Genomic DNA, 144,179 nt, shown 5'->3' with positions numbered 1-144,179 from the left:
AATGTGCAGTGGCAGTCAAAAAAGCTAACAATGTTGGGAATCATTAGGAAAGAGATAGATTATAAGACCAAAAATATCATATTGCCTGTATATAAATCTATGGTACACCCACATCTTGAATACTGCATGCAGATCCGGTCACGCCATCTCAAAAAAGATATATTGGAATTGGAGAAGGTACAGAAAAGGATAAAAAAAATTATTAGGGGTACGGAACAGCTTTCATATGAGGAGAGATAAATAAGACTGAGACTTTTCAGCTTAGGAAAGAGACTACTAAGGGGGGGAGATATGATAGAGGTCTATACAATCATGACTGGTGTGGACAAAGTAAATAAGGAAGTGTTATTTATTTCTTCTCATAACACAAGAACTAGGGGTCACCAAATGAAATTAATAGGCAGCAGGTTTAAAACAGACAAAAGGAAGTATTTCTTCACACAACACACAGTCAACCTGTGGAACTCCTTGCCAGAGGATGTTGTGAAGGCCAAGAATGACAATGGTTCAAAAAAGAACTAGATAAATTCTTAGAGAATAATCCATCAATGGCTATTAGCGAGGATGGGCAGGGATGCAAAACCATGATCTGAAGTATCCTTAGCCTCTGTTTGCCAGAAGCTGGGAATGGAAAAAGTTCCCAACTCTCAGGGCGACAGGGGATGGATCACTTGATGACTACCCATTCTATCCATTCCCTCTGGGGCACCTGGAATTGGCCACTGTTGGAAGACAGGGTACTGGGATAGATGGACCATTGGTCTGACCCAGTATGGGGCTTCTTATGTTCTTCAATAAAATGCAAAACTTTTAAGGGGTGCACCATAAATGTGTGTGTCAGAGCACGTCTATACAGCAAAAAAAAAACCCTCAGTAGGGAGTCTTAGGGTATGTCTACACTGCAATTAGACACCTGCAGCTGTCCTGTACCAGCTGACTTGGGCTCATGGGGCTAAGGCTCAGGGACTGTTTAATTGCAGCATAAACATTCCCGCTTGGGCTGCAGCCTGAGCTCTGGGACCTTCACACGGTCCTAGAGCCCAGGCTCCAGCCTGAGCCTGGATATCTACACTGCATTTAAAAAGTCCCGCAGCCACAGCCCCGCAAGCCTGAATCAGGTGGCATGGTTTTTAATTACAGTGTAGACATACCCTCAAGAGCCCAGGTCAACTGACTCGGTCTTGCAGGGCTCATGCTTCAGGGCTGAAAATAGCAGTGTAGATGTTTGGGATCAGGCTGGAGCCCAGGCTCTGAAAGCTGGGAAGGGTCTCAGAATGTGGGCTCCAGCTTGAGCCCAAACATCTACATGGCTATTTTTAGCCCTGCAGCGCAGGCCCCATGAGCCTGAGTCAGCTGACCTGTGCTGCCACTGGGGTTTTGGTTCGGGGGTTTTTTGCTGTGGAGATGTACCCTTTTAAAAAAAAAGTGACAACAAACTACTGTAAGTATTTTGGCTGAGAGTTCATAGATTCTAGGACTGGAAGGGACCTCAAGAGGTCATTGAGTCCAGTCCCCTGCCCGCATGGCAGGACCAAATACTGTCTAGACCATCCCGGATAGACATTTATCTAACCTACTCTTAAATATCTCCAGAGATAGAGATTCCACAACCTCCCTAGGCAGTTTATTCCAGTGTTTAACCACCCTGAGAGTTGGGAACTTTTTCCTAGTGTCCAACCTAAAACTCCCTTGCTGCAGTTTAAGCCCATTGCTTCTTTTTCTATCCTTAGAGGCTAAGGTAAACAAGTTTTTCTCCCTCCTCCTCCTTCAAAACAGTTTTTGTAGCTGTGAATAGAAACACAGAACAAGTAAAGAAGGGGCCAAAGGAAAACAAGGCAAGGAGCAAATGAACACAGCAACTGTGCATGACTTTCAGGCTCTATTTATTTTACTGTCAAAATAAAGGCCTCAGTCCTGCTGATTTATGCCTATACTTAATTTAAGTCTCCAGTGGGACCACTCACAGGCATAAAGTTAAGCATGCATGAAAGTCTTAGCAAGACTGAGGCTACGTATAAGCATTTATGTATAGAATTTGGGTATCTCAAATGTCAGACTTTAAGAAAGTTACGAATCTGAACTGATCTATGCATTTCACAGATCTTTCCTAAATTCTTTAACTTGTTTAGGCACAATTTTTTTGGAAGCTTTGGTCTCTCCATAAAAATCGTAGACTTTCTAAAACAGAGTCAAGACACCATTAGCCTCAGTTACCAAGGCCTCAGTCCCTCACATTGAAGTAAATGAGAGTGTTGCTATGGGCTCAATGAAAGTAAGAACAGGCCCTATATGGCCATATATTCGTGCATCTCTTTTACTCACTGTCAAACAAGTTTTATTAGAATAGTACCCATATCAGTGTAAACTCGTATAGGAATCAGTATCTCATTTCCAATGAGACCTTAAAAAAGATTGAACTCTGAGACCCCAATCTCGCACGCCCTAAAGAACATGCTTAGCTTTATGCGAGTGAGTATTCACATTGAAGTCAATGTACATAAAATTAAGTACATGTGTAAGTGTTTGCAGGGCAGGGCCTAAGAGTGAAATACATCCCTGTAGAAGACCTATGGGAGGCCCTTTTTCATGCAGTGACCCTTTGTGATGATGGGGGCAGGGAGGGGAAGGACACAGGAAAAAGACATGCAGAGGCCTCAGCACTCTATACTCACACCAAAAGATAGAAATTGCATCAGCTCCAGATAGGCCAACACAGAGTTCAGGATGGAAACAGGCTTCAGACGTAGTGCTGGATCCTAATATTTTATTTTATTTTATTTACAGATTCATTTACTTTATAGGGGACACAGAAGGGTAGTGGACATTATTCTAGCTCAGAGACTAAAACTGCAATCCTGGTGGGGCTTCACTACCAGCCATATGACCTAGCCACAGATTGGAGCACGGGGTGAATTTAACTTTCCCCGTGAAGTTCCCCACACAAAGCCTGTGTAAGTGAGCTTTGCAAACCATTGGGTAAATTTCACCCAACATTAAGAATCTCATTAAAAATTATTAAGCCAAAGCATTAGATTCCCCAACATTCCCTACACAGAGCAACCATTCAGTAAGAGTTAGATCAGCCTTTAAATGTCAGGTACTACAGCTGTACGTTTGACTACTCAAAGTGAGCTGGATAATTGACAAAAATGTTCTCAATGAGCACTAGTGATTAAATGAGTTATAAAATTGGGGAGAACAGTAGATAACGCTGCATGTTCCAGAGAGTTCAAAACAAATTTAATTGACAGTTTTTGTAGTGGAAATCCAGTGCATGAGTTCAGTGCAGTCTATCGCTACAGTTTGGCGCTTTTGATTCTCTAGGAGAAAAAATAAAGCAGGCAATGTCACTTATGTCTGTACTGACTGCTTTGATCCACATTTTAATTCCTACAGAATGAGGTCCCTGCACAAACTAGTCTGATTGAACATTACTTATTTCTACAACTCCAAAGCAGCTGTAGCTTTAATTAGAGAAAAATATCAAAAGAAAGTAAATTTAGCCCATCGGAATTCCCAGCCTACTTTTGGGTCTGCATCTTAGAGGGTGAATGCTAAGCCTGGCAGCCTACCAGAGGAGTGGGCACAGTACAGGTACATTGGTGAGAAAGGAGAAATCCTTCCCCCCAGACTGCAAGAAGCTGCAGAGTTCCTCCACGGGGGCTACTGAAGTTTAATTTTTTTGAGTAGCCTATGTGGTCACTTCCAGAGCACCCCTGTTGGGGAATAGGACGATCCACATAGCAGCAGATTCTATAACCCCATTTCTCTCTTCTCCAGTCCCATCCATATTCCCTGTGTACTGCCACTCAAGGAGTCCCCTAGGACAGGGCTGTGTGTCATGCAGGAAGTGCATTATCCCAGAGTGGCCACCCTATGTCCTGTCCTTTGCATAGTGTAGCTACATTGGTTTCTTTGCCAAAGCATCCTCTATAGCTGTAGAGTCAGGTTCAGGCTTTGCCCAAGTGTAGCAAAGAGAAGGTTCAACTTAGCTAAGACTTTGAAGGCAATGGACTAATGGAGAAAGAAGAAAAATAGCCACTCAGTACACTTCTATAATAGGATTCAAAGGGATATAATAATCACAAGCTAAGAAGCACTTCTCAAGTTACAAAATAGCATTTCAGCAGAGGACACATGGGTGCTTACAGAGGGTAGACTGAAACTAAACAATCCATTTGTCAAAGCAATTGCAGTTCCCATTTCAAGGTTGATGAAACAAGAATAAATATTGAGCAAAGGAAGTTAATCAGTAGCTAAAACTCAAATAAATATTCTTTTAAAAATCTGCAGGGACCTGTTGGATCTTGCTGGTTTCTCTATCTGCCCCTAATGTTCACATTTTATTTATTTAATTTACATGCTGTATATTTCTGATGCCCGTTTGTATTTTCCACATTTCTTTTCACAATTACTTGTGCCTTTTGCACTCTGAAATTATAGGAATAATTGAATATACAAGAGGGATTGCTATCGTTTGATACCAGCCATGCAAAGAGGGATTTTTTTAAAAAATGTTAATATTTCAGGAAAAATTGCAGTAATCCATCTGAAAACTAAGGTGGAAAAATCATCCTTTTGTAAAGTTTTAGAAAGATTCAGAACACAAGTTTGTTGAGAGGGAAGAAACAGAACTTTTATTAACTGTATAAGTTTATACTGAGACTGCTCAAGCATCTGGGTATAGCTAGTTCAGAGGAATGACGCTTTAGCATAATCACTTCTACATAGATACTTGTAACATGATACCAATCTGTATAGCTTCCCCTTTTAGCTGTTTTATTTTTTCCATAACACAAACACTTTCAGCTGTTCAATACCTTTTAGAACACTTTTCAAAAGCATTTAGCCAATTTTTGTTAATTTCAGTTTTGTCTGTAGGTAGCTGGGATTTTTTTTTCTCCGAGTCCAGTCCATTTATGTTGTGGCGTTAGCCAGGTAGTACTTAGACATGGCAGCTTCTGCAATGCAATTGTCCCTAACAGTATGTCTACTCTGCAGTTTAAAGCTTCTGGCTGGCTTGTGCCAGCTGACTCAGGCTCATGGAGCTTCCGCTAAGTAGCTGTTTAATTGTGGTTTAGACACTCAGGTTTGGGCTGGAGCTTGGGCTCTAAGACCCTGCGAGATGGGAGGATCCCAGAGCCTGGGCTGCAGCCCAAGCCCAAAAGTCTATGTAGCTAGTTGAACAGCCCCAGAGCCAGAGTCCCACAAGCCTGAGTCATCTGGCACAGGCCAGCCGTAGCTGTCTAATCACATACCCTAGTGGTCTACATTTGGTGAGTCATTGATCTGTGGGTACTCTGATGAGAATGGAACTGGGCTGTATTTTCATTAATCAGAACCTCTGTGCACTGTGACACGACATATGTAACCAGCTGCCTACTGCATATATTTGATCATTCTGAAATATGTATGAGCTTGCTTTTTTGAAAAAAGTGTAGGTGACTTGCGAGTCTTGCTTTGTTTGTCTAGGTACTTATGCTATGCTCACCAGCATGCTACCTGAGCACATTGCAGTAGTATCATGTCATCTATAGGATTTTTTCTTCTTCTCTTTCTCACAGAGAGGAAATGTATGCAAATTTAGGATGTTTTTTGAATTATGTATGATGGCGGCAAAGAATATCAAAGAGCTGGGTCGGTGTTTGGTCTTAGAGGTGATGAGACTTGTGGGCAACTGTTCCAAGGTCATGTGCCATCTCTGAGAAAGACTTCTCCTCTCATGAGTTTTACCCTTGCTCTGATCAGAGTTTGTGGGATGCAGTTGTCAGCAAGGGAGATGTGGACCAGAAGGTAGAGTATTATTAGGAGCTTTGACAATCAGGAACTTGACTTTGACCTGATGAGTTCTCTGTGCACCATCTGGAGTGATGTGTTCACATTGTCCTGTGATGCTGAGGAAGAAGACTTTCCCCACACATCATCCTTATATGTAATCATAACCCTGACCACCAATAACTTATCAGCATCCTTTCCTTTCTCTCCTCTACTAAGTGAGCCATTAAAAGACTTAAGAGTTGGTAAAGAGCCAAAAACTAAGGAAATGGCGGTAGCACTGCACTCTTGAAATTCTGGCTAGGTAATCTACCCACCCAGTATAGTCCCTTGCATAGCATAGATATACTGGTTTCATTTGCGAGAGAATCCTCTATGACTGTGGAATCACTGTCAAGATTTGCCCTTAAGTGCAATGAAGTGAGTATGAGCAGAGAATCTAAAAATGTCTCTATTTTCAAGGTAGAGGATGAGTTCTGCCTGAGTCAGAGTTTAATTAGCATCAATGAATGGGAATAACTCTTAACTTTCTATGATCTTCCCACACATCTGCCTCCTAGCTAGACAGTAAACACAAGCTCAAACATCTGTATGATAGATAAGTACAGTCATGTGTCTGTGAGTCAGGGAGCCATTGCTGATCTCTTTACAGATTACTATTTATTAATCATGTTAGACTATCACCAAAGTGTGCTAAACACTGTACAGACATAGGAATACAGTCCCTGCCCTGAATACTTCACAGTCTCTTAGACAAAAGCAGGTGGGCTGAATAGTGAGGATGGTAGTGGAGGGACTGTGATGGAGAGGCTGCAGCAAACAACTTATCAGTCCCGGGTTTGAATAGTAGAATATAACTGCCATCAGAGCATTTATGGAGACACACTGCTGCTGTGAAGAGGAGTCTGCTCCTGGAGATGGACTCTGCTGCTGACTGGGCCCTCCACTTACCCACAAATACTGCTCTGAACCTCCACTGTTTGAGACTGACCCACAACACCACACTCTTCCATAGGCCCCCCTGATTCAGAAAGATACATGATTAGTGTTTTGCATGTGTTTAAGTGACTACCCCCTGGTTAAAGCCACATATATATGTTTAAGTACTTGTTGAAATGAGACCAAGTTTAGCAATCACATGGATCCAGGTACCAGATATTTTCATAACCTATACACTCTGACACTGAAGACACATTAACCTAGGATCCATTCAATGATCCTCTAGTAGTTGCCTCCCTGTTTTTTATAACTCACTTGGGACTTTTCAGAACTAAAAGGATTGTCCCAAAATCCTGGCCAGAAGCCACTCTTTCACCAAAACATGTTATAATATTTAGGGGTGCTTATGAGCCATTAAATACATTATTAGGCCACTTTCTGCAGTTAATTGTTAGCTTTATATTCATATGTCTTTGGATATTTTTGGAAGGTGCTAAGTAAAGACCAAATTCTATTGTATATCCACTTAAGAATTCACATGTTTAGCCTTTTCTTGAACTACTATTTCTGATTATCTGAACCTAGTCTGCTCCATGTAGTTTTGAAGGAAATGCTTCTCACTTTTTTTTTTAGGGAAATGCAGTAAAGTTTTTGCAGTCAAAATCCCAGTCCTGAGTTTTTCATGACGACATCTATTAGGTTGAAAACCTCTTCCCAAAATAAACCTTAACATCATTTGCTCTTGAAGCCTAAGTTAATTACTCTGGTATCAGATGTGCATTCCTGGGTGTCAGTAGACTGACATTGGTTCAGGTTAATTTATTCAAGCTTAACAGCTCCATTGATTAGACAGTTCTGAAGCACTAGGTTTTGATGCTTTTTGCCGACTGCTCTGTTTTAATTTCAGAGCAGGAAATGACAGAAAGAAGAGACAGAATATGCTCTTACTTCAGCTCAATAAAAAGCACTAACCCTACTGTCAGAGTTCGGAGCAGTTACATCTGTATTCCCCCTCCATGGTCCAGCAAGCGCACCCAGCTCCTCAGCCATCACATCTCTTAGGTAGAGACTCATGTCTCTCTCACATGGCCAGGGCTTTTCTAGCTTCCTGCCTATACTGAATTCCCCAGCAAGTCAGATTGCCTTAACTTCAGAGTCTATAAACAACATAATTGCCCACAGTAATAAGGTGTTGAGCAGCTTTTCCTAAGCAAGCATATTTATTCTTAAGGTGAAAGCATTATTGAGAAAATTTATTTTAAAAACCTTTAAAATACTACATGAATGATAATAAGCGTACCAGAGATCACCCCAACTCCAAGCATGGCTCTGGAAGATTATCAGTCCTTCAAAGTCCACCAACGGGTTTTCTATGGTCACAAGTTCCTAATAGCTGTTAGCTCAGAACAAGCACACCCATTAATCTGTGAGTCACTCTCCTTTATACAGTTTGGGCCTCTGGCCTTGTCCTCATGTAACACATGATCAGTCTACAAAGGTTCCCTCCTCATGATGAAACTTCAAAAAGCTGACTTCTCACATAACTGGAGGGGTACATTTTCATACCCCTCCCCATAGAAATTTCCTGGGAAACCCACTTAACTTTAATTTAACCCACAATATTGCATAAACATTTGCATTTTAATACAATAAACTCCTAAAATACTTAAACAATTCAATAAATTTTTTCCAGGATATTGCAGAAAATTGCCCTGTAACATGAGGCCTATTAGGAAATGGCTTTAATTTGTGTACTGCAATAAAGTACATGGTAGACACTGATTTCTTAAGTTTCAATATTGTTAAAAAGTTACCTTACTTTGACTATAACGTTTTAATATAAATGTTAAAACATTGTTAATTTGCCATGATTAAAATGCCAAAATTTCTGGAAATGCCAAAGTTAAGATTCTAATATCACTATTTACTTTGCTGTGTTGCACATGCTATGTAGTTTATAAATCAAAATTTTCAAAACACACTTAAGTCAAAGCTGACTGTCCCCAATAAAGTCGATTGTAAAAGTTGTCAGGGCATAGTTGAGTGCTTTTGAAAATCTCACCTATAGGAGTGGGATTTCATAATATTAAAGATACATGTTTAACCAGAGAGAAAGGAATAGAAATTACTACATATACCAACATGGCAAAGTTACTGTTTCTATTGAAACTATTTAATTTCCTGACCATTGTAATTTTAACTATGTGGCCTCAATGCATTACATTTTTTTGTATTTAATTTCCCTATTTTTTTTAAATAGACTAAAAGAAATTGTCTATGTTTAATAATGCTAGAATTTAAATGGTCCTAAGTCGATTCTAAAGTTAACACTCCATTGCAGTGAATGCGGTATAGAAGCAGTATTTTTTTCAAATGACTTTTACCTTGTGATGGCTTTACATTCACAATAGAAAAATATTAACATATTTTAATCAGTGAAAGTTTAGAATTTGCAGAATATCAGAGTCTGCAGCAAAAATTATGAAATAAATGCTAAAAATATTTTCCCCATACCCACAATTTTCTTCCTGTCCTATATATCAAAGACCTAATTTTTATCTTAATTTATACCAGTATATATCAAGAGTAGCACCAATGTAGTCAATGGTGAGATTAAAATCAGACTAAGCATGCAATATTTCATTTTAACTCACCATTTGGATAGTTACAAGCATGCAAAAACAGGGAGCTATAATGAAAACAGTTTTGCAACCTTAACTGAAATAAAAAGGGCCTGATCCTGCATTCATTACTGGCAAATATCCCACTAAAATCAATGGGGCTCTTTGCCTGAGTAAGGACTCAACAATTCATCCCCTTGCCACCAAAATTGGCATTTTGAAAAGTGATATCTTGGTTTGCACCCACCAGCTGGCATGGGGAGAATGCTACGTAGGTGAATTACTGACTTTTGGGCATGAGCTCCAGACAGGATGATATAGTATATGGACTGCTTCAGTATAACGGCAAAGGACCCCATCGTCATTGACCGAACACACAATCTGATGAAACTAGTTAACTGTTTCAGCACACAGCTAATTACTGACTTTGGAAACAGTAATGCAGGAACATACAACATTACTCTTTAAAAAAATAGTCTGCACATAAAGCATGATTGTTCAAGAGAACATATCTCTTGAAAGATTTCAGAGTGATCTCCAATGCTGCCAGTTGGACCATAAATTCTAAGTACAATTCACAGCAGCAAATATGTGGATTGCTCCTTGGTCTTTCTTAGAGAAGAAAGCTGAAAGGGAATTTGGTTTACGCTGGTGTTTCCATCTGAATATTTGTCTGTCATTGGTAGATATTTGGATAGACTTATAATGCCCTTACTGTCTCATTACAGCAATGGACCATATCTTGAAGAGCAAAGAAAAAAAGAAAAAGTGAATGAAAAAATGAATGAAGGCAGAAATAGCAACTGAATAGTTCATATTTCAATGTGGCATCCAAAAGCTAGTAGAAGTCAAGCTTAGGCTACAGCACAAAACAAATCTAGCTGTGTAAAATATCCATAACAGTTTTAGATTTACAAAACTCTTTAAAATTAACCACTAGGGAGCTAATGAGTAACACTTCTGTGTATCCAATATCCACTTTCAGTTTGCAGAGTGAGTGTTTAAAATGTCTCTGGTCTCATCAACTGATCAGATGATTTCTAATTTGTTCTTAAATGTCATACAAAATAAAAACATTATTAAATAAGACATTAACTATGTGATATATAAGCCACAGTTATGAGGTTTATACTTCAGCTACAGAAAATATATACTTGCTGCAGCATAATTATAGCTAATATTCTGCTGTCACTACAAAGGGGTTTATGTATATAACCCTCCATGCATTGTGATGAGAATATACAGTACCTCTAATGGTAGAATTTAAAACCACAAAAACAAGGAAATTCAGAATTATGGATGAAAATCCAGTTAGAGACATAGACCTTATTACTCAGGGCAAAGATTAAGTCTTCCTATAACCTGGGTTACACAGTCCCAAGAGGGGCTCTATCATAATACAAATAATAAAGAATAATATTCTGTGAGTTTTTCTTTATTGTAGGGATGTTACTGCAGCAGCTCCTGCTTCTGCTCCTGTTTTTATAGGTTCATACATTCCAAGGCCAGAAGGGATAACTGTGACCATCTAGTATGACCTCCTGTATAACCCAGGCCATGGAAATTTTGACAAATAATTCCTGTTTGAATTAGAATATCTTTGGGGAAAACATCCAGTCTTGATTTCAGATTGGTCAGTGATAGACAATCTCCCCTAACCTTTGGTAAATTGTTCCAGTAGTTAATTACCCTCCCTATTAAAATTTTGCAATATTATTTGCAGTCTGAATTTGCCTAACTTCCACCCATTGGATCATGTTATATCTTTGTCTTCTAGAGTTAAGAGCTCATCATCAAATAATTTGATCCCCACCTAGGCCTCTTATAAACTATAATGAAGTCATTCCTTAACCTTTTCCTTGTTAAGCTAAATAGATTGAGCTTCTTAAGTTTCTCACTACAAGGCATGTTTTCCAGACATTTAATAATTCATATAATCATTCCTCTCTGAACTCTCCCATTGATCAACATCCATCTTGAAATATGGACATTAGATCTGGACACACTATTCCAGCAGCAATCGTATCAGTGCCAAATACAGAGGTCGTATAACCTCTCTACTCCTACTCAAGATTCCCCTGTTTATGTGTCCAAGGATCATATCCATTTTGTCCACAGTATCATGCTGGGAGCTCATGTTCAGCTGATTATGCACTATAACCCCCAAATCTTTTTCAGAGTCACAGTTTCCCAGGATACAGTCTTCCATCCTGTAAGTACATTCTTTGTTCCTAGATTTATAGCTTTACATTCAAACCCATTAAAATACATATTGTTTGTTTTGCACACCTTACCAAGCACTCCAGATGGCTTTGTATCATTAACTTGTCCTTTTCATTATTTCGTTGATCGTGGCATTTCCTTTTGCAGGTAACGTGCATGCAGTCACATGATGAAAAAGAGTGGTGTGACAATTTTACAGACATTTGGTGAATCAAGTCTTTTCAACAGTTCAAAAATATTTTGACAGGTACAATAAGGGGGACCCCGCTACTCAGCATTGGTCCTTGCTATTTCAAATACTGCGTGCTCTGTAGGTGCAGCATACTCTGTTGCAAACAGCCCTCAAGTATGTAGAATTGGAAACAAATGTGATCTAAAAAAGGCAAATTCAAATAAATAAATTCAAATCAAGAGTGAGGAATCAGTAAAGCAAAGAAGAAAAGAAAAAAGGAAACATTTCTTCCAACCTTCCACATGTTTGGAGGCAGTGAACAACTCATTTAATCTCTCTGGGCTAAGTTCAGAAGTGATGTGTAAGGCAGTAAAATTTAGACCTTCTCTTCACATTAGAAAGATCAATTAATTTTAAGGTCCCTCTATCAGCTGAAATAGGCCTTGTGGACACTTGTAATGGTGCTGCTGTCAAATGAAAGGGAGACCACAGTCAACTGAAGTTACGTCAATAGCTTGTAGGGCTAAAGGTTCGATCGATTTGAGACCCACTTGCTTTTGTGTCAGTATGGAGCCAACAAACTAACAAACTATTGTCTTTGACAGCTGTACGATCTACCCTCATCCAGCAATCTAAGCAGTTCACCAGTTGACAATCCCATGTCTGCCCTCTCCATCATACTCCGTTCAGCAATGCTCCCTCGTCTTACATCCCTTCAAAAGTACCCCCATATTATCCCCTAAATGCCCCTAGCTGATACTCTGCTGCTCCTCAGCTGGTGATCAGGCTCTCATCTTCACTCCTACACAGCACAAAGGCAATGGAGAATTGCTTTCAATGTGTAACTAGGGAATCCCTGGTAGAATAAAGCCTGGATAGCCAGCTCTATACCACCCATTCTCACGTCCTCAGGAATTTTGGGGTTGGGAGGAGCCAGAGAGTGATGAGCTCCTGCAGTTCCCAAATGGTGGAACACACTAGCTCAGCAGTTCTCAAACTTCATTGCACTGCAACCCCCTTCTGACAACAAAAATTACTACACGACCCCAAAAGGGGGGACCGAAGCCTGAGCCCACTCCAGTCCCACCGCCCCGGGTTGGGGGTCAAAGCCAAAGCCGAAGGGTTTCAGCCCCTGAGGTGGGGGCTGTAAACTGAGCCCCACCACCGAGGGCGGAAGCTGAAGCCTGAGCCCCACCACTCAGGGCTCAAGCCCTTAGGTTTGGGCTTCAACCCTGGCCCCAGCAAGTCTAACGCCAGCCCTGGTGACCCCATTAAAACAAGTCGTGACCCACTTTGGAATCCTGACCCACAGTTTGAGAACTGCTGCACGAGCTGGTACAATTAAGAGCAGCACTTAGGCTGTTGTAAATGGCAATGGGGCCCTATTAGCTCCCAGCTAGCTCCAGATCAGGAAAGCAGAAAAGTCTCAGAGCCATCTTCTCCCTCCACCCTCTGAGTGCTGCACCACACACAACTAAGCCAGACCTGGGTATTGACCCAAGGATTTTCAGTGATTCATTACATCTTCAAGAGACCAGGGCAAGCCAAGGAAATAGAGAAGGAGGAGGACTGGCATGAAAAATGCAGGGAAGTGAAGCAGAAAATCAGAGCAGCATCAGTTGTCAAGGACAGACTGGATGCAGATTATTTATCTTCATTACCTACAACTCCCAGATCCCATCTGCCGAAAATGGAGTAATGGGCCCAAGCTGTAAATTGGATCCAGATCCAAATTTCCCACACTCCCAATGCTTAGGAGCTGCTTGGGTAGGGGTTTAGTTCAGCTCATAAGATGGAGACAGACTTCAACACTCTCACTGTACTGTCCTAAAGTTCAGGGGGCTGTGTGGGGCCCATCCCTGCTACCAAGCAGACACACAAACTGATTTAAAAACAAAACTGTTTACCAAAAACACAACTTGAAATGTACTGCAACTAAAACCACTGTTTAAAGAAAACTGCTTTTACTATTGGTTTCTGTGTACAGTGTGTTCCTTCCCATTAGCCAGGTTGGAAGCATGGTCATGTGGATAAAGCACAGTTTTGGGATGGAGACAGCCTGAGTTCTAGGTTCACCAACTTGCAGTGAAATCTTGGATAATTCACCTAATTAGCCCTTTGCCTTAGTTTTCCCATCTGTAAAATGGGGGTAATACTTCCCAACATGACAGGGCTGTTGTAAAGGTAAAAACTGTTAAGGATTGTGAATATCTCTGGTGCTATATGGTCATAAGAGCATTACCCTTATGTTGTGGATCTGACTGCCTCCAATTAGTAAGTTTTACCATTAACAACATATTACTATAATATTAAAAATATTGTAAATGTTATTTTATTGTTTCTGAAACAAGATGAATTCTGAATGGGGGAAGGGAATTAACCTTCCTTTAATAAAACTACTTTTTTTGTTGTTTGGTAAAAAATAATTATAGCGTAATGATGATTTTTGCCATTTCTCAAAGTTGCATTATAACAAAAGGTCACAGGCTGGTTCTGCTTCCTTTTGTTCTTTGAAAAGCAACATTGTTCATAAAGAAAAAGCTCAACTTAAAGGTCAAAATATAAAGCCTATTTTACCCCACTATAGAATATTAAATATTTCTTTCGATTCATAGTTCATCCTTTAGCAGCATGAACAGTTTCAAAAATTCACCCAGCTAATTTGTTGTGGGTTTTTGTTTGTTTGTTTGTTTTAATATTCTCTATCAAAGATTTTTGGAGAAAAAACACTACTGACAGGGCTGAGTCTAAAGATCACAAACCCCAAGAATCTCAAACACCCCATACAAACTGAATTAACCCACCACAGGTAGGAGTCAGACTGCTGCTGGGGACGATTTTAAAAGTTTTCAGAATCCATAGATACAGCATGTGGAAACATTCAGTTTCCTCAGTGGAAACATTCAGTTTTGCTTAAAGGAGTTATCACAACCACAATTTCCAGGCACTGACTGACATATTCAGTCTTAAATTCATTTACCATAAAGGAGCTACAGTTAGAGTAGACAAGAACAACATTTTGGTATCGACTGCACCTGTCCCTAAATATGGCAACCCTTAGGGCATAGTGTAAGGCCCATTTATTTAGACTAGTTTTTATTTTAGTCTGTGTTTCCTTTCTGTTTTGTTCATTTTTTAAAATTTGGGATAAACCTTTGAGCTATTGAAGTAGGTGGATGATTGTCAGGGCAGTGGCAGTTTGAGTACCATCAGCTAAAGGTTGTCTGTTTAATTGGAGCTAGTTTGTACTACCAAGGCATGGTCATGAATGGGAATTAGCATGGAGCCATGCTACCCCAGAGAAGCTCACAGAGGTATGGTGCTCCGTCGATGGCTGTCCAGTGTTGATGGACAGAGTGAAGCGATGGTCCTATCTTCTCCCCAGCCCTTTTGGAGAGGTTACCATCCAAGGGTGTGCTATGTTTGAGAAGACTTTACAGTCGAAGGAATGTGAAGACTAGAACGGTAGCCAGCCCCTGTCCAGGGAGCAAAACATGAGGGAGGCTCTTTGAGCTGTACATCCTGTAACAATGCAGTATGTTATTCAACTTCTGTATGTGCTGAATTCCAGCCAGGTTTTAGACACTGGTAACTAAGACAGAAAGTTTGGACTCAAGGTGTGTGGAAGGCTAATGGTGCACTAAGTCTGGGGTTCCCCCCTCTTGCCCTTTATTGATAAACGCATCCTGTTTAATATGGACTGTTTCCATATATCATGATATACTCAAGTGGGGAGCAGTACCTCTTTGACATTTTAAGCTTTTTTTTTTTTATTGCACCCAACAGTCATGGCACAGCTTCATAACTGAATATAAAACAAAATGAGAAGGAGGTAACCCATAGGAATACATGGGGAAACCAAACAACAAAAAGCAGATACACACTATGGTATTAAGAACCTTCTGATGTATTTGATCAGAAAGACAATAAAAACTTGGGAAGCAAAATATTTCATGTCAATAATTTTAATAAGTAGGATAACAAATGGTATAAATACAAGTTCATTAGAAGAAGTCTGCTTGTTATTCAAGCGGGGGTTCTCAAACCGGGAGTCATGACACCTCAGGGGGCACGAGGTTATTATGTAGGAGTAACGACCGGTCAGCCTCCACCCACCCCCAAAGCCCCGCTTCACCGCCAGCATTTATAATAGTGCTAAATATAAAAAGTTTTTTTTAATTTATAAGGGGGCTTGCAGTCAGAGGCTTGCTGTGTGAAAGAGGTCACAAATACGAAAGTTTGAGAATCACCACATTAAAGATATGAAGAGGATAGAGTAATATAGCATTGGACTGAGGACTGACTGTCCTATCCAAATTAAACACTACATCATTTGTAGTGTTTGCTATGCAAGGGGTTTTCTAACATGAAACAGTTGATAAACTCATGCCAAAGGACTAGGATACTTATGCATAGAAATACTGTGTGGTGTGTATGCCTACAAAATGAGAGCTATATGACTAATGAAGACAAGAATGTGGATGTGATTTTTTTTCCTCTTTTTTGTTTCTTACAAAAGGCAGCGAGCCAGACTCTAATCTTATATACATCAGTGGTGCAAGTGAGGTCAAAACCTGATCCTATGCAGAGTATTTTGGTTTGATAAAATGGATTTTTATGGGTGAGAAAGAAACCATATCCTTGACGGAAAAACAAGTGGCATTCTAACTTTCAGGACTTAGGAGTGAGATGAAGGTTTTCCACTCTCTTGGGTCTATGATTAGGGTACCAAAGGGTAGAAATCTCAGTGCTATGGCTAGGGTTGCACAATGGACATCTCTCCTGGGTTGGGGTTAGTTTTCCAAAGGGGAGGTCTCACAGGATTAGAGTTGCAAACGGGAGGAGTCTCGGATCTAGGGTTAGGGTTCCAAAGGTGAGGTCTTCACAGGTACAGGTTGGCATTGCAGAGGGGAGCACTCCCTGGGTTAGGGTTTGGATTCCAAAGGGCAAGTCTCTCCTTCCCTCAGGTTAGAGTTCCAAAAGGGAAGGTGTCTCTGAGCAAGGGATAGCATTTCCAAGAGTATGGCTTTAAGAGCTAGGATTAGAGTTCAAAAGGATGGGGCTCTTAGAGCTGAGTTAGGATTCCAAATGGGAGCAACCCCAGAGCTCAGGTTAGGGTTCCAAAGGGAAGGGCTATCAGAGCTAGGGTTAGGGATCCAAAGAGGACATGTCCCGGGCTTAGGCTTCTAGTGAGGAAGACTCTGAGCTAGGGTTAGGTTTCCAAATTGTAGGGCTCTTGCAGCTAAATTTAGGGCTCTAAAGAGAAGGTCACACCCATTTAGAGTTCCAAACTGGAGGCTTCTCGGAACTAGGGTTGGTGTTGCAAATGGGAAGGCTCTCGCAGCTAGGCTTAGGAGTCCAAAGGGGAGGTATCCCCAGGTATAGGACTCTTGGAACTCTGGTTAGGTTTCCAAAGGGTAGGACTTCTCGGGATACTGTTAGAGTTCCAAAAGGAAGGGCTTCCTGGGCTTGGGTTAGGGTTCCAGAAGGTAGAGCTCTCGGAGTTAGTGTTAGGATTAAAGAAGGCAGGACTTCCCAGCCTAGGTTTAGGGTTCCCAAAGATAGGACTTCTCCAGATAGGGTTAAGGCTCCAGAGGGTAGGTCTTTCAGGGCTAGGGTTACCTTTGCATTTTCTCTTTAGACAGACATCCATCAACCATTATTATAACAAAATACAAGTAGCAACCCGAACAACAAATATTTCTACAAAAATATACCAAATTTGGTTTGGTTGTCTGACTTTCCAAACACTGCCCACTGCTGGTTGTAATGTCACTATCAGACATGCTAAAATCTACATGATAGTGTCTCACATGGCTGAAGCCATAGGCTTCAACCAACAGGTACCGTGTAAGCCCCTGTGAAAAGGAGAAAGAGAAGAGAGGGATAAAAGACAGGGTCAAGGGAAAGAAGAGACATCTAGAAAGGGAGAAGTAGATCAGAAGAAATGAAGAGGGGGAAAGATTAGAACAGGGAAGAATATATAGAAAAGGGGGAAAAATGAAGACTGAGAAGGAATAAAATAGTGAGAGAACAATGAATGATGTCACAATCCCACCAGCCAGTGAACACCACCTTATGGTCAGTAGTCACAAAGGCTTCTGCCAAATCTAAAAAAAATTAGCACATCAATTGTCCACAGGCCTTTCTCCAGAGATTTTGCCCTTTGCACTGCAGGTTTCCTATGGGATGTGACATAGTTTCTTAGTCAGAAAGAGTTCACAAGTGAAGAGTTATTTTTTTTCTCTTCACTTACGAAAGACCAGCCAAAAGAAGACAAAATAGACTAATCTCTTTTTACATGCACATTTTGTGCTCAGCTCTATTTAGTATCATACCATCTGGGCTCATTTTATTTTTTTCATCTGACATCAGCAGGCTTCACAATGCACAGCAAATTTCTTTTCATGCTGAGGCTAAATTGGAAAGAATGAGCAGGCCACTGTGTTTTCTCCTTCATTTAGATACCCAACTAAATTCTTACTTATCTTCACCACATGCCACTGAGGAGTCAACATTTTCCCACAGAATCACCAATATAACAGACAATTGTGACAATTTTAGACAACACTTAACTATTTACAGAAAGTACTATTTATTTTTAATAGTAGTGTCTTTCACAGCCAGTGATGCAGCACAAAAATATTTTCAATCAATATGATATTGCCTTCAAGGTTTATGTTTATAAACAAAATAAAGTAAGTAAAATAGAAAAACCTCAGGTTTGACCCAGTTCTAGGACATTCCCTGTAGAGCCTGAAATTCCTGAATTCATTCTTTCTACTTTGTCTTCCCAACAGCCCCTCTTATAGCCTTTCCCTGAGTACCTGCAAAAGGAAAGGAACAAGCTCAGCTGAAGTTAGCCCATTGCTCAGCAAGGACCAGGCAGTACCCCTATTAAACAGTCACTGTTATAAAATATCAGTAAACACCTTCATTTTCAGTTTCAAACTATTTTTACCAAAAAAATCCCAGGTTTTACAAAAAGTATTTGTTTTTTTTGCCCTATTTCTCCCCTATTTTTGTATCAAATATATAAAAATAATGTATTTTACTATGAAAATACAATACATTGCATGAAATATATGTATTACAATAATACAGTAGTCTCTGTGTATATGCAAATCTGCCTGTTGAAGTAAGGCTCTGAGATGCACACAAACAGGCACCCACGCAAGCTCTGAAGTGCATGAGTGCACATCTGGAGGTATTGATGAATCTCACACCTACCACGTATACATTTCAAGCTGTTAGCAGATAATGGTTTAAATATCTGACGTACTAAAATGGAAAGAAAACAAAAATCAGAATATGTTTCAGAACACAAGGAAGTAGTTGGAAGTTTAAAAACAAGAACAGGAGAAAAGGATGAAGTTGAGTGTATGCGCTGCAAAAGGTGTGGCCCAATTATTGAATGTAAATATTTATAGGCTAATAGTTCTAAGTCTACAACAGTAAACTGAAAAGTTTTATTTGGGGATTAGTTTTCTTAAACTCAGAGGTGGCATTGTGTTTTGAGTTCTGTTTTAGTTCTGCAGTAAACCACATTGAACTCCATTCAAATCTACTGAATACTTTTTCCTGTCCACCAAAATAAACCCCGATATTGATGCAGAAAAATTATTAATAGTTTTTTCCACCGATTATCATCTGTTTTTGTTGTAGTAGTAATGAACACTGAAATTCCCAGGAAAAATTAAAGTAAAAACTGAAAACGAAGGACCCTAAATAGTGGAAACCAAGATCCGGCATAAAAATTACACCTACATTCTGAACTGTTGGCATCTACAAGTAGGATTTATGCAGACTATAACTATATGTATTATTATAGGCAGGACTGTTAGCAGTCTATTAAAGTTGTCCAACATTTTCCATTATAAGAGTCTGCTTTCAGTTGCTTAGAACTTTGCTAAACATTAATGGTATCAGGTGAAGTTTTCCATCCTAGGTGTCTACCTAAGGCTGAATTTGGGGGATGGTGAGATTTCAGCCAAAAAGGTTCTGCTATTTCTGAGAATGAGGCTAGAGCAAACCTTCTCTTTGAAATGTTCTAGCACCCCACCCATGCCTTGGAAGAAGGACTTGACATTTGGCCGGGGATAGCCTTTGTGTCAGGGATATGCCTTTTACCATCCTCATAAAAATCCACCCACATTGGGCAAAATCATACGCCTTGTACAGATCTCCAAAAATTCTGTACACACTGACCATGCTCCAGTCTCGGGTTAAGCAGGATTCACCCTGTGATTGCACCTTTAGGCTGCTGGGGCTGGGCCAGGCACCAGAACTGAACAGAGAGGCTGTATTTCCTTTGTCTGAATGCTCTCCTCCATTGGCTTAACGTGCAGGAGGAAGCCTCCTGATTTGAATGCAGAGGGGACAAGAACTAGACCTGCGGAGGGGCAGGCATAGTATATTGGAACAAGGAACACAGGGTGGAGGGGATGACAAGACTGGGCCTGCAGACTGGTAGAGGGGAGGGGAAGAGGCAAACTGGGAGGCACGGTGGATGACAAAGAATGACTGGAAGACGGGGGGGCGGAGTCTGGGAGCCAGAGGGATGTGGAGGATTCATTAGATCAAGGAACTATTAGATCATATCTAGTCTGATCTCAAAAGGAGACTAGGGAACAATGAGGCAGAGGGAGGAAGTGAGGGGAAACAGATCTGATGAGGAGCCAAGCTGCAGTGAGAGAACTGAGACTGGCTGGGCAAAGAGACTGAGTTGCAGAAGGGAGGACAGGGAAAGAGAGGACAGGGAAAGGTGATTGGATAAGGACCCCAGAGAGAACCTACCCCAATGGTTCCTAGTCCGAAACATAGGGAGGAGGCTGGGGGAAGTGCACAGATTTGACAATGAGCAGCCAGTGGGAGAGGTGGAAGGGGACTAGCTGTGAGGAGTGAGGGAAGGACTGGAAGTGGCAGGTCACATTTGGGAGGGAAATGGGCTAAAGAGTTTTTCCAACTAGAGAACAAACACTCTTCTCCAAAGCCTGGACTAGATCCCAAGATTCTGGAGTCTCACCCTTCCTCTCCTGTCAACAAGTGTGTCACATGCACACTTTGCTAGTATATCTCCCACAAAGGTCATGAGTGCTGGTTTATCCAGAGGATTATAAAACCTACTAACTGATAGCTGTAGATCAAGTGGCAGAGGTCTGAGGTGGATCTAAAGGTTCTCACCCTGTTGATGACCCATGTGTGCGTCAGTCTGATGCTGTGTGATAGGCTTTTGGGTTTTTTTCCCAGTTTGATTATTAAAAATCCAGAAGTTACTCAAAGTTTAGATTTAAAGTAACAGAAGAGACTCTGAAGGTACTATATGCCGTGACTCACCATTTATACACTAATATTCCAACAACATTACTTTAATTGTGGTATTTTAAAAACTTAAAAACTGGTCACTTTAATTCTATGGGGTTTTTTGGTCCTGCCTGCAGACAGTGGGAACTGTAGGGAAGAGTGCAATCAGTCAGTTTGTAGCAAGAAGCTTAGAGTAAGGTGGGTGAGTTGTGCCTTTGTTTTGGGGAGCAGACCACTTTGTCTGATTGAGTTTGTGTAAGAAATAAATTAGTGTTGCATTGCAACCTTCCAGCAAGAGTGTTTGATGGGTTTTTTTTAATTCCTGTTTCACAAAATACATACAAACAAAAGAGTGACCATGTCAGCAGGAACTCAGCCAGACAGACACCTGCAAAGCCTCCTTCCTACCCCTTTGTCATTGTGGGAAGAACACTCCAAAAACCCTTTCAAACTGGTGTAATTGGCAATGTGCCTAGAAAGTCATCAAATTCAGGGTATTTTGGATCAAGAAGGGGAGCAAGTTCCAGAATCCTACAGCTCTCTCAGAGAACAGCTGCCTTTTTTTTAAATAATGAGCAGGATCCAGTTTGGGAGCCCCTGCTGACCACAGTATGACACAGGAAGAGAGAATTGTTCAGATATGCCAGTCCCAGGCCATTCCACTAAGACTACTAGAGGCAGATTTGCAAACTTCACCTATCCCTTCAGTAGCAGCCTACATGAAACTTGGAGGCAGGAGCACAGGTTGCAGGAAGGAAGAGTCTGAGGAAGGCACCTGGAGTCAGTCTGTTTGCACGTGACTGGAATACTAGCTGCCCTTGCACCATCTCTATAAATAGTTATTAATAAAGAGCCAGTTTAATTTTAGAAACGTGGAGTCCTTGCCAGTTATTACCAACACACAGTACATCAAACACTTTAGCTACAGCCAAAAGAAAAAGCTTCCGTGCACTGTGAAATGGTTTTCTGGGCTCACAGCTGAAAGTGAGATAAGGGTCCCTTTCCTGCACTTACCAGTTGTACATGGTCAGATCGCTCAGAAAACACTGAGATTTATATCTGCCTTCTAGAGAAGGTCCTGCTATAGAGGGCCACTGTACAAGCACAAAGTCGTGTTGTATAACTACAGTCTTATAGACTGAAAGAACATATCTAGGATGCAAAATTACATTGTACGGTAAAGTAGCTAGCACATCTATAAGAAATTATGGTTAAAAAAGAACCCTATGTTAATTATAAGGGCCATGTACTCACTTCAAAATGTGCACGGATCATCTATTGACGAGAATGGACACATCAACGGCAGAATGACCCTACACATCATTTGGTACTTTCCAGTGGTGGAATTTTAGGGAGGAGAAGTGTGAATTGTCCATATGCTGCAAACAGACACAAATCACACATGTAACCCTGGGGAGATGGAACTGGAGGCCTGGGTCCTTCAGGTCCAAAATCACCAAGTCTGGATTACTTGATTATTAATAAATACCTACAAGTAATATAACTTTTCATCCATAGATCTCAACATACTTAAAGAAAAACTCTTAGCTGAAAACAATAGCATCTAACATCATCTTTTTGACCTAGCAATTAGAGAGCAGCATCATTCACTCACACAAAGCCAGTACATTAAAGGACAGAGGTCTCAAGAAACTGGAATGCTTGACAAGTGGCGACTCAGAAGAATTTGGAATCCAAAGAGAAGGCAAGAAGTGCAGCATTCGAGTGCCTCAGATTCTCCAACACCATTTTGAGCCACCATCTGTATGAGGGTGCTGCCAGCCTCCCTTAGCATATCAGCATGGCTGCCTTAGGGAGGGCTGCTATTGGTTCCTCTGTATATCTGCTTGTTTGAAGTTGGTGGAGGTATGGAATGAATATTAACCCAGCTGAGTAGCATTAGCTTCTGTGGACATCTGCCTATTTCTGAGGAGACCAGCATCTATTCAGATTTCCTCCCAACAATCTCTGTGCAGCCCTGCCTCTTCATACCTTGTAGCAGATAGAATCAGAAAGCTTTTTGTGATGAGGGGATTTTCCCCATCTGACATATAAAAAGGTTCATTTGAAGCTATAATGAAAGAAGATACCAGTGACAAAATGTTGACAGGAAAAAACCTGGAAAGCAGTGATAGGGTAACACTGACAGCTAGTCTAGTACTGAGAAGCACACCAAGAGACATGAAGTCACTCACACGACAAGGAGGTAACAGTCCCTCCCTTCAAGGCTCTTGGAACATTGTGTTCTTTCTGGGCCCTTCATTACCACAAATGTGCTGTCAAACTATAGGGAGTTCAGAAGAGTAACAAAAATTGTTAGGGTTCTGGAGAGATTGATTTATGAGGAGAGAGATTAAGAGAGATCAATATGTGGAGCTTGGCTAAATGATCGGTATAGGATGGGCAGGGTGAGAATCTATGAATATTTGATAGGTGTAAACACTAAGGAGAGCGGGTTTATTTAGTGTGGCACACAAGGGTACAATTAGAAGTAATTAAATGAAATCCAGAATGGGAAAATGTAGGCTGAGAAACTTCCTGATTGAGATCTACTGGCCTGTGGAATAATTTTATCCTGAAAAAGGCCTCACTCGGCACATTTCAAACTAGAGTGGATAAAACTTTCGTAAATGTACAATAGGGAACAATTCTACATTGGCAGGAAGATGGACTAGCTGACCTAATTGGTCTTTTAAATCTTTAGGTCCTCTGACTCACAATAAATCACTGAAAGTCTCCCATTTTTGTGATTTTCCTCATGTTTGCAGAATAATTAGAGTGTACTAGGTCAAGCAAGGTCAGCCCAAGACAGAGACACTGGCATTCTCAGTTATAGACATTCAGATACTGTGGTGATTGGTGCCATATAAGAACAGAGGGCTAGGTGGACTACATTCCTACACAGGGGAATAAGAAACTCCCTTTCACAGTATGATTGGACACACAGGAATAAGAAGCCACACAGCTTCCATTTACTCCCACCCTAGAGAATGTGGGTAGGGATTGTGAAGAGCCTCAGTTATGCCCCTTCTACCCCCCCCCCCCACACACAGCTGTCCTAATATGAAAACTGATTTGGCACAGGGGCTTTCATTTATTCGTGTGGTTTATCTGACTCACTCACACAGACGAGGAGGGTGGGGGACATAACTGAGCCTCACAGGGGTGTCCCTGAAATATAATGCCTCCTGAGGGAGTGCAGCTTATGATCACCCTAACTCAGGATTATGCCTGCTAACACAATCTGGTTGTAAATAGATGGCTCTATCCCAATAGATTAGCAGGGGATAAGATGCCTTTTGACATATATAATTGTTACTAAAACAGCTTTTACTATTACAGTTTACATATACGGTGACACTGCCAAAAGAAGCTGCATCATGGAGACAGTTTGCACTTTGCATTCTGGGAGGAATGCAGAAATGTGGTACTCAATTACTCCAAAGACCTAGTGGTCCTACAGTTCTCGGGTGTACTGCCACTTGAGTTTAGCTCTGAAGGACTAGCAAAACTTGAACCACTCCTTTTGCTGTAAAATTATTATTAGTATTGGGTGTCAAGAACATCAAGATGGCCCAAGTGGGGATAGTAGGTGGTATCCAACCCATACCAAATCTCCCATACCAATTCTGACCATCATGATTTTTCATAAGTATCAGATGTATCACATCTAGAAGGATTTTTCTGAGATTACAAAAGTTTAGGCCAATAGCTTTGCCCCAAACTGTATTTCTTTTTGTGGGTACAGTATCTGATGCAATCATAATGCCAGTGCCATAGGTGAAATAGACAAAATTCCAAAACTAGCCAGGGGATACGTATCTTATTTTAAACTATGTAAGCTTTTCAGGGAAGGAAGCTTTGTAATTTTGTCCTGTATAACTCTCAGCAATTGATGTCAATTTACAGATAAATAATGATTAGTACTCTACGCTAAGTAGTGAGATACATCTGCTATGTTTCCAGAAGTAAAACATTTTTTTCACAGTTATAGCTTGTATGGTTTTTAAAAGGACATTTCCAGAGTGGTTTCTTTAATCAAACTTGAAGTTTACTGGAATCTAATTTAGATTATTAGGTCCCATTCCTTCCCTAATTTACATACGAACACTGTTCTCTTTTAAACATACCATAAGGTTATCTTAAATAAGTACTCAAATGGGAAAGAATGGAGTAATCGGAGTAATCTAAGAGGTAAAACAATGACTGCTGCCACAGTTCTGTTCCACTAATTGTCTTCGCTTCTTAAACTCTTAAGAGAAAAAGCTCCAAAGTGTCAATGCAAACATGTGTTTGCACGCGTGTACGCTCTGTTGAATAGAATATGACAAATCTAGTGAATTGATTGTCAGTATGAAACCGGCTCACCTTTCAGTAGCTAAGATTGAAACTTCCTAAGTCAAGAGTAAGGGTTATGCCTTGCAGTGTCATTTTCTCGTTCCTCCATTCATATTCCCATGTCAGCGGGAACAGTATAAGAATCTGACTAACGGAACTGACATTGCACTGGGACAGGATTTGTTCTTATGTGATCCATGAGGTGGTCTTCATTGTGTTAAAAAGGGATGTGAAACTTTAAGTGAGCCATAGTGTTTATATAATCATAAAGAATGCAAACTAGTGTGTTGTCAAGGTCAAAAAGAAACACAAGAGGGCAGAGAGAGGGAGATTCAAAACACAAATACAAACCAAAAAAGAAATAAGTTCTATAAAAAAAAGCAGCATTTTACTTCTGACATGGTCTGAAAAGACACTGACATGGGAGTGTGCTTCTCTTCTCCTAATGAGGTCTGTTCTCTCAGTTAGAAAACTGCATTGATTTCCTCTGTCTAACTGTATTCCAGCTCACTTGCGCTCTTCCCTCTCATATATATATATGGGAGAATAACATGACAGGGAAAGGAGTCGAGGAAAGCTGGCTGTATTTTAAAGAATCCTTATTGAGGTTGCAGGAACAAACCATCCCGATGTGTAGGAAGAAAAGTAAATATGGCAGGCAACCAGCTTGGCTTAACAGTGAAATCCTTGCTCGTCTTAAACACAAAAAGAAGCTTACAAGAAGTGGAAGATTGGACAAATAACCAGGGAGGAGTATAAAAGTATTGTGCAGGCATGCAGGAGTGAAATTAGGAAGGCCAAATCACACTTGGAGTTCCAGCTAGCCGGAGATGTTAGGAGTAACAAGAAGGGTTTTTTCAGGTATGTTAGCAACAAGAAGAAAGTCAAGGAAAGTGTGGGCCCCTTGCTGAATGGGGGAGGGAACCTAGTGACAGAGGATGTGGAGAAAGCTAGTGTACTCGATGCTTTTTTTGCCTCTGTCTTCACAGACAAGGTCAGCTCCCAGACAGCTGCACTCTGCAGCACGGTATGGGGAGGAGGTGACCAGCTCTCTGTGGAGAAAGAAGTAGTTCGGGACTATTTAGAAAAGCTGGATGAGCACAAGTCCATGGGGCCGGATGCACTGCATCCGAGGGTGCTAAAGGAGTTGGCCGATGAGATTGCAGAGCCATTGGCCATTATCTTTGAAAAATCATGGCGATCGGGGGAGGTCCCGGATGACTGGAAAAAAGCTAATGTAGTGCCCATCTTTAAAAAAAGGAAGAAAGAAGATCCAGGGAACTACAGGCCAGTCAGTCTCACCTCACTCCCTGGAAAAATCATGGAACAGGTCCTCAAGGAATCAATTCTGAACCACTTAAAGGAGGGGAAAGTGATCAGGAACAGTCAGCATGGATTCACCAAGGGCAAATCATGCCTGACTAACCTAATTGCCTTCTATGATGAGATAACCGGCTCTGTGGATGAGGGGAAAGCAGTGGATGTGCTATTTCTGGACTTTAGCAAAGCTTTTGATACAGTCTCCCACAGTATTCTTGCCAGCAAGTTAAAGAAGTATGGGCTGGATGAATGGACGGTAAGGTGGATAGAAAACTGGCTAGATGGTCGGGCTCAACGGGTAGTGATCAATGGTTCCATCTCTAGTTGGCAGCCGGTATCAAATGGAGTGCCCCAAGGGTCGGTGCTGGGGCCGGTTTTGTTCAATATCTTCATTAACGATCTGGAGGATGGTGTGGACTGCACCCTTAGCAAGTTTGCAGATGACACTAAACTGGGAGGAGTGGTTGATACGCTGGAGGGTAGGGATAGGATACAGAGGGACCTAGACAAATTAGAAGATTGGGCCAAAAGAAATATGATGAGGTTCAACAAGGACAAGTGCAGAGTCCTGCACTTAGGACGGAAGAATCCCATGCACTGCTACAGACTAGGGACAGAATGGCTGGGCAGCAGTTCTGCAGAAAAGGACCTAGGGGTTACGGTGGACGAAAAGCTGAATATGAGTCAACAGTGTGCCCTTGTTGCCAAGAAGGCTAATGGCATTTTGGGTTGTATAAGTAGGGGCATTTCCAGCAGATCGAGGGATGTGATCATCCCCCTCTATTCAGCACTGGTGAGGCCTCATTTGGAGTACTGTGTCCAGTTTTGGGCCCCACACTACAAGAAGGATGTGGATAAATTGGAGAGAGTCCAGCGGAGGGCAACAAAAATGATTAGGGGGCTGGAGCACATGACTTATGAGGAGAGGCTGAGGGAACTGGGATTGTTTAGCCTGCAGAAGAGAAGAATGAGGGGCGATTTTATAGCTGCTTTCAACTACCTGAAAGGGGGTTCCAAAGAGGATGGATCTAGACTGTTCTTAGTGGTACCAGATGATAGAACAAGGAGCAATGGTCTCAAGTTGCAGTGGGGAAGGTTTAGGTTGGATATTAGGAAAAACTTTTTCACTAGGAGGGTGGTGAAGCACTGGAATGGGTTATCTAGGGAGGTGGTGGAATCTCCTTCCTTAGAGGTTTTTAAGGTCAGGCTTGACAAAGCCCTGGCTGGGATGATTTAGTTGGGTTTGGTCCTGCTTTGAGCAGGGGGTTGGACTAGATGACCTCCTGAGGTCCCTTCCAACCCTGAGATTCTATGATATATATATACACGCACATACAATAATAATAAAACACACACTCTTTACAGAAAAAGAATTTGATATAGATAGATACAATATATATATATAAATAAAAATAAATCATTTTTCTGTAAAGCCTTCTTTTAATGAAACACAATCTTATCTAAAACAATTGTATAGGTTATCACCAAATCTTTCTTCAAAATTGTTTTACTATATTTTTGTCACCTAAAGTTCTTGTCTACAGAAAGCTAGACAAGGGATTAAATTTTGCATATGAAAAAGTCTGCAAAAAAGACATATTTTTCTAATTTTGTTCAGAAGAAATGTAAAACATCTTTGGATGAAGAATATTCCAGTACCTGATCCATGCAAGCCCTCTTCTGCATGTAGTGCATGCAAGCCTCTTCAAGTTATATATCCAGAATATTTTAAAACGTTTAGATCATGACAATCTGCTGAGTTCTATGGACTTGTGACATCTTTCCAAAGTGATGTTTAGACATTGAAATGACTGGCAATAATATTTCCTTTGTAGAATGTGCATGTAATTTATTTAGTGAAAAATAAGTTTCTCAGCCATAATTACAGTATTTTACTGCAAGTCTATTAACAGACCCCTTGGGTAGAACAGTGTTCCAATATGTTAAGGGCTGTTATAAAGAGGACTGTGATCAATTCTCCATGTCCTTTGAAGGCAGGACAAGATGTAATGGGCTTACTCTGCAGCAAGAGAGATTAGGTATCAATCCATGTGGTAAAGTTAAGTAGCAGTATATGCAAAAAGGAACTAGTTTTATGCAGTGTAATTACTTTGTGAAACTCACTGCTGTAGGACATCAGTGAAGCAACTAATTTAATAAAATTCAAGAAAAGCATAAGATATGTATATAAATAAATGGCTAAAACCTGAAGTCTTCATCTCAGTTTCTACTCTTATAGAATGCAAAAACTGGGATTTGCATGAGTAGAGACATCAGGATTTGGACCAAGAACAATACCATCTAACTATACCAGGTACAATTAAATTATACAAACTATTAAGCCTGATGTTTTAGTGGTTTAGGGCATATATTGACCATCATCCTGAACCAGGAAAAAATAAAAAATTCCACTCACCACTGCCTGCGCCTCCACCAGGGTAAGAATTGAACAGTTAAATGAATTATTTGGGGTTGGCAATATGCCTTCCTCTGAAGCTTTAGTATAAGCTATTGTCACTCAGCTATTGGACTACATTGACCACTGGGTTGTTCCATTGTGGCTGTTGATTTTGTTTTTTGAGAGTGACTCAAGATAGCCAATATGTCCTCCTTTCCAGCTCACTCTTTAGTGAGAATGTGGAGTGTGAAAGGAAACAAGATATTTTCATGATGTCACTTTTCTAAAAAAGAGTAAGAGGGCTGAGGGAGAGAGAAGGTTGCATTGGAAGAAAGGTTATGATCAAGCAGGTCTGCCCATGTTGGACTTTGCATACTCTTGGTATGTTGTCTTCACGCAACTTGCCCAGAGGTATAGAAAAAGAAAATCATGGGAAAAAGTCATTGTGAGCATTATTAGCATCTGACTTGCCCTGGGGAAGAGATAGTAGAGAGCAAAGCAGATCTCAGTATCTTTTGTTTTGCATGACTGGGGTTATTCACCCAGTGTACAATTTGTTCAGACATGGGAAATAGAAGATGAGCAATAACAGTGGTGCCTTCTGGCAAATCTAATTACTTTGGGGAGCACAAGGCCAGGAAGTTTATTGAAATATAAAAAAGATAAACTTTACACTATATCTTGAACATCTCATTTCTAAAGGCCAATTAAGGCTCACATATAATCCCATATCAGGCATAAGTAACCATGCTGTGTTACACCATCCTGAATCCAGTTTTTCAAGGTTACACTTTTCACCACACCTGCTAAAAATTTTGAGTCCTTTCCTTCCAGGACAGCACATCCAAGGCCACAGATGCAGGCTATAAATCTAAAAGTTTATATTCCTTCACTCCCACATTGAATGTCCCAGTCTCCTTCAATCTGACCAAAAGATGCATGCAACAATGTATATGATAACATAGTAACCAGACAATGCCCAATTTACTAGAGTCATCTGGATCACCACTAAAATTCTTGTGAATATCACCACCAAATGAACTAGTTTCCTCCTTAAGGTCCCAGTTCTGCAATCCTTACAGTAAGTAGCATTTCCTCACACAAGTTCAATGGAACTACCAGCAGGGTAAACTCACCGAATAATAGTGCAGAATTATTTTAGGTCAGATGGGTTTCATACTGCAATGCTTTTTTAATTAAAATGTCTTCATACTTTACTATGTTGATAGTTTTTTGCAGAATATTTTAAATTTTGTACTGATTTTTATATTATAAAATGTAAACTATCATTCACATTCTTCCAGACACTGAAAAAATAGCTAGAAAATTCAGGGTACAGAAAGCATATGCTACTGTACCAAACAGCAAGAAACCTATTTATCAGCTCACCTTAACTCTTGGTGAGTGAACATAGCTTGACCCATTCAGACACTTCTATCCATTGTAGTGTCAGCTCTTGCATCTGTGATTGAGAGTCAATAACAGATGTATCCTCTTAATTTTTAGAACTGCTTAATGCTAAGAACTAAAATCAAACTGCCTAAACATTTCTGTGAAATCACTTACCACTCAAAACAAAAAAATAGATTTCTGGTCCTTTAAGCATGCAGTGGAATTTTTCTTAAATGACCACGTAAGAGACCAACAGCTGTCTGTTGCTTAAATTAGAGATTCTCTAACTAACGGTTGATCAAAATCATACTGAAGCTTTACAGATACCTTAAAATGGTTGCTTGATACAGAGGGTTGCCTACTAAGATATATAGTTACTCTATACCAATGAGCACCTATATATCTAAGTTTTCTTAGACATAGGCTCAGGGCCAGATTTTTTTAAAGGTATTTAGGCCTACGGATGTCGATAGTATTTTCAAAATACCTAGGCATGTATCTCCCATGGAAATCATTGGGAGTTGTATGCCTAAGTACCTTTAAAAATCTGTCCCTCTGTGGTACTATAAACTTCATACCCATTTTTAGCATTTATTTGCAGCAACATCTCTTTTCAAAGTTTACCTATCATTAATATGGACAACTGCCTGCCAACTGATGACAAAGCAAAAAGCTGTGTCCCATTACTAGCCTCTGAACCATTCAGTCATTCAAATGTAGTTCTTTACGGAGGGCTATAAACCCTAGTCAGCCATCTCTTCAGCTTACTGAAAAAAGATGTGCACAAAAATAAATCAAAGTATTACCAAGCTGTGTGCTTACCATTGTCATTAAATACAACTGATATTCATTACATCTTTTCCTCATTTGTCTATGTGGATCCCAATCGTACACTGTAATCAGCATGGGAGGACTGCTGAATCTGCACAAAACCCCGCTGAAATCAATGGGACTGCCTCATACATGGACAGCAGTCTGACCCCATGGATCGCAATGCAGAATCAGTGCCTTGGACTGTAAGCTCTCCAGGGCAGAAGCCTTCCACTCATAGCTGTCTTAAGAGTGTGTACTACAGTCTGCTCTGAATAGAATTTTATATGTAATAAAAATTAATGTGTGTAAGGTAGTAAATAAGTCAGGCCAAACATCTTACCAATACGTCAAATTAATTTTTGAATTCTTCAAAAGGTATCAGATAAGGCCAAATCAATACACAAGACTGTAAAAATCTATTCATTAAGTCCCTGATCCAACAAAGCAGTGTATAACTTTAAGAACATGAGTAGACCCACTGAGCTGAATGGGATTACTTACCTACTTAAAGTTTATACTGCATTGAACCATAAAGTCTAAGAAGATTTTTTTCATTATGTTATCTTTTGTAACGAAAAAAATGAATGACATTGCCTTGGTTATATAAGCCTCAACCCATCCTGTAATCCTTATGTATGCAAAATATGCATAGAAGTTCAATGAGAATGTCTAGGACATGTACATACTCCCTACAAAGCCATAGTACACAGGCAAAACTTTAGCTATTTTCAAGGACCGAGCACATAGGTCTGACAAACCATAATTTATAATTTGTGTGAAAAGAGGATTTAGAGGGGAGAAATTGTTCAGTCTTAAAATTTTGATCTAAGCAGCACTAAGAAGATGCTTTCCCGTTAAGTAATTTTTTTTCTGATTAGCTACAAAAGCCATTGTTTGAATTCAAGTGTAAACTTGTGGTTATGGCCCTGGGATAGAACTTGAGACTCCAGTCTCAGCTCTACAAGTGTTTTATGACCTATGCATGGGGCCAGACCGAATGATCCTAATGGTAACAGGTTTTGATGCCATCCGCATGCATAATGGCACTGAAGACACATTTAGGAGGGGACATGCATGTGGATGAGCAACATACAGCTGCAAGCACAAAAGCTTTTCTATGACCTTTTCTAATACTGGTCTTATTATTAGGTACCATTCAGTTAGGCATCCATTTTGTTGCAGCATAATGAATCAGGCTCTTTTCTAAAAGACATATGACAATATTTGTATTTTCCTCTATGCTCAGTTGCATGTTTAGAGTATATCATTTGAAAATGTACCACACATTGCTTAGCATAGGTCCATGGTTTAGGGGCCTAATTATGTTGAATGTGTATTATCACATTTAAGTAGATGTCCATGCCCTCAGACCTAGCATTTACTTATTTCTTTACTCTCATTTATGCACTTAATAGACCCTAGGCCTTGTGAGAAGAGCCTTTTAGAGCCTGCTCTAAAACAGAGTCCACACCCTACGTGGAGTCAAAAATTCACTCCTTCAGGGAATCTGACATTAATGAAAGGCTAGCAAATCTCAGCTCAAGCCCTCTCCCCAGGTCTGCCTGCTCCTGGGGTTCCTCCATCCAGACTGCTTAGCCTACTCCGCAGACATTCAACTCCAGACAGCCATTCACCACCTTTATTCCAACAAGATATAGTGAGCTACTTGCATTAGAGAGTGTGCAGAATCCACTAAATCCATTCCCGGTGGGAACACCACATTTTAAACAGGATGGAGTGATTCTGGCAAATATTGCCAGCCTGTTACAAGTCTTTGAATACTGCCTATAGAAGGTGCTAAAATGCATGGCAAATGTAATTTCATGCACAGTTACATTAGCAATTGCTATTTTGGATGTGCATCTGTTTGATAATGTAGCCGCTAGAAGAGATTGCCTAGGTTTATTAAGACGTGCTTGCAAACCCAACTCTTCCAGAAGCAGTTGCTCTCCATTCTGTCCTCCATGGTGTTTATGGGTGGTGTGGATGGAGCTGGTTTATATTCCATAAAGGCAGCATACAGATTCCAAATTTATATTGTGCTGATTTTTCACTCTGCAATACTTCCTAAAAAGCATGCAAGGCAGCTTCTGTTTTGGAGTAAAAGCAGATGTTCTGAAAGAAGGCAAGATTAGTAAAGAGCTCAAATGCCAAAAACTTTCATTTTTAATTCTAGGAAGTTTAATTGCAAGGGTCTTGCTCCAACCTATTTTTCTGTTCAAGTACACTAAAAAGTTTGATTCTATGGTCATTGCTACTATCATTTATAAAAAGGGAATAGACTGAATGGAGGGTGAGATGAAAGCGGATTTTCACAAAAAAAGTTAAGTGAATTGCCCAAGATCACACAGCCAATCAATGGAATAAATAGTAACAGAACTCCAGTATTTTTGAGTCCCTGCCCAGCACCCTAAACAATACCTCTGTAATTTGTGTCTGTAATTTTTAAGAAGTTGAAGATCCTCTGTCATTTAGTATTGGAGATGGCAACAGATAAACTACAACTAATGTTGAAATGACAAGTTTCATTAGTCCTGCAGAATACATGCTAAATCACTGGTTTCCTTGTAACCCGTGGCAGTGAGTTTGTGATGAGAGCAGGCCATATGTCATTTTTATGAAAATTATTATTTGTTTGTGATCCTCATAATGGTTTATTGACTTGTCCCTGGATTCTCTTTACTTCCATTATCTGAGGAAACTATTTTCTTATAATTTACTGGTAAATGAGTTTTTGAATAATGAGGACTTGTGGAGAGATGAGGGAGGAAGTTAGAGAAAGCTAGGGGAATAATTGAAGAGGTTCATAATGCATGCAGTTTTTTTCCAGAAATAACACCTGCTGAATTTCCTGTCTTCTCTCTGTGCTGGAGAAAACAGACAAAGCCCCTCTGTGTAGTGTTAAGATATTATTACTCCTATAAGAAGTGGCAGAGCAGCTGCTAGCCTCATTAAATTAAAGACAGTAGCAAAATTTGATGGATCTTAATTTGTACAATGATGATTCTGAATAAATTGCTAATTGTCCCTCTCTGTGTTGGTAATGGTTTTTTACTGCAGTTCCTCATTTCTTCCTTAATCTCAGGGCAGATATGTTACACCAAGGTAACATAATTGTCACCCTAGGAAATGGGATTGTGGGCCTGACTAAATTCAGACTTTTATATTTTATGGAAAGCACTCTAAAGGGGGATCTTCACTCCTAAATGTGTTTAATGTTTGCATGCCTAAATAACATTTCTTGTTCATAAGAAAAAATATTTTTCCTGCAGTATTTGTAGTTTGCCTTCTAACACAGCCTGGATGTAGGAGTGCATGAATTTCTTAAGTTAGGGAAAGTTGCTCATTTGCCAATTTAAAATACTGGGATTCTGATCATGCTGTTGAAAAGAGTGGAAAAAAGTTGTGAAATGTATGTACAGAGGCATGCAAAACAATTTGCTGATCATCCCTGACTACATGATTATTTTTCAGTGCTCTAATGCCGGGTGGGTGCTGTACAAAGAGACATGAGTTGAAATCCTGACTCCCCTGGCAAATTCGCATTGACTGAAATGGGGCTGTCAGGATTCTCCCTAGCCTGAGCACAATCTTGCAGAGGAGTGAAATAATGCCAGGATTAGTGTCTGAGTTTCCCATCTCAGGCTCTTTAAAGACTCCAGCAAAAGTTCTCTTGTGGTCCAATATTACCCCTACCCAGGGCTGGTTTATTTATTGCAAGCAGTCCTTGACAGCCCAAAACACACTCCATTTATCCCACACTGCACATAGTTCATAGACTATGACGTCCCAAAACACAGTCTACTGACATACCTCAGCTCTGGCACCTTCTGCCACACTCAGGGTTGTCTTTGGTTCCCTCCTGTTCTTTTGTCAAAACAGCCACCTCAGCTCTTCCACCTACAGTGCTATCCAGCCTTCTTCCTGGCTTCCAAACCTCTGTCTGGAAAAGATCAGCAGGCTAGCCCCTCCACTGGTCTCCTACCCTCAGTCTTCCCTAGGGAACTCCCTTCAGGGATCTCCTTCCCAACTGTAGTCTCTTCTCATTAGTCCCCGATGGTGCCCCGCTCCTCTTAATCAGCAGAAATTGGGATGCACTTCTACTGGCGCAGGGAAGCTGAACCCACTTCACTTAATGTGGCTGGCCACCTTGAGACAGGACCAGGATTTCACCCAGGGTCCCTGCCTCAAAACATTTAACAATCTAAATCCAGATGTGACATTTTAACGCAACATGTGGGGATAGTAAACAAACAAATACATGGATACAGGAAAGAGGAGGGACAACTGTTATATCATCATAGTGTTACTCTATACATGTACTCCTCTTCCCTGGGTGCAATAAGAAAATGGGGGCATCATCCGCACCTACATGCTAGACAAACAGGGCACAGGACTAGTGCCAACCCTGTTGTAATCACACTGCTTTACAACAATGTGTGTCACATCAAAAGACTTGCTGATACCTCTAAGGATTATGATGACAAGCAATCGGTGCTTTGTAGACTGCACAAGGATGGGAATAAGATGAAAGTCTCAATCCTTTGATTTTGGGGGGGAAGAAAAATCTCCCGGTTCACATTTCATTGCCAGCAAGTGAGACACTGACTAAGTCAATTAAAATTAAACTTCAAAAAAGTTCTTAGAAATGCCAAAACACCACCACAAAAGATGCCAATGAACAAGGTGAGAGGGAGCCTCATGATCTCTTTTGCATTATAAATATTCAGTAATATCAGAGGGAATTAAAACAGTTTTGTTGCTAAGTAAAACTGGAAGGCTAGAAACCCCGGGCTGCATATTTCTGAGACTAAAGTGGAATAATGCAGTTAATGTAATAGAGACCAGATTAGGTTTCTCACATATTTTAAACAGTTTTAATCTATGATCAGTACAGAAAACGAATTTACACATTTGATACATTATATGCTCAGACATTATAAATGTTCTAGAATTATAATGGGTCATTCATTTAAGGCTCTGAGGCTCCAATTTAGGGATCGGAGATTTAAAACCCTTTGTCAGGATGTAGGAAAGTAAGCCACATGGGATGGTCTGAACCATAAACCGTTTAGAATTTTTTGCCAGTGAATCCAATTTCCTTCAAATTATTAAGACACTTTCCCTCAATCGAAACAAGCTATTGTTTGCAAAGCTTTTATAGACACGCTGGGGAAGCATATTTGGAAAACAAAGGACATGTCAATTGTGGACAACATGAATGAACTCCTTGAAATAACAGCTGTGTTTTGAGATTACATTAAAAGGTATGTGACCAGGCTGTAAAGCATCCTCATAAAAAATGATGCTTCAGCCTCCATTCACCATGTCTGACTGGCTTCCCCAGCTTGAGAAGTTTCATTTTAACTCTTAAATACTACTTTTACACAACTGGGTAGAGGAAAGAGACACAGGAGAGAAGATTCATATGTAGCTGGGACCTAGCTAGTTAACAAAACAAAAACAAAAGCATCCAGCAGAGGAAGGAAATCTTTGACAAAATTTTCCTAGTCTACAGTCCCACCACCAAGACTTGAAACTTGATAATATAGGACTGACTGGTTAGCAATGACAACTGTTGAAAAGACTAGCCTACAAGACTATTTCAGCTTCCTTCTGGCCACTGAATCTATGCTGCTACATATGAATTAGGGATAGGAGAAATCAGCCAGGAAAGTTAATTGACCAACTTCATTTCGTAAGTGTAAGAACTGCACTCTCTCTATAGAGATGGGCCCATGCCAAATCCCTGAATCCAATGTTGGATCCAAGCTTTGTATCTCAGGCCTATTATATTAATTGCATATGGTACAAGAGGCCTTGAAGAAGAAAGAGGGAGGTGCTAGTACCTGTTAGTAAATATTAACCTTTTTAGCCTTTTACTGTATATTAAAATCATTCTCATTAACTACTCTTTCAGAATCTTTTACAATATTAACAAGGAACATGTCTGATTTCTAAGGCCCAGAGCGTTGGTTCTTAACCTGCGAATGACCTGTATTCAGGAATTTAATGTAGTTGAGTGTTAGGCTATAGCTAATTATCCTCAGCATCTCAGGTCTGAGGGAACTCAGGAAAAAGATCCCCTCAAACTAATAAATGGTATCTCTGCAGAAGCATGTTAGAAACAGAATTAGGTGATTGACAAGGGACACTTGTTAATGTAGATGGGTTCTGTAATGGATGAAATAATGACCCATTGAAAGGTATTTAAATCATAATGTGTTGGTTATCACTGAGGGTCATAAAAAATTAGTAATTAGGAAAACAGAACACAAAATTAGTTGTGGAAAGCCATTTTTCCCCTCTAAAAATCTGTGTTACCCCCATAAATGACAGAAGTCTCAGAAGTCAGGGTGCGGAATGCAAACTGCCAGCATCCTATCATCTATGTCTACACTGCAATTAGATACCATGATTTACTTAGAGTAGCCAGGTGTCCGATTTTCAACCCGAATGCCCGGTCAAAAAGGGACCCTGGCAGCTCTGGTCAGCACAGCTGACAGGGCCACCAAAAATCTGGTTGGCCACAACAGCCAGCTGCGCATGGCTCCCAGAAGTGGCTGGCATGTCCCTCTGGCTCCTAGGTGCAGGGACAGCCAGAGGGGTGGCTCCGCGCACTGTCCCTGCCTGCACCAAAGGGGCCACCCCAAGCGTCAGCTCCACAGCGCCCATTGGCCGGGAAGCTGAGATAAGCAGCACCTGGAGCATGCATCCCAAACCCCCTCCCACACTCCAACCTCCTGCCCCAGCCGTGAGCCCCCTCCTGTACCCCACCTCCCTCCCAGATCCTGCAACCCCTCTTACACCCCTGCTCCAGTCTGGAGCGCCCTCCTTTACCCCAAACTCTTTATCCCCAGCCACACCCCAGAGCTCTCACCCCTTCTGCACTCCAACGCGGTGAAAATAAGTGAGTGAACTTGGGTGGGAGGGGATGCAGTAAGCGGGGGCAGGGCCTCAAGGAAGGGCAAGGGTGTTCAGTTTTCTGCAATCAGAAAGTTGGCAACCCTAGGCTTCTTCAGTTACAGTGCTGTTTAAATGCAGTGCAGACACTTGGGTTCAGGCTGCACCCTCAACCTTGGGACCTTCCCCCCTTGCAGGGTCCTAGAGCCTGGGCTCCAGACCAGACTAAGCCCAGTAGTCCACAATGCAGATAAACCTCCCTGCAGCCCACGTCAGCCAGCACAGACCAGCTGAGGGTATCTAATTGCAGCATAGATATAGTCAAAGGCCAGCTCTTTACCAGACACCACAGCTGGTAATGCATCTATTCTTTCTGTATAGTGATGTATTAATCTGATTGATAATCTTGGATTAAATAATTCCATTTGAGCCTGTTAAATTCTGAGGCTTGGAGAAGAGAGGCCTGACAGAGCTAGGTAGAATGGCATACAACAGAGACTGACCTATCAGGACAAGTCAGTATCCATCAGATCCAGCAACCTGTGATCAACGATTATCAATGCTTGATACTTGTGAGCCAGCATAAAATATAAAGGGGAAGGAGTAGAGAATTTATTCTCAACTCCAAATTGAGATCACTTATACTATAAAGAATGCGTATTGGTAGTTCTTTGCATCTGTAGCCTAACTATAAATACAGACACAACCCTAATCTGTACCTTGTCAAATTCACTCCTAGGCAGAGGGCCAGCGTAAGGCTGCCACTTAAACTCTCAGAGTAGCCCAGAAGAGTTTTGAAAACCCAAAAAAAGTTAAGGGATTTTATCCAGTTTACCTTTGCATGAGTTACAGGTCAATGTCATATTTATTAAGAGAACCATAGAGGTTTAACAGACTAGTCTGGGGCTGGCAAATCTGAATAGAGTGCAGCCAACAATCATGTGAGAAAGTGTTAATAAGAGCACAGTAGTCCAGTCTGAAGGACTAAAGAAACCAAACCCAACCTTTCTCATCTTGCTTAGAGCATGAAGAAGAGAAGACTAAGATGGCCACTACCAGCTACAGTGATGTTAATAGCAAAAGAACAGAAGGGGGCAAGTTGTTCATGGACAACTTAAAACCTCTGTCAAAGTAATAGCTTCTTGGGTGAATTTTCATAACTCCTAGGGAACTTACTAGGAAAGTTTCCAGACTCAAGGATATCCTGGTAGGAGCAGAGATGAGAGCTGGTCAAAAAGGGGAGAAAAGATTGAGGAAGCCATTTTCCACTGGAAAAAACAACAGTGTTGAAGTCAAAATGCATAATGCAATCATATTGATTTTGGTGACATTTTATTCCAGATGTAAAAAGTAAGGAATTCCAACCGCATTGTAGGACATTTAAAATTTTGTTTTGAAATGAAGTCATTTATTTTGTATACGTTTAAAAGTTGAAGTCTAAATGTGTCATTTCGACTTTTCAAAATGAACCCTCCCTCCCCCCCAAATGTTAAACTTTCCTTCAGAGAATTTCTAAATGTTCAGGTTTTGTTCCAATTCTAATCCACATTTTGAAGTCCTCTGTGAAACACCATTTCCATCCTCTGCACAGCTTTAGAAAGAAGCAACAGTTAACCTAGACATCTACATAGCAATTAAACACCTGTAATGGGCCTGGGGCAACTGACTTGGCTTTCAGGGTTCAGGCTGCAAGGCTGTAAAATAGCAGTATAGCTGTTCAGGCTTGGGCTGGAGTCTGAACTCTGGTACCTCACAAGGGGGGAGGAAAAACTCAAGCCCAGGCTCCAAGCCAAGCCTGAACATCTACACAGAAGTTTTACAGACCTGCAGCCATGCCTGAATCAGCAGACCTAGGCCAGAAGCCTTGTGCCATGATCATTTATTCCAGTGTAGATGCACCCTTAGTGGACTGCAAGTTTATTACAGGCTTTATAAGATCTGGTGAACCTGCTCACAAGTTGTGAGTGGGCTACACCCAGATACTACAGCTGGCAGGTTATTCTCTCTGCCAGATATTCGATGTAACAGTACCATATAGCCTGCTGACCTGCTATAGAAGTGGGGCATATGTAGCCTTCTATCAAAATTGGGAGGGGGGGGGGCAATAAACCCAGCTCACTTTCCACACAGATATGATGAAAGCCTTGTCTGTGCAGGAAGTTTAATAAAATCAGTTTTTAAACTGATTAAACCAGTGCCAACTCCTACATGGAAGCAATCAATTTACAACTGACATATTCATTTATCTTACATTTATAAATTGAGAAACATCCTGCAGACATCCTTCCTGTTTAGCTTTTAGAGGGGAAGGGTCAAAACACAAGTGTACCTTCTTTCAGAGTTATAGGAAGAAGTTTTGAAATGGTCAACCTCTTATTTTTGTGATACCAAGTGTTTTCCACATACAGTTCAGTTACAAATGCAAATCTCAGAATTTTTACCTCCTACCACCTGTTTTACAGTGTAATTTGGGTCATTAGAGGCTCAACTCCTCAGACTTGTAACTGCAGATTTTGTAAGCACAAATTTTGTTTGTTAAAATGGAGTCTTGGCCTCTGAACACATATCACCATACTGTTCTCCACATTATTATAGTGCACTTTCTGAAGAAACTTCCAGCTTTCTAAACAGAAATATTCCCCAAGGGAAGAGTTATTAGAATATTAGAGGAACGGATTTTCCACAAAGGCTATTTAAGTCCACTGGAGTAGAGGGGAGAAAATCCTATTAGCTAGCTCAAACCTTATAAGACTTCAAAAAGGTATCCTTTGAAGTCTAGGAAAGGTCTTTGAAGTGACCAAATATGTAAAGGGGAGTTTAAAGAATGTGTATTGCAGGATGCCAAAAATATCCATGGAGAATTTCTATAAATTGACAAGATACAATGGTAACTGCATTGGACAAGTGACATTCTACCAAGCATGTAAAATTAGCACTGAACATCTCCAAAATCAGAGTAAACTATAAACAACTGTTGTGAGTTTCTAACAGGGACTGAACCTTTCAGGAGTTAGGAAGCTGGACAGAGCACCTGCTTTCCAGAGCTAGCGACAATCAAACTGAACTATGCACCGCTTTTGATCGGTACAGTTACAGATTTTGAAAACTCTGGAATTAAGTCTCAAAGCCCATACTTTTGGGTTTTTCTATCATCAGAGTCTAAAGAGATGCTCTTTTGAATGCTCTTCTGTGAATTTTATGGTTTTCCACTATATTTCCTTGAATGGGCAAGATTCTCTTCAAATGCAACTCTAGGACTGAACAGGATTCAAGACACTCACGTGATAGCCAAAAGCTATATTACAGGAAGCTGGTAATAGATGGTCAACCAAAAAAGTGATATCTACCCATGTCCTCAAAGGTTCTGGATCAATATTACATATGGAAAGAAATATGACTTGGTGTCTTTTTATAAGTTTTATTAGACAATTTAAACACAATCAAGCTATTGTGAATATTAAACTAATATGTGAAACAATACAACTATCAAATCAGTCTCAAGATTGGATTGGAACTGAATTATCAATTAGATCAATAAATCATTAAAATGAATACAACCCCTTCCGAATTCCAAGAAGGGATCAAAAGAGATGGCTATCCATTTGGTGGTTGTCCTAAACTAAAGAAGTTTACCAAAGTTAATCAGATCTATCGTTCAGAGTTGGCTAAATATTTTGCTACTGAAGCCAAGTTGTCTTAACCACAACCTCAGAGCCAACCTCCTTAGATTTAAATTTTTGTACGGTAGCCAACCCTTTCTTTTCCCCTTACTCCGCAAAGGTGATATAACACAGATTAACAATTCACTTGGATATGTAGAAACTTGACAACCTCTATGTACCCAAGTTCACAGACAGTTTAAATGTTTTAGTACTTAACAGAGCACATTGAGATATTCAGGCCTATTTAAGTGGAGGAAACTTCTGTTTCTGAACTTTATGGATGTTCATACACAGCCACACTAAGTTTAGGGTGTGAAGAGATAATGGCTGGGATGTCTCCCAGCTAACAAGACAAAAATAAAAAGTGGAAAAATAAAGGTAAGATGTTTGTGAACTCTTCAGCTGTCAGTCTTCTGGATTCTCATAGCATAAGAGCTGGAACTGCAGACAAGGAGCCAAAAAGTGATGCTCTGCTGGCATATTAGGTCTCAGTATCAGGCCTTCTTTGGGTGCAGGGAGACCAGTCCTGAAAAGTGAAGGCTTCTCAGCTATACACTTTATTCTTATTTTTTGCTAACTTTGCTTATTCCGCCTTGTAGTGCCTCCCTCCAAAGCCTTCAGACAATATCAGGTGCAAGGCCTACCTTGGAGTGATGCCACTTGGTCCACTCAGGTTTGAGTTAGGTCATCCTAGCATCAGTTTTAGGATAAGCCTCACTTTGAGGCAGGAATTTTAAAAGAGTCTTTCGTATGCAAAACACTGTGTAACTGTGAGACACCTCCTCCCTCTGCTCAGGTCATACTTAAAGTTCAGTCCCACTCTGGGGTACTCGTCAGCCTGCCTTCTGGGGCCAGCTCCTAGCCCCTTCTGGGCTACCTTAGACTCCTTCTCTGCTCTTTCCTAGAGTGCCAACTCCCAAGCTGCTTTCCTGGAGTCCCTGTCAGTCTATCATTTATTGGCTGAAGTTCCCTACTCTTTGCATCTACTCCTAGGCCCTGCAGACTTCTTTGCTCCTTCTCAATTCCTTCCTGAGGTGCTTTTCCCTAGCAGGTTCCCCTCCCATTGGCAGCTTCTCCCAGGGACCTCCCTCCTTCAGAGGCTCCCATGGGCGATGCAAGAGATTTTTCAGCAGCTCTCTTCTGTGTGGAAACAGCACCAGAAACACTGTCCAACATTGAAAAGCACTGAAAGTGCTGTCCAGCACTAAGAGTGCTGATGTATCACCATTAGCTGAAACAGGGAGACATGAAAATTTGGGCTTGCTTGAATTAGTGAAATTGGGGTGCTGACAGTGAAGCATAATGTTAAGGCGCATACAAGTATAATTTTTTGGTAATTATAAAGATTTAAATAGTTAATAAAGGTGGTTTTAAGCAGTTAGGGCTAGGGAAAACAAGATGATGGTTGCAAGAAATCATAGCTGGAAAAACCAAATGGAGGCCTTAGAATGATCCAGCCAATGGCAAGCAGGCTGTGATGAAACAAAGGTCACTCCAAAACCTGAAGGGTAGGGTCATTGAGACAGAACATCAATCACATCCAGCTTTGATTGACAGATAGAGGGCTTGAAGTTGATTGGTTGTTTATGAAGCCCTATCATTATCAGCCAATCAGACTAGATCAAAATCTGCATACAAAGTGAAGAGCTGACAGGCTTTAGTTAGTTCATCAGTGTGTGACAGTGGAAAGTACTGGTGTGTGAGAGGACAAAGATGATCAAGAAGAAGCCAACTAAAAGAGCAGAATGAAATCACTGAAGAAGGAAACCAAACAGCTGGCAACAGAATAGAAGGACCTATCAGAGGAATATAAAGACTACAGGAGAAGCTAGCATGGGGGTGATTTCAATAAGAATCCTAAACTAGAATGAGTGATTTTGTCTGTATGGGATCATAAAGCTGGATGATTGTGTATGTATGTTTGTTATTACAGGCACAGTCTTTAATGTTGAAGAACTTGCTGTAAGCATCCTATTTGAGACTGGCCACTGCATACAGAATGAAGCCACTTATAGCTATTTTCTAATTGTAGGATATTGCAATTTTGGGTACTTGAATGTACTTTATGCCTAAGAAAATGTGTGGTTTATTTTTTTAAATATATGTTTTATAGCTGCTGTGTTTTCATAATATTTTAATGTGTTTTAGATTTACAGTATTAGGAAATATTGTGCTAAATAAAGGTTATTTGTTTTTGAAGAATTACTGCCTGAGGGTCAATCCTTTGAGCAGAATGTTGTATCCGTGTCCTCCCAAGGGTTAAGAGTTAGTCTGTTCTGGGGAGTTTTCCACAAGTTGGAGGGAAACCCGCTAATAAAACCCTGTCAATTCCTCTAGGGCTGGCCACCTCCCGTTACCTACTAATGCAGAACAGAACTGACAATTGGTTTAGTGGTACAGGCAGGCCATTATAGGGGTGCCATAGATCAGATTTTGGGGTAACCTGGGAGCCTAAACTGTTCCCTGTGGTTCTTATCACATCTTCCAATGACTTTTTATTCCAAGGCCCTGGTGCCCACCATGATGACATCTGGTCCCATTAGCCCTCTCCCACTGTGGCTGGCAAGCAGTTAATTATGGCACAGGTGTGAATAGCCCCATTTTCCCTGTGACATGCTCATTTACTCCAGTGACTCTGCTCACCGTATTAATCACTATTTCCTGAGAGAAGCAGTGTGGAAAGTTCAGACTCTGTGACACCTGGTAGAAAATTGTTTACCTTTGGTAGGTAGAAATATACTCACTTTACAGGAGGGACAATTGAAGTGCAAACATCCCATTTTCAAAAGGGTCTAAGTGACTTGGGAGCTTAGGTCCCATTGAAAGGGCTCCTAAATGCCAAAGTCACTTAGGAAAAATCGGACTTAGGCACTTTTGAAAATTCTACCAATCAATGCATTACGCAAGGATGCATTGTAGGTCTGTTAGAAGGAATGAGAACAGAAATCAAGAATCATAGATTCCAGCCTTGAACCCTACCCTTGTTCCATAATAGTCTGCTATACTTGACTCTGTTTAGATTAATCCCATTCTGTCTAATGGTCAGTAGGGAATGCTATACGAGTTAATAGAGGTAGTGCTCACTGAACCAAAACCACATTGCCTTAGTAATGAATACCCTTGATCTTCAGCTTTGAGTGCAAGCCTGCTGACATGCTGAACTGGAGTATCTTGCTACTAAATCCATTCTTAAGTCAGTCTCCTGTTTTTTTTTTATTGATCATGCCAAATATACATGATACTTAATGATAGAGAAATACTATGATAGTCTCCTAGCTTTCTCCCTCAAAAGAAAGTCTTTGAAAATCTTGGTGAAAACCTGGCCCCAATCAAGTCAGTGCAAAACTCTCATTGACTTCAATAGGGCTAGGACTTCACTCCTAATTTATTAAGCATCCACTAGTCAAGTGTATCTGCAAATAATTGTTAGTCCACATGAAGTTCTTTTAAGATATGAGAATGAATCCTGACAGTTTTACACAGCTTCTCTAGCAAGTTCCCCCATTAAACACAGGTAGAATTCCTACCATTAAAACAAATAAAGTCTTCGAGTGTTAAAACGAACACACACACACCCCGAAAGTGAAAGATAAAACCAAGTGAGAGAGGATGTCGAAGGTAAATTTAAAACATGGGATTCAGCCCTTGCCATTTCCCTAGGAATATGAGAAAAAAATACTTAAGGAGAAGTTTCCAATTCCCTATTGTAGCAGATGAGGAATCTTAACTGAAGAGTTGTTCTAAAAGTTTACTAATTAATATGGTTGTTAGTGTGCATAACTGTTCACAAGTGGGAGTAGGGGGTTCACAATCTAGCTCTTAGAAAGCATTTTTGTTTTGCCTTGTATTTCAACACTGCACCATTTAGCAGGTCTCAACAAACAAAAACAGACTTTTCAGTATGCTGTGGAAGAGAGGGAAAAACCCATACATGTCTGGGGGGAGGATAAATTAAAAAAACAAACACATCCAGTGCAAGAGTATCAGTCTTGCCCTAGTTCCTTACACCATGAGTAGGCCCTTTGAACTCAGTTGGGCCCACAATTAAGAGGGAGGCATTAGACACTTCACTACATTCTAGAGGTTTTTTTAGAAGAAGTGTCAGTGAAATGGAAACATTCTATAACAAGCTGTATTAATGCTCTTGGAAGTTCTGTATTTTTCTTTTCTTTCTGTTTTGTGCAAAGGGTAGTGTAAGGTATTACTAATAAAGTTTAACAGGGAACTTGGTCTTTAGGTATTTGTTGCACCTCTTTCTCTCCTTGCATCCCCTTGTATAAACACATGTACAGTATAATACAGATTTATACTCATCTGTATACTACCCATCAGTGTAGATATTCAACACAAAAAATGTCAGGCCACAAGAAGTCAGTGGCCCACCTCATCTGGTGTTCTGCCTTCAATAGTGGCTTATACCCAAGGCTTCAAAGAAGCTGGAAAAAAACCACACAATGCGGGAAGGTAAGATGCTTCACTATGCCATCTAGTTATCCTGCCCTGAGAACCCTTTAAATTTCTGCATATACTTAACGCAACTCAAATCTTATTTGTATCAATATCTGCCTTTTTAATCTTCCTAATTTATATCATTTGATAATATCCTAAAGTTCCATAGGTTAACCACTGAGCTTTAAAAAGCCCTTCCTTTTTATCCATTTTAAATTTATTACCTTTTAAACATGAAAGCAAACAAATAGGGAGAGAGAAACAATAGCAACTGCAGAGCATAGAGCATTTGATGAATACTAAGCTACCACTAGAGTGCTGTTCATAGACTATGAGATAGAGTCAACTTCATCATTCTTACTGAAAGTGCGATTGCTTCCTCTGAATATGTTGACAGAGTTGTACAAGTTCATAGATTATTGCTGCTTGCAGAACGGTTTATCATCTTCTAAATGTAGTGAGGTATGAAAAATGCAGAAAGTTAATGTTTTTGTAAACCACACAATCATACAAATGAACTTGGTTGAGGCTGTGTCTGAGGATTTTGAATCCTATCCCAGACAAGGCAGAAGGGAAACATATGTGGAAGTTGTCACAGACACCAGTCCTGAAAAATGGGATACAGCACCTAAGGATACTGGAACCACAATTCAATTGAAATGGAGAAGCAGCTATACAGAGTGACAGGAAGTACTTAGGCCTTGGGGGTGGGGAAGGGTTACCATACTAAAGTGGAGACAACTGTATTTTGATGTACTTGAAGAGGGGAGATGCTAGATTCAAGGTCTCCAGGACATCCATTACTCCTGGAGATTACAGTGGGGGAGTGAAAGATTCTCAGCATCTTGCTGGATCAGGCTGACTTGGGATATGTCCACAACAGCAATCAGATGAACGGGCTTATTAGGTAGCATCCTTGAGGCAATTATAGCTACCAAGCATGTCCACCAGCTAATGGATGGGGGAAAATGTCCACATATGAACAGCTCTGAACAATTAATAAGGAGTCATGGGCCTAAGGTTGTGCACAGAGCCATTACTCCCACCACATAAAGACAAGCTTATTACAGAAGTGGACACCAGGAGCCCTATTGGTATGCAGCAAGCTAACAAGACAGCAGCTTCATATGAAGAACATGAGAGGCAACTGGTCAAATGTGTAAGAAAGCCCATGTCCTGAAAATTCCCTTGTTCAAGGTTGGATCAAGAATTAAAAAACACACAGATTTTGCAATGTGAGAGCAATGTACAAAGCTACTAAAACAATTAAAGAAATGGATAGATAGTCTCTTGATGTCCTTTGAATCAATAAATGTAGATGGACAGATTCCAACTATGTTAGAGAAACAAATAAGACCAGCATCTTCTCTAGGAATGTGGAGGGTAGACATGAGGCTGGCTCAGAAATCCCAACGTCAAATCAAACAGAGCAGGCACTGATTGAGTGGGAAATACTCAAAGAAAGAATTATTAGAGCTTGTTAGTTTGAAGACTCTAGTCTGAAAGCAAGCAATCATACAATAGTACACACCAACCAATGAAAAGCCAGATGAGGAAAACAATGCTTTTTATGATTTGTTACAGGATGTATTAAGCAAGGTCCCAAAAAATGATAGTGACTATGGGTAATTTTGAACACAGGAGGTTGGAAGTAACAATGAGGGGTTGGCTAAAGTTATAAGCAACTGCAGCAGGGTTTGGACATGGACCAAAATGGTTAACTATTAGTAGAAATGTACAGTGTGAACAGCCTAGTGATAGGTGGAACAATATTCCCTTTGAAGTATATGAAGTGACACGGAACTCTCCAAATGAAAGATGAAGAAAAAGATGAAATGCAGAAGTAATCCAAGAACATCTAATGTATGTGCATATAGAAGAGCAGATATGAGCAGCAACCATAACCTTGGTATCACTAAATTGAAGGTCAAGTTCAAGATGAAGGTGAAAAGACAACTGCACATCAATAGCGCACAATTGAAAGACAAGCACAAAAAATGCTTTTCAGCCTGGAGTGAAGAATAGGTTCAGTGTTCTAATAGCATTAACTGAAGAAAACCAAGAGGTTGATACTCTCTGGGAAATCACAGCATGCTGTCTAGACAGTGAAAAGACAGCTCTATCACCAAAACCTAAAAGGGAAGAATGGATTGGTGATACTATTTGGCCAGCAGTGGAAAAGAGAAGAATTGTAAAGCAAAAACTCATGAAAGCTAAGATGTGAAGAGTCAAGCAAGCAGCAAGAAAACAGAGCTCTAGACAGAGGTAAAGAGAAGTACTTGCTAGATTAAGTTTTAGAGAGACTTGTAGATGTAGGTTTTCACTTGTAACTCTTGCTAACTTTATTTTACGCGGCATCACTTCTATGTCCTATTGTTAATATATTGGTTTTATTCTTCCATTTAAACACAGTGATGAGTTGGTTTATAGTAAGGCTATATTTACTACAGTTAACAACTTGTCACATGTTTGCTTTTTAGAGGAATTAACTACAGTAACTCCTCACCTAAAGTCATCCTGGTTAACGTTGTTTCATTGCTGATCAATTAGAGAACATGGTTGTTTAAAGTTGCACAATGCTCCCTTATAACATTGTTTGGCAGCCGCCTCCTTTGTCCACTGCTTGCAGGAAGAGCAGCCCATTGGAGTTTGCTGGTGGGGGCTTGGAACCAGGGTGGACTGGAAGCCTCCCCCCGCCCCCCATCAGCTCCCTGCTCCACTAAGTTCCCTGTGTGGCAGCCTCCCAGCAGGCTATCAATAGCCAGCAGTTCAGCTGTCCCTCCCTCCACTGCCATGTGCTGCTCCTGCCCTCTGCCTTGGAGCTGCTCCCGGGAATCTCCTGCTTGCTGTGCAGGGTGGGGGGGGGAGAAAGGGGTGCTAATGTCAGGGTGTCCCCCTCCCCCCTGCTCCTGCCCCCCCATTTACCCCATCTCCATAGAGCAGCAGGGGACACAGGAGGGAGCTTTCTGGCAGCAACGACTGTCTCAACTTGCTGATCAACTTAAAAAGGCAGAGTCTTTTGTCTGGTGAAAAAAAATTCCCTGGAACCTAACCTCCCCCCTTTACATTAATTCTTATGGGGAAATTGGATTTGCTTAACATCATTAAGCGAGGAGTTACTGTATAATAGCTCTCTGAACTGTCCAGCAGAGGCCACAGTTTGGGAGAAATTTGGGACCAGGGCTGTCTAGGCAGACACTCAGGATGTGACATGCATGCTTGCAGGCTGGTTGTGAGCAGCCCAGGCTAGGAGCTCCAGTTCAAAGCATTAAGGCATCCTGGGTTACAGAGCAAGTGGTGACACAACCTCTCACTGGTCGGACTGCAGCCCTGAACACAAACTGGACCGTCACAGTGGTTCCACGGAATTTCTTGGGTTTTTATTTGCATCCTTTAGGCTCCTAAAACATTCTTCTGGTTTGTGTTACCATGACATACTAGCTATTTATCTTTCCTACTTCATATGCAGTTTCACCTACTATGGCTTTTTCACACCAAAGCCCCACTTTCTCAAAAAGTCAACCTTCTACCCATTTATCCTCTTTTTAGGCTACCTGACAGTTACTCACCATCTAGGATTTAGATTTTTCAGTAGCTTAATGATTACTGTAATAGGATCTTACCCAATACAGCATCACACTCTGCCATTGCCTGGGTTTCTCTTCTCCAGAGAGTCAATGCTATTGGGGGGAAAACCTTGCAGTGTCAAGTCACCTTTTGGGAAGCTTGATAACTAATGTTCAAGATATGTACAGATCTCTTACCCAATCTTCCTAGCTAGCTCACCACCCTTTGTGCAATGTTCTCAGCTCTCCCTGCTGAGGCATTCCTTCTAGCAGGTCCCTGCTCTACACAGGTATCTCTCCCAAGTCATCTGCCTAGGGACCTCTGAAAGTTATTCAGTCTAGACCTACTCACTGGCACTTTCCTGATTGTTCATTCCATTCTTTAACAGTGCTTCACTCCCAGGTATACACTCCTCTGTCACTGCTCTGACTGAACTCTAACTGCCCTCATATGCAACCCCCTGTATTAACTGCCTTCACCTGAAGAAATGTGCTGAACCCCAGACACCTGAAAGGACCAGCTCACCCAGTGATACTTATCTTTTGATTTCACAGCCTAGCTAGGTTTTTACTCCTCTTTTCAGTGTCACACAATCTTAAGTTACTATTATCTTGGCTTCAGTAGCCCATGACATAGGTTCTAAAAGGTGATATATTTTATCTTGAACCTGACAGACAGCAAGAGATGCAAAGGTTGGTACAGCAAGTACATCACTCTTTTCTCAGATTCTCCTGCAAGGGTTTGAAAATTTCTTTTGAGTCTTGTATCTTACAGACGCTCTTCTGACTCCAGAGTTTAAGGTTCCCTTAGAGATCTGCATATACATTACTATATTAACCAGGTTCCTAAATTGCAGGTACACACTAATTAGCATACAGAAGTCTAACAATCCTATTGGTCATAGGTGTTGACACTGTGGGTGCTCCAGGGCTCAAGCACCCACAACAAATAGGGGGTACTCCGCACCCACCAGCCACATTGGTTCTGGACCTTCCAGGGCTGGCTGCCGATCAGCTGTTCAGTGAGCCCCCAAAGCTGGTCAGTGGAGCAACGAGCAACTGGCAGGAGGCTCTTGGGGGAGGTGGAAAGGAGCGAGCAGCAGGCATAGGGTGGGGTGGGGCACAGCAAGGATGGAGCACCCACGGAGGGAAAAGTCAGCACCTGTACTACTGGTAGTATATTCAAAAAGTGTAATATGCTTCATTGTGTTTACATATTTTTGAGCAAAATTCACCCTTACAATCCTATATCCTTAGTTATTACTCTGCTAGACACTGAAATGATTATGTATATTTATCCTTTATCTGAAACCTACATAACACATCTTATGACACACCTGGAATATTTAAGGACTTAAAGCAGAAGTAAAGGAATCCTGATAGGGAAGTGACAAGAACACTCTCTCATACAGTGGCCACGTATGTCAGTTATGCAGGAGACTTGCCAGTGAAGTCACTCCAATTCTGCACCAGAATGTGAAAGGGTTTGAAGCTGAATATTAAGTGGAATGGCTTCACTTTAGGATGTGAGTGGGAAAGTCTCCTCCAATGCCTTCCAACAGGAGTACTAGGAGCAAGAAAGTGGACTCAGTGACTCAGGAGGTCCCTTCCTATACTATGGTCTTAATGCTGAGGCAAACAATTTAAGATAGTCTTTCCTTGTTGAAACATGTAGCCCTTTGAAAAGGGATCTTTTCCTTTATGGCCCTCCAAAGATTTTTCTTGTGCTTTAGGTCTTCGAACAATCTAATTGTGGTACTGACCTAGAGACTATTGACTATTAATAGCGCTCTGAGTACATTTCTTGTCATCAGGATCTTCTGAGGACTATAGGTAGCCAATAAATAATTGATGACCTACCGTAAAGGGGTGTCAGAGGTGATATTGGGTGTTTTCATTAGAAGCCTCTGAGATTCGTCTTGAGAGGTAAAATAGATAGAAGGATCTGGGTTATATGCATAAGACCACTAAAATGTCCCTGAAGATGAAGGTTTTCAAATGATCTTTCATCTAATAGGTACAAATTTGGCAGATGAGAAATGACGCTCTAGAGAAGTTGCAGTAGATATCTGGAATCACAACTTAGCTTATTTTCCTCAGGGCATAGTATGAAATAATTGGAGAGCATGTCCATGCCAAGGACTGAAAGTATGGAGTTTATAATGTGTTGATGATAGATTCATGTTGCATACAGAAATTTGCCCCCAGAAAGCCACAATTAATTCCTTTCCACCACAGATGGACATGGGATGTGTGCTAAGGAAATCCTGCTCTCAGCATTAAGAAGTTTAAGAGATCAGAGGACAAGGTAAAATAAGACAGATGTATAATATCAGTTGAACATTGCAACTCTCAAATTGAAAGTTAAATTTGCAGCAGATTAGATTATACAGAAAGGAAGAATGTTGTCCCCAATTTAGACATCTGCGTTAACCTTACAGTTCACACCAGCATGTGCTGAAATTTTTAAAAATAATGTCATGTACATGTATATGAAAGAAATCTAATGCTAAAGTCAGGGTAAATTTTTGTCATGGTGAGAGGCTTAATGATAAACCAAAAAGGTAAACTTTAAAGAATTTTCTCTTCTCCAATCTGCAAAGTGCATGAGGGTATATACATGCTGAGGCAAGTGGCTGATGGTGTCTGGAATAGGCAAGCTTAAGAGTAAATGAAGGAATAGAACAGCTTGTCTAGTCTCAAATTCATGCCTGAACATGTCAATTCATAATGGTCAATGCCCTGAGAAAAGGCAAGTAGTGTGTTTACTTTTAAGTGCTCCTGCCTACACTTGGGTCTTGATCAGCCTCTGACCACCCCCACCCCTACAGCACTTCTCTTAGAGCTTGTGTGGTTCAGACCTTAACAAATCTATATGAAGCCTCTGGGAATGGAAATTATGAACAGCATGGGAATAAGAACAGCCAGTGGGAGAGAAATATTTGTGTACTGAACCAGAATTAACTCTGCAAGGGTTGAGCCCTGGGAATAGCACCTTTTGAAATCAAATTAGTGAGCACCCATATCCTAGAAGATTTACAGATTAGAGTTTGCATGGCATTTCTTGTTCTCCTACAATATGCAACCAAATGACAGGGCTTAGGTTCTGTGGAATAGCATTTATCTAAACATCGTCAGGAGATTTCATTTATATTAGGATTATATTTAGGATATTAACTAGATATATTATTGATCCTTGCTCCATCCAATTTTGGCTTCAGCGCCTTAGACAAAAATGTGATTTGAAAAGTGTCTGTTCTGGCTTTCTCTCAGAGCAATGTTGATAATCAGAGTTTATGAAAAAAATCTATATAAAATATTTAGTTGTACTGGCAACTTTTGAATCAGTACAGTTTGGAATAAGACTATATTTTGAGAAAAATTCTCGAACAGGCATTCAGGATTTCTAGGTTCTATTCTTGGCTCTTTTCAGTTGTGACATTGAGACAGAAAGGGTTAAGCAACTTGCAGGCTAAATGACCAAATTCTACCTTTAAAGACATATTAGAGAAGTCTATAAATCAGGGGTCAGCAACCTATGGCACGCATGCCAAAGACGGCACACAAGCCGATTTTTAATGGCACGCTGCTGCCTGCCGGAGTCCCAGCAGGCAGCAGCATGCCATTAAAAATCCTGCCCTGCCTGGCCCAGCCCGCTCTTCTCTGCCCTCACTCCCACCTTGGTCCTGCCGGCTCCCCTGCCTCTTCCCGTAGTATGCTGGGTTCCTGCCCCTCTTCCGCCTCTCTGTCCCTCCCTCCCTGATGGCCGATCAGCTGATGGTCCTTGCGAGGGAGGGGGTCGGGAAGGAGCAGAGTCAGAGAAGAAGCGGAGGCAGGGCCTTGGGGAAGGGGGAGGGAATAGGGACATATCCCCCTGAACTGACCCCCCCTCACACACACCAAGCCCTGAGTCCTGACCCTCACACACACACACAGCCCTCTGCCCTGAGCCCTGCAGCCACACCCCCAGGCCCCTGCCCTGAGCCCTGTACCCCCCTCACACACACCCAGCCCTCTGCTTGACTCCTTCACACACACCCCATGACTCCAGCCCTGACTCTGGCACCCCCACAGATACCCAGCCCCCACCACCTCCTGCCCTGACACCTGCACCCCCTTCACATGCTCCCAGCCCTCTGCCCTGACTCTTGCACCCCCCACATACCCAGCCCCCCACACCCCATGCACCCCCCACATCCTGACTCTTGCATACCCCACATCGAGCACCAAACAGAAGCTCCTGCACCCCCCGCCCCACATTCCCACCTGCACCCCTTGCATCAAATGGGAGCTGCCCAGGTAAGTGCCCCACACCCAAACCTCCTGCCCCAACCCTGAGCCCCCTCCCTCATTCTAGCTCCTGGCCAGACCCTTCACCCCCAGCCCTGTGCTCAGCGCACTCCCACCCTCAGCTCAGTGCAGAGAGAGGAAGAGAACGGGCCAGAACCAGGGAGAAGATAGGTACCCACTGTATGTGGGCAGGGTTGGGACCTCAGACTGGCAGCGGGCTGAGCGGGCCTGGCAGACGGGATTCCGGCTGGCAGGAGCCAGCGGATGGAACCCCTGAGCGGCAGTGGGCTGAGCCGCTCAGCCCACTGCTGGTCTGGGGTTCTGGCTGCTGGACCCTTGCCAGCCAGGGTCCTGGCCGCAGGCCCCGCTCAGCCCGCCGCAGGCCTAGGTGAACAGAACCCCAGACCACCAGCGGGCTGAGCGGGCTGGCGGCGTAAGATCAACATTTTAATTTAATTTTAAAACCTTGTTTATTTTACAGTACAATAGTTTAGTTATATAATATATAGACTTATAGAGAGAGACCTTCTAAAAAACGTTAAAATGTATTACTGGCATGTGAAACCTTAAATTAAAGTGAATAAATGAAGACTCGGCACACCACTTCTGAAAGGATGCCAACCCCTGCTATAAATGGTAATTAGGGCTAGTTCTTGTACGTAGTTAACAAAGCCACGTTAGATAGACTAGAGCTTTGAAATGAAAACCTGTATTATTAGAGAATTAGAGGTAATACTAATTGTATGTAGTTACTTATATCTTGTCAGATGTTAACCATGTAAACAGACAGTCCCTGTCTGTCATTATGTTACATTGATTCAAAGATCAAAAGGGATTAACATTTTGATGAAGCTTGGGTGTAACAATATCATTGTCTTTATTCCTCTTTGAAATTTGTAATAAATTACCTAGTGGTGCAAGTAGAAATCATTTCTTGCCAGTACTGCACTTATGGGAGGGACACAAGGGGGGGGGGGCACGTGACCTCCCCCCCTGACCCTCCATGGGGCTCCTCCCTGCCCCACCCCAGGGCTCCCAGCTTTTGCCAAGTGAAGGAAAATCTGTTCTGACTATGAATGATGATGTTTGGAGTCACATGGGCAAGCTACATGTCCATCACCATCGCCCATACTCTAATTAGAATGTTCACAGGAAGAGTCCATTAAGTGTAGACAGGTGTTTTCCAGGGTCCATTCTGAGCTAAGTGTTCCTTAATAGGCCATTCAACTTGACTTGTCTCTTTATGTTCTGGCTAAATACCTTGTGGGTATTACCACAGGAGCAAACATAGTAAACATAGCTAATATTCATAACTTGAGATACCAAGATGATACATACATAGAAATAGCATAATCATAAGTACCAGCTATTTCACATACATGACTATTCCCAAGAGAGATTATGAAAAGAAAAAAAAAATCACACCATGTACCTGAGACCCTGTGTGCCAGCACCATGCCCCACTGGAGTTTTGTTATCTGTCATGTAACAGCACAGATGGAGCGAGTGGCATGACTTTGTTTAGCCTAAAAGAGCCTGGTTAATTTTTAGCTGTTCAGGTGTGACTGCGCCTTTGAGCCTAGTCAGTGAGGGCACACTGGCACACATTCAAGTTAATACTTAAACACTGAGGCCAGCTGTAAAATGCAACTGATTTTTCATCTGTTGGATCTTTATTCTTTGTATATGGAAGCATAATATTTCATTTTATAGTGGAAGTAGAGTGAGATTTGAACAAAGGATACATTTTTTCAGCCTCAAATGAGTTCTTTTTGACAATGGAAAACAACAAAAAGAAAATCTTCAACAAACAAAACAACAAAAACAACAAAAAGAACAAAGTCTGTATGTTTCCTGGTTTATAGACACCAATCAACTCTGGGAACAAAACAGGCAATGAGCTTTGCAGATGTGAAAAATTCCTAGAAATTGAAAGATACAATACACAAAAAACCTAAAACCATCACATCTACTGCACACAAAGATACAGAAAAGGGAAGGAGCAGAGAGGAAAGAAAGATATGAATGGAGAAAAGGAGAGGAAATATAAAGAGAAAAGATTTATAGGAGAATCTTCCTTCATCTTTGAGTTCTCTTTCAGCCAGGCACAGTGCATTGTTCCTAGACAGTGGCTTATATACAATAAGAATTCCCTCAGTATTTTAGTCCTATATTTGGTCTAACATAGCTCCCAGTGTTACAAGGGGAAATGTATTTCTTTCACTACTGGTTAGCTGAGTTTTCTTGTTGCATAATTAGATTGAACTCCCTTGTATATTATTCTAGACAGAGACCTACATTCTTCCCCCCACCCCCATTTTATTGTTTGGTATTAGATTCATCTTGTAATGCCAGGGTCATCACCACACATTTTTCAAAAAAAATGAAGGTCACATCTGGAAACAATAGCAGCAGAGGTGCCACGTGCGGAATAGAAAACAAACTCCAAGGGCATGTAGCCAGATATGGAGAGACAGAGGCTGCCCAGCCTGCAAAACTGCAAGAGCTGCTGCCCAAAAGTGCATCTTTCATTTATCCAGTCAACCAGGCCACTTAGGTCCTTTAGGTCTGTGCCCATACTGATTCCAGTCAGCTTCTTCATAGCACTGTTCATGAGTGGAGGACAATAATGACCAACTCCAGTGCCTTTGACATGGTCCTGGCCAAGGTAAAACAGCAATACATATGCTAACAAACCTAAACAAAGGCTATCCTATTCTTGATGGAAAATGGAGCATAAAAAGGTGGCAGCAACTGCACCAGGGTCTGGTACAAGAGAAATGTGTGTTTCCTGCAGTTTGCACATGAGCATTTTCCCCTATTTGTGATTCCCAACAAAAAGGGTGGAAACCACTTCTGTACATCCTGCCACCCAACTGCTGCATCTGTGTGCTGTCAGTCCTCCAATACAACTGGACACAAAACCGGTTACTTCAAATAGGTCCAAACAAAGAGCACCTTATCACAGCACTGAAGTAGGCTGTTGCTTTTGTTTTTATTTTAAGCATTTCATTGGACATCTGTTATCAGCACCACAGTTACCAGGGCTATTGTGCCACTATGCTTTACAACTTCATTCAACTGAAAATCATTGCAGCACAACAATGGGAGAATGGTAACAAGGAAAATCCTTTGATAAAAGTTATGACAGGAATACATGGAAAGCACCTTGGCATAATTCAGGTACGTTTTCCAAATTCTGTACACTTCAACAAATGGAAAATGGGCATGAAGTATTGAGTGAGCTTTCCTTACCAGTCATCTTAATTTTAAAGAGATTTTTTTGGAGAGAGCAATAGGAATGGTCACTATTTTAAAACAAGTCCTGCCTTTAACTTTGTCTGCCCCCACCAATTCTCACTATAGACCAAATCTTTGAACCCCAGATAAAAAAAAGTCCATATATATGCTTTGCACGTGGGATTCTCCTTGTGGGACAGGGGTAAGGAATCCTTCCATTACATATTACTCATGAACTATTATTGTTTCTATTATGGTAGCATCCATTGGTTCTAACCAAGTTAAGGCCTCAGTGTATAGGTACTGTACAAATAGAGAGATGATTCCTTCCCTGGAAAGCTTACAGTCTTAAGAGACAAGACAGGCAAAGGTAGGGAGGAAAGAATGTAACTTGCAAGCAGAGAAAACAAATGTGATGGATTCAACTGTCATGTGTCACCCACGGATTCACTACCAATGCAGTCACAACACTAGTAGCTTTAGACTCTTGGTAGAACTGGCCAGAGTTAGCCAGCAAATCTAAGAGACCTCATCCCTACACTGGACCAAACCCCACTCAGAATTGCTAGGGAGAGCTTATGTTCTTCAAAGTCTGCTAGATCTATTTTGCTGCTGCAAATTTGATAGTTTGCCTCATTTAGGACCTTCCATGAGGTCAGGATAGAAGGAAATCTCCAGGGATATTTAATATGGCTGATTTTATTCCTGTCCACTTCTTATTAAGATCTGATCAAGTCGGTGTCATACTTCCACTTTCATCTGCATCGCTGCTCTGAAACTACCACCTTTTAAACTTCTAGTTGTTCCAGCTGCTACTAGGCACTGGCACTAGCTGGAATTAACCCTTAAGATAAAAATGCAGGCAGAAGAATAGCCCAGGCAGGACACTTCACTTCTAGTTTCACTGCCTGCAGTAAAGCAACTACAATCTAATGGAATAAGCAGACATGATTTTGGCAGGAATTTTTATTTAGTTCAATTTCATGATCACAAAATGAAGTGCACAGCTGCCATCTAGTGGTCAAACATTAGTACACAGATGTCTCTAATCTTGCCCCTTTTCTACAGGCAACATCTATACTGCTTAGCCCACGTACCACCAAATAATTCCAGTGAATTTTAACACTTCCTGTGGCACACCACAGTGCATGCTGGACTAGGTCGTTTAATGATGGTCTAATATTTCCTATGGAATGGCATTTAGTTTGCAGGACATTCAGTGTCCTCAATCAGCCCAATTACCGCTCTTTTTTTAGGATATACTTATGTGCCTTAAGATATAGAAACGACAATGGTTCAAGTCACATTACCAAAGTAATTAAGTGTTGTAACAACCTTAAATAATCACAAAAATACTGTAGGCTGAATCTTGGCACAGTCTCATAGCAAGGGCAGCTTCTTTTTTGGTCAGCTCAGAAGGAAAAAACTACCAAGCCAATCTTTAAATCCAAGGAGTGTAATGTGTAATATATATATTATAAAACATACACATGCACTCCAAAGGGGCTAGAAAGCAGTGCACTTCAGCACAACTAATAAGATAATTTGAGTTTAAAAAGAAAAGTGAGACTGGACCTATAACATAGACCAACTGTTTTGGGATTTAAGGATGATGGGGCAAATGTTTTTAAAGGAAAGAGATACTGTTCCTTAAAATGATGTGGGTATTACATATTCACAGCAACATTTCTTCATGAATTTCACAAGACTTACTACAAATAGCATACACCCTATATAGAAACACAAATATCAGAACAGCTGAGAAGTGACTACTCTTACATAATGTGTAAATAAAGCATTCATTTTGATTTGTGGTTTATAGGGTATGTAACTGGCGATGAATAAACTGCTAAAAGATCCAAGATTTAACAGATGAATGCAGCTTGGATAAGCATTGAATAAGCTATATTCTCTGTAATTTAATTTAGTTTGTTTCAATAATACAGCACGGAAATCTACTAAGGGCACCAATAAAGCCCACTGAAATCAGTGTAGCAGTGTTGCCAGTTTGGTCAGCAGGCCTGCCGTCCTGGTCTCTCTTTTCACCCAAAGTATCCAGGACCCCATAGAGGGGATTCTACTCAGTCAGCTCCCGAATTGGTAATACCCTAGTCCTGCCCATCCCAGGGCTAGGCAAAGAGGAATCTGTGGTGGAGAGGGGGATCTGGGCCCTACCACTCCATCAGGTCCCAGCCCAGGACCCTGAAAGAACAGGCTAGCCTGTTCTTGGCCCATCTTCTGTTCACCTTGCCCTGGGACACTTTCCACCCCACCCAATGTTTCAGTTTGGGGCATAGCCGATTTTTTATTTAGTCCTTTTCATCAAACCCCCAGAGTCTCAGGGCTGATGCAGACAACCCTCTCATGTCTCCATGGTTCTCCCTACCCCTGAGGTGAGATCTCAAGGGGGCGGGAGGGAGAAAGACTGACAGCTGGATCACCTCAATAAGAGCTTCTTCTGCTCCTGTTACAAGGCAGCACTCTTTCTGGAAATTGCTTCTCTCCTACCACCTACCAGGGCTGCTAGAGCTCTTTTTATAATGCTCCTTTTCCCAGGAGCATGCTCAGCAGCACCTGAGGGTATGGCACTCTGTACTACAAAACAGCATCCTAGAATCCCCATATTCACCACTATCATAATTATGATAGGTTTTGTACAAAGTATGCCTTGTGAGGTATCACTTTAAAAGTTTTGATCTGTTGAACATTTTTATCCTGTTGGATCATATGTGCTATCATTGTATGTGAAGTTATGCTGTATGTGTGTTACTGAAATATGTTCTGAGGTTAGGAACCCACAACCAGTCTTTCAGGTACAGCAATGGAGTAGCAAGATATGCTGATTGCCCATTAAAGAGAATCCACTTTCCCAGCAGCCATCCCAGAAGACTTCTCAGAGAGAGCACCTAGACAATGGAGACTGTGACACCAATCTGGGCAGACCCCACATCACAAGCAGCGATCTCGCCAGCCAGCTGGATAAAACTAGTACTGGGCCTCTCCCTCCTGTCCAGCCCCCAAACTCAACACCTGGAAGACAGACTTTGAGCTGAGGGTGGTGGTCCCAGCCTGGAAAAGAGCCCCAGCCTGTGTACTGAAGGGATGTAACCAGCTTCTACCATTTGTCAAGATGAGACACTGCTTGATTCAAAGCCTGTTTAGGTTGTAGAACTCAGACTGCAAATTTATTTTATTTCTTAGGTAACCAACTTTGATCTGTACACCTGCTACTTATAGTCACTTAAAAACTAATATTTCTGTAGTTAAGATATCGGTTTTATATTTTACCTAAAACAGTGTCTTTTGGTTGAAGTGCTTGGGAAATCTCAGCTCAGTGTACAAAGGCTAGATGTGGAGAGGGTACACACGAGAGAAGGGCAGACTGGCTAATGAACTTGCACTGCTCAGAAGCCTGAGTAGTGTAAGATGGTCCAGTTCTGGGGTGCAAAACTAGGGAGCTGTCGGGAATTTGCTGGAGCCTCTTTTGTTGGCTGGTGAGTGGCTGGCAAAGCATTCATGTAACTCAGTCGGGTGTGTGGATGTCTGTAAGTGAAGTACATGCCAGAGGTTTGTGACTTAGCAACAGCACCACCGTGTGAGAAGGATACCCCAGGTTGGTGGGACAGAGAGCTCAGTAGTCTCAGAGTCCAGGTTGCACCCCAGGAACCCCCATCACAGAGGATGAGAGCTTTCCTGGTCCAGTACTGCTCCAGCCTCTCCCCTGCCTCAGTGAGGTTTGTAAACACCATCAGAGGGAGTCTTTCCACTTACTTCATTGTGTTTCGGATAGTCCAAGGCACAACACAAAAGGTTTAGAAATATTATACCCCCGATAACAGATTTAATTGTTTTGAAATCCAATTCACATCTGTTGAGCCTAGAGTTCCATAAATTCTGTATGCCTCTAGACTAATTCTGGTTTTGGGACTCCACAATCTCCTCTCAGCATCACCACTTTTTAGCCATTATTCCCCCAAAAATACTTTAGGTGAAATCTTGGCCCCATTGAAGTCAATGGTGAATTGATTTTCATTACAACATTGTGAACACTTAAATCAAACTAACAACTCTTTCTGCTCCCATGTACCTTAAAAGGGTTTGAGAAAAAAACACTTTCCATTTTGCATGTATTAATTACATGGAGACGCTTGGCAGATATAAAACTGTACAATACCTATTCTTGACAGAGTCCCCTAAAAAAAAAAACCCAACTGCCAAAAAGGCATCCTGGTAATCTCCCCTGGCTTGCTGTCCCCATGTTGCAGTCAAACTCTGATCTTCACCTTCAGGCCTCAATACCTTCCAAATCCTGGTCTAGGTAACATGTTAACTGACTAATGTGGACAAGGTGATGTGCCTTTAACACTTGTTCAAATGGTCAAGTGAAAGCCATAGAGGGAGCCCTCAAGAGTTCACCTGCTGCCAGGTGAGCGCAATTCAAAGAATTCCAGGATGGCTGTGAAGTGCTATAGTTGTGTAACCTAGATAAGAAAGGGATGGCACTGTTAGGAAACAGTCACTGCAAGGAAGGGTGGAGGCTGTGTGAGGGGCATTGAAGGGAGGTGTGTAGGAGTTGTGGGAGGGATGGGTTGGAGGGCTGGGAGCAAGGGGAGCTGTTTACAGCCACAGGGACTGCCAGTCTTCTCCACCCCCACCTCCACCCCCCCACCATCCCTTCCCCCTCTCCTTCTGCCTCACCTGCTTGCTCCCTCTCACCACTGCTGTACCAGGGTTGAGTCACTGGATGCACTTAGGATAGACTCTGCCTGCAGCACCGTGCTGCGGCTCCACCCAGACTTGCCTCACTGCCATTGCTGGGCTCCAGGGACTCTCGCTACTCCACCTGCTGCTGGGCAGTCAGGTGGCCCAGTGCCAAGCAAGCGCTGGTACCACCAGAATGGGGCTTCACCTGCAAAGCTGGGCTCTGCACACAGGTGGCAGAGTGGCTCAGATTTGAGGCAGCTGAGTCCTCTAGTTCTAGACACTCACTGCCTATGCTTAGAAGCAGCAGGGCCATGACTCAGGGGGCCCCATCCCAGCTCCCACCCTCTTTTATCATTTCTACTCTACCAACTTTCTGTAAGATGTACCCTACATTCCACTCAACTACATGCCCCATACATCCTCTCTCACTTTGAGACCTCACCTTTTTCAATGCTGTGCTCTATCCTCTTGGAATTGCCTCCTCTCCCTGTACACTAGGGCCCAGATTGAGCAAAGCACCTGAACACATGCATTGCAACCTTTTCTTTCACCATATCCCTCCTAATAGGCAACCTATTCCGGTTAGTACTACAATAGTGTTCCACACTCCTTTGCCCTTGTGACAGAGTGCTGTTGGCAGCTGTAAAATGAGCCCTTTGAAAGCCAGCATCCTGGTCACTAGATCACCCAGGGCACTGGAAGCAATTAGTGTAGTCAGGATTTGGAAGCGTAGAAGGGCCTGAGGGGCTAGTGAGGTAATTAATTTGACAGCTGGGTAGCTCTGAGAAGAAAACAAGCATCATGAAAGATTGAGCCATGAGCAGGAAGGGGGCTCCATGGAACTACTGTTACTATTTATGCTCCAGGTACATCACACTGTAACAAAGCACTTGGTAGAGGTACCTTGGTGGACTGTGTGTGTTGCTTAATTTACAGAGAGGGCCAGCCAGCCCTCCTAAGAGCTGACGGGGGAAACCCATTCACAGTACCACATGACTAAAAAACCTGTGTAGGATTTAAAACAACTCTAATCATTTTACTCTGCAGGACAAACAAATTTTAAGCACTTTAACCTTCTCTCCAAATGCTCTCCTCTTTCCACCTCCTGTATGATGTGATATATTGACTATGATATATTTACACACACTATCATGGTATTATGTGTAAATTATAATGCAAGTGCTTCAGCTCAGGGCCCTTGCTTTATCCCTGTGTCTGTAAAGTACAATGCAGAAGTCTGCCAATAGCTAAAGAATGAAATAAAAATAAATATTTCAAGAATAAACTCAGAAGGCAATTATTTTCTATCACATCATTTTTAAATGTTGAATGGTGCAGCTCCTAGACTGCATCTAGAATCCCCAGCAGAAGCACAACAAGGCTGGACCAGCTACACAATACAGCTTGTCTCTGCTTTCCCACCTCAGTGTGGGTGGCATCTCTTCTACCCGTCACCCCTTGGGCAGCACACTTCCCCACTCTCCTTTCCAAGATCTTTTCCCCTCTGCCCACTCAGCACACCCATAAACCCACACCCAAACCCAAGATTTTCAAAAACAGGCAACTAAAGTTATGCCATGGCTGACATTTTCAAGAGCACCTAAATTAACTTATCAGAGGGGTAGCCGTGTTTGTCTGGATCTGTAAAAGCAGCAAAGAGTATCTACACCAGCGACACCATCACAGGACCTAACCAGATCAGCCACACCATCACCGATTCACTCACCTGTATGTCCATCAATGTAATATACGCCATCATATGCCAGCAATGCCCCTCTGCTATGTACATCGGCCAAAATGGACAGTCTCTACGGAAAAGGATAAATGGACACAAATCAGATATTAGGAATGGCAATATACAAAAACCTGTAGGAGAACACTTCAACCTCCCTGGCCACACAATAGCAGATCTTAAGGTGGCCATCCTGCAGCAAAAAAACTTCAGGACCAGACAATTTGATACCGTCAGCTCAGGATTAAACAAAGACTGTGAATGGCTAGCCAACTACAAAACCAGTTTCTCCTCCCTTGGTTTTCACACCTCAGCTGCTAGAAGAGCACCTCATCCTCCCTGATTGAACTAACCTCGTTATCTCTAGCCTGCTTCTTGCTTGCATATATATACACCTGCCCCTGGAAATTTCCACTACATGTATCCAACAAAGTGGGTATTCACCCACAAAAGCTCATGCTCCAAAACATCTGTTAGTCTATAAGGTGCCTCAGGACTCTTTGCTGCTTTTAAATTAACTTAAGAGCCCAAGTCCCTTTTTCAAGAGACTCAGGCACCCCAGGGTCCAAAACAGACTTATGTGCTGACATTTATTGTATGCCCATAATTAGGCAAGTAAATACTGAGCTGTTTTTTTCAAATGGCTGAGCACCCCTCAACAGGAGATACTGGGGCCTCCGGAGTTTTGAGGGGCGGGAAGATCTGGCCTCTTAGTAAGATGCCTAAATAGCTAGGGACCTAATTTTAGTCTTTGTATTATTTAATCGTGGCCTGAACTCTGATCTCTTCTTCTCCTCTTTCACTGCCACCCTCCCCCCGGTCCCTCCCACCCCGCTCCCAGCAGCTCTGTGGGCGTTTAGCAGGGGGCTGTGACTTCGGCGGGCCTTCACTTTCCCAGCGCTCACGTGCGCCCAGCAGCACATGCCCACTAGGGCGCGTTGCAGTTTGCACAGGAGCAGGGCTGAAGCCGGCCTTGCACCGACCGCGTCCGGCCGGAGCCTGTGCGCGGAGCGGGGATCCCAGCGGCCGCCAGCGGGGCAGGTCCTGCGCCCGGGACCGCGGGTAGCTCCCGCCTCTGCCTGGCGCTGGGCGGAAGGTCAGTGCGCGCGCCTGCAGGGCCACGGGGCTAGTGGGGACGGGGCAGTGGCTGCTGCTCGCCGCGTCCCGCAGCCACCTAATCCAGCGGCCTGAGCAGACGCTTGGTCCTGCCGGGGCTCGCGCTGCCGTCGGGACAGACACGGGCAGGAGGCGGAGGGTGAGCGCTGCAGGAGCCGGGGCCGGGGACGCTGGCGCCGGCGCCCTCCGAAACAGCCACTGAGCCAGCCGCCAGCCTGACCTGCCACGGCTGCTGCGGGGGCCTGCGGAAGCCAAGTCTCCTGCCCAGTAAGGATCCCCTGCTTTGCTCCCCCATCTTTGTTACAACCAGCCGCCGGAGCACTGAAATCCATTGCAGGCAGGGCTTAGGCCCCGCCGAGGGAAACAAAGCGTTACCAGCTCCGCGCTGGTCAGTTTCAGCGAGAAAACGGCTGCCTACGTTATAGGCTAGAAAAATCAACTACAAGCTCAGCTAGCTACATAACATGTTTACACAGAGGTCATACAGTCAGTTACCTACTGGGGTAATGCATTGCAGAGAACGTGAGTGGAACTAGGATCAGTCCAAATATTGATTACATTTAATCCAGAAGAAGGGAATTTGAACAGTTTCTAGTAACTGTTGACTTACCCTGTTACTGACACACCTAGTACTGCTTACACTTGCTTCTGCAGTTGCATGCAATTAGATAGTAACAAGTAACATTAACTTCACTTCTGAATTCTACCCTGCTTCCTTAGATACAGTGAGCTGTATTCTTTCCTGGTGCAATACTGAACAGTCAACAGATACAGTTGGACTAGTATTTCAAAAGTGATATTTTGTCCTGGGGAAAAGATGAATTCTAGGTCCTGCAGGAAGTCTATTTCACTAGCCACATACATTTCTATTTGAAATATTTTCTAGAACATACAGCAACTGATTCTGGTCTCACACAAGTGTAACCAGGAATAGCCTCACTGAAATCAATACAAGACTGGGCCCATCCATAGTAATATTTTCCTTAAGTTCTAGATACAATTCAGTCTGCCCATGATTATGAAAAACAATGCCTGTTGCTACACTGGAGAGCTTTGGTATGCAGAAGCACGAGGGACATACAGGAGGTTTTGCAGTAGGAGACCCTGCAGTTTGAGAATGAAAGGATATTTTAACTGGGTTTTTCATATAAATACAAATAACAGAAATAACATTACAAACAGGAAGACATTCACTAAAGCAACACTGATTGCTATGTGTTAGTAAGCAATAAAATATAAATTTCCCTTTATAGAGGGAAATTTAATCTCTTTATAGAGGTATAGCTCCGTGGTTTGAGCATTGGCCTGCTAAACCCAGGATTGTGAGTTCAATCCTTGAGGGGGCCACTTAGGGATTGGGGCAAAAAATTGGTCCTGCTAGTGAAGGCAGGGGACTGGACTCAATGACCTTTCAAGGTCCCTTCCAGTTCTAGGAGATTGGTATATCTCTAATTATTATTATTATAACTATGTACACTTGATTACTCCAAACTTAAAATATTTCTTTTCATATTTTTTGCCCAGTAGGTGAATTTTTCCTTCATCATCCTTACTAATTGACTTTAGTGACTCTTGTTCTCTATGAACAGATACGTATTTCCTAACCAGGAACAATTTTGAGGTTTTGGAATTTGTTTTCTTTCTGCATTGGAACAAAACTAAAACCTTTTCAAATTGTTCACAAAACATCTAGGGAGAGTGGGAGAGAGAGCTTCCTAATCACTGGGCTATTGGCTATTCTGAATGGATGGGTGTGTCTCTCTCTCTCTCTCTCTGCCAGCCTTTTACACCTGATGGAAATTGTTTACTGTAGTAAGGTCCTTTTGGAGGCAAAGGAAAAATGAAAAATCAGTTTGAAACATTTTGAAATACATTCTTAATTATGCATTATTTAAACCACATCTCTGTCTCCTAGTCAGACAAGTGTTGTGACACACTGTGATGGCTTGAACTTAAATGTTATACTTAATTCAACTAACAAAACAAAGCTGGATTCTCATTAGAAAGAGCTGATGGTTGCTTCAGATCTGTCACTCTTCTACACTCGTAATTTGTCTTTAAAATTCTATTTCACGTAGAGAAGAAAAAGGTTTACAGTTATTTTTGCTTTTTGGGACCAGTGACATAAGCGAAGCATTTGGTTCATCTCGTTCCCTCATACACCTCCAAATTATCCTCATAAATGTGGCGTGGCTGTTTACACTAATCTTAAAATCCAAGGACTTGATCCAAATCTAACTGAAATCAATGGGAGTCTTTCTGATGACATTATTGGGTGCTGGACTGGACCCCAGAGGAATAAATCCCAGAACTGGAATGTATATACTATAATTATTTAATGTAATAAACTGAAATCCTTTATAGATTCTTTTCTCCATTGTGTGGTATACTATCTTAGAAATATAATATTTCATTCTGTAGTGTGAAGTTTGTTTGTTTTTTGTCCATTTTCGTTTGACAATTTTATTTTCCCCTTCCCCTCCTTGTCTTTTAAATAAACCCAATATAGAGCTGCTACTTACCGGTACTTCCTTTTTTGTGTGTGTGTGTATCAGAATAGTTGATGTTCCCCATAAATGTATACGGCTCTCAGAACAGTGCTGGTTAACTACTACAGCAGAAACAAAAAGAGTGAGAGAGAGAGAGAGAGCACAAAACCACTATACATTGTTTTGTGAATGGGCTCCCCAAAATAAGTCATCTAAACATTCATTAAGAACATTTTAAAAAAAGCTATTTTGAATCAATATGAAGGGAATTCATTTTAATTAGATTAAATTGTGAGCTTAACAATGTGATGTTCCCCCATTTTAATGATCTTACTAAATGGCACAGTTAAACAGATTGTATGTTGGAGAAGTTTTTTACTGATGGATATTTTTTGTGTGTTTACAATCCAGTGTCATGAACCATGTTGAAAAGTGATGTTTCCTTTTTCCTTCCTTTTTCTAGCCCGTTGTGTCCGATTTAACTAATGATCTGAATTGCTGCTTGTCTTATAGTCATGAATTATTCTCATTTCATCACTGCAGTAAGTGCAGCAAGAAAGGCATCTCCAATAAGACTTCTGAGTGAGTACACACTGGCCACCCCTCACTGATAGCTCCTAAACCATATTGCCCTGTCTTCCGAACTCAGCCATGACACTGCAGATAAATACCGGAACAGCTTCTATGATGAGATAACTGGCTCTGTGGATATGGGGAATGCAGTGGACGTGATATATCTTGACTTTAGCAAAGCTTCTGATATGATCCCCCACAGTATTCTTGCCAGCAAGTTAAAAAAGTATGGATTGGATGAATGGACTATAAGGTGGATAGAAAGCTGGCTAGATTACTGGGCTCAACGGGTAACGATCAATGACTCGATGTCTAGCTGGCAGCTGGTATCAAGTGGAGTGCAACAAGGGTCAGTCCTGGGGCCAGTTTTGTTCAACGTCTTTATTAATGATCTGGGTAATGGGATGGATTGCACCCTCAGCAAGTTCGCATATGACACTAAGCTGGGGAGAGAGGTAGATACGCTGGAGGGTAGAGAGAGGGTCGAGAGTGACCTAGACAAATTGGAGGATTGGGCCAAAAGAAATCTGATGAGGTTCAACAAGGACAAGTGCAGAGTCCTGCACTTAGGACGGAAGAATCCCATGCACTACAGGCTGGGGATCGACTGGCTAAGCAGCAGTTATACAGAAAAGGACCTGGGGATTACAGTGGATGAGAAGCTGGATATGAATCAACAGTGTGTCCTTGTTGCCAAGAAGGGTAACGGTATTTTGAGCTGTATAAGTAGGAGCATTGCCAGCAGATCGAGGAAAGTGATTATTCCCCTCTATTTGGCACTGGCGAGGCCACATCTGAAGTACTATCAGGGGCGGCTCCAGGCCCCAGCACGCCAAGCGCGTGCTTGGGGCGGTGTGCTGCGGGAGGCGGCAGGCGGCTCCAGTGGACCTCCCGCAGGCGTGCCTGTGGAGGGTCCGGTGGTCCCCCGGCTCCGGTGGACCTCCCGCAGGCGGTCCACCAAAGCCGCGGGACCTGCGGACCGCGGGACCAGCGGACCCTCCGCAGGCGTGCCTGCGGGAGGTTCACCGGAGCCGCCTTCCGCCCTCCCGGCGACCGGCAGAGCGCCCCCCGCGGCATGCCGCCGTGCTTGGGGCGGCGAAATGTCTAGAGCCGCCCCTGAGTACTGTGTCCAATTTTGGGGCCCTCCACTACAGAAAAGATATGGACAAATTGGAAAGAGTCCAGAGGAGGGCAACAAAAATTAGCAGGGGGTTCGGGGCACATGACTTATGAGGAGAGGCTGAAGGAAATGGGCTTTTTTAGTCTGCAGAAAAAAATAATGAGGTGGGATTTGATAGCAGCCTTCAACTACCTGAAGGGGGTTCCAAAGAGGATGGAGCTAGGCTGCGCTCAGTAGTGGCAGATGACAGAAAAAGGAGCAATGGTCTCAGTTTGCAATGGGGGAGGTCTAGAGTGGATATTAGGAAACACTATTTCATTAGGAGGTTGGTGAAGCACTGGAATGGGTTACCTAGGGAGGTGGTGGAATCTCCATACTTAGAGGTTTTTAACCCAGCTTGACAAAGCCCTGGCTGGGATGATTTAGTTGGTGTTGGTTCTGCTTTGAGCAGGGGATTGGACTAGATGACCTCCTGAGGTCTCTTCCAACCCTAATCTTCTATGATTCTATGACTAAAAATTCATACAGGCAAAATGAGAAAGTAAGCAATTTTTCAGTAATAATGTGCTGTGACCCTTTTTTATTTTTATGTCTGATTTTGTAAGCAAGTAGTTTTTGAGTGAGGTGAAACTTGGGGGTACGCAAAACAAATCTAAGTCCTGAAAGGGGTACAGTACTCTGGAAAGGTTGAGAACCACTGCTATACATGCTGCTGTTGATAGCTGATTGTTCCATATGGCAGGAAAAAGTGTTTCTGTACTGCCAGCTGAGGCCTACATGGAGCCAGTTGTAAAATAAGAGCCTAAAAACATACCCCTTTTGTAACTGCTTTTAGCCTACATCCCATCACCTCCTCACTGTGGGTCAAATTCTTCCCTGAGGTGTAGGCTGGCAGTTGCCATTTCACTTCAGTGGGCGTTCTGTGCATGACATCAGGTAAAATTTAGATCTTTGTTTTTCTAGATCGGGGTGGCCAACCTGAGCCTGAGAAGGAACCAGAATTTAACAATGTACATTGCTAAAGTAATACGTCAGCAGCCCCCCCAAAAGCTCCCCCACCTCGCTCCCAGCGCCTCCCACCCAGCAGCAGCCCCGCCAATCAGCACCTCCTCCTCCTTCCCCACACCTCCCGATCAGCTGTTTCATGATGTGCAGGAGGCTCTGAGGGAAAGGGGGGAGGAGCGAGGGCACTGCAGGCTCAGGGGAGGGGAGGGGAAGAGGTGGAGTTGGGGCAGGGCTTGTGGCAGAGCCAGGGGTTGAGCAGTGATCACCCCCGGGCACACTGGAAAGTTGGCGCCTGTGGCTCCAGCCCCAGAGTCAGTGCCTATACAAGGAGCCACATATTAACTTCTGAAGAACTGCATGTGGCTTCGGAGCCACAGGTTGGCCACCTCTGTTCTAGATACTCTTTATTAACCTGCTTTAAGTGGTATTTTGGTAACTTCTGAATTTATAAACAGGAACATTATGTGGTATGTCTTGTAAACACTAAACAAACAAACAAACTAAATGTGTTGCTTTCAAAAATAAGAGTTGTCAACATTTTCCCCCACAAAGCATAGCATTAAGATATTAGGTGTTAAAAGTTTAAAAATTAATTATAGTTACAGAAACAGCTTGTTCTAATGATTAGAAAAGCAATCCAGATGTGAGTAAAAAAACTGTTTATAGATTTATTTATTTATTTTAAGGGGAGGTGACTTTCCCCACAATTTTTCCAGTAAAAATTCAGGTCTTGCATACCCCATTCTGCTGGATTAGACTACTGAAAACTGGAGAATAAGCAGGATTGAGATATCACAGATATCAAACAATTCAAACCTGATTAATAGGAGGTGGAAGAGATTTTTATTCAGACTATTTAATTGTAATTCAAACAGCTGGAAGGAAAGCTATCTGTTAAAGATTCACCATCCAGGCCTGTTCAGTTAATGCCAAGAAAGCTCACAATGTATTTTTGAGTCAGCCAAGAAAGTAAACGATAAATGTTGGCATGCCTGATAGCTAAAAAGACTTCATTATCCAACAAAGATTACAAACAGACACAAATCTGCTTTAACTTTTCCTCTGCAGATCCCCTTTAAATATTCTATAGGAAATGAAGGGACGGATTGGGGAAGGGGAAATGTTATATCTTGAATAGGCTAGTGTGTAATGGAAGTCTTCCTCATCTTTCACTGTAGCTGAATTGATGCAGAAGTCTCCCCCATCAGTAATCTCCTTGGCTGGAGGGGCACCGAACCCCAACACTTTCCCATTTAAGATGGCCACTATTACCACTGGAGATGGAACTGCTGTGAATATTGGGGAGGATTTGATGAAGAGAGCCCTCCAGTACTCTGCCTCAGCAGGGTACTTACAAGAATAACAATAAATAACAGTTGCTGCTTTAATGGTTGATCTTTACAAACATTTTTTATTAATTGCTTATAATTTTCCCTGTCTGTATATGTTTTTTAAAAGTGGAAAGTGACTAATTATTTGTGAGTGGAGGAGTGAATTGACAAGTATCAATATTTATTGATTAACATCAAATAGTATTTGAGAGGCCTGAGTCCAGGGTCAGTAACTGTGACAGTGTCTGGTGTGTTGCAGCACAGTATTCAGCATATCAAAGTAAACAGCCTTGCAAAGCATTTTCTTTATATCCCCCCAAATCCTGGTTTGTTTGACTCCTGTTTATACCATTGAAAAAACACCATTTATTGTCTGGGGTAGTTAAATTAACTATGATATTTGCCACTGTTAGTACAGGAAATACTGCAGATATCACAGTAAACTCAAACGTTATCATGCAGGAAACATGGCTTGTTTTATTGGCATCCACTGTAGGAGTGTTAAAATAACAGTATTGGTTCATTATTTATGTAATATGAGGGCTATGATGCAATGACAGTGCTCTACTAACGTTGCCTCCTGGATAAAGAGTTAAACATAAAGCTAGTATTTGTGAGACTACCATTGAGTAGATAGTTGTCTTGCTGAAAAGGGACTAGTTGTGATACTAACAGTTATGGATGCATCATAATAAGAAATTTTATACCTGGCTCAAAAAAATTGTGTAACTGTTTTTTTCTGTCATGAGATTGTTCTGCTCTAGAAACACTAGATTTTTTAATTTTGCCTAACACTGAAGTCCTTCTTCGGAGCAGAATGAAAACTCACGTACGGTCCTTTATATTGGGGTCCCTGTGCTGCTGTGTGACGTTACTTTGCTAAAATGGTGTCTACCATCACAAGATTTGCAAGTGCCTCTTCAGAACACTGCTGTGTTGAGCAGGAAAGCAGCTGTTTTATAGAAACTTGAAATCCATTCACTGTTTTGATTTATTTTCAGATGCCAACCACTTTTTTTCCACCTGTGTTGTTTCCCCCAGGCCCCCAATTTCATATTGGTGTAACAGCCCAGATTGAATGCAGTAGGGAGTTAGTGCCATGTTTTTAAAGGTATTTAGGTGCTGTAAGGTACATAGAGGTGCCTGGTGGGATTTTCAAAAGTACTTAGGTGTGCCCCTGGGAGTCAGGCACCTAGGTGCTTTTAAAAATCCCACTAGGCACCTATCTGCATCTTCAAGCTCCTAAATGCCTTTAAAAATCTGGCCCTTAGTCTGCATAAAGTTTGCTACAAGTAGAGTTGGGTAATGATTTTTAAACAAAACACTTTCTCCCCGCCCTCCCTCCCCCCAAAGCATAGATTTGGGTTAACTAAAACATTGTATGAATTTGCTTAATTGTTTCAGTCAAAAACAAAAAATTCTGAAAAAAATCAAAATGTTTCACTGACATTTTTTAAATGAAATGTTTTGATTTGAAACAACTTCTTGTTTCAAATGTTGCTTCAGTTTTAGTATTAAAAGTTTTAAAAAAACTCAAACAAAATGAAAATTTGTTTGAGCCAAAACAATTTTTTTTCAACTTTTAGTCAGCCAGCAAACTAAAACAAAAAAAGTCATTTATTCACGCACCTGTAGCTACAGACAGAGGCCATACAAGTCACACCTGCCATGCCTGTATCTGAAAGGATCACCTCAATGCATGAGACAGAAATTCAGCCTCCGTGCCCATTCAGTCCTTTGTTGACAGTCTCTCTGCAGAGGCTGTCAACTGTTTATTGTATTATAGACACTGGTCCCTAAGAGCTTTTTATCTTAAACACACACACACACACTATTACGTTTCTCTCATTTCATTATCTCAGAAAATATTTTAAACCAGTGCCTATACCTATCTGTATTGCTAAATAACAGAGAAAGAGAAACAGAAAAATTGGGTGGCTAGATTTGAGGGGAATTTAAAGGAGCAGTACATAGGGTGACCAGACAGCAAATGTGAAAAATTGGGAGGGAGTGGGGGGTAATAGGAACCTATATAAGAAAAAGACCCAAAAATTGGGACTGTCCCTATAAAATCACCCTAGCACTACAGAATACTGGGATATCTGGTCACCCTAGCAGTACAGAATATCAAGATAATAACGATGAGAAATAAAATCTGTGTTTCAGAATTCCTGAGTTGTTGTCCTGGCTAAAGGATTTACAGAAGAGTCTCCACAATCCTCCCACTGCCAACTACAGTCCTGATCAGGGCCAAATGGAAATGTGTGTCACTACCGGCAGCCAGGAAGGCTTGTCCAAAGTAAGACTAAAAGCAGAATACATTGTGGCTTCTGTAAAATGTAATTACTTGTTGCTTTAAATAGATGTTTGCTTTCAATCACTTGAATTTTATTTCCTTGTATAGGAAAGTCATGCCTACTCTATGAATACTGTTGTTAAGGGTGGCTTGTTAATGAAATGATATATTAAATACCATATCTGAGAAAGTAAATGGAAGTTGGGACAAAACTTTGTCAGACTCTAATGGTCTTCCATGGCTACACAAATGTCTAAGATCTTTATTATGAAAGAAAGAGAGAATATCATAAGACATTTTATTCCATTTACTTTCATAATTCTATAGCAAATGATTTTAAGAATCCTGTAGTGGAATGTAGTGGTGCAATCGAATTATAGTTGGTTGTTGTACTGTAGTTTTTATTGTGCAATAAGATATTTTTGTAAGAAAATACTGTTCTGAGTAAGTTGGTTTTCAGTTGGGTGATCTTCTCTCTCTCTTTCTCACACACACACACACACACACACACACACACACACACAGTTGACCCTTTCTATAACTGATAAACTTTTGTATTGTGATAGAATATTGTTAAATGTCAGTATTTTTTTTCCAGAAGACAGAGTTGTCCTGTTTGAAACTGGCATTCTTCTCCTCTGACTTGTATCTCTCTGTTTGGCTTCCAAAGTGGAACTTAAATCCATTCACTGTTTACCTAGCAGAGTTTACATTTAATTAAATGGTGATGGAAACACTAATATGTAATTAGTATGTGTAGTTCCATTAGAGCAGGCAGCAGTATGCAGAATGTACAGTAAAATCATACAGTCTTGTAAAGTAAATGATTCCCATTTTGTAGGTGTTTGAGATGCTTATTAACCCTGGAGACAACATCCTTTTGGACTCACCCACCTATCCTGGGACTCTAGCAGCTGTGAGTAGTGTTTCATTATGAAAAGTTGAGAAAGTTACAATGATCATCACCTTGGGACACAAATCTACATTAAGACATATGGGCTACCTCACTATTGCTAAATGCATCTAAGACCTCATCCAGACTAGAGTTTTTGAGCCTGTTCTGACTTAAATTGGTTGGCATTGGTGAACTAATACAATTGTAAATGCAGATGTTTGTCCCAGGACACAATGTTTTATTCTGGAGCCTAGTTCACCCTAACCCTAGGTTTCTATAGAGAATCACAGTAGAGATGAGATGAGATCTTTCTGATGAAATCAGTCTAAATGCAAGTGCATGATCAGTGAGATTCCTTCTATTTTAGATTCATGGTGCGCCTCTTTCTTAATGATTTAATGACCCGATTTAGTATTCTGTGTCTATAGTTGGATAAAATGGGGATGGTCCTGGAACATGTATGCAGGTGAGGTCTGAGGATCTGAGAGCAAGTCAGAGAGGTAACTCTTAAGTGACACTAGTTTTTGTGGCTCAATATGCACCCTGTGCAATTAAATACATCCCTTTAATGCTTAATAGTTACAGATTGGGAGAAATGCTAGAACAAATCCTATACCACTCAATATTTCACTTGACATCTGGGTAATATTGTTTAGTATACTATATTTTTGACATACCTTTTGATTATGCAATGGGCCCATATATTGAGGGTATTGTCGTTTCAGCAGCAATTCGTTTATACCCTAATAAATACAGGGTTAAATAGTACAAAAATAGAAATTCCACAGAAACTACAGGGACTTTTGTTAATTTGTGCTATAACTTCACACATCACTATTGTCCCGTGTCACTCATTAACGTTACTGAAATCTCAGTCCCTTGATGACATAATACCCATTCAGAGCAGTTATTCTTCCTCCCTTTGTCAGGGCAGAGCAGGTTATAGTTTTGTCAGTTCAACTGAAACTGCATTTCTGATTATGAATAAGAAATGAAATTGCACTGTTGAGAGACCTGAAGCTTGTCTGTATTTTTGCATTGGAATGTTGAAATGTGAGGGATCCCACTGCAACAGAATCCACAACGACAGGTTTCAGAGTAGCAGCCGTGTTAGTCTGTATCCGCAAAAAAAACAGGAGTACTTGTGGCACCTTAAAGACTAACAAATTTATTTTAGCATGAGCTTTCGTGAGCTAAAGCTCACGGATGCATAGAATGGAACACACAGACAGGAGATATTTATACATACAGAGAACATGAAAAGGTGGAAGTATGCATACCAACAGGCAGAGTCTAATCAATTGAGATGAGCTATCGTTAGCAGGAGGAAAAAAAACTTTTTGAAGTGAATCCACAACGAACTCCTGGGCTCCTCAGATGTGATGCCACGTGCCTGATAGGCAGGCATGTAGTAATGGTTTATCTTGGACCAACCAAGACTTATCAGAGTCTATATAACTGGTTTTAAATATTGGGAGCACAAGGTGATCTAGTTAAATTACATTCTGAGGGTTATACAGTGTGTTCAGAGAAACTTTCCCTTGAATCATGAGCTAAGCAAGTTTGAAATCAATGCAACTCGTTTATAACTATCTAGTTCAATCTAGATTTAAGGGAAGATACTGCATTGCTGAAGTTCTGTATCATCAGAGACATGTACATAATTTCAGAATTACAGACTCAGTGACTGAGATTTGTCTCTTATTTTGTTTGTTCCCTTCCCCCCAGCTAAGACCTTTGGGCTGCAACATAATCAATGTTCCCAGTGACCAATACGGTATTATTCCAAAAGCCCTGAAAGAAATTCTTTCCAGATGGAGCCCAGAAGATGTCAGAAAGCACAACAACATTCCCAAATTCCTGTACACCATTCCAAATGGTGGCAATCCCACTGGAACTTCATTGACTACTGACCGCAAAAAGGAGATATATCAGGTATGTAGTGAGAGCCTGGCATCACAGCTTTCATGTAAGGAATGGACAAATGTGGGGTTTTCAGTTTGAGGAATTCCACTGCAAAACCAGCACAACTTGTAAACAACTGAATAGCAAATGTTGCTAAAAATCTCATGCCCCATTACTATATTAGCCTCTTGTGTGCCCTGCCACTTCTCCCAGGCCCTCCCTAATTGGTTTTCCTGCATGATTGTGGTGATCTAGTGCATATGGTGTAGTAAATTATAGTCCTTTGTAGCCATACCAACCATTGTGCTGACTTATGTGTTAATATAGGAGGCAGATGTGCTCACTGACAACACAATGAAGGTAGCTGTCAGGATCACATACCCATAGAGATACAGGGCAGTTTTTACTACTCCCTATTTTGGAAGTGTGATTCTTTCTCAAGGAAAGAAAATGTATAATATAACCCTTGCACTCAGTGCATTTTTTTTTAAAGAAAATTACATAGAAATCAGTTAAGCTAACATTCTAAGTAACCACCTGGCTAGAGAAAATATTCAAAGTGCCATGTTTTAAAAGCATGAGATATAAGGTCCATGCATACAAATGTGTCCAAAATTATCATTCAAAGTGGTAGGTGAGAAACACATACTTTTTCTGCATGCAGCAGTCCAAACCGTGCTCACAAATATAGGCACATTATTGCACATGGAACCCAGCCCTCAATTTTTCAAAATTTGGCCCAATTAGACCTGCTGCTTTACCAGTTCACATACTTTTGCGGTTACATAACTTGGTAAATTTAGCATTTAAAGGCAACTCTTGATGTGATGTTTGTGTGCTGAATCAGCAGAATACAGAGCAGCCTACAGGGCAATGAATATAAATAACTGGGATTACATAGGGACTATTTTTATTACATTTCAATAAACCTTTACATTTTAGGGTTTAATTTCTTTTTTAGCTTGCAAGACAATATAATTTCCTTGTAATAGAAGATGATCCTTATTATTTTCTTCAGTTTGATAAGGTAAGTTGTCATTTGTACTGATTGGTATCAATATTTCTTTGAGAATTAATACTTGGACAACTGTGGCTCAAACTACATGCTACTCGTACTTATTAGACTGTCAGATTAAATTAAAGCATTACTAGTAAACACTCCATCATGACATTTTTAATTACATGCTTCTTCAGCCATTATGTTGCATCAGTCCTTGTCAATTACAGTGCATCAAATTCTTCCATTTTTAAGTGAGGAAAATTCCCATTGACTCCATTGGGGCTGTACTAGCAGATACGCCTCCGAGCCAAGGCTGCCTCAGGCACATACAGATATACCCATTAAAAGGGCCTTCCATTGTAGAGGGAGTGGGATGCAAGGCATGGGAGAAGTAATACAGGCTGTATTGCCTTTTCTTTCTAATCTCTGCCTCCACCCCTTCTCCTTGTGCAGATCTCAACCCATGGAGATTGGTCACGGGAATAGAGAGAATAGTGCCACAAAGGCAACTGCCACCCTCCCTGACACACAGTGGGAGGGGGAGGGTGCTCAGATACACACTTGCAGGGTCTCCTCCATACATGGATCTGGGTGGGGGTGGTAATCTGGCCCTCACTTAAGTACATAATTTGAGGATTAAGATCAGCTTTTACGGAGAGTAACACCCCTCCCTTAGCAGCTATTGGCTGCTGAGTAGGTCAATGGAATGAGTACAGTTTAATATTTTTCTTTCTGTAACAAGGTTCTCCCCTTCCTTTTGGGGGTGAGGAGGAGTCTGGTGTGCTTGGGCTAGCAGAACTTAATGCCTGCCTGTAGAATCTGTGCTGAACTCAGGAGGGTGATCTTACCAAATCCCCAATTCTGAAGGATGTCCTCCAGTTTCTCCTAAAGGGAAACTGCAAGCTGAGGAGCTCCTCTGCGGGAAAACATTAAAGAACATATTCCCCTCCACTCAGTAAAAGTATTTTTACAGAGAGCTGGGAATTTGGCTCTGACCTCCTATCATAATTCCAGGTAGAAACTCCAGCACCTAGCATTTGTGTGCAGAGCTGTGGGGTTAGAGGTAAAGGAATTTCTGATTGACTCTTTCCTGACATTCAGGTGACCCTATCATCACACCACAATAGGGTGCTACTCTAAACAATAATTTGTCAGGCAGGTACTGGACTTTGATACTAGTTGTGCATCTCCAAAACCAGGATTTTATCATATGATACAACACCCCTTGAGTCAAGAAATACTGACGTCAGTGTTAGTAATAAGTAAAGCCTTAGTGTAAGCCTTATTAGCTACTTGAATTTTAAACTCTCCTTCTTTTCTTTCAAGCCTTGGGCTCCAACTTTCCTCTCAATGGATGTTGATGGTCGAGTTATCAGGACTGACTCTTTCTCTAAAATTCTCTCCTCTGGGTAAGGTCTGTTTCAGACTGTCGCCTGTTGGTTAGCACAGGCTGCGGAGTCATAAACACATAGACTTTAAGGTCAGAAGGGACCATTATGATCATCTAGTCTGACCTCCTGCACAATGCAGGTCACAGACTCTTACCCATCCACTTCTATAACAAACCCCTAACCTATGTCTGAGTTATTGAAGTCCTCAAATTGTGGTTTGAAGACCTCAAGCTGCAGAGAATCCTCCAGCAAGTGACCCATGCCCCATGCTGCAGAGGAAGGCGAAAAACCTCCAGGGCCTCTGCCAATCTGCCCTGTAGGAAAATTCCTTCCCGACCCCAAATATGGCGATCAGTTAAAACCCTGAGCATGTGGGCAAGACTCACCAGCCAGCACCCAGGAAAGAGTTCTCCGTAGTAACTCAGATCCCATCCCATCTAACATCCCATCCCAGACCACTGGGCATACTTACCTGCTGATAATTTGGCAATTGATCTTTGATTAATTGCAAAAATTAGGCTATCCCATCATACCATCCCCTCCATAAACTTATCAAGCTTAGTCTTGAAGCCAGATATGTCTTTTGCCCCCACTACTCCCCTTGGAAGGCTGTTCCAGAACTTCACTCCTCTAATGGTTAGAAACATTCGTCTAATTTCAAGTCTAAACTTCCTAGTGTCCAGTTTATATCCATTTGTTCTTGTGTCTGCATTGGTACTAAGCTTAAATAATTCCTCTCCCTCCCTAATATTAATCCCTCTGATATATTTATAAAGAGCCATCATATCCCCCCTCAGCCTTCTTTTGGTTAGGCTAAACAAGTCAAGAGCCATGGGATTCTAGTCCTGAGTTTGCACTTCACTTTGTGACTTTAGGCAAGTCACTCAGCCTCTCTGTGCCTTGGTTTTCCCATCTGTGATATGTGAATAGTGACCTATCTACTGTTGCAAAGTGCACTGAAGTCGTCAGCTGTTCACGACCTGCTCATCTCCCGTTCCCTCCATGTCCTGGCAGTCACCTATTAATCATGTTTATTACAGTAGGGCCTAGGGCCCAACCAAGAGTAGAGCCCTGCTCTGCTAGGCACTGTACAAACACAGAGTAATACATGGTCACCGGAGCCCACTCCCCTCTGACAGCCTCTGCAGCCACTGTCTCCTGTGACCATGTCCTCAGCCTGTCCTTAGTTTTCCCTAAACTAGAGGGCCATGATGGAGGCGTTAGACTCCTCCTCTCTGGTTCTTGATGTTCTCGCCTCCCTTGGCTTTCATAACACTGGCTTCTCTCCCTACCTCTGACCATTCCTTTAGAACTTTTTTGGCATGTTGTCATCCTCTCTCCTACAGTCCACGAGAAATAACAGGGCTCTTTCCCTGGGCACCTTCTCTTCTGGCTTTACACCTTTCCTTCAACCACCATCTTTTGCTGAGGACTTGCAAGTCTGCTCTCCACTCCTCACAACTCCTTGCACTCAGTCCTGATTTTCTGGCTGTAGTGTACATTACTTTTAATGAATCTTAGCAAGCTACATGAATCCTCCCCTCGCAGCTAGTGAGTTGTGAGCTCTCCCTGAGAATCTAATGAAATAAAGAAAGAAGGTAACATGATGGAAATATGGTTGCACTTTGAAAAGTGACCCTACAAAAAATGATGTCATGTAGTTCCATCTTTGTCATTCAAAGATGTGTAAACTTACTCCATTTATTTTCCTCTAACTGCAAACTCAACCTGGAATCAGAGTCAAGCAAGGATTTGTTTGAATCTGACAATGTGAATAAAGCTTCTTTTAGTGCATGAACACAAAAACAATCCTGTTCATTCTCTTCTCTGTATTCACTAGCAATGCTAAATGGAAGTAAATATAGTAAACACTGTGTTGTCGACATCACACTATTTGGTGTTTGACAGACTTGCTCTTGTCAACTTGTGGTGATGTGAGAATCTCAGCTTGCTTTTTTTCTGTAGCCATTACAATTGCAGAGAAAAGTTTAAAAATATGCGCATATATTTACATATGCCCTAAAAGCTCAGAAACTACAAGGCAAATTGAAATAATTAACCAAAGAACATTTTTTAAAAATAATCTCATGATTATTAAGCCAGTCTCTTCCCTTTTAACTCAAATTAGCAAATGTGACTCTGAATACACACAGGGAGCAGATTCATTAAGGTTCCAATTTTCCATAGTTGCTGTTTGGATGATAGCCATATTTTGGCTCAAATTCTCTGCCGATATAATTTCAAGGATTAGTGGACTGTATATGTAGTAATCTTCTTCTTCTTTTCCCCTAGGTTGAGAATAGGCTTTTTAACTGGTCCCAAACCACTTATTGACAGAGTTATTCTGCATATACAAGTCTCAACAATGCACACCAGCACTTTCACACAGGCAAGTGCCATCTCCGAGAATTGGGAAGGTGTTACCCGAATTGAGTTTATAAAAATAAAATGGTTTCTCAAACATAGTAACTGGGAAGAGGGGCAAAAGGGCTTTTATAATCCCTAGCCATTTTTTCAGCATGGCTTTCAGGAAAATTTATATTACAACTTCTTCCAAGGGAAGAAAGAACAACGCAGAGAGAAAGACCAGGCTTTGTCTGGAGTGTGTTCTAACAGATGTGAACCAACATTGCTCCAAAGTATAGGCCTCTCTTTACTTGTATTTAATAGGTTATTGAGGCTTAATGGAGTTAGGGATCAATGGGAGTTGTGTGCTCTATGGCCTTAGGCTTCTTTGAAAATCCCACCCTGAAGAGCTGCAGAATAAATGGAGAGAATTTGGAATTTTTATTTGGTGCAGTGCTTGTAGGTCAGTGTGGCGAACTGGTGGACGCTGCTGGTGCTGTATAAGTAGCCTGCTATCTATTGCCCCTTCTTTTCCAGACAGTGCTCAAAGGGTGAGTTAGGTAGAATGAAATATATCCTCCCCTCACCCCCCGCCTACTAGGGCATCATTGACCCATTCCTGAGCCCTGCCCTCCCCTCTATCACCATCAGCTCTAAGGTTCTGCCCAGAGCTTAAATTAGATTTTGCATTCCCAACCCTCTTTTCAGCTCCCCAATTTCACCATGGAGATAGAATAAAAGTGGGGAGACTAATAAAGGAAATAAACATGTATTAAATTCAAAGCTGTGTATGTTTCCCTCCCTTTCCTTTCCAAATTCCCACATTTGTCTTCCCCTATCCGTTCCTCTTTCCTTCAGACTCCCTAATATTTCCATTTCCCCATGGGACTGCTAGAGCTCCGTCTTCCTAATGACCCTTTGCCGGTTTCCTGATGGACTTTTTGTATTACCAAGGGGTTTGAAGGTGAAGGATGAGATGGCTCCAGGAGTCCAAGGATGTGACCTCTGCCCTTGCAGGGTGTTTAATATTATATTAATATCATTTTTAAAAGCTTTTATTTGGTAGCTGACTATCCTGTTTAAAGAATGGGATTTACTGTGTGGGTTTTATTTCTGTAGCTTATGATTGCACAGCTTCTTCAGCAGTGGGGAGAAAAGGGTTTCCTGGAGCACGTAGACAGGTAATGCACTTATATTCAATATACTATGTTGTGGGGTTTTGGTTCTCTTTTAATTACTGCCATGTCTCTAAGTGTAATGTTTACTGTCTGGAGTGACTTGCGACCGTTAGTGCCTGCCTTAGGTCAGACTGTCAAAAACAAGACAGACACCCCAAACTAGTGGTATGTTCTAGAATTAGATTTCACCAGCCCAGTAACAAATGTGAACTCCCAGATCACTATAACATGGAGTCACAGACAGTCCCTTTGGGCTCTCCAGTCTATCTTGCCACCCAGACAAGCCGGATGTAGTGTTAAATGGTCACTGACATACACAAACACACAAAATATTCAGGTTGCTCCCAGTCCCAAGAGACCAGTCACTTACCTCAGATCAATTTGTACCTTAGATCTCACACCAAAAACAATGCTTATAGCTAAAGTTACGATTTTGTCATGGACAGGTCAGGGCAATAAACAAAAATTCACAGAAACCGTGATCTGTCCCTGACTTTTACTAAAAACATACCTGACAAAATGAAGTTCCAGCACACTGCCCTGCTGCATGCAGTGGCTGGGAGCTGCGGCCCCCTGTGGGGAAATCCCCAGCCGCTCTGCAGGGCTGGGAGCTGGGGGGAGGGCGCCACCCACAGTAGCTGAGCAGCTGCTGGGGTCCCTCTGCCGCCAGCTTGGGAGCTCTGGGGTCCCCCCCGCTGCCCTGCAGAGCTGGGAGCTGAGGGGACCCCCACCACCTGCATGGCTGAGAGCTGCCGGAGTCCCTCCACTGCCCACAGCAGTTGGGGGCAGCGCCGGTGGTGGCTGGTCAGTTGGGGGGGTCCCCTGCCACACGTGGGCTGCAGTGGTGCCCCAATGTCACAGAGGTCTCCAGAAGTCACAGATTCTGTGACTTCCGCGCCCTCTGTGGCATAATCATAACCTTACCTATAGCCAATCCTGTAATAAACTAAGTAAAGGATTATTAACTAGGAAAGAGAAATAAGAGTTATTTACAGGTTAAAGCAAGTAAACATATACACAAATGAGTTGCCATCTATGGTTCCTAAAAATGACAGAGATGTACTAATCTGTCAATTCAAAATGTCTTTCAGGGCGGACCCAGGGGTAGCCCCTAGGGATCTCTGCCTGAGTTTAGTGTCCCTGGGCATGTGTGTTCAAACAGTAAAGAGATTAACAATTTTCTTGTGACCATCTTTTATCTTTTACGCTTAGCCTTCCAGCCCATGAGATAGCTGCCTTGCATGTAGCAGTTCCAAGGTGTGATAGAGCCATCCACCAATCCTTGTGATGTTCCTTAATGCCTGGTTTAATCTTGACAGGCCTCCTGAATGGGTAGGGGGGGATGGTTCAGAGCAAACATTTTCAAAGTTATAAAGCCAAACTTATATTTTCTTATAGCATGGGATACAGACATTACAACTGAGATTCATGCATGCAGCTACTTACAGGCATTTCAGAATCTAAACACTAGATACATTCTTATAAGACTAATACCTGTTTTGAACAAAACTAGCAAACAGATGAGCTGGTTTGGTTTCCAGCTATGAGTTTGTCAGTGCTCATCTGACACCTAAAAACTTGGCAAGAGCTGGCACCTGGTTTTCCAGCATCACAGGGAACTGGAACAATGTTAGGATCTGTTACCTGAAGGTCTCACAGCAGTGGGCAGCATAACATAATCTGCACAGTTCTGTAATAGGCATATGGCATTTGTATAAAGTTATTTATACCTAACCATTTGTGGATTTAGCTCAGATGGGAGGTAGGGTGATCTTTCTCTGTATCTATCTATACAAAATTTTGAATTGTTTGTCTCCAGGGTAGTGGCGTTCTATAGGGACCAGCGAGATGCAATGCTTGCTGCAGCAGATAAGTGGTTAAAAGGTTAGTGAACCCAAACACAGGGTATATTTTCAAGCTGTTTTTCTCTGACTCCATCAACTCCATTTTCAAGAACAATCACTAAGGTATATCTGCAGAATTAAGTGGGCAAATAGGCAACATGGACAATTCAGAGGTGTTCTTGATGTTTTTTTCCACTTTTTGTTTGAACTTTGAATATCCAAACCTACGATTATCTGCTGCTCCTATTTTCTAAACTATTTGAAATGAGGGAGTGCTCAGAGGAAAGCCTCCCCATGCTGCTGTGGCAGGCAGCCATGCAAACAACATGTATTTCAGTGCAGTACGTTCAGTATTTTTTTATTTGCAGTACCTCTTTCTACGTAAAAAGCTGTACCTTAGTGACAAACATTTTAAAAGAATTGCACAAATAGTGCATGATGAGCTGTCAGGGTTGTAACAGATTGTGATAGTTAATCACAGTGCAAAGGAGGAACATGATTCTCATAGACTTTAAGATCAGAAAGGTGATCATCTAGTCTGACCTCCTGCACATTGCAGGCCACAGAACCTCACCCATACACTCCTCAAATAGACCCGTTACTGAAGTCCTCAAATCATGGTTTAAAGACTTCAAGTTACAGAGAATCCTCCATTTACTCTAGTTTAAACTTGCAAGTGACCTGTGCCCCAGGCTGCAGAGGAAGGCAAAAAATAACCCAGGGTCTCAGCCAGTCTGACCTGGGGGAAAATTCCTTCACGACCCCAAATATGGCAATCAGTTAGACCCTGAGCATGTAGGAAAGACCCACCAGGCAGATACCTGGGAAAGAATTCTCTGTAGTAACTCAGAGCCCTCCCCACCTAGTGTTCCATCTTCATCAGTTGAGGATTTTAGCTACTTGCAGTTGCCAATGGGCCACACGCCAGCATAGGCAGTCCCATCATACCATCCCCTCCAGCTTATCAAGCTCAGTCTTGAAGCCAGTTAGGTTTTTTGCCCCCACTGCTCCCTTTGGACAGATGCTCCAGAACTTCACTCCTCTGATGGTTAGAAACTTTTGTCTAATTTCAAGCCTAACCTTGTTGCTGGTCAGTTTATAGCCATTTGTTCTTGTGTCCACATTGGCACTGAACTTAACTCCTATCCCTTCCTGATATTTATCCCTCTGATGTATTTATAGAGAGATACAAAATAACACATTCAATATCAGTACCTCAGTCCTCATATTCAGAGCCCAACATGGCATTGGCAATAGCTACCTAAGAGATTGCCTTTCCCTTCACAAGCAAGGTCTCCAGCAGTAGCTGTGTTCCACTGGAACCATAAACCTGTCAGCCAGTAGGGACTTGTGAGAGCAGGAGCTGAAACTTTCACAGGAGCTGGACCTAACCATCTATCTGTGGTATTTATATGGCCCCTATTTTTATAGTATCTGAGAGCTTCACCATCTTTACCCTTACAGTTCCCCTGTGAGGTAAGGAAGCATTATTATCCCCCTTTTACAGGATGGGGAACTGAGGCCCAGAGAGACTTTGGGAGAGTCTACACTGCAATAAATAAATAAATAAATAAAAAGGTTCTTAACTTGACTTAAAATACCCATGAAAACACAGCAATTGGGCTTTTAGCTCAGATTAACAGCTCGAGCTAAAGCCTATAGGGAAGCCTGGGATTGAACTCAAACTGCCAACCTGAGTTAAAAGCCAAGTTGATGTGTCTTCCTTGCTGCTTTAAGCCAAGTTAAGAATACATCTTTTACTGCAGTGTAGACATAACCTGGGTGACTTGCCCAAGGGAACACAGGAAGCGTGTTTTAGGCCATGTCTACATTACCACTTATGTTGGCAAAATTTATGTTGCTCAAGGGTCTGAAAAAACACCCCCCCTTGAGCAACATATATTTCCCCGGCATAAGTGGCAGTGTGCACAGCACTATGTCAGCAGGAGAGCTTCTTCCACCAACATAGCCACCGCCGCTTCTGTTGGCATAGAGCAGCTACATGAGAGATCTTACTGCAACGGTACAGCCACTGTAAGGTCTCTAGCGTAGACATAATTTCATATTTGGGAATTGAACCCAGGTCTCCCAGCCAAGTCCCAAGCTAGCATCCTGAGCCCTGGAATATCCCTCTTCTCTGCCCATGTAACTCACTCCCTCAAGAGCGAAGAGTGACCATGGGCTTCACTGCACTAAGAACCAAATGCAAACCCCTTTTATTTGATCAACTCTTCTCACAGTTTAGTCATAGAGGGAAGTGAGGGTGAGAGAAAAGGAGAAAACAAAACAAAAATACCTTTTGCAACTCTGCTATTTTTCACACTGCTACTGTACGCAGAGAGGAAAGAGAATTTTGTTAGTTTTCGTTGTTAATTTTGGGAGCTGCTCAGATATATGGTGGTGAAGGCTGTAACAGTATCTTCACCTTCACCTATCCAGCCAAACTAAAGAATTAAAATAAATCTGGTAAAGCCATTTAGCAGAAAAGGCTAAAGTCATGAAAATCCTCGTCTTGCTGAAGTAATTGGCTTCTTACTTTATGAAGTTTGACATAACTAGCAAGTTGAGGCTTTGGAGTATTCTGTGAGAGGTCTTTATTCTTATAGTTTATAATTAAGCTGCTGGTAATGATCAAATGTGCCTAATAGGAATAGGGGCAGATGGCAAGTGAAACAAATAACCCAGTATATTCATACAGTGTACACATGTAATAAAGCTGGAGTCAAAAAAACCCAGGATTGTTTGGATTATTGTCCTGCCAAAAACCGATCAAAGATTGCCTCGAGGTACAAGTGAATGTGTACAGTAAAACTACCGACTAACGCAGTAAGATTCCTTTCTGTGTTCTTCCTTTCTTTTCTTATGTGGAAAAACATAACATTTTAACTAAAAATGAAAAAGAAATTCTCTTTCTAACCATATCTACATTATGCAACACATTCAGATTGCATTTATAGTAATTATGCTACTAAAGGAGCTGGCATTTGAAAAGGATGTTTTGATTACATGTGTTTAGTTGTTTTTTCAGAAATCAGCCTACCATTGTACCTTTAGTGCACCTGTTGGGCAGTCTGTAATCCAACTGTGAGAGAATCCAGAGCATCCATTTTCAACAATACCATAAAACAAAGTAGTGTCAACATTACTGAATTACATCTGTATTAATTTTGTCAGGGGGGACCTTAAATTCTGCAGGTAAAATCTTGTCTCCATTGACGTCAATGGCAAAACTCCCACTGACTTCATTGGTGGCAGGATTTCACCCTATCTTTGTGTCTTTGGTGTATCCATTGCAGAAGGGACAGAGCATATCTTTGTTTGATTTTTCTGTTTTCTCTCTCCAGGTCTGGCAGATTGGCATGCTCCTGCTGCTGGCATGTTTCTATGGATTAAAATTAAGGGAGTTTCTGACACACAACAGCTGATCACAGAAAAAGCTTTGCAGAAAGAAGTATGAAAAATGTCTGCTGATTTTAAAATGTAGTGGGAGGGAACAGGCATAAAGTAACATATTCTAATAACTCTCCTTACTAATGGAATGCCTGCATGGTTAATCTACATCTTTAATATGTTTGTTTAATTCTGCCTCAAAACAGATACAGAGAGAGCTAGCCTCACTATCCATTGTTTCTATTTTAATAAGAGAAATTAAGTGTGATTTATTCAATAATTTGTACAGACAAGTGTTATGCAAAGACATCAGCTATGAGTCAGAAAGGAACCTAGAGATTTACTTCTCTGATACTTACAAAACACGAGAATGATAAGATAGAACCTGCCTATAGTTACAAATAACTAGGTTCTGTCTTTTTGTTGTGAAATATTTGATTCCAGTTTTTGTAGTCTGCCTTCCCTTTTTGGAAGGAAGGAAGGAAGGAATTAAGCCTCTTTGTGAGACCATTATTCAGCAATGAGCTATTTAATTATTTTTTTTAATTAAGAAGAAATTTGTAACTAAATGGCTAATCAATTTCTTTTAGGTGTTACTGGTTCCTGGGGGAGCATTTAACATTGATAGCTCAGTTCCCAGTTCTTATGTCAGAGCTTCTTTCTCTCTGTCTTCTCCAGCCCAGATGGATCAGGTGAGTGCAGTCTGATTTGCTGTACATTCCTGAAAAGAATGTTCCCCATGCAGTAATTGTTGCTTTGCTCCCTTACTTTTTCCCTACACGTTTTAACCAGCTCTCTATATTGTGTAGTTATCTCCCTCTTTTCCATTTCCAGTCGGCTTTTGTTTGTTTGTTTGTTTTGGTAAGTACCGTCTGAGTGGTACTTCTGAAACTCCCTTAACTGTTCCTTGCACATACTCTTATCTAGAAGAATTGTAGTGTGCTGAATCTTTAGTGTCTCTTAAGATGCACCTGCCTTCTTCAATTTTACTTATTACCACCAGATCTCACTCGCTGATCCAGCTGTCACTGAAGTCAGTGCAAGTGTAGCTACTCATTTAGTGTGAACAGGAGCAACTACTTGTCTTATTTCCCAAAGTTTGCCATCCTCAAATCTAATTCCCTTTACTCCACTGTTTTCTGTGTACCAATTCCTTATTGTTAAACAAGCTCAAGATGACCAGTATCAGGCTTCCCTATTATTCTCCTATTCAGTTTCTCCTGAGTAGTCAGTAGCACATTAGAGATGGTCTCTCCTCCAATTCAGTCTCTCTCTACTTCATGATTTCGGAATTAATCTGTGTTATTTAAGAACATCTTGGATATAATGGTTGTATTTATGATTGAGTACACATCATTGTATAGAGGGAATGGGGAGCAATTAGCTGCCCAGAGTATTGCTTTCCATTGTTTCAAGTGCCTTGAGAATTTTCCCATGTCTTTGGTCTTACTTTACTTCAGTCATTAAGGTGTGTAGCTGATGTCTAGTTATGCTTCTCCTTTGTTGGTCATCCCTTCATCATTACCTAAAGAATTTCACAGTCATTGTCTCTAGTCAAATTGCATCTTGCTAGCATTGCACATGACTTTTGATATATAACACCTTTCTTCCTCCTTTTCTCTCTCCTGTATGAGATTGTACCCCTCTGTATTACTTTTGCAGTTATGAGAATCCTTCTGCTAGGCTTCATTAATGCCTTCATTAGATTATAGATGCCGTGAGGTGACATAACAGTACTCTTGTCGATTAATATATTTGTCCTTCTGTTTCAGAAGAACTCCATCTTTTCTTCTAATTTTTTATGTTGAAAGAACACGCCAGATTATTTAAGTGGAAGCTCTCCCCACTTTCTTGAAAACTTAACGCACTATTAATATCAAATTGAATAGAGAACACAAAGCTTTACAATAAAGTTCTAAGACTTCACACAGCTGGGTTCCCCTGTGGTTAAAATAGTTTCAGAAATTCTATTTAAGATTTAACATATTGCCTGCCTATCTAATGCTGGGATGTGAACATTAACCATCTTGCTTTCATTGTAGGCTTTTCAGAGGCTGGCTGAGCTTATAAAAGAAGCTATATGAAGAGACCAAATGAAAACCATCTACCAAATTAAAAGTCCCCTTCAAAAAAAGTGCACCTTCATTAAAAGAGGATTTCATAATGGCATTTAAGGAGCAAACCACAATACAGTGTATATTTCCTTAGTTGGTATGAATGCTTTGGGAATTTAAAACATGGATAGAAGATCACCAAAAGACCTCAGAACATGCCTTTTGATAGGGAGTGCAGAAAGCTATAGTTTAATTAGAAATGATCTCGTTCAACCTATTAACTCCTTTTTATGACAGGCAATATCATATAAAAAGACTATTATTCCAAATTACAATGCAGCTATAGTATATGGTTATGTGCACAGTAGCAATAGTGTAGTTGAAATAAGAAGATAATTCCATTCTAAACCACTCTTCATTTTCCCATAACTTCCTCAAAATTGTGCTGAACCAGATCTTTTCCAAAAGTGAATTTTAAAAGAAGGTTTGAACAAATTCTATTCAGTCATTTTGAATTATTGGCGGAGGGAATAGCTTTTCGATCAACTTTTGAATTAACTCAGGGATGAACTACATAACTTTTGACTTGACATGACACATGAGTGACAAATGCAGTCCTTGCTAAATTTGGCTGGGAAAGGACTTTGAATTAAAGTAGTTAATTTTTAAAAATGGTATACTTGATATGTACAGTAAATTATCTTACTTCAACTACACTATTGCTATTGTGCACATAACCATATACTATACATATGCTATTTTAGGTGCACATTTCAAACTGTGGAAAAACTGTATTGATCAGAAAGTGTTTCAATGAAATCGCTCAGAACCCTCTTAACCCAACCCTTTCTGAACTCTAAAATCACATTGCACCAGCAAATTAACTAATGTTTGGTCAGAGTAAATTGACTTAGGCACTTTTGAAAACTTGCAATTAGACTCTGGTTACAAATAAAAGGAAATTAGTTTGCACTCTTTGCCATGGGACAGTTTATTTTGATCTGAACCACTTGAGCAACGTATTTGCGAACATAAGTGGTAGCGTAGACATGGCTTTAGACCAGGGGTGGGCAAACTTTTTGGGCCGAGGGCAGGGGGTTGGGATGTGGGAGGAGGTGCACTGTGCAGGAAGGGGCTGGAGGGGTGCCGGGTGTATGAGGGAGCTCTGGGAAGGCGGTTGGGGTGCAGGAGAGGTGCGGAGTGCAGGAGAGGGCTCAGGGCAGAGGTGCAGGAGGGGTGCGGACTGTGGGAGGGGACATGGGGCGGGGTGCGGCAGGGAGTTGGGGTGCAGGAGGGCTGTGAGGTGCAGGCAGGGGGCTTAGGGCAGGGAGTTGGGGGGCGGGGTGCAGGCGGGATTCAGGCTCCAGCCCGGTGCCGCTTACCTAAAGCAGCTCCGGGGTGGCAGTGGCACGTACCGGAGCCAGGGCAGGCTCCCTGCATGCCTGCTCTGGCCCTACGCCGTGCCGCTTCAGGAAGCGCTGTGGACCCGTGAGGGCAGAGGGCTCCATGTGCACTGCCCTTGCAGCGCCTCCAGGTACCTCCCCAAAGCTCCCATTGGCCGCGATTCCCTGTTCCCGGCCAATGGGAGCTGCAGGGGGCGGTGCCTGGAGGCAAGGGCAATGCACAGAGCCCTCTGCCCCACCCCCAACCCCAGGGGCCGCAGAGCCACAGGGGGCAATCCCGAGGGCCGGATCCAAAGCCCTGAGGGGCCGGATCAGGCCCATGGGCCGTAGTTTGGCCACGCCTGCTTTAGACTGTAAGCTCTTTGGGGCAGGGGCTATCATTCACTACATGTTTTAATCGTGCCTAGTGCAATGTGGCCCAACCTGGTTGTGCCCTTTAGGTGCTACTACAATATGAATGTTCAATAATAATAGAGTGAAATGTGAGGTTTTTACTCTATTTCTTTTCTCAGCCACATATATTAATGTTGACAGGCTATTCTTAGAACATTTTAAAATGAGTTTTTTGTTAGCTTCCAAGAATATTTGAAATCTTCAAAGCACACATGAAATTTGGAAAACATAGTATATGGTGGAATGAGGTGACATACCTAGTTAATTAAAATAAATGAGTTTTATTGAACAAGGAAATAAACGTCAATGACATTTTAAACTGATTTTTCTGAATGAATTGTTTCCTTTTTTAAACAGAATTAGAGTAAAAATGTTTGACCAAAAGTGCCAAGTATTAGTCAATGTTTTATCAGTAGGATTTTGCATAGAAGTAAGGCACATGTATATTAATTTTGCAGAATGCAAACAAAACGCAGTTCCATTTGCTGCCTGCCTGACTTTTTTTTAATAATAGTCAATTTAATATGAAGAGAATTTTTGTATTCTGACTGTGATGAAACATCTAAAATGATGCTAACATCCTGACGAATGCAAAGCTGCTTGAATGAACAATGGCAATAAGGTTATCTGTGTGCTTATTGTCTCACTGAGCTTCTCAAAGCATGAGTCCTCATCTTCTGTGCTGGAACATTCAAGAGAATTAACCGTTCCTGGATGAAATCAGCTGGAGACAGGGGTAAAATACCAAGCAACAGCTACAGGCAGATGAACTAATAAGGCAAATGGGATTTGGATATGAGTCGGGATATCGTTTCTCAGTATTTAAATAGCTGGGGAGTTTTAAAGAAAAAAATCACTACTCTGCAGTACTGGATTTCAACAGTTGGAGGAACTTAGCACACCCCAGTTGGTGGGGGAGCTCTGTTTCCCCATCCCCCACCTTGGCCTCACCTTTGCTTGGGCTAGCAGTGGCAAGTCCCTCCAGCAGCACCACAGTGGGTCCCTCCACAGCAACTGATCTGGTGGTGGTGTAGGGTCCTCTTGCTGGATGCTAGCCACAGGCTCAGGCAGATATTGTTCCATTGGTTATGCTCGGGTTACGATTTCAGTTTCAGGTTAACTTATTTTCTAAAGAAAGCTTAGACTCTAGCCTCATATTGTGATGCCAAGAGCTCAGGCCCTATGCTCAGACCTACACCGTCTGTGCCTTAATCCAGCCCTGCTGCCTTTTCCAGTTATACAGGTTTCATTTGCATGGTATCTCTGCTGACATATAACTAGTTCTCCAATTGTCTTCAGCAGGAAAAAGAATTAAAACTGTACAAAAAAAAACTATGTATTTCTGATGTAAAAGGACCTTTTAAAACTGCTTTAAAACCTTCACTGGGTCCACATAAAAACTTTATACTGGAATTGCTATATTTTGTAAGGAATGCGATGCTGCTTCACATTGCAATGGGCCAACACATATAATAACCCTTTCCAAATCCCTCGCACAGAGACAGTTCAACTCACTAAGCAAGTCTCAACAAGAACCAAGACCCACACACACAAAATGATTTTCTGGCTGCAATAAGAGAAAATTAAAAACTTAATTTTTGCACCCAGCCAATAAATCTTACAGTAGCCTAATTTTTACAGGAAAGATTCTTTTTGCAAGTTGCCTATGGCTCAGAAAGGAAAAAGTATAAAATTTTCATCATTCTCTAATCCTGTTTGTCTGATGCCTAAATTGCTAGCCTCTCTGAGCCTGAAAGAATCAAAGCCCCTTTGGGTCCTTGATTTTGAGTTATCTATTCTGGCCCTACTGTGTGACCTATGGGATCAACTGCAACAAAGGCCAAATAGTGAGTTTTGAATACTCACAGCAAACTATTTAATCAACTAGCTTCGGATTTAAAAATAAAGTTTTTTTTTTTAAATGAAGTAAATTAGAATAGCAAATTTAAGGAATCGGTGATCAGCTTTTAGCCATTCTGCAAGCAGAAAAAGAGACTAAATTTGCTGAGTAAATTATTCACACAACTCTATTAATATCCATTAAGCATAATACATCCATATAGGCATTGATTTTTTTCATAAATACTCTCCCGTTCCTTGGCTCCACCATTAGGTAGCCGTCCATTCCATCCCTCTTATGTTAATAGCTCCTTGAATTTAAAACCAGAATCCCACCAGCATACAGTTAAGATTAATGCATAAATCATTTATTGTGTAAAAACATTGTGCTGATAAAGTTTGAGACCACAAAGGAGCTTAGGGGACAGTATGTGTGTTTAAAGGTACAGTATGAGTGTCCTCTAATAAAGTGTGAGGGGGATGGGGGAGATTGTGCTGGATAATTATGGTGTGTTAGATCATTCCTGATCATCATCCCATTGAGTTTCTCCTGAAGACTCATTTAGTTTTGTCTTTTTTCCTTGGGTAAATTCTAGTCTGTTTTATTTCAAAACTATTCTAAAAATTAACTTTAATATTCGTTCATCTCATCTATGTGGTTTAAAAGTTTTCATATATAATTTTCTACATATATAGTATCTGCAGATATCTTCAATTACACCTTTAAAATGTGGATACAAATAAACCAGGATACATATTAAGAGCACTGATCTATACTTTGACTTTGAACTACTTGACTTTGTGCCCTAAGGTGTTTTGTTTTCTGTTTCTGATTGAACTGTTTTTGAACAGCCCACTGGAAGCAGTATTTCAGGAGGGGATGGAGTTATTCTTGTGTATGGTTTGGGATGTTTCAGTTCATATCATCCTGGATGAAAAGGGCTCTGTAAATGTTAGTTAATATTGCTATTTTGTAATTATTCTAAAATTACTACTTGGAATGCTAAGACCTCCTGTTTCCCATGATGGCTAGTCCAAAGTTCGTATATTTTTTATATGAAGATGGCTAAATGTCTTATAGATGCTTCTCCTAAAGAGTATTCCTGAACTGCACTGACATGATCAGTGATTAAAGATCTGTTGCTTATTGTACAATGTTTGGACAATATTCCTTTTTCAAATCTTGTAAACTTGTACAGAACCAGACCTGCATTAATATTACATATTAACAGGCTCTGTTATGGTCTGGGAAATTTTAACTTTAAACTGCTGTTTAGTATCTTAGCTTATAAACAACTTTGGACTATACATTTGTGTACGATGGAAAAAAAGAAATGCTCTTTGACCTCAGGTTTGGCAACGGGATTTCTTCCACCTTCCTTGAAAACTTCTGGTACTGGGCACTGACAGAGGTGGGATACTGGACTACATGGAGCATGGTCTGATCCAGTCTAGAAGTTCCTGTGTATGTTCCGGAAGGGTTTCATATTCCATAACTTCTGAGTTTACTGGTTAGACCATAGATCCACCTGGTAATGCCCAGAATGCTTCAGTGGAAGGCAAAAATGTCACAATAACTAAAAATAATACATCTAGGGGAAATATTTTAAACCACCTAAGTGAGTTAGTTGGCTGCTTTTACCCTCATATGTACACCTGAGCAGGCTGGGTCGAGCAGCACTTCCAAGCTGCCACCCTCATATGCCCCAGGTTCAGCATATCCCTATCCCCACTTTCATGTTACAATTGTTCTGGTACTAACCCACTTGATGAGCAAACTCCACAGGATTTTTGGGCACTGCAGGGATCTTTAGCTTAGGTATGAGGAGCGTTGCTGCAGAGCAAACAGGGAAGCCAAAAAAGTCCCATGGGGAGAGGGGGGAGAGAGAAGCAACCAGCTTAACCATGGAAGTTATTTATTGCCAGGTAATAACCTTACAAGGGGAGTAAAACAAATAAAACAGTTATAATATTACATTTATCTTAAATTTGATCACACAAGTCAGGTTTAGAAATCTATAATTGATCATACGAGTCAGGGTCAGAAGGCTAGAGAGCGAGCGAGCTGGGTTCTCACCACTCCGTGAAGCTTGAATCAATCGGGATTCCCAGGTGGTGGTGGTAGCTGGGGGTCTGGAGTGCTGAAGAAAGGCAGAGCCCTCAGCACGATCAGTCAGGAGAAGATGAAGTCCCAATGGAACTGATGCAGATTTTGGATCCAGGCATCAGAACAGTTAGTTGAGTGTGGGTAGGGGTTTTTGTAGGGAAAGAACAATGGTTCAAGGGGAGAACACTAGATTTGTTTGTGGGTAAACTGATGGCTCAAGAGAATATACCAAAGTTGCTTTGTTCAGGCTAAACAATAGGAGCTGATCATTCCTGGCTTTGGGCGGTGTTCCTTCGAGGGAGCTCAAAATGCAATTAGGCAGCTTCAGTATTTTGGATACCAATAAAGGATTTATTACTAGAATTGGTCTGATAAGTACTGAGCTGGGTATGTGCAGGCATGGGTTCACTGACATCTCGAGCAGAGATCCCCCATCATGCAATGCTTCCCTGCTTTTCTGGTCCCAGAGTTCCGTGCGGTTCTTGCCTTGGAATCGCTGTTCTCCATTCTATATGCTAATGGAAATGCCTCTCTGTCCCATCTTCGATGCAAATGAGACTAAGGGAGTTTTCTTAATCCTGTCACCCTTGTCTGGAGGGGTTTAGGGGAGTCTTCCACCACCTTTTCATTGCTTTTTGTAAGTCTTTCTGATCAGCTTTGGTTCAAGCAGAGGCTGGGGAGTGGGGTGGCGGGAAGGGCTTTTGTGAGTCAGACAGGCTGGACACTGTGCCCTGGTTCCCCAAGAACACAGAGCTGATAGGTAACATGTCACCACAAAAAAAAATCAATCAAAAAGTGAGGATGGCAACAGTATGAAATAATTGGTGGAATAGGTTTTTCCAAAGTGAGAAAAATATAATGTGCCATTAACTTTTTAGAAACTTGGAAGAGTTTATTTATAGTGTTAGTCAAATGTTTTGATTCCTCAAGAGAGAGTAGTTGGTTATGTTGACACTAATGCACTAATTAAGTTCAAGCATTTCAGTCCTCCTGCAAAGGACTCAAAGACAAACACTGAGGGAAACAGCAACAGATTTTTCATAAATACCTAAGAAAGAAAAACAAAGCACTTCAAATTGTCTGAAAAAAATAAAAGCCTTGATTCTTAAAGGGGCATCATCCTAGCTTCCAGTTTTGCACATGCACTTTTTGTACCTGAAAATAATTGCTGCCACAACTTTGCAAATAATTGTGAGTGCAATTCATAGCACGCAGAAATTTAGGACTTTATTTTCAGAAACACTGAGCTGCAGAGCTCCCATTGAAAATCAACCCTCTAACTGCCTATATGCATTTGTGGATTGAGCAGTTTGATTTCTAAATTCTGTGACTTGTCCTTGCATTTATTTGCAAGTGCAAAGCGGGAGATGGCTTCTCCAAAAAATGAAGCCCAATCTGTCTGGACCATATACTTTCTTACAATTTAAACAATAAAAGCAATTGTGTCTCCCACTAGTTATATCATTTTCTGTTCACTTTAAGACAAGGGATACTAATCTCTTATTCAGCCTATTCATCCTTTCCACTTAGGTTGCTTGATACATAATTCATCCCCATCATCTCTTGGTTGGAGGCAGTACAAATCCCATCACTCTTCCATTTAAGGCAGCCAAATTCACAATAGAAGGTGGCACTGTCATTGAACTGGGGGAGAATTTGATGAAGACAGCCCTTCAGTACTCTGTCTCAGAAGGGCAACTATCAGAAATCCTAACACAGTATTTTCTAGTAACAGCAAGGTCCAAAATACATAAAATGAATGACTCAAAATGGAGTTTATTCTAACTTCTCAATATGTACAACTAATAAAACTGCAGATTTGTCCCATTGTTATTTATTAACCCTTATTATAATAGTACGTAGCTTTATTTTGTCCAAGTTGAATTTTTACATTGTGTACCACTGGGAGGTTTTTATCTGTATTGTTAAGCTAATTGGCAGAAAATAAAGTATACAGAAAAACTCTGTTATACAGTCATTGTTTTATGGACATTCTGAATTCGCTCTGAAGTGATCCTCATGATATTACCTATATTTTAAAACTAGTGCCAGAATAATGCATAAGCACACAGAGGCTTTTAAAAGGCAATATGCACCGATGACTCAAGAATTGAGAAGTATGGATACGAAAAGGTACTCTAGAGTAAATGTGATTGCTGTGAACAAAGTATTAAAGTATCTTATCCCACTTGTTGTATCATTGAAATTAGTGGGGCTACTTGCAGAGTAGAGAGCAAAAGTATCAGAATATGGCTGTGACGTTGCACTCCACATGCTTTATGAAAATGTGCTTATGAATTTGAATATGATGTAACTGGCATATGCTTTATGCAAAAGGTCTCTTGTAAGGTATCATTACAAAGCTTATAATCTACTGAGTGTGTTCATCCTATTTGTTTGCATGTATTTCTATGTCTGGTGTTAGGAGAATAAGATATAAATTTGTATCACTGATGTAAACATATTAAGTGAAGGCCATTAAGGGTGCTCCAGAAACAATCAATTGTAAATGGTCTTAGTTACTTGAAAGCCTTCTTGTGTATATGTGGGCCAGCCCCTGGGGAATGGAGATGAGGGGTCTTACAGTGATATGTGACCATGTCACCTGATAATTAAATCCATCTTAAATCTGGTACTTTTCCATTTAGAAGGAGAGGTGGAGACTCAGAGAGATAAAAGATTCCTGCCTTGTGCCAAAACTATAAAAGAGGCTGGAGCAGGACAAAGAGGTGTCCAGTCATGAGAAAACCCCTGCTTACTACCTGAGATGCCTGCTAAAACTAAAAAGGAGTGTGCCAGGGGAAAGGATTGGGCCCAGACTAGGAAAGAGTGAAAGTCTGTGTAAGAAGCTTATTGGAACATCTCTGAGGGTGAGAGATTACCTGTAATCAGTTTCTTAATGTATTAGGCTTAGACTTGCATGTTTTTGCTTTACTTTGCTTGGTGACTTACTTTGTTCTGTCTGTTATTACTTGAAACCACTTAAATCCTACTTTTTATACTTAATAAAATCACTTTTGTTTATTAAGAAACCCAGAATAAGTGATTAATATCTGGGGGAGCAAATTGCTGTGCATATCTCTCTATTGGTGATATAGAGGACAAAAAAATTATAAATTAACCCTGTATAAGCTTTATACAGAGTAAAACGGATTTATTTGGGGTTTGGATCCCATTGGGAACTGGGTGTCTGGGTGCTGGAGAGGTAAGCTGCTGAGCTGTTGGATAGCTCAGCGGTTTGATCCTGTTAAACCCAGAGTTGTGAGTTCAATCTCTGAGGAGGCCATTTAGGGATCTGGGGCAAAAATCTGTCTGGGGATTGGTCCTGCCTTGAGCAGGGGGCGTGGACTAGATGACCTCCTGAGGTCCCTTCCAACCCTGATATTCTATGATTCTATGAAAGTCTGCAGCTTTGGGGGCATGGCCCAGACACTGGGTCTGTGTTGCAGTAGGCTAGCATGTCTGGCTCAACAAGACAGGGTTCTGGAGTCCCAAGCTAGCAGGGAAAACGGGCTCAGAGGTAATTTCAGCACATCAGGTGACAGCCCCAAGGGGATCTCTGTGACCAAACTGTGACAATGGCCCCTAAATTTGAAATCAATCCAGTGTTACAGCACATGTCTAAATTATCGGGTCTGATGGAATCGTTCACTATGTCTGATTGAGTTTTGTATCTTGTATGTTTTCTTTCTTCAACAGCTAAGACTATTGTGTGGTAACATTGTCAGTGTTCTCTGGGACCAGTGGGGTATTATTCCAGAAGCCCTGAAAAATTTCTTTACAGGTGCAAATGAGAAGGTGCTTTGTTTCTGCTCAATTTGAAACACGAGAGTAAAAATAAAGTGCTTTGACAAATGAATAATAACTGTGCTAAATACTGACAGTCACATAGCATCTTTTATCTAAAGATTAGCCATTTTAAAAGCTGACTTACTCACAGGATGCAGAGCTATAGAACGTTATACAGCCGATCTATCTCTCTGTAGTGTATTGACATTCTTGGTGTATAATGTTAAATTTGCTAATCTATCAAACACCTGATAAACAAATATTATCTGGCTTATTTTTCAGTCAATAACCATTTAAAAATTATTGATATTGGCTTGCCACTCACTTTCCTTGGGAAGAGCTCTTCCAGTGACAGACTTTTGGCATTCTGTAAAAGTGATCGTTGTCATTTAGTATTTGTTGTTTCTTCAGCTGATGAAAGTAGACTAGTGATGTTTTGTTGGTACCAAATTGACACGTTGCTAAATTACTCTCTACTTTTTAATCCATTAGCACCAATATTTCTTTCCCTGGATGTTGATGAGCGAATCCATGTCTAATATTCTTTCCTGGGTAAAGTCAGCTTAAGAATGCTGTATAAGGAACACTGTAGCATGCAAAGCTGTACCTGCTGTGGGGTTCTGTATATTCTCCTGTCCATTGGTGCAAGTAAATCTTATTAGCACTAGCTCAATATACACTGGTGAACAGACACTAAAAAACAGATATCCTGGCTATTAAGAGTCCCTGTTGTGGTGCTTTAACTCTCTGGAAACTAATTCCCAAATGGATGTCAACTAGGAACTGGCTGATTTCCAAGGTTAGGAGGTGGTTACTATGCCAGGGAAATCTTAGGGTTTCTGGTCACTGAGAGATGAGACTGGGCTGCATTCCTGATTGAAGTTTATTGTCTGGTCTGTTTGGGGGGGGGCTGTGTGCTATGCAAGGCTGAGAGCTTCCTAACAAGGCTCTAGCCTGTGATCCTTTGATCCCTAATCCCTTGACGAGGGGACATGGCTAACTCAGAGAGGCGGTAGCTGGGTCAACAGAAGAATTCCTCCATTGACTAGTGCTCTCTATACCAAAGGTTAGGATGGTTTAACTATGTCTCTCAGTGGTGTGGATTTTTCGCACCCCTGAGAATTGTAGTTATGCCAATGTAACTTTCCTTTATATCAATATACTGTGATACACACAGTCCCTTTAAATCAGGGGTTCTCAAACTTTTCGCAGTGTGGCTGGCCCATAACAGAAAGATCGTCTCTTGGCCTTCACACCTTCTACACAATTGTTCAGCCTGTCTTCCCTCCCATTTGCTATTATATCAAATCCCTACAGCAGCTTCATATATTGTTTACATGAAAAAGTAATAGTGCAAAGGTATTTCATATATTTCTAGTTGTCGCTTATGTAATTTAGCAGCTGGAATCAAGGAAGAGGGCCAGCAGCACTATGACTTGACTTAGACCACTGATTTTCAGTGAAATAATTGAAGTGCTTTGCTGGATTGGCCCAGAGTGTTCAGCACCTTCCAAGTTCGAGCCACATGCAACCAGAGATTGGTCCACTAAAATAAGATAATCTATTTATTTTAGAGAAAATTGGCACCCCTTTACTTTAAAAATTATACATGTAGGAAGCTGGGCAGTGTCCGCTAAGCTTATCAGAAGGTGGTGGTTATGAAAAGTAATGTTTAAGGTATCTTTGGGAGTGGTTGTCAGTGGGGCCTCAAGGAGAGGTTGCTGAGTTTGTCATGTTATATTAGACAAAAAACTATTATATTTTGGCCATGCCTCACTGATCTGGTTACATTTCCTGTTTGCCTGCTTATCTTTACTTCTATCCCACCTAATTTTTCTCCTGGTTCATCCTACTGTGTAAACTAGATAGCTGCTTAATCCTTGGGTTGTCTGTGGTCTGAGTAAGTAGTTTTAGAGAGCTCTCTTTGTAAATATTGAAAAGCTGCCTAATCACAAATGTTGCTGCTAGATGTTACAATGTGATACTTGCCTGTGCTCAGGGACTAACTGGAGTTGAAGATGGGAATCCGAGAATTGCTACTGATTTGTAAATTTACCAGATACATACTGTGAATTAACCTACCCAGATGAGATTTGGACACCAGTCATCAGGAGGAAAGTTATGTCAATCAAGTAAAAGCGAAACTTTGCAGCAGTTTCTGTCAACATGTGCATGTAACTTCTGTTAATACGAAGGGGAATTACATGCACATCCCAAAAATCAACTATAACTTGTAACTATTGCACCAATGGACCTGTTTAACATTGAGATTTCAAACCTATGAGAAAAAATTCATCAGGCATAATGCTGTGCAATAGATAGTTGCAAATTTTACCTTGGCAGGAAAAAAGCGAGAGAAAAAGAGGGCTGCAAGCCAGAATGCTGTCTGAATGTGAACACCTTCATATGAACAACAAAATCAGATTAATCTGTTCATCTTGGTGCTGCTAAGCAGGGTAAACTGCACTCGCCTGATCTGTCTGCTCTTGAGAAGGGAGAGAAAGAAACTCTCACACACAAATTGGGCTCTGAGCTACTAGTGTTATATACTTGCTCAGAGAACAGCAGCATCTAAGAAAAAAGATAATACTGGTATTTTGGAAGTTTAACACAACTCTTCTTTCTCATGATTTCACTCTTTTTGGTTCCATGTTTTGAGCCTATTGCTCATGCTAATATCCCAACTCATTTTAAAATCATAGTTCACCCAAATCTAATGTGGGTCTATGCTCCTACACTGCTCTTCCCCTAACTATGAGCCAATTGTTGCGCATTGCCACAGTTGAGAGAATTTTTTAAAATGACTGCAGGTCACCTTGAATTATACTGACACTCTGAAGGAATCTACATCTTTGGAAGCTCATCTAGAATCTACATTAACTCTGGGCTAGCTGACTAAGAGGCATTAGATCTCTAGGGCCAATCTTTAAAAACTCAGGCCTCTCTCTCAAAAGTGAGTGGACATACAGACTAGAATATGTATTCATGAAACAACCATTTGCATTTTCAAATTGGGTAAATATTCATACACAGACATATTTGTGCACACAAATACATGCTTTTCATATGCAATACACTATCTTTTGCATATGCATTTTGGAGCTCAGGTTTTGAAAGTTTGTCCCTAAGAAGGGCTAAAAGGCTCTCTTGGTTTATCTTTTACAGCTGGAGAAAGGTTTGGCCTAAAGTGATAGAAATAAAACACAGTTAATTGGGTACCAGGTGAAGTAAATAATTGTCTGCATAAAAAACTCCTTCATCTGGCCTTAGCTAGGGTCCAATAATTCGCAATGACATCACTTGTTTGTTAAAGGGTGTAAAAAAAAGTAATCTCCTAAAGGGTCGTTGCTTATACCTGCCTGAACAAGTTGGAGCTGGGGTCTAAGTACCCTTGGCTTTAGCCCATTTGTAAGTATCTTGATCAAATGCTTATAAATGTTTTGTTACCTTGGATGTAGTAAACTGCTTAATTATTTAGGCTTTTCAGGCATGTTTAGAGCAATTGTATAAATATCATTTGGCCTTTGGATTTAACAAAGGACTTTATGGTTAAATTACCACCCTGGTAGTATCCTGCATAATAAATAATAATAATTCCAACAAGAGGAAATTCAGAATATTAGTACTTTTTTGTTTCTTTTGAGGTATAACTTTATCACTCAATCCTTCTCTGAGATACCTACGCATGGACCATGAAGGTGATAGCACATTAACCACAGAATTCTGCTGGAGCTGCCAATAGAAATCAGGAAGATACTTTTTAAAAACAAAACAAAACTTTATTATCTGCTTTGTCCATACACGTTAAAGAGTATAAAACAATTATATTAAAAAACCATTGAAAAGGGCACTGTCTTGCTAACAAATAAAATGTCATTTATTGTATCAGAATGCTTACTATAGTATGGCTCTATGATCCGGACATTGGTTACTGTTACATCAAGGCTCAACTGGCAAAAGTGGGATACTTCAAGCTGTTTTAAGTATCTTTAAATGATTGTAGTATCACCCCATCAAATGATTTTTAACTAGCTTTATTGCAAATTAAAAATATTTTGATTCAAATGATGCAGTCTGGACCTTTTGGAATATTCAAAACAATGAAAGTGATTTTTGCTTTTATTACTATGATTACTAACTATTAGTAATAGGATAAAATTTAATAGTGAAAAGTGTAAGGTCATGCATTGAGGGATTAATAACAAGAATTTTGGTTATAAATTGGGAACACATCAGTTGGAAGTAACAGAGGAGGAGAAGGATCTCAGAGTATTGGTTGATCACAGGATGACTATGAGCCGCCAATGTGATATGGCCGTGAAAAAAGTTAACGCAGTCTTGGGATGCATCAGGCGAGGTATTTCCAGTAGAGATAAGGAGGTGTTAGTACCATTATACAAGGCACTGGTGAGACCTCATCTGGAATACTGTGTGCAGTTCTGGTCTCCCATGTTTAAGAAGGATGGATTCAAACTGGAACAGGTATAGGGAAGGGCTACTAGGATGATCCCAGGAATGGAAAACCTACCTTATGAAAGGAGATTGAAAGAGCTTGGCTTGTTTAGCCTAACCAAAAGAAGGCTGATGGGAGATATGATTGCTCTATATAAATATATCAGAGGGATAAATATCAGGGAGGGAGAGGAATTATTTAAGCTTAGTACCAATGTGGACACAAGAACAAATGGTTATAAACTGGACACTAGGAAGTTTAGACTTGAGGTTAGATGAAGGTTTCTAACCATTAGAGAAGTGAAGTTCTGGAACAGCCTTCCAAGGGGAGTAGTGGGGGCAAAAGACATATCTGGCTTCAAGACTAAGCTTGATAAGTTTATGGAGGGGATGGTATGATGGGATAGCCTAATTTTGGCAATTAATTGATCTTTGATTATTAGCAGGTAAATATGCCCAATGGTCTGTGATGGGATGTTAGATGGGGTGGAATCTGAGTTACTACAGAGAATTCTTTCCTGGGTGCTGGCTGGTGAGCCTTGCCCACATGCTCAGGGTTTAACTGATCGCCATATTTGGGGTCGGGAAGGAATTTTCCTCCAGGGAAGATTGGCAGAGGCCCTGGAGGTTTTTTGCCTTCCTCCACAGCATGGAGCACGGGTCACTTGCTGGAGGATTCTCTGCACCTTGAGGTCTTTAAACCACGATTTGAGGACTTCAATAACTCAGACATAGGTTAGGGGTTTGTTACAGGAGTGGGTGGGTGAGATTCTGTGGCCTGCATTGTGCAGGAGGTCAAACTAGATGACCATAATGGTCCCTTCTGACCTTAAATCTATGAATCTATGAATGAATCTAATCAACTAGTCTCTTGGTCCCATCTTTCCGAGTTCCAGCTTCATCACACTGTCTACAAATCCTGCATATTTCCTTTTGCTACACAGCAAAGGAATGCACAATAGAGTATGCTGTATTATCACTAAGTTTAGCATTACATTTTTTATTCTCAAATAATAATATACAAGTTATTATTCTCAAATAATACATCAATTACATTAAAATTGCTTGTCATGTGAATATTCTTATTTCACTGAGGACTTAGTCCTGCCATCTTTATTCAATCTATCTTCTAGTGGCATGCTCCTCAGTTTACCTAGGCTCTTAATGAAAGGACACAGACTCCAATATAACAAAGCACTTAAGACCACAATTAAATCCATTCCTATTCAACAAAGCACTTAAGCACGGATAAAAAGGTTCCATTTTTAGTCAGGTGGGATTATTATGCACATATATGAGTATGAGTCATCAGACTTCATATTTAGCACTTTGAATTTCTTGCTAACACTGGACCTCAACCTGCCAGAGCTGAGTTCCCTCAGCATATCCCAAAGGATTAGATTCAGTAGGATAAAATTAGTACTAGTCTCTCTTTTCTAAAGAAATTATTTTTTTCTTAAAATAATGTTACTGGTCTTTGTTGTTTTATTTTAGGCTTTTGAGAGGCTGGCTCAGTTTATAAAAGAAGCTGCATGAAGAGACAAAAGAAAAGCCTTCAGTGAACTAATGGGGTTTTCAGAAAACAAGGATCATTTGAAGAGTGTCCATTTTTATGTATTATTAAAAATTACAACACATCCTGTGTTCTCACCATTCTTAGTTCTTACAAGAGTTTATCTCAAACTACTTTTACTGTAATGGTATTTAAATGTGTTAATTCTAAACTCAATCATGGATTATACTCCTACAAACACATTAAATGAACTAAACATTTATTTGATCTCAGATAGTTAATAATTTTGCTATTTTTAAAACCTTATTTTTTCAGCACTTAGTAACCGTATGGAGTTTGTACCTGGAGCTCATTACAATAGCGCTGATGTATTTCGTATCAAGGATCATTGTTCCTGGTTATATTTGTGTTTTTCCTGCTGTGATTTAACTACAAAGTGTGAGGTGCAGGTTACATTTCAGTAGACTTAACTGAAAGCACAAACTGTACAGAACACAGGAAAATTATACTGGCTGAAAATTCAGAAAAAGCCTGTGAATCCACTCTTCCCACCTAGACCCTTAAGCCCAACCCTCCAGGAAAAGCCAGGGAAAACAGAGAGACTTTAGACAGAGCATGCCTGGATGGTTTAAAAAAACAGTAAATAACAGGCTCTGTGACACTGGCATGGGTGCATTCTAAAGTCAGTGACCATCACTAAAAATGCCTTGCCACATGCCACATGCCTTGCCACATGTCTTAACCCTTCTGCTAAATAACTTCAGTGGGAACAGCTCTGTGCTTTAAGGAAATCAAGCCACTTAGTAGTCTAAATTTAGAAACCCATTTATGAAAATCTTGACCTAAAAATCTGTATTCTGCTGTTGCTATTGAAAGGAAATTACCTCCTGAAATGGAGAGCTGGTTCCATAGTTGTATAGCCAGGAAGCCTGTTCAGTTTCTATTGATCAACAGTTGGGCTGGGGTGACTCCTCTTTGTGCTATTGATAGCCTTGATCCACTGTAACACCTGCTGTGCAGAATCGGCTTAATAGGAGCCCCAGAAATGCATATCTACAACATAGGAAAAATGCTCATTCTTCTCACTGTTTTTTTCTTAACTGAAGTCATCACACATGCCTGAAGATCTTGGTACAATATAAACTAAGGAATCACCTTGTACTTTATTAATTTTATATTCTCTTTTATATGTTTTAAATCATATATTTACAACAGATGAACAATCCCACTTCAACCTAACTGTATTATGAATACAGAACAACATCCTTTCTCATCCCATTACATTTTCTTTACCTACTCATTTGGTTGTAAACCTATGTTTAAAAATGCTTTTGGTTATATTAGGAGTTTCAAAGTTAGGGCTCCGTTTTCTGAGAAGGGCTAATTTTCAGGAATACTTTCCTTGGAAGATCATTCAACAATAGAGCAAGGACTGGAGGCATTGGATTCATTGTCAAGAAAGAAAGAGTTCCAAGGATAGTCAGCTGTGACATCATATCACCCTGGATAGCAGTTCTCATGCGTCAAACAAAACAAAGGAAAACGATTAAAATTATTCAGGTGTATGCTCCCATGCAGCAAGTGGAAGATGAAGAAATGGAACATTTCTATGAAGAGCTGGAGGAGGTAATGCAGAAAAGATCCACCTACACAATTATCCAAGGGGACTTCAATGCAGCAGTAGGTGGAAAGGAAAATGAGAAAGAAAAGTATGTGGGAAAATTTGGTAAGGGTTTAAGAAATTATCACAGAGCATGTCTGGTTGCATTCACAGAGGCAAACCATCTCTACACAATGAACATGATATTTCAAAAAGAACAGCATCAGTACTGGACATGGAAAAGCCTGGCTGGAGTCACACTGAATCAGACTGATTATGTAATGACGGATACTAGAAGAACCTTCAATGATGTAGCGACAATAAGAGAACGAATCATTTTCACGGGCTCAGACCATTATATATAGTGCTCAAAACTATGTGTTGACAATGTCTATGAAGACTGAGTTCAGAGAAGCCAGAAACCAAAGCAAAAATGGCACTTCAATGAAGAGGTATTTGCACAGGAAGTAAGTGAAATGGACCTTGAGTATAAGGTCCACAAGGACATTGATGAGGACTACGAAGAGTTTGTCTCACAGATAATCTCATCAGCTAAAAAGGCAAAGGCACTGAAAACACTGAAATGCAAGCAGAGGATCAGCAAGGAAACTGTGAATCTGATGGTGAGGAGGGCGCACATTAAATTAGAAGGAAAAATGGGTGAAGACTATAGAACACCATGCAAAGAAATCCGTGTAAAGATGAAAGAAGACTATGAAGACTTTAGAAAGAAGAAATTGAGAGAGGCATCCGAAAAGAATGAGAGTCTGAAGAAGGTTAAAAGAGATGTTAGGCTGAAACAGATTATGTCAGCAGCGCTGAAAGATGAAAATGGTGAAAGGACATCAGAAAGGAGCAAGATGAACAAAATATGTACAAAATTCTACAATGACCTCTACTCCTCGGATGTCAATGTCCAGTGTACACGGTCAAGACAGTAGGTTACAGAAGAAGTTCCTGGTGTTATGTGGAAAGAAACTGAATATTCAGTTCAGAACATAAAGACAGGGAAGAGTCCAGAAGTGGATGATGTTTGGCCGGAATATCTCAAAACAGAAGAAGAATACTCTCTTCAAAGCATTGGCACAACAGTGCACCATCTACATCAATAGCAAGCGTGTTCCAGATGCATGGAAGATATCAAAAACAATACCATTGATGAAGAAAGGTGATCCAGAAGAACTGAGCAACTACCATCCAATCACACTCCTCTCACAAGTGTATAAAGTCTTCACCCGCATCATACTCAAATCAGATTAAGAAGGATCTTGAAATGCACGAAAGCAGAGAACAAGCTGGTTTCCGCTCAGGGTATTTGACAATTGATAACAGCCACTCAGTTCAACAGCTCATTGAAATATGCAAGGAATATAAAGTACCACTGTGTATTGCATTTGTCGACTACAAAAAAGCATTCAACTCAGTAGAGATGAATGCTGTACTCAACATGCTCAATGAAATCAGAATCAACCTGAGGTACATCAACCTGCTGGAAGAAATTAACTGCAATTGCTTGACAGAGATATTATTCAATGTCCCCTGTATTATTACTATACATGAGGAGTCAGACAAGGCAACACAATCTCAGCAAAGCTGTTTGCAGCAGTATTTGAGTTGCTGTTCAAGAAATTGAACTGGGAATAAGGAATCAGACTTGACGGAGAACAGCTAACACATCTTCTCTTCACTGATGACTGTGTAATACTGGCAAAGGACCCAGCAGAACTGGAGAACAAATTGCAGCAACTGCAAAGGCTTTCACACGATATCGGGTTGGAAGTGAACATGTCGAAGACTAAGTGGATATGGAATGAGCATTGTGCAGAAGGAATCACCACTGTAAATGGGAAAGAACTCGAGGAGGTCAACAAATATATTTACCTGTGTCAGCAGCTGAGCAGAGACAACTCATTCTAAGGGGAATGCAGTAGGAGACAAAAGGCAGGGTGGGCAAGTTTCAACAAAATAAAGATGACTCTAACGGACAATGAGCTGCCCATAAAGAAAGGAAAGAACTGTTTAACTCCACTGTTCTGCCAGCAATGATATATGGAGCAGAATGCTGGTCAATGACAAAAGCGGAGGAAGAAAAATTCGCTGTCACCCAGAGAGCAATGGAAAGGTGAATGTGTAAAATATCGCTCTGTGATCATATACCGAATTAGGAGATCATAAGACATACACAGGTGACCAAAGTAGTGCAGGCAATGTATGACACAAAGCAAAGACGGGCGTGTCATGTAATCCGCAGCCAAGACAATAGATGGACAACCTGCATCAGTGACTGGATCCCCAGACACCTCAAGTGACCTCTGGACAGACCAAAAACACGCTGGGCTGATCCCAGGACAAAACTCTTTGGACAGAAATGGAAAGAACATGCTTGCAACAAAATAGAATGGTGTGACGTCAACTTGCGTTCGTGGAGGGATGGATGAGGACAAGCCAGACAAAGGTGACTTTCTTTGGTAAATAATTTACAGTATTTTCAAAATAAGTGTTCGGGTAAAGTCTGAAGCACACCGATGATGTGAAAGAGTGTGAGTATGAGGAACTATGAGATTATTGTATATTTTCTTGTGACCATATTAGGAGTAAATCTCATTGGGTTATTATTATAATTGATTGATTATTACTTCTTTGTGTTTGGTTGCTGAAGAGATCCCTCTTCTGAAGACCCTGTTGTTTCTCTGGTCTTTTTTCCTACTCCACATCCCTGTTGGTAAGTTTTATTTCTAAATCATTAAAACTTTGTTTTTAAAATTGTCATTTCTTTCATTTTTGTTACATCACATTTTTAAGTGTTGTAGTTACCTAAAATAAGTAGTGCCCAGGTTTGTTTGTTTTTTAAATCAGGACTTTCAACAAATTCCCAAGATAGACCACTCGATAAAATTGACCCTATGAGGAACATTTCCAGTAGTAATGTTGTCTTGAAGTTGCATCTCATTTACCTTCCTTCGTAACAATTTTCTAAAAAACAGCATACTGTGTACTGGCTACAGACTTCACTTTAATTTTCCTCAACTTCTACTGGCAGATCCTCAGCTAGTGAAGTTTTCACCAGCTGAGGATGTGTTCCTTTGTGTTTTCTTCAATTCTACCTCTATTTCTCCAGTCTATTCCCAACTTGCTATTTAGGTCTGTCTACTACCTTCCTGTCTCAGTGACTGAATTTTTCCAGAACAGCTCTTTAGCAGGTTCTTCTTTTCCATGGAGGTATTATAAGGGAGGTGCTTCAGTGTCTGGGTATGGCCTGCAGGAACAAGCCTATAAAGAAAATTCTAGTTTGCACTGTGTGTCTTCTACACCAGAAGAAGGTGACAAACATATTGCAAAGCCTCCCAGGGATTATCTTGTATAGAAGGCCTCCCCGGGAACTCTATGCCAGCTCACGCTGGAGCCCCAACACAACACCCAGTTGTGACCCGAGATGTTCCAAGGCATGCTGAGAGCATGGCCAGCATCAGGGCTTGGGGTGCTGTAAAGTAGGCAAAGGTTAACAAACCAAGGGGAGGCGCTGAAGCACGTTACTATACCTAGTTATTCTGCAGTGACAATAGCTCATAGGGAGCCACTGCAGCTGGGGCCCAGGTTAGGGTTGTTCATGCTATTGCAATGTTCATGGTAGTAGTAACAGGTAGAAAACACGTTCTGATTTATAGAACATATAATCCAAGTAAAAGAGAGATTGTTCCTAAATGTTGAAATAAGTCCTGTAATGTTTTATAAAAGTAGAAAGTGACGTGAAAAATAACTATGTTACTTCCTTCTGGGCATAGATAGAAAGTTATGTTAGGACATCTCATTTCTCTCCAAAGTGACCATTCAATAAAATAAAATACAAATATTAGACAATAGGAAAGGCAGGCTGGGGAGAAGAGAGAGGATCAGGCCTTGGAAGATGGTTCCAATTTTCTTTTGCCATCTAGAACAAAGCGAAAATGAGCTCCTTTTGAAGCTCTGGCAGGAAACTGATGGTTGTGGTCCTTGGTAAAACACAGTGGTGAAAGACAAATGCACTTCTAGTCTGCCTTATGACGTACAAGCTGCCTTAAATGGTACCATTTCAGAAGTGCCTCCACATTTTCCCAGACATGCACACAAACATTAAACACACTCTAATGGGCTAACTGTAACTCAACCACGAAGAGTAACCTCAGCTTCTGAACAACAGACTCTCACTAGCCATTCTAAATCCAGTAAGGTCCCTTTATTACCCTGCCCCCAACATTATGGAACCTGAACCTCCTTAGTTGCACTCAAAGAGGCACAAACAGCACACACACACACCTCCTTCAGCTGAAGGGAATCAGTCCCAGGTATGCGGGTCCGAATACCCTTTTAGGGGAAACCCAAGATCCAGTCTAAAATCTTCCCCAAACCTCTTCATGAAGTAATAAACCTGCCAAAGAAACATAATGTCTATAAAAAGCTGAGTTATAAGGCTAAAGGATCATGTCTTTGTTTAACATTTGTATATAGCCCCTAGAACTAATGACCCCTCCGTAAAAGTATTCTGCAAGGGGATTTTTTCTTTTGTTTTCAAAGTTAGCATAAACAGTGAAACAACCAAGAAGGCAGAAGCTAAATATTGCACGATTATTCATTGTATTTAGTCAGACGTACTAAAGAGTAAAATGCTTTCCCTTTGTTTCCTTTTCTATACCAATTGCCTGATAGACCCAGAGATTTAGGTTGCTTTTTGTATCACCGGCATGGACTACTCCCAATTTCTCTCAGTAGTAAGTGCAACAAGAGAGGAAAATCTTATAAAAGTTACAGGTGAGTACAAAATATTTCCCCTAACCTGACTGATGTCTTCCATGTATTATTGGCTTCTTTTCTGTGATCAGCAGAGATAACTCAGCTGAACATTGGAAGTTATATCCAAAATATTTGAGGGTAGTGACTAGGATGCTACTTGGGGTATTTTTAAAGTCTTTGTAGGGTGCTGTTATCAGGCAAGTGAAATTTTCATCTCAAGCTTTAAATCAGTTCTCATTCCACCCAATGGAAGTCAGTGTGATTCAAAGCAGAGAAACTGAAACATTCATTCATTCTATAGTTCTAGGACTATATATTAATAGTAAGAGACATCCGCAGTTACCTCTGGAATTGGGTTTTTGTGGGTGAAGAACTCTTTAAATTTAGCAGAAGTTGGTTGATTTTGGAGCACCAAATAAACTGAACTAATAGGAAGCTATTTCTTTTTTACTGGAAAACTACTAAAAGGTAATAAAGTTAAACTCTCCTTTTACAGGATACACATAGAAAGTCTCATTACTAAAGTAACGCTTACTTAACAAAATTGTGGTGGTGTATTAGATCCTTCATTTTCCATGCTTGAAACCTGGAGAGCATCATGAAGCATGAAATCCAGAGATGCCTACAGTTTATTTTGAAAAGTTTGTGCTAAACTACCTGGACAAACAGTAGCTTCAACTACAGTAGCTCCTGACAGCAGTTAGTAAATGAAAATGTTCCGTTCCCAAGTCAGCCTTTACACAGAGCTGTCCTTTGTAACTTTAAAAGAGAAAGATCATCCATCTAGAAATTAGTAGAGAAGGGACTAAACCAAACTCCAGACATGAGATGCTTCCAGATTTCAGAGAAGTTCAAACCTAGATCCACATTTAGCAACTCAGTCCGTCTCTAATATTTTATAGCTAATATTTCATGTATGTCCAAGTCATAGCTGACAATTTGTAAAAAAAACTATGATAGTATTGGCATTTCTACAACTCTTCACAAAAACATGACATTTTTATTTATTGGCAGCAAGCAAAAACCTTTAGAAGATAAATATTGAACAAGAGAGAAGAAATGAGAAGTATTGTTCTCACAGGAAAACAATGCATGTCACTGTGAACCAAGAACACCACATATTTACTTTAACATTTCACTATAATTTATTAAATAGAGTTGAACACCCTGTAAGAGTGCATTCTCTCTTCCTTGCAGTGTGCAATCTCCAATTGATGATTTCTTCCTTATGTTCACTACAGGTAGTTTGGCACAGAAGAAACCCTCAGTAATCATGATCTCTGGAGGCATGCCAAATCCTAACTATTTCCCATTTAAAACAGCAAGTTTCACTCTTCAAGATGGAACCACTATTGAAATTGGGGAGGCATTGATGAAGAGAGCCCTCCAGTATTCCTCCACAGAAGGGTAGTTTTTAAAAGCGACATGACATTTCTTAATCAATTTAGCATCAGATCCAAGATTAATAAAAAGAGCTGATCTTTTTAATACAATACCCATTTACTTGGAGAGATTGAGTTTAAGTGATTGTATTTTAATCTTCAATGTACACTGGTTCATTGTTCATTTTTCAAATAACTTTTCAATAATCCATTATTCAATAATGAAAACTGAATTATTTCATTATGTCCATCAGCCTGTTTTTTTATTGTAAGGACTGAGCCAATCAAAATATAGAATTTCTGCTCCATGGAGAATTCTGATATTTCAATCTTATCATTACAAATTGGGCACAAAAGTCAAAATATTTAACCTTTTCACAGAATGAAACATTCTGAATTTTTTCTGTTTGGATTCAGCCACAGGGCGAGATTGTGATGAATTCTGAAAGATGGAGTCTGGCAAGGAAGCCTGTCCTATTAGGGAGAATAGGGGCATAAGGGGCCTGAAAATACAGCTCCCATCAGGTACCATGGTGACATAGGCGGACACAGGAATTAACGTTCACCTGACCTGAGACAAAATACTTCATTTCAATTTTGCTGACAGATAATTCTTAAGAAAGTTTCCTTTTCCTGTGGAAAATTTCAACAACCCCCTCTTTCAATAGGAAAATGTTTCATTCCAAGTATGACCTACTTTGGTTTTCATTTCTGAACACTTATCTGAGGTACCCTAACCAGTTCACCATCTGCAAACTGTCAGATGAAACAATAACAGGTTCATTTAAATCCATGAGCGTTTTCCTTAGTGAAAACTGAAAACTGATCCTGCAGCCTCTAACTAATGCACAGTCTCATTTAAGTCAGTGATGGAACTACTTATAAGAGTAAAATCTAATCTAATCTAGTGAGGATGTGCAGGATCAGTCTCTAAAGTAAGCACTTCAGGATTTGATCCATAATCCTTTATATTTAACAAGAGCTACACACAGGTGGTTCAGAAATCATGCTGCATCAGGGCTGCAAAGGCTGCAAAGGGCTGTAAATGTCTCTGTACTTTATAAAGTGTCATGGATACAAATGAAGAATAAAGGAATAAAACTTGTGTTTCAGAATTCCAGAGTTCTTGTCCTGGCTAAAGGATTTACAGATGAGTCTCCACAATCCTCCCACTGCCAAGTACAGTCCTGATCAGGGCCAAATGGAGATATGCGTCACCACCGGCAGCCAGGATGGCTTGTCTAAAGTAAGACTGAAAAGAGAATCAGTACTGGCATGGCAATGCTACATAAACTAAATAGTTTATTAATTATATCTACAAAGTTTAGTTCACAGGGAACATAGCCCTTCATTGATTCCCTTCACTCCATTTCAAATAATATAACCTTCCCCTAACACTGAAATATTAATAAACACAGATCTGCTACTTGTATGAAGAAGTGTGTTTAATTTGTTATATTTTTTGTTCAATGGCACAAAAGCTCTAAACATGTTTTCAAGCAATTTTGAATTGAAAAAAGTGCTAGTTTATTATACTTCTTTTATACAAGAGAAAAAGTATCCAGCATGGGTGAAACCCTGTCCCTACTGAAGTCAATTGCAAAATTTCCATTGGCTTCCATGGGGCCAGGATTTCACACTCTGATTCTGTTTCTACTTGCCTTATTCACAGCAGTAGGATAGGATAACTTGGATAATTTGGATAGGATAACTTGTGTGAGTGAAGGCTATATGCATGAGTAAGGAAGGCATGGCCTTGGTTTCTTTTTCTTGGTTTCTATTTATATTCCAATTGATTTATTTTAAAATTATATGGTAAAAATGAGAAAGCAAGCAATTTTTCAGTGATAGCGTGCTGTGACATTTTTGTATTTTTATGTCTGATTTTGAAAGCAAGTCGTTTTTAAGTGAAGTGAAACTTGGGGGTATCCTGGACAAATCAGACTCCTGAATGGGGTACTGTAGTCTGGAAAGGTTGAGAGCCACTGATGTAATCAATACAAATAATCCAACCAGAGTATATAGCAATGTGTATAATATTCAGGAGGAAACATCAGACTGTTGTAAAATAAATTATTCTTATTGGGCAGGTGTTTGAAATGCTTGTCAATCCTGGAGATAATGTCCTTTTAGAAGACCCCAGCTACTCAGGGACTCTGTCAGCAGTGAGTATTGGTTATGTCTGCAAAGCAGTGCAAAGTTCGTCCTAAAGTCAAGATGAAGAGGGAAAGTTTGCAATATGTGATTTGTCTCACTGATTTAAGTATGCATCACATGTGGGCCACATCTATGGATATCTGGCAAGCTATATAGTGTAGCAGAGACAGATCTGTTTATTTCAGTAGTCACGGGTACATTTTGAATAGGATCTCTTTCAGGCCTCCACCTGTGCACATACAAAACTAGGCACATGTTATATATGCGTTCATTTGACTTTCAAGGCCAATGGATTTTGAAGGTGTAAGTTTAACATGTATAAATAGGTTTTTGACTCTTGAAAACAGGGTGGATTGATTTAAATCACCCAATGGAAAGCCTCAACTTAAATAATTGATTTTAATCAACTTTTCCATTTGAACTTCAGTTATTTTCTAAATCTCAGGGGTTGATATAACCATTACAACATGTTAATTTACAACTAAGTAGATCCTTTACACTAGATTTGGTACATATTTTTGCTACATAGGACGGTACATTGTAAGTACACACATTTACTTAAGCAATGATATAGCTTCATATTTTCAGATTCTTTACTCTACATTTTAAATATATTAGAAAACGGTGTCTTATTTGCTTATTTACCAAATAATTAACTTCTGCTCATGATTTATGTCAAGCTGCATTAGGATGGTAAGTGGGATTTAATTAAAACACACAAAACAGCATATATCATTTAGGTTTATTAAACAAAACCACCTTTACATTCTGGGTAAATAAACTTCTCTTCTCAAAACATGTCTCCCATTTACAGCTAAATTATAACAAGTTCAAGCCTCAACATATTTTGTATTAAATTCAGATTTCATTTTAAACATGTTTATTTTAAAAGAGAAAAACAATTTTAAAACAGCAACATCAAACGTTTCCAATTTAAATAACAAAGTTTTCCCCAAAAAATCATTTTATCTACCTTACTGAAAGTGTGGACACAGGTGTTTCTAGCTACCAAGTGTGGACACATACATAGGTCCACCTGCAAAAGCATAATGCATGCACAAATGAAGCTTCGCCTTTAGGAAATGACTTTGCAATCTCGGATATTCTTTTATATGACTATCTGAGCCTTGAGTTTTCCATGAAATGTAGGGATACATCAGGCTGCACTGAGGTGAAGAATGACAACACACTGCAAGGCACTCTTCATTATATGATAGCTAGGGATCCTAGTGCCTTGAGGAAGCATAACAAAACACTGTATTGAGGAGTTCAGGGATCCTTCTAGAGAGCTACGCAGCTAATGCTCCTACATCAGATATACATTTATTTGACAGCCCAGCAGAACCAGCAACTTTTTATACAAGTAAGCTATCCCATGCAAAAAACCTAACCAAATGCAAAAATTAGGTTCCTACTGTAATTTACTTGAATTACATGTGTGTGTTGTCATATTATCTCTATGTGCATGTATGCACATACACAAGTAATGCAAATAAGTTATAGCAGGAACCTCACTTTTGGAATTTTTCAGACTTATGCATGTCAATTCCCTACCTTAATTGTTGCATTCAGTTAGCCTGTTGCATGGGATAGCTGTGTAATATCTTTTTTTATGGGGAAGGTGTTGGTTCTAATAAGCAATCAAATAAATATATAGCTGAATGTGGGACCATTAATTGGGACTATATATAAAATATGGACTATGTTGTGAGAAAGATTTTAGGACATAAACTTGAGATTTCCACATTACTTATGAGTAACCACATCAGTGGTTTTGTAATGTGCATTTAAGATTGTTTGAAGTCAGTCAATCTAGTTCCCCAATTTCCCATTTCAGATCAAATTTAAGGTAAAGAATTTTTAATTATTTTGATGAAGCATGCACAGAAATTCTATGGCTTCACTGACAATTTCTGAACTGCTGACTGGGCTACCAGGTTGCATGTCATGTCCATCTTCTTTCTATTAACAGCTGGAACCACTGGGCTGTAACATTATCAAAGTCCCTACTGACAAGCACGGTATTATTCCAAAAGCTCTGAAAGAAATTCTTTCCCGGTGGAGACCAGAAGATGCAAAAAAGCTGAACAACAATCTTCCCAAGTTCCTCTACACCGTTCCAAATGGTAATAATCCAACTGGAACCTCGCTGACTGCTGACTGCAAGAAGAAGATATACCAGGTATTCAGTAGGAACCTGACATCATCAGAGTTTTCATAAAGAGAGAACATTTTGTTTGCTATTAACCAATTTATAATACAGAACTAGAATATTTTCCCCATGATAACATGTTGATTCTGGACCCAGTGAAAGTATAAAAGATCCCAGCTGCAAATATGTCTATTTCTGTTCCTTGTCATCCTTCGTGATCATTTTCATGGCCTACACCTGGTGGCATGGATAATGATAGCCCCAGCGAGCCACTCAGTCATTTACCCTGTTGTCAATGATCACACTACTGTCTTATTCTGTATACTAAAATATCACATAATAATTGCAGCAAATAATCGACAGTTTCAAGACCTGTTCCTCTTTTTTTAATTTGACCTCTCTTCAGCTTGCAAGATGTTATGATTTCCTTATAATAGAAGATGATCCATATTATTTTCTTCAGTTTGAAAAGGTAAATATTCACTGGTGCTTATTTGTATTCCTGTCACACATGCTGTCACTTTGACAAGGAGAAATACATTTTCAGCTGTCCACATTTAAATAAAAATGTTTAGGTGACCACTGTACCCAACAATCAAACATCTTGCATTTTACATATGTTTTGGCAGACAGAGAATCTCAGGGTTGAACTGGACTACTATAATGTTTTCCTACACAGAAAGAGTTGCAGATCAGTTATTCAGTAGTTAAAGATATTTATTAAAATGTGCACTGTCAAAGGTTGGAGGCTCAAAATATGACTCACCTTAAACTTCCTTTAGCATGACAGGAAAGTTGGGGCAAATGCATGCACACACATTTGAAATAGTCTAACACCCAGGTGCTTGCTAATGATAGAATGTGCATCCTTGAAACCCACTTGTCCCTATGTGGGTGCAAAAAACCAACCTTGCACACATGTAGGAGTTAGAAGTGCTTAAGTGTGTACATGGATGTTTGCACCCGTGCTGAATGGGTGTAAACATGTGTGTGTACATACAGATGGATACAGTGCTAGCTCATGATGCCATACCAAGTCTATGGTTAAGAGAGGTTCAGTCCATAGCACTCACTCCGGAGGAGCACACTCTACAGTGGGAGCACACCCACACTTTAACAAGGTACACAATGCACCACTCCACCCACCACTGGACCCAGCCACAACTGTTGGCTAAAGTACTGTGGAGGAGAATGGTTAATATAGATTCATCCCAGGCCCTGCTCTTATCCTGCTGCTCCCTAGCCCTTTGTGGAGACTTTATGCCACTACTTGCACTAGCTTAATACAGTGCCTGCTCTTATCACTTTGTACTGGCCCCTGCACAGGGATGGACACAAGGAGAAAGAAGTTGCTTGCTGTGCTCATTGCCACAAAGGCAGTCACAATACAGTCCAGAGTATTTTGTTTTCTTGTTGACAAGAGTGAGTCATATTCTAGTATCACAAATCATTACCTCACAATAAAATAAGGGCCATAATAAGCTACTTTTTTATATTTAAAGACTAAGGCACCATCATTTCTGTCAATGGATGTTGATGGTCGAGTGATCAGATGTGACACTTTTTCTAAAATTATCTCTGCTGGGTAAGTCCAATTTCAAAATACTGTGTGATATGTGCCATTCTACCAAAACATTATCATTCCCTCTATACAGCTCTGATTAAAAAGAGTCTCCCATCTTTTACTTTTATGTCTGCAAAAATATTTTGAAACTAGAATGTCACATGCTGTAAAGCAAACTTTGGCTATGCCATAAAGCTCAGCTGAGGACGAGCAGCTCATTAGAGTGCCCTTATGTACAAAGAATTGCCGTATTGTCCCTACTGCCCTCCCCCACCTTTTTTTTTTTTTTTTGCGGTGCCAAACCCTTTGAAGCACTCTTTAGGGTGCAGTGTCTTCTCCATTTGTCCTAAACATCAAAGCTGCTTTTGACATTTTTTCCCTGTCTAAATTCCTTGGGATATTAGGAGCTGTCCTTTCTTGGCTGAGTTTTGAATGGGCAGCAATGAGTACCCTGTCATTGCTTTAACTCTGCAAATAAGTCTGTTGTTTTGGGAATCCTCCACTCTCAGTCAGCCGCTTTTTATCATTTAACCTGTGTGCATGCTCCCATGAGTCATTGTCCCACAGCCTGTCACCAGAGTCTTAAATTCAATCCCTATGTATGTGCTAATTTCTTTTGTTTTGTATTTTATTTTATTTTGTGTTGTGCTCTTTATAAATAGGCAGAGCTATTTTACACAATGCATAATAGAACTGAACAATTGGATTTGGTCAAGATTCAACTCACCACAAAGTAGTGATCTATCAGTCAGATACTAACAAAGGGATAATGCTGAATCCATATAACAAACATTAATGGACTGTACATCTTTGTATTAATGCTTTTTTCTTTCCTAGGTTGAGATTAGGCTTTTTAACAGGCCCCAAACCTCTTATTGACAGAGTTATTCTACATATGCATAGTTCAACGATAACCAGCACTTTCACACAGGTAAGTGCCATTGCACAGATACACAATTATTTGACCAGACTGTTTTTAAAAACTAAGTGCTTGATCCTGCTCTGCATACAGCACATCAGGAGAAATAGCAGAAAAGTACTCATATGTATGCAAGTGAGTCTACACCACAGGCTTCTCAGGGATGCATTCATCAATGATGTGTGCATCGTGCTGTGCTTGGAGTCGGGAGTTATATTGTCCAGCTGTATATAGGCACACGAAGTGATGAGTGCCATACAAAGCACTTTCCAATAGACGCTCTTTTTACAAAAAGTAATGCATACAGCCTCAAAAACATTACTACTACTAGCTATAGTCTAAAGATTGTAAATTAAGGCACAGAAAAGCTTTAGTAACTTGACCAAGGTCGCATAAGATATGTGGTACAGGTGAGATTAGAACCCAGATCACCTCATCTTCAGCCCTCTGCTTTAGACACAGGACCTGCTCACCGTGCGACTGGTGATGTATATCATGGACTAAATTCCACCCTCCATTACACCCATACAATGGATGTCACTTAGAGCAGAATTTGACACTGTCATGTCATTCAAGTAGTAGTAGTGGAAAAGAGGACAATTTTGAAAAGTGAATGGCTATAAGCCCAGTACACCTGTGGAATCCTTACAGGGACTCTCACTGAAGGCAATGGGCTTTACAGAACTGGCTCTATGGAATTTAGGTTATGACATTAACTTGGATGTTTTTCTTTCTCTCTCTGTCTCGCACATAGATCCTAATGTCAGAACTTCTTCATAAATGGGGGCAAAAGGGTTTTCTAGAGCATGTAGAAAGGTAATATAGTACTATAGTTTATGATTGTTTTTATTTCATACCTGGGTTCTAGTCCCAGCTCTACTGCTGCTCAGGGAAGTCACACAAACATTCTCTGCCTGAGTTTCCTCATCTGTAAATGGGGATGTTATTCCTACTCTTGCAAAGTTGCCTGAGATCCATGGATAAAAATAAAATGCTACATAAGTGCTATGTATTATTATTACTATTAATAAAATCTATATTAAACCTCCCCCCAAGCACATTAAATCTCCCTTTATGATCAAGTCATGAATCCACAAAAGGAATGAAATTCTGAGTTTTATTTGTTGAAGGCAACCATGTACCATTTTCTGATATATTGAACCTTTCATGAGACTTAAAAAAAAAGTTTTTTCTAGCTAAAGATAATCCCATGTTATAAGGTAATAATTGGAGATATACCAATCTCCTAGAACTGGAAGGGACCTTGAAAGGTCATCTTGTCCAGCCCCTGCCTTCACTAGCAGGACCAATTTTTTCCCCAGATCTCTAAGTGGCCTCCTCAAGGATTGAACTCACAACCCTGAGTTTAGCAGGCCAATGCGCAAACCACTGAGCTATCCCTCCCCCCCACTGCTCCACTAGGACCCACTAAAGTCAATGGGAAAAAACACTGTCTTCAGTGCACATTGGATAAGGCCCTGGACTGGACACAGAAGGCTATTCCTTATCCCAAAGTTATGCTGCTACAGGCTGCATAATGTATCTGCCATAGTTATTTTTTCCATTTTAGAAAATCCTCTATTCAGAATGTCTCTATTTTTCTCATTACCTGCTCACTGCTCCATTGTTCATCAGTATTTTTCCACTGGGTTTTTACTATCTGCTCCTTGTTTTCATGGTCTTTCTTAAGTATAATAGGTAACAAATAATATCCAAGTCAAACTTTCAAACTCATGATGGTCGAGAGGGTTCAGAGTCCTCCTTCCTGAGTTGTCTTGGTTAGGTTATTTATTTACTTACTTACATAAAAAACTGAAATGCATGTAGAAAACCATATTGATACGGAGAGTGATTCAGAGTAGCACTTAGCACCGATTTCCAATGAAACTGTTGCTGAGTTACATACGAGGTAGTATTTAATAATTATATGACTGACTCATATCCCCACCGCTCTTTAAAATAATGTACTTCTTTGCTTCCAGGGTAATGGAATTCTACAGGACTCAGCGAGATGCAATGCTTGCAGCAGCAGACAAGTGGTTAAAAGGTCAGTGAATGCAACACACACTCATGAACACCTTCTTAGTGGAGTTAATGTACATGCAGATAGCCATGGAACAGCACAGATTGATAGGTGGTAGGGCAGAAACTCAAAGACCAGGATGATGTTTAACTTAAAGCTTGTGAACATGCCAAAGTTTCACCATTTTAACTAAAGGTGCAATATTGCACTTATTTAGTTAAGCCAAGCAACTTTGCATGTGGACACTTTACATTGGTTTGAATCTGGTTTACATCAGATAAGTTACCCCCAACAGTGGGGATGACAGAGAGCAGTTGGTTTATAAAAAAAAATATAGAGCAGAGTAAAGGTGCACATATTGATTGGTATTATCTAGCCTCTATGTTCTGCTATCCACTGACTCACCTTTCAGTTCCGATTACAACTCTTATTTATCAGCTGCACTGCTTAAAGCCCATAATGTACACTCTTATGGGAAAGCTCAGGAACTTGGCAAGGTTGATTAATGAAGCTTCCGAGGAATGCTTCACTCAATGTGGGAGTCTGTGTGTGGCGGGGGGAGAATAGAGAAGAAACTGGGTACCGACTCCAAGTTCAGGGGGGTGGCCACTCCACAAAGAAACAGCGACACTGTCTTGGCTGTCTGAGATGGAGCTGCCTTCTCCCTGTTCACCATCCCTTCCTATGGCCAGTTTTCCCTTTTAACTGCCCCCCACTCCAGAACGAACCTTGCAGATGCACCTCATTGGCATTGAACAGGCCCAGAGTAGCTCATTAGTCTCCTCTTTGTCAGTGTGAGGGCATGCCCCTTCACAGGGGTGAGTAAGGTGAATCACTCTGATGTAAATAGCTCCAGAGAGTACCACCGCCTGTGGAGGTTTGTATGTACTGGTTCAAACTGGTTCCAGGAACAACAGACAAGGAAAGTTTTTTTGACATAAAATAGCTGGGTTTAAACTGACGGAGGACCATCTTTCTGATCCTGCAAACAATTTCCACAGGAAAGGTGACTTTACATAATCCCTTTTTGGGGCAGAGTTTATAGTCCCAGCTCTGGACTGAATCCTGGCACCTTTACTCCACTCTGGAGGAATCAGTGGGCCAGAAACCATCTGGCTTTCCCAACCAAGGCATATCCCCAGTGGAAAGGGGATTCCCTGGTGATTGAGGGCCAGTGAAATGGCACACACTGACAGACACACATACCGCCTGTGGCACAGTAGCATGGCAGCATGTGCACCTTAGGAAAAAAGGGGCATGTTGGGGTTGGGGATATGGCTGGGAGGGTTCTGGCTATTTTGGACTGCCAGACCAGTGCAGCCAGCATGTAAGTAAAAGGAGCCCCTCAGGCTTATAATAGAAGCAGGACCAGCCGCAGGGAAAATGGCACCCTGAGCAAACTTGTATTTTGGCTCCCCTGACCCCCGCAGCCTCCCTGGCCTCCCATCACTCCTGGCCCCTTCTGCCTCCCCATACTCCCCATTTATCCCACGTGGCGCCCACTGAATCCCCAGGCTCCCCACTCCCCCTACTAGGCCCCACTGCCTCTTCCCCACATTGCCCGAGCTCCTTTCCTTGGCCTCACGCCCCAGGGCCACCCTGCTCCTTGCCTCCTGACCACAGTGCTCCGCTTACCACGGCACCCTGGGCGGTTGCCCATGTCACCCACCTATAAGGCCAGCCTTGAATAGAAGCATTAACTATAGGGGTCACTACCAGTTCCACGTATAATAAAAAAGACCACTTGGCAGAATACAGTTTTTGCTGTACCTGCTATGTGAAGTAAAACAATTTTCAGATCTTATACTTCATAGTGCCTTTTATATTCACTCTTTCTCAGTTTAGTCTTGAAGTGGAAAGGGAAATTTTTTGAAACTGAAAATTCATGTGATAGGAAAACCATTCCCCATAATGCTCTGGTACTAGCAGTTCCATTACCCTGGATCTCTAGGCACTTCCGCTTATGCTGTAAGATTGGAGCACATTCTAGACTTCATTCTGGGAAAAGAACCAGAAAGGCTACATAAGGTAAAAGTTAGGTAATGTTTATGGTCTAGTAATCTCAATATCATTGGGTTGTCCTGCCTGTTTGTTTAGTACTTGAGCTCCAGCAAGACTTTAAAAAGGGAAGCTAAACTGTAACTGAGAAGAGCTAAAATTAAAACAGAATAAAACTAGTCAGTTGTAGACATTGAACATATAATCAAGAAGAATGGTGGGAAAAGGTGAATATGGAAACTGCCTGGGTTGTTGTTATTGTTGGTTTTTATTTTTTTGGTTGAGGGGGGTTGAATAAAGATAATCAGCAATTAATTCCACAAACACATAGCGTGGAAAAGATTATATTTTAAATTCTGGCAAAGTCAAAATAGCATAAAAATTATTAAATGTAGATACAAGGCACCATCACAGTAGTATCAGGGTGTACTTTACATAGTTTAGACTGGCAAAGAACCATTTCCCCAATGGGAGCATAAACTCAGTGCCCCTCATAGCTATCAAGCCATGAAACAGGAGGATACCAGGAGGGAGACTGTAAAGGTAAATTCCAATGCCTCCCATTAGTAGAAAGCCTGAACAAAGATGCCTTTTTCTGATTCTTTCCAAATGTTGGCAGGTTGGGTCAGCTGGATTTCCAGTGGGTGCAAATTGCAGAGGCGGGAGCCTGCCAGTGAGTACACCACTCTGCTCCCAGCTCCTGTGAGCGTCTCCTGTAGGTCAAACAGTGGAAGTGTTCTCACCAATGCAAAGGCAAGATTTAGAGGGAGAGGTGATCTGTAAAATAACTAAGGCTTAGATCTCTCACAGCTTCAAAGATTGTAATAAATACCTCCTCAAAATGTTTTGCCCCTGCCAACAGAGCATCGTTTTCAACTTATCCAAGCAGAGCAGAACATACGTAAACCAGATCGATTTTATCATCCAGAGCCACTTCTCTGACATGCACTTGATGAATAGGGATACACTTCCATTTAGGCCTAATTAAAATAAGACACAGACCTGAGTGTCACCAGTAGTACACTGATAGCCAGAAGCCTATGGCACCTCATTGTCTGCCTTAGTGGCTACTTAGTGGCATTGAACAAGAGGGGGAAAAGATTGTGTTTGTCCAGTTGTCACTATGTTACTTCATCCTGCCTGCCAGGCATTTGGCATATGTTACCCATATGTCTGAACCCCAGTGCCGCTGAATGCTAGTGTCCTTTGGCTGAAGTCTGCAATGTAGATTTTCAGGCTGTGAACTTGTGCACATATGACTTACAGTTGTGGTTACTCCCTCGCTATACAAAGCACAGCGGATTTGACTGATCACTGTACTGTTACAATTGCACCACTCCGTGGATCCAGCATCACATGCAGAAGGCTGATAAGGCTAGGCTCCCACAACCAAATCCAGATGTTCCTGTATGTATCTGAATCTTCTGTTATGTCAGGTGTATTGTGTATGTTTCCTTCCCTTCGGAGCATGATTTTCTAGTCAGTGACTTACTCTACAGTACAGGATTTAGACCGGTATAAACCAGTCCTGATCAAGCTAAAACATTGTCATTCACTTTCCTTTGGATAAATAAGCTCCCTAGGACACATCTCAAGTACCCAGCCATCTATCTGTAACATCAATTTTCAGAGCTACTGTAAAAGGAAACTCTAGTTAACAAGATGTTGATTGCCTCCAATAATCCATATGTTTAGGATTGCATTCACAACATTAAATTAATTCTCATCTATTTGCTTGAGAGACAGGTGAAAGTGTGTTATTATACAGGAGACAAGGGAGGGTTGTTTTGTGTTTTTACTGTCCGTGTTTGGAAGTAAGCTGCCACACAAAATGGCCTGGCAACCTAGGTCTACCTCAAGATGTTGTTTATGTTTTTTAACAATGCAGAGAAGCAGGTAATGGACAAGAATGCAGGAACTGCAAAGAAGTAAATCCTTCAGGGATAATTATATTACCCAAGTGGCCAAGAGGGATGTCCTAGTAGGGAGTCTACTCTAGACCACCTAATCAGGCATAAAAGGTGAATGGGGCTTTTTTTAAACAACTAACCCAAAATCATCCAAAGCACAGGACTTGGTGGTGATGGGGGATTTCAACTACCCAGGCATGTTGAGGAAACAATACAGCAGGGCACAGATTATCCAACAAGTTCTTGGAACGCATTGGAGACAACTTTTTATTACAGAAGGTGGAGAAAGTGACTAGTGGTAAAGCTGCTCTAGATTTGATTCTGACAAATAAGGAGGAACTGGTTGAGAATTTGAAGGTGGACGACAACTTGGGTGAAAGTGATCATGAAATGACAGCGTTTATGATTCTAAGGAACAGTCAGAAGGAAAAACAGCAGAATAAACACAATGGACTTCAAAAAAGCCAGACATTAGCCAACTCAGAGAATTAGTAGGTAAGATTGCATGGGAAGCAAGTCTAAGGGGGAAAAAAAGCACCTGGACAAATAACTTGGGGAGGCTGTGGAATCTCTGTCACTGAGGGTTTTTTAAAATGGGTTAGACAAATACCTGACAGGAATGGTCCACACAATATGTAGTGCTGCCTCAGTGCAGGGGACTGGATGAGCTGACTAATCGAGGTCTGTTCCAGTCCTACATTTCTATGATTTTATGTATGCTGGTAACAGGAAGACCTTACCTAACATAAGCTGACATCAGAACTGAATGTTCTTTGGCTCATTGTTAATGAGTTTACAGCCTACCATTAAATTAACTATACTGCGGACAGGCAAACATCAACAAATGAAGCTGGGGAGACCTATTTTCAAAAAGTGGGAGGTTACATACAAACACACTCTGTGAGGATTGGAGGGGCATGTAATTCTAGAAACAGCACTTTCAGTATGAGAAACTATGCAAACTGCTACTGTGCTGTAAGTCCAGATAACTTTGGCACTAAATGGTTACAAAACACAGCAATCTGCTGACATTCTGCATCATATTCGTCTGTCGTGTGTTTTTGTTTAACTAACCTTTGCTTTATTTTATGGTTTTCTATTACTGTTAAGTTGCCAATAGATCTTACTTTAGTTAAGGTAAACTGAACTGAGTATCTGACTTATCTGGAGCATTTACTGATTAGAAAAATTTGACCACCAAGGAAAGGCAAGGTAACTGCTTGGATACCAGTATAAAGGGCCAAATCAGTGCCACAAAAAAGCTGATGGAGTAAACTCTATATAATACTATAGGTGAAATCCTGTCCCTATTGATATCAATGGCAATATTCCCATTTTGGTGTATTCATTACAGATGCAAGATGTACTTTTATTCAATGTCCATATTTGATTTACAGGTTTGGCAGAGTGGAACATCCCTACTGCTGGAATGTTTTTATGGATTAAGATTAAGGGAATTTCCAATACATACCAGATGATCATGGAAAATGCTTTGGAGAGAGGGGTAGGGAAAGACCTAATGATGGGGAAACAGCTTTAAAATAATGTAAACTTTATTTGGAACGGAACCGTGTCTGTTATTCTGACTATTTGTTACTGAATTAGTTGTGACTCAGGTGACTTTTTCTTAACAGGTCATTAAAGAATAACATTTTAGTAGCTGAAGTGATGGGATCCCATTATAAGAAATGGGAGCTGGGTTTGACCTATTGTTCATAATAGTAACATTTTACTTTACTTTGTAAAGTTGTTTCTAAAACAATAAAACAGCACTACATGATGTGAGAACAGAGACTGGCCACAAAGAATAGTCATACTTCAAACTAAAGTATGCACAGAAAAATGCCTTAGGCCCCATGCACTGCCCACACCCATGTGATTCCCAATTACTTCAGAGCAGCTCTGCACAAGCATCGGAGTCTAAATGCCCTGTTCTCAGGGCAGAATTTGGGTTTTAATCTTTAGCCATATTACAATTGTTACATTAAAATTCCACATATAAGATGTACAGTATGTTAGATATGCCATCATGATGATAGTAACAGCGATGCAGCACACTGTGGCCATTTCCATGTATTTTACTTGCATAATTTTCATAGTGATCTGAACACCAGAGATGAAATCCTGTTCCCATTGAAGTCAATGGGAGTCTTGCTATTCAACGTCAAAGAAGCCAAGATTTTATTTTAAATGTATGTGTATATAGAGTATAAATACCAAGTTACAAGAAACTGATAATAATTTGAGCCTATTGACAATTAGAAAACAAAATAGAACACACTAATAAATGCTTTTTCCTTTTTAAACATCAGATAATTTGAAATGGGTTGCAGAAATTCTGCAAAGAGAGAAAACTAGCAAAAAAATTGTAAAATGTGAAAATGTGCTCTGCAGTCCAAAAAGCTTAGCTGCAATTACTCTTATCTGTACTAGTTATTTGACTAGCTTATAGTTTTGTACAGGAGCGCATCATTCTTGTAATCAAGCTGTTGTCTTAATTTTCTTCCAATGCAAAACTATACACTGTCCTACTCATGATCAATATGGATCACTTTACAATCACAAGGATGACACCTACAGGTTTTTTTAAAACAATGAGGAGTCCTTGTGGCACTTTAGAGACTAACAAATGTATTTGGTCATAAGCTTTCGTGGGCTAAAACCCACTTCATCAGATGCATGGAGTGGAACATACAGTAGGGAGGTATAAATACACAGCAACTCCCATCTTTTCATATGCTGTGTATTTATACCTCCCTACAGTTTGTTCCACTCCATGCATCTGATGAAGTGGGTTTTAGCCCACAAAAGCTTATGCCCAAATACATTTGTTAGTCTCTAAAGTGCCACAAGGACTCCTTGTTGTTTTTGCTGATACAGACTAACACAGCTACCCCTCTGAAGTCTTTTTAAAGGCCAACATCCATTCGGCTCCACTATTATATTGTCACATAGCCCTCCATTTTATGTGGACCCCTACTATCCCCACTTCCTCCCCCAACAGACCACAAATGCCACCTCCTTAAAACACCAGACCAAATTCACCAGTGTTGTAAATGGTGCTATACTATTGTAAATGATCTCGTCAGAAGCTAGTCAAAAAATGGGTGATATTTCTAATTTCAAATTCTGTAGGGGCCAAGTTCAACTTCTGGCACAAAAGGATATCATCTTCATTCATGTCAATGAGAGTTATAGCCAATTACACCTAAGCTAAATTTGACCACAGGAATTTCGGGAATGTTGTGGACATAGCTAAATTTCATGGCCGATCTGCTTTTTCTCACACCTTGCTATAGTTGCTCTGCCTGTTATTCCCTTCCCCCTACCGCCTGCTTTCTTGGTCTTAGATGTGTATGTTACTCAGTTTGCTGCACACCTGCTGAATATCCAATTAGTACAAGTCCAAGTTTAGCACAGCTTGAAGTTCACCACTTACATCCATTTTCTGACTAACTCGCACCTGACACGTAATTTACACCATTGTTTACCACCCCACTACATTTGGCCTGTAGACTCCCGGGGAGCTATATTCATTCAATGCAGGCTGAATATGGCCTTTAGATTTTACTAGATACTGAAGCAAAGAATTCCCCAGTTTGATATTAGTTGTGGGTCTTTTCTGCCTATTAGCTATGTCTAAAATGAGATAAACTTGGTATAACTATAAACAGTTTCTCATACGGGATAGTGTAATGATCCTATTTTACATGCCATCCTCTCAAACTTCCTTGCATTCAAAACATTAAAGTCGGTAACATCTTTCTTAGGTGTCTTTGGTTCCTGGACAATCGTTTAGCATTGATAGCTCAGCTCCTACTCCCTATGTCAGAGCTTCCTATTCTTTTGCTTCTCCCGACCAGATGGACCAGGTGAGTGTAACTGGTGTTGTTGTGCATCACTGGGGCAACTTGCATGATCAGATCCTATTATTCATGTGAATTTGTTGTTTGCATGTAGACTAATATTGGACTTCGAGACCCTTTTTCTTGCATTTCTACCAAAGTAAAACTAGCATTTACTTTATGGAAAGTCATTAGTTCAAGTCTCATTTTAAAAGTTTGATTATTTACTAGACCCACTGGGACCAAGATTCTAATTTAAGTGTAAGTTGTCCTCTTGATGTGTGTGCATAAAATTCCCATTCATGTATCAACCACAGATCCATACACACACAATTGTAGGTGAGTATAAATCACAGTCTTCTTCCTAACTGCTGCATAAAATTGATTTTCTTTTTCCTCTGTTAAGATGGTTATTGGTTTTCTGATACTGAGTCTGTCTCATCTAAGCTTTTAAATTTATAATACATCCTGGTGGATGTACAGATGAGTAGCAAGTTCGACACTCTTGTCCCCCTCTTCCTGCCCACTGTGAACCACTGCCTAACATTATAATATCCAGTGTTGTTTACCCCATAATGACATTTCAAATTCTCTCCAAATCATGCACCATAATCAACTCTGTTTATTTTGAATGGTGGAATGAATCATGCAAAACTGAAGAGAGATGATGTGGAGAAAGGCAGGCAACAAGGATACCTTAAAGTACAAAGTAATTTACTGAACGGTTAACAGCCCAGTATATGAGCAAGTATGTAAGTCATTGCTTGATGATTAGTTAGAATCCTAAGTACTAATATGGCCCCCATTATTGTCGTGCCAAAGCATTTCATAATCTATAACATATTTATCCTCACAATACCTCTGTCAGGTGGGCATTATCCCCATTTTAAAGAAGGGGAGCTGAAGCACAGAGATATTAAGTGACTTGTCTGTGATGCAGCAGGGAAATGAACCCAGTTCTCCCAACTCCCAGACTAGCACCTGAACCACTGTCCCATCCTTCCTTCTATCTGTCTCCAACAGTGACCAGTTCCAGATGATTCAAAAGACAATGCAAGAGCCCCTACGGTGGAAAATTACAGAATAGTCAGCCCACAGGGGAAGTTTGTTCCTAGCTACAGTCATCTAGAGGTTGGCTTATGCCCTGACGTGTGAGAGTTAATATCTCATCTATGTCTTTTGGTATCTAACTATGATGGTTCTTATTAACCATAGAAATGTCCGATCCTTTTTTTAAAGCCTCTTAAGTTTGTGATCACTAATGCCTAGTGGCTGTGAGTTCCATGGGTTATTTATGCATTGTGTATTATAAAGCACTCTCTGGGTACCTTGCTGTAATAGATACAAAATATGATTTAGAAAAGCAGCATAGAGAGAATCTGCACCATGTTTTCACAGTTTTAGATGAATGAGCAAGATTAGTGGCTGCTAATACAATTTTAGGGTAAAGAAAGCAAAATCAACCCGCAACTTTTTTTTATAAACTTCACTACTTCCATGTGTATTTCTCAAGAAGGCAATCTTAGTTTGCTTTCTAACACATTTATTGTGCTCCCAAGACACAAGAATTGCAAATATGATCATACTTCTCCCTGCCGACTACAGTAGTCTGCTGGAGTAGTGGCATATTTCTCCCTCTCTCTCTCTCTCTTCACTGGTTGGTGCTTTGTTTACTGCAGAACAATGTCACTATATTATCACTAAGCAGATGCTTGACACACTATGAAAAAAATATTTTTTGATACTGACAATTGCCTTAGTGCTTAAATTCTGAAGCATAAGACAGCAACCATGGGGCAAAAGTACCAGCCCATCAAGCCACTGCAAACTGGTCAAATCCAGCTATGCCTTGAAGGTCAAATTCTCAAAGCAGTGTGCAGTGGCGAGGAAAGGGTGTTGCATTGGGGTGTATGTATATATACACACACACATACTTTGTGAGATATCGCTGAAATGCCTTGCAGACATAGTGTTCTGAACAACATGTACATGGAAAAGCTGTAGGATAGAGTGATTACTAACAGTTTGATATCAGTGGTCATTGTGTTAGTGACTGCTATCAGTATTATGTCAACTCAACCTTTTTCTCTTTTTATTTTTTCATTGCAGGCTTTCCAGAATCTGGCTGAGCTTATAAAAGAAACTGTCTGTAAGGATCAGAACAAACTGGCATTTTTAGAAACCTGTGTTCATTGACATTTAGAAATTGGGTATCTAATTTCACTGACAAGTCTAAAAGGAGTGATTTTATTCCTACTTTCTGTAATTGCACATAACTTTTAATTTTATTCTTACTGGGCAAATTTGCCATGATGCCATCAAGTACCACGATACCTGACAATAACTAGCACATAGACTTATAATAGAACATTACATTTTCAAAGCACTGTACAATTATTAACAATTTAGTTCTGATTTCTGTGAGTTAGGTAAGTAACTGTTATCTTCTTATTACTGAGGCATTAAAATGAGGCACAGCATTTAAGAGACTTGCTTAGGAACACACATCAGGTCAGTAGTAGAGTTAGAAATCGAGAGCTCCTGACAGCCACACCCCATCCCGAGGATCTGACCACTAGACCATCGCATCCTTTCTTCCCAGACACCGCACATATATAATGAATTTGATTTTATTTCTGCCTGTCACCACGAGAACTATATACCTACTGACTGAAGGCGAGTATTTCCCACGTGTAACCCTTCTGTCAGGTAGGGTCAGCAGCAACAAGGGCTGGGTTCAGTATCTAGGGGTTCCTCTTAAAATTAAACCAGCTCAAACTCCCACACAAAGATCTGAGAAAACTAGATACCTCCCATGGCCACCTCTAATGGGCAATACTTCCCCACTCGCAAGCACTGAGTCTATGTAAACAAAAATGTTTATTAAAGAGAGAGAATACAGCATTAATTTTGGAAAACACAGCAATGAGGATTCAAAAGTACACAAACACCCATCCCTCAGCATCTTAGGTGGTATCCTTTGCCTCAGTTTCCCACCTTGCAGTGTGACAGTCCAATGGACAAATATCCTTTCAATACACCCTTCCTCCTTTCCCTATTCTACACTCTGCTCATAGTTTGTTGTACAAGGTCAGCAAAGATCCCAAGTCTAGAGGTTCCCCTGGAGAGGACTGACACCTTCATTGAGGAGTGCTGCTCTTTCTGCAATTGCTGCCTGCAGCTGTCACTGCCACCTCTACTGCTGCTCTGCTGTGTCCTTGGTCCAGTCCAGCTCTACCGTACCATGACCAGCTAACCCAGCTATTAGCAATCACAGGGCACCTTTGATGCCACTGCTGCATCTCTCACCATGCTGTCTTTAGCCACGGTGCCACATTTTTGGATTCCACCACCTCGCCTGTCTCTTAGTGATCTCAGCTGTATTGATCTCACTGGATAGCGGGGAAATTCACTGCTGCTCCCTTCTCTGTGTTGCTTTTTACCACAACACTGTTTCCACACCAGGTCTAAGACTCAGTCCCTTTGACAAGCTTACCAGTAACTTCAGCTTTAGTGATCACTGAAAAGAAACAAGGACTTGTAATTGAGTCCAAGCAGCTCTGTCTGAAGGAAGAAGATCATCTAGAACTGTTAAACACACTCCTCACCACCAAATAGAAACACCTGTTCCCCTCTGATTTTCATTTGGATTTGAATCACTACCCCAACACTGAGCAAGTGAGGTTACTGTTATAGTGAGCCCCTGAATTAGGCCATATTAAGTATGATTCTGCTGTCCTTTAGTCATGCAGTAAAGATAACAGTATTTCATTACCCATGCATCCAAGGTTTAAGTGAATTTTAAGCTAAAACAGCCAAGTTGATTATCCTGGCAAAGTAGGTGTGTTTAGACAACTAAGGTCTGATCTTGAGTTTTTTCCTCTAGTTCATCAATAGGTAGCAGGAGAGATCACTCAGATCACTGACTTACATACCCCAGCAACACGATTACTACAATATCCAGCAGGCTTGTTAAAGAGCTAAACCCCCCACTGCCAAGAAGTTACATGCACTTTCTACAGCAATCTTTGATCCTGCTGACATGAGGTACAGAAGTTAGACACGGGTTATGTCTATGATGCAACAGAAGGTCTGATTACAGCCTGGATAGGCATACCCACACTAGCTTTCACCTAGCTAGCACAGCTAAAAATAGCAGTAAAGACACAGTAGCACAGGCTGTGGAAGCCTGTCCAGAACCCTGGGTGCGAATGAGCATTCCTAGCCTGGGCTGGGGTCCACGTTACCACATCTTTGCTACTATTTTTAGCCATGATAGCTAGATTAAAGCTAGTGCACATATACCTAGCTAAACTGCATACACAATGAAAGGGTGATGCCCACTCCACCAACATAAAGCATGAGTATCTGAGACCCTTAGTGTAGCATTTAGGGATGGGTATAGGGACCTCCTCTAGCCACTCAGTAAAGCCCCCATACAACCTCTGTGTAGCAGCTAAGCAGTGTGGTGCTGCGGGTCTCATGCTAGTTCTCCACACCACAGGAGAACTTTACCCTAAGTGTCTTGCAGGGTCTCTCACTAGGCTAGCTCCTAAATAGTTTAAAATTAAATCCAGAAGTGATAAGTCTATGAAGTGATAAGTCATAACCACATTACAGTACACCACAATGTGTTTTGCTTCAACTGATTTCAATAGAGCTATGCTGGTTTACATCAGCTGGGGATCTGACTCACTATTTCTTGTCCTGATGAGACAGAAGCACCTTGGCAGGAGTGGGAAGCACTCGGGTGATGGGAGGCATTCTCAGAAGAGAAGGAAATTATCAGTCTGCTCGAAAGCTTAGCTTCAACAAGCAAATAAATCAGTGGTTCTTCTTTAACTGGAAACTAATTTTAAGAATCTTGTGTGATTAATGTTCTCTTTGTAAAAAGTGAAATGCATCAACCTGTTCCAACCTGACCTTTTAAAATTACAGCACACAATAGAAACTCAATCACAGCAAACAGCAAAGAGCACTTCCTTCTATAAACCAGAACTCCAAAACAGACAATACAAATGTATCTAAGGATTTTATGTTTATATGTTGCTAATGTAGTATCCATCCACATACATCCTCCATAATCTTTTCTTTGCATATCTGAGTATTAAGTAGAAATGCAGGGCATCATACATAATTGCATTGTGGCCACTTTGCACTGGCTAAGCCATCATAAAACAGCCTTTATTCTCCCCATCTTGAGAGAATGCCCACTGGCACAGTCTCTCTTTACTATAGGAAGTCCTGACACTTCCCATTATACGACCCTGTTTTCAGCTGATTATAACTTTAACTGTTTAGCCTGAAATTTTCCATAACAGGTGCCTGCACAGACAACTAGTTCTGACATTGCCTAACTTTGAATGCTTGACTTTGCAACCTTAATGATGTGTTTTAATGTAGATTGGTTTGTTTTGGGGAGCTTAGGCAGAGGAGTTGTATATTTTAGTATAATATATAAATATATACATACACAAGAGAGGGAGTGTGAACTGCCTTTTGCCTTATTTTAAGAATTGCCTAATCTTTGTAAGAATAAATCAACAGTTAAGTAATCATTTACATTCTAAATCCTATTTTTTTAATTTTAGAATGCTTTTTGACTGACCTCTTCATTGGTATCAAGCTTAAATGACATTTAATATGGATCTGTATTAAAGGTTCCATACTGGCACCAAGTTCACCTGTCCAGAATAGAATAATATAGAATAGAATTAGAGAAGCTGACGCTCCTGATAAGACTAGTTTACTGTTATGTGATCTCTTACAACCTGGTGATTTTCTATGTTGAATTCATTTATTAAAACTTGTACACATTGTCATATCATCATTGTATAATTTATTCATCTTTAAATTGTATTCTACTTAATAAAATCCATATTAAACATATACAGAGAGACATTGTGAACTGTTATGAGTGTTTTTTCACCTGTCTCAGAAGATAATAAATCAGACTTCTGAAGTGATGATTAAATTATCCTACAGAGTCCAGACTTAAGATACGAAACAAAAGAATGCATTTTACATCTAACAATAATATACGTTACTATCAACTTCCCCTTTCTTCCATTTGTTTTATATATTTATTAATTTATTGTTATTAATTATTATTATTATTATTATTATTTTATAGTTGCGTTTAGTTCCCCTCTAAGCCCAGGTAATTTTTTTAACAATTGTGGCCTTTTTTTAAATTATGGGATTGTGGCTTTCTGCTCATCTGGTCAAATATTATTAAACAATTCCCAATTGCCATTCACATTTGTCTGTTTTAATTCTCTCTCACTACTAATTTGGCTCATAATTGTTTTCAGCTTTGTGAAACTGGCCCTTCTAAAGCACTAAGTATATATTTTAATGGTTTCAACTTTTTTCTGTTTGTACACACAGATATGTTCAATAAACCTGTCTTCGGTGCAAGAAGTTCCGAGTTACACAGACATAACACTATGTGTCTGATTCTGATACAGTCTCTTTGTGTCACTCCAACTACACAGATATAGGGGGACAGTGGGCATAGTCTTTGTCAGGGGTCAGCAACCTTTCAGAAGTCTTCATTTATTCACTCTAATTTAAGGTTTCACATGCCAGTAATACATTTTAACCTCTCTTTCTATAAGTCTATAATATATAACTAAACTATTGTTGTATGTAAAGTGATAAGTTTTTTAAATGTTTAAGAAGCTTCATTTAAAGTTAAATTAAAATGCAGAGCCCCCCCTCAGACCAGTGGCCAGGACCCGGGCAGTGTGAGTGCCACTGAAAATCAGCTCACGTGCTGCCTTCGGCATGCATGCCATAGGTTGCCTACCCCTGGTCTATGTCTGGCTATTCTCAACTGCTAGAACAGCCCCTTCACTGCACAAAGCAACCTAATTAATGTCTGAGGCCAAATCATCCCCTGATCAGCCTCCACATTGGGGTCCAACTCTATATAGCCCTCAGTGGTCAGATCTCCTCTTTCCATAACCAAGCCTGCAGGAGTGCACTTTGTAAGTGCAAAAGCATGCGGTTCCCCTAGCACAGATTTCTCATGCTGTCCTGTCAAGAAGGCTGCTCCCTCCACCCACCCCCCCATTCCCCCTACTAAAGGAGTCATGTGCAGCTTGAGGTATCAATGAGAAACAAAGGCCATTTACATGGAGTTCTGTACCTCCACACTAGCTATCTGTCCCCACTATGTGCACATGTGCTCCCTGGAAGCGAGGATATAACAGAGGTAGGCCACAGAAAAAATCACCTCTGCTGGGACAGAATGGGAGAGGACAATGTGCAGCTTTTAAGCACTACCTTTGATCCCTTCTCCAGCCTGCTGCCTCCCACACCTTTCACTTATGCAGATCCCCAGATCAGCAGAAAAGCTGCCTGGCAGGGTCCAGTGGATGGACACCACTCTGCCAGGTTGTAGAAGGGAAGATCATATGCACAGATCTGTGGGCACAATCCTCCCAATGAGACATCCATTACTGAAGCACCTCCAGCAGGTGGCAGGCTTACTTCATGACAAAAATAGGTCTTTAGCAGAAAGGACTGCTGAACCAAATTCTCCAATTATAGTTTAAATGTAAATGTCTGTAAATGCAGAGTGCTGCATTATCTAAGAAGGGTGCATGCATTCTAGCTGACCTGAACTAACTTAACAAAAATGTAAAACGCGGATACCACTTGATTTTAATCTCCTTTTATGAAATATTGAATCTCAATACAGCATAAAATAGATGCTCCTCAGATTACTGCCAGGCGAAAAACAGAACTGAAGCACAGTTTGTTTTTAAATGCAGAAGAAGATTATACAGGGAGATTAATTTAGCTAGTCATTTATATTACATAACTGACTAGATGGAACATTAAATCCAGGGGTCTTTCTTTTCAGCCTATTACAAAATAATCATAATATATTAGACCGTAATTTTCTTCTTCTATTTGTGGTGGGTACAGAATTTTTACTTTGCATTTTCTACAAACTATACATGGGGCCAAAGTGAAACCCTAGGTGGCTACTGTATGTCAAAAGTGATTATGTTTTAGTCTGCCCTGAAAACTAAAACCCTGTTAAAATCTTAGTTTTCAGCAGAAAACGCTCTCTTTAAGGCTGCATCTACACTATGAGCTAGAGTTGTGATTCCCATCTTATTACACATCCTCACGCTAGCTCAATGAGAGCTAGTGCAAGTGTGAGTTACGTAGCCCTGGTAGCACGGACAGCAGCAGCGTGGTTTAGCTGTGCCACCTCCACCACTGCTGCCCATGCTACAACAGGTACACTAGTACAGTCAGAGCTAGCACGAGTATGTGTACGCGAGCTGGGAACTACACCCCAGCTCATAGTCTAAAAACAGACTAAAAGAGAAGAAAGCAAATGGGAGGTGCAAAGATCTACTTCTCTCTCTCTCTCTCTCTCACACACACACACATGCTTGCAGAACAAACAAGCTGTTTGGTGAGGATCATAACGAAAAGTATTCTTTGCAACAAGTAATACAAAACTACAGAAGTATAATTTATGCTAATTCATTGAGCCTAATTCTCTTTCAGATTAAGAAACATGCTAAATTCCATCACCAAAGTAGTTTTCCGCAGCAAAATTCTTAGATAAGTGTATTGATTCGGAGTAATGCATCTTTTTACCGTATAGATTTTTGTTAATACTGTGAACCAGGTCCTGCAAGATGCTGCCCATTCTGCAGGAGGCACTCAGCACTTGGCTGGATGGAGCCGTATAACTTTATCCTGATCATTTACAAATTATTTTCTAAGAAAAGTTGATGATAAAATTATGTTTAATATCATCACAAACATATGTCGCTCCCTCTCAGAAGTAAATTATTCAACACAATTATTAAACTCAACAGGAAATGCATTTCAGCAGAGCATTTCCATTGGGGAATATAGTTCCTTGTGTAAGCAAGGTCACATCATTGAAAATAAACCACAAAAAGTCTGCTTGTTTTTCACACAAATGTCTGATATAGGCTGATGGATGAGAAATATATTTAATCCCCCTCCCCCATGGAGCATAGAGGCTGATGTACAAACAATTCAAAATATCATTATGAAAACATAACGAATGACAACATCAAGTTTACAATTGATCCCCGTATCTAGGTATTGATTTGGGAAAATGAGCTTAGGCATTTGTGTCGCACAAGGAGACCAGAAGGATGGACTGCACCTCTAATCTTTAGCCCCATGATAAAGATACTCACCTGGGATGTGGAAGACCCCCTTGTTCAAGACTCCCATCTGCCTCAGGAGAAGAAGAGAGTTGGGTGGGATCTGTTACCTCTCAGGGGAGTGCCCTACATACTGGACTACAGAGGGATCTTCACACTTTCACTGGCCCAAATAATATTTAATTATTCCAATAGTTAATTCAAGTGATACAACCACAGTAGGAGAAATGGAGAAAGACTCACACCAGAATGTCCCTTAGTCCAGTGACTGGGGCACTCATCCAGCAGGTGGCAGTGCCCTGTTCAACTCCCATTTCTGTCTTGTCAGGCAGACTGGAAGCTGAACTGGGAGTCTCCTGAATCCCAGCTGATTGCCCTAACCACTGGGCTATACGTTTATAAAGTAGATTCCTCCTTCCCCCCACCCTCCCAGCTGTTTTGGAGATCCGTAGCCTCTGAGCACACCTACCAGACTGGTCCCCGCAGGAAACAAGAGTGCCCGTCTTCTCCTGCTTTGCAGATCACACTGGAATTTAGGTGGGAGACAGGAGTACAGACACCTAGATTGAGGCAGAAGTGCACATGCCCAGAGGCAGAAACATAGGCACCCAGCGAGCTTCTACTGAAATAAACAGATGCTGAATGAGTTTAGACACCTACAGGGTTAGGTGGTAGCAGCTGAGTAGGGGGGGGGGTGTGGATCACAGTGGTGCCTAAAAATGCGATTTAAGAGCCTAAGTACCTTTGTGGCTCTGGGCCCAAAGGACTTGCTTAAAATTAATCTATCACTTAACTGGCTAGAAACCCCCGAATACAGAATGCTGCAGACCTAGTTATGCACATTATGGAAGGGAAGAGCCAATTTTATTTCATATTTTTTCTGGATAATGTCATGCAGATACAACTGACACAAACTTCTTCTATCTAAGAAATACCCTCAGGGTTTTTATTAGAAATAACAACCTGTAAAAGAGTAAATGTGTTTGATTATTTTATGCACTAAAGACTTAGTGCTTGAAAAAAAGTTATATAGAAAACAGATAATTGCTCTGTTACCAAACAAACTAATCCTTTCCTAATATCAATTTGACTACAAAAGTATAATCTGTAAAAGCCAGAATTCCTTGCTACTAAAGCCCACCTTGGGTAAGTACCTAAGCCTTTTGAGGAGATATCTTTTGAGGAGAATTATCCCCAGATTTTCAAAATCAAAATGCCATCCTCAAGAAAGACATAATTACAATATGTGCCACGTCATTTTTTCTCTGATTATAAACATTTTATTTGCAGCAGTAAGTCATATATTTACAAATCAGCAGGTACTTTAAATATGCTTTGGTGCTGAGGCATGAAAGCTGTACCAAGTCTTCCTAAGTGTTCGGCTTCCTTTAAAAATCCCGCCCTCTCATTTACAGGAAAAAAAGAAGAATTCAGTTTACTCATTTATCTCTGCATCATATTGCACAAGTTCAGACAAATTCTGTTGGTAACGTGACCCAACTCCTGCTAAAATTACTGATATTTAGACACTGCTGTAAATTGATCCCATACAGTCTGTAAGACACATGAACCATACAAAGCCTCTTTTGAGAGTCCTTGTCTACTGTATATAGTATTCTGTTTTATATAGACACATAACAGCAATTGATATGATCAGTTCTGGAAAGAGAACAGCTGGAAACTGCTCTATACCTCATGGGAGATCACTGTTGTGAAGCTAAAAGGTAATATTCAGAACTTCTCCATCACTAAAACACAGCTTTCTGTGGGTGAGATAATGTTTCTGAACAGCTAGGAATTTGCCAGTTGTAAGATCACCAGTGAATTCAACCATACTTTTTTACAGTTGTACTCAGACATAACTACATACATGCATGAAGAAATTATAAGTACATATTTTAAGTCTATTTAACTGGAAAGCCTGGCATACAACATACATCTAAAGCTATAAGAGTTTGATCCTGCAAGTTGCTCAGCACTCTGACCCTGATTCTGCCCAGGCCAGCATGTGCTAAACATCAATGGAACTACTCATATGCTTAATTTTACTACTACTCATGTGCTTAAGTGCTTGGCTCAACTAGGGTGAGAGTGCTCACCACCTTGCAGGACTGAGCCCTATATATTACGGCACAGGAGTTAATTGTAATGTAGTACTGTAATTTTTTTTTAACAGAGGGTGTTTGCCCTCTTCCATGTCAATCTTTTGAGAAATACACACAATCACATTAAACTGGACTTCTGAAACAATTAACAAGATCTAGACAATTACATATTTTGCTGCAGGATAAATTCTGCACCCACTGTGTTATGGCCATTCAGTGGTGACATCCAGCTGTTGATTAGGTATAAAACAGGCTCTTTATCCCTGGAGATAACAGTGAATTAGAAGTCATGTCCTAGGCTCTGTTTCCTATTTACAGCTGGTAATGGATTCAAATAATATATCAGCTTCCTGCCAAGTGTGGTGTGACACTAGAGAATATAGCTTTGGATTAGCTTTCTAATATTAGGCTCACACAAATCATGCAACTTCCTCGAGAGTAAATCTTTAAATTCTTTTAACATATTAAAATGTGACTAGTTTTATTCCTTTGGAAGTTTTCCTCCTGCTTTAACCATCTATTGACAACTTATCTATCAGTTCAAATTATTTTTAAAAAGCACTCCTCTTTATAAAAAGCCCAGGATAGAAAACTGTTGTTTGCAAGTCAAAAAAGCCACTTTTTACAAATAAATTATTTACAAATAATTTTTTCAAATAAATAAATTGCAAGGCCACAAATTATGTGATGTTTCTAAAATGATCACTCTATGAATAAAGTTTACAATAACGTGATAATAATAATCTTGACTTTTCCACAAGAACAATATTTTAGTTGGCCCAGGGCCACACATTTCATCTCTGCCTCCCTCAGATTCATGAATAATTTGGCTAATTCTCCCTGATGACACAAATACTGAATCTTGTTGTAGGTCATGCAGCATGCCCTGTGTCTCTCTCATTCATGTGCAGTTCAGTACTCTGTGCCTCATATTATTTTACATTCATGACATACAATAGCACGTTGTTTCCATGGTGGTATAATGTCTGATATTCAGTTCATGCAGTGAATGGTAAACATCCCTGTTTCAAAAGCTAATTATCTATGTGGATTTATTTTTATGGCAGGATATCAGCTTACGCAGCTGGTGAAATAGAGGCCAGAGAAGGGCAGGGAAAATGGTTAGAAGAATAGCCAGTGTTTCATACAAAAATGATTGAAAAGAATAGGATCATTTGCCCTGGAAAGGAAAAGATTTAAAGGGTTTGAGGGAATTCTGAATGGCAAAGTCAGCCAAACACAGTTACTCTTTGGGCTCACCCCAGGCTCACACTAGTCCGTTCTCATCACCATCAAGTATTTCATGGGGAAGACAATGGAGGCTCACTTAGGCCTTGATCATGTACTGTAGTTCTCTGTTCCTGGCTCTGATCCCTGTGAGATGAGACTACAGGTTCCTTTACTCCAAGGTACCGAATAGACAATCTGCAACTCCAATCCCAGTTACATAACAGAAGAGCAAAGTTTATCGGAGTCACAGAAAAAAATGCAGAAAAAATCATAAAATGAAATATAAACAGAAAAATACATACCTAGTATGACACTGTAAAAAATGCTCAAAAGAGGCCCCAAGTTACAGGAAAGGGGTCAAGTTGAGCACACTAAACACTTTATATTCATTTGCGGGGTGCAGTCCTCGCAGCAGCCTTTTTGTACATTCCAGATCCTTTCTTCACACATCTGTGTGGTCCAGGAAGTCTCAATCCCCTTGTTCACCACAGGCCCTCTTTTGTCATTTTATCTGGAGTTTTGTCTAGCCCAGCTTTCAAGTGGCAAGTGCCAAATTAGTGGTGGGCATTGGATTAAGCTACACCAAACCTGGGACAGCGGAAATAGGTTTGAAATCGAGTTCAAGGTTGGATTTTTGTTTTTTCCTTCAAAATGTCTGTTCCTCCCCACACAGATCTTTTGTTTCCTCCTGCCTTATGAGGTTTGACACCACTAGATAACATCTTTGAAGATGGGCCTTTTGTTAGCATATCACAGAATTTTCTCTTCAGACCACAAAAGGTGTGGATTTCATCAACCCTCAGCAGCCAATAACTTATACAAGCATTCTGACTCCTAGGTTTAGTATACCAACTCTTAGGTTTTGCACATCTATTTGTCTTGGTTTTTCTTCTGCACCCATCACTATAGGATCTGAGTGCCTTCAACATCATAAATGATGCTTGCAGATACAGCTATCAGCCACAGCTTCCTTTTCATTGTGTCATATAGTACAAGAACATTTTAAACCAATAAAATAAATATCCTTAACTTTACACAGTTTTTAGTCAACCTGTGGAATTCACTGCTCCAGAAGAAATAAGCAAGACAAATAATGTTGGATTTTAAAAGCAATTGGATCATTTTGTTATTAATAATATGTATAGTTATGTACGCTAAGAGTATAATAAGCATAATCAAATCTCTTGCTTCACTTACTGATCACTTAAGGTATGTAGGTCAGAAAGGAATTTTCTCCACAGAGATGGGTGATGAGAATGGACTACAGCATGAAAACCCTTCCATCCAAAGAGGGACTGAAAAAAATAAACTATTTGCTTTTGAAAGATGATAGAGATATACAAAATAATGAATGGTATATAAAGATAAACTGGGAGCTCTTAAGGAATGGATTTGCATAATACAAGATATGGGAACATTCTCAATATGAGAAATTAAAAGATTGACAAAAGGAAATTGTTTTTAATTACATACCACACAATGTTATAGTGGTCATTGCCACAAGATATCATTGAGGCCAGAGCTTAATAGGATTCAAAAAAGGTTGAGATGTTTATATTAATAATTACGGCCACAGTTATTTTAGACAGGTTAAAAAAATTATAGTCCTCATGCTTCAGGGCATGAACCTACCGCTATATGACAGAGCAAGAAATGTCTCCTTATGGCAGGTTATTCCAATTATCCACTGGGGGTGATGCACATACCACAGAAGCATGTGGTACTGGACACTGTAATAAACAGTATTCTGGACTAGATGGACTAGACTTCTCCAGTATGATAATTCTTTTGTTCTGTGCATAGTTGGGTATCTGCACCTGAACAGATCCCCATTTTCCTCAATGGGGCTTCACATGGGAGCAATGGGACACTTAGTCAATTTCTGCTCTAGGGCCTACATGCTTTATCAAAAGTACTCACCTTTCTATGAAAGCAGGATACTACTCAACCAGATATATGGACCCTTACCTTAGATCTGAGTTCTGCCTATGCCACTGACACATGAGGCAATCCAGTTTCTCCCTCGATTATGGTCACTCACTAGTTGTAGTACTTCTTCCCATTGAATGCCTAAGCATTCAATAT

The 144,179-nt window shown here is 40.8% G+C and overlaps 3 protein-coding genes across 9 annotated transcripts; all 3 read left to right on the top strand.

Moving 5' to 3' along the window:
• The first annotated feature begins 64,741 nt into the window (after positions 1-64,741).
• On the top strand, positions 64,742-105,393 carry AADAT (aminoadipate aminotransferase). 5 transcript variants are annotated; one of them, XM_045017258.1, is made up of 14 exons: positions 64,742-64,936; positions 67,959-68,027; positions 71,322-71,490; positions 73,641-73,773; positions 74,612-74,686; positions 76,394-76,600; positions 77,532-77,597; positions 78,897-78,979; positions 81,254-81,350; positions 82,427-82,488; positions 84,305-84,369; positions 87,674-87,780; positions 88,310-88,411; positions 105,251-105,393. In XM_045017258.1, the coding sequence occupies exons 1-14, from the start codon at positions 64,762-64,764 to the stop codon at positions 105,290-105,292; spliced, it is 1,452 nt and encodes a 483-aa protein (XP_044873193.1). In that variant the 5' UTR covers positions 64,742-64,761; the 3' UTR covers positions 105,293-105,393. The 5 variants fall into 5 exon arrangements, with proteins under 5 accessions (XP_044873193.1, XP_044873194.1, XP_044873192.1 ...); XM_045017259.1 differs by lacking the exon at positions 105,251-105,393 and adding an exon at positions 89,492-89,845; XM_045017257.1 differs by lacking the exon at positions 105,251-105,393 and adding an exon at positions 89,762-90,750 and having other exon boundaries at positions 64,745-64,936.
• A 205-nt stretch (positions 105,394-105,598) lies between these two features.
• LOC123371773 (craniofacial development protein 2-like) lies at positions 105,599-107,704 on the top strand. The gene is made up of 2 exons (XM_045019652.1): positions 105,599-105,603; positions 106,679-107,704. Exons 1-2 carry the CDS (start codon positions 105,599-105,601, stop codon positions 107,232-107,234), a joined length of 561 nt encoding a protein of 186 aa, XP_044875587.1. The 3' UTR covers positions 107,235-107,704.
• A 242-nt stretch (positions 107,705-107,946) lies between these two features.
• Positions 107,947-135,593, top strand: LOC123370623 (kynurenine/alpha-aminoadipate aminotransferase, mitochondrial-like). Of its 3 annotated transcripts, none has more exons than XM_045017264.1 (15): positions 107,947-109,324; positions 109,529-109,591; positions 111,553-111,654; positions 112,878-113,043; positions 114,132-114,264; positions 115,109-115,183; positions 117,148-117,357; positions 117,734-117,799; positions 118,830-118,912; positions 119,729-119,822; positions 120,565-120,626; positions 121,793-121,857; positions 127,139-127,245; positions 129,512-129,613; positions 131,696-135,575. In XM_045017264.1, exons 3-15 carry the CDS (start codon positions 111,588-111,590, stop codon positions 131,780-131,782), a joined length of 1,317 nt encoding a protein of 438 aa, XP_044873199.1. In that variant the 5' UTR covers positions 107,947-109,324; positions 109,529-109,591; positions 111,553-111,587; the 3' UTR covers positions 131,783-135,575. The 3 variants fall into 3 exon arrangements, with proteins under 3 accessions (XP_044873199.1, XP_044873198.1, XP_044873200.1); XM_045017263.1 differs by lacking the exon at positions 107,947-109,324 and adding an exon at positions 109,369-109,409; XM_045017265.1 differs by lacking the exon at positions 107,947-109,324 and having other exon boundaries at positions 109,416-109,591; positions 131,696-131,735; positions 135,178-135,593.
• The last annotated feature ends 8,586 nt before the right edge of the window (positions 135,594-144,179 follow it).

Source organism: Mauremys mutica, chromosome 5, assembly GCF_020497125.1.
Source record: "Mauremys mutica isolate MM-2020 ecotype Southern chromosome 5, ASM2049712v1, whole genome shotgun sequence".
Taxonomy (NCBI): Eukaryota; Metazoa; Chordata; order Testudines; family Geoemydidae; genus Mauremys; species Mauremys mutica.
The sequence above is the reverse complement of the archived record's forward strand: the minus strand, read 5'-3'. Positions and strand labels throughout refer to the sequence as shown.

Bases quoted from the DNA above. Each gene is read 5' to 3' on its own strand.
- AADAT (XM_045017258.1), top strand. From the start codon at position 64,762: ATGCCCACTAGGGCGCGTTGCAGTTTGCACAGGAGCAGGGCTGAAGCC. The intron at 73,774-74,611 runs GTAAGACTAAAA...CCCATTTTGTAG, and splicing joins GCCAGGAAGGCTTGTCCAAA to GTGTTTGAGATGCTTATTAA. The intron at 77,598-78,896 runs GTAAGTTGTCAT...TTTTCTTTCAAG, and splicing joins ATTTTCTTCAGTTTGATAAG to CCTTGGGCTCCAACTTTCCT.
- LOC123370623 (XM_045017264.1), top strand. From the start codon at position 111,588: ATGGACTACTCCCAATTTCTCTCAGTAGTAAGTGCAACAAGAGAGGAA. The intron at 117,358-117,733 runs GTATTCAGTAGG...ACCTCTCTTCAG, and splicing joins GCAAGAAGAAGATATACCAG to CTTGCAAGATGTTATGATTT. The intron at 129,614-131,695 runs GTGAGTGTAACT...TTTTCATTGCAG, and splicing joins CTCCCGACCAGATGGACCAG to GCTTTCCAGAATCTGGCTGA.